We start from the raw sequence: 144,179 nt of genomic DNA, 5'->3' as shown, positions 1-144,179 counted from the left end.
CATCAGATGCTGTTGCCCACGTGCTGTCAAAAATGTATTTTTAAAATTGCCACATAGTTTTTTTGATATCACTTAGTCAGTTAATCCCTAGAGCTGTATACAGTTAAATATCTAGGGGCAGATTTACGAGCCCCATGCGCCACATTTGCGCCGCCTTTGCCTCACTTCTGTGACGCAGCGGCAGCATAAACCATGCGCCAGGTTGCGCCCTATTTACAACGTGACGCATCCAGGGAGATGCATGACGTTGTAAAGCCCTGCGCCATATGAAACCTGCGTCAGGTTTCATGTGGGTGTTCCGGCGCAGGGGGGGGGTGTTTCGCCGCCGAAAAGCCTCCAAGCCTACAAGATTTCACGTAGTCACTTTTCCGACGCCGCTGCGTTAAAACCTTGCGCCTCCTTGAAGCAGGCGTAAGGCATGACGCACCATGTTGAGGATAGGCCAGGTCAGAACAGTGCTGGAGTTGCGTCGCACCCGCGACACAACTCCAGCACTGCGCCAACCTTACGCCAGCAGATGCGACACGCATCTGTTAATCCTTGCGCCATGATGCGCCGCATTTTAGCCAGAGCTGCAGGGGCTACCCTATGATTATGCAAAAAGAAGGTTTTTTTGAAGGCACTTTTGAAGGTTTACAATGCAAAATGTATTCCCATGGCTACGTATGGGTGTGATAGCTGGGGCTACAAGAATGTGAAGCGAATTCAGGGGGCCGAGAATAATATGTGTGAACTCCTTGCGGTCCCTATTGCCACCCCTGATTTTAATGTACACGAGGAACTGGAGGCGGGTTACATTTCGGATCAGATTGCGGTCGCCCCTCTGTTGCGCTGGCTGAGAATCTGGGCACGTCCGACCCCGTATTTAAACCAACTTATAATTTCCGACTGCACCGTATTGGAGGGGGCTTTACACATTCCCTGGTTGAAATAAATAAAGGAACAGACAATATGCCTTGGTCGTCCTGATCTGTTCCTGAACCCCGGGCCCCTGGGCAAGACTGCCATTAGAGTTTTTAAACAGCAGTTCATGGACAGGTGGCAGGGGTTTAGGGACAAGACAGAACTAGCCAAGCCCACAGTGAGAAAGTTTGTCATACTGAGCTCAGGTTCACAGATGCAACCATCTTTATCCTATGTCAACAAAGCACATCATGGTTTTCTTGGAGCAGGACATCCTCCATTTAATGTTTTTCTGCGCCTACTATGATCCCTTGCGCAGGAAACATATTTTACCACCACTCAGAGATTGTCAATTCGTCCAAGTTAGGCCGGCTTTGTTTTATCTTAAAATGCTATCCTCTCCCAAGGTCTGTTTTGGGGTGGCATGTTTTCTAATAGGGGCCATCAGACATAGGACCAAGTTGCCGCTGCAGTATCCACCTTGTGTCATTAGTCAGTGTAAATACGTTTTCCTGAACTATACAATGTGCATTCAAAAAGATAATATTTATTGCTTTTGGCCCATTGTTAAGCACTGTTGCACTTTATGTGTTGTACCTTTTGTAGGTTTTTTATGAGACCACTGAAACAGTAGTGTTGGATGCCTTTTATCGCCCTGTAAATACTTCTTTTATATTTTTATAAGACCCATTTTATGTATACATTGTATTTCGATGAAATGTTCTTTTTTTCTTAAACTGTTCGCTTTTATGTCTCTTGGCTGCTGAATAAAGTACGTTTGACTTGACTTGACATCACTGATGACATCATCCACAGAACCACTCACATACCCACTTACACCTATACATCTCATATACCAACTCCCTCACAACCACTCACATACCCATTTAAAGTGCCATACAAACACTCATACACCTACTCACTGATCCATAGAGCCACTCACACATTAACACACCCATACAACCACTAACACAACCACTAACTCACATATACAGCCACTCATGTACCTACTCACTGACCAATACAGCCACTCATAGATCCAATCATACAGACACTTGCACACCCACTCATAGGCCACTCACACACTAAATCAGTGACACATACTGCTATAAATATATCTTCTCAGCAAAACAGTCACTCACATAACCACTCACACACCCATAGTTACTCACACACCCACTCACTTACTCATACATATACTAACACATGTACTCACTCACCTATACAGTCACTGAGACAAGCACATACTCTCACATGCAACCTCTCTTACACTCACTTAGTCACTGATACAGCTACTCATATACCCACGCACTCACCCATACATTCACTTACACACACATTTATGCATTCATACAGCCACTCATGTACCCTGTCACTCAACCATATAGATACTTATATACCTGCACATTCATCCATTCAGCCACCCATGCACCCTCATTCACAATTTGCAGCCACTAATACAACTGCACACACACACACAGCCACTCATTCAGCCTCCCATTTACACTACAGCCACTTACACACCCACTCACTCACCCATACAGATACTCACACAGCCACTCACTTACTCATACACCCACTGACACACCCATTTGCTCAACCATGCAAAAACTCCCACTCCCACTCACTCGTGTAGCCAGTCTCTCACATATCCACTCACTTTTCTATACACCTCTGACACAACACCACACTCACTCATACAGGCACTCCCACTGCCACTTACCTTAGCATATATGTTTAACACTCAGTAACTTTTAGAAAACACTCACAATCACTGGATGATGTCATCAGTGATGTCATCAGTTAGATGGGGCGTGGCCTGGTGTCAATGAAGTAAGCAGCATGGCTCATGCACTCCATTCTGCCAGCTGCCATCAAGTGCCATCCTGAATGCCAGAACAGGATTAAAACCCCACAGCAAACTCCCGTAAGCATACGGATTGAGAGGCACAGGCTAACAGAGGTGAAAGCGCCCTTCTTAGCAAGAATAGGCAGCTGGGAGGAGGACTGGGGCCGCGACCCAAGATGGCGGTGCTCACTGCGAGGCAGTGATTCAGACATTAAGGCCCAGCTGACGACAGAGGGGGCAACGACGGGCGCTCAGATCAGGAGGACCCCACCTGCCACGACAAGCCACTCACTGGGCCCCTTGCCCTTGCAGTAGACTGCAGAGAAGCAGAGCAGCGGTGCGTGCGAGACCACCGGAGGACCCGTGCTATTGATATCAGGGCCGCATCCAGGGAAAGGCTAATCACCAGCTGAGAGGAGAACTGGGCCGTGACCCCGAGACTCCCCAAGATAGCAGCGCTTACAGCAGGAAGGTGAGTTGGCTCCGCGAACCAACCGGCGACAGTGAGGGCAGCGGCTGGACGCTTAGAGAAGGAGCAAACCCCCATCCGCTGCAAACTGTGCGCTAAGCCCAATGGCCTGGTGGCAGAGTTAGGAACAACGAGGAAGCAGTGTGTGCTGACCCACCCGGGGACCTGCACTACTGTTATCAGGATGGCATTTGGAGAGAAGCTAATCAGCAGCCGGTAGGAGAACCAGGGCCGAGACCACGAGGCCCCCCCAGCATGGTGGAGCCCATGGCTAGACGGTGAGCCTGATTTCGTGGCCCAGCAGCTGGCAGAAGGTACAGCAGCGAAGTGCCAAGAGTAGGAGGAACACCCCCCCTGCTGTGAGCCACACACCGAACCCCACAGCCTTGCAGCTGAGGGTGGAGAAGCAGGGAAACAATGTGCATGGGCCCATTGGAGGTCCCGCTCTACAGATATCAAAACTGCGCTGGGAGAGAAGTTCACCACAACTGCTCTAGTCCAGTAGAAGAGCAAGATAGGGGCCTAGAACAGCGGATCTGCTGGGCAAGTAGCGCAGACTGAGACATCTTCCCCCAAGCAGAGAGTGCAGCAAGAAGAGGCACCAGCCATCGAGAGCTATGAGGCTGAGGCAGAGGTGAGAAGCACTGCGATTGGGGCCTGCGAAGAGAGTGCATTGACAAAGGCCAAGGAAGAAGAGATGGCGCAACAGGCTCCATCCGGTACGCTGAATCTAGCTACTACAGGAAACCTCATAGTCAGACAGTCAGGTGGCTTACAACAACAGGGCACGAAGAGCGACAACATTAAGCTACCCCTGTCCAGGAGACCCTTACCTGAACTGCGAGACCAGAGCCTGACAAAGCGAGGTATACCTACAAAATACTGAGAGAACTGGACTCAGGCCTGGACTGCTACTATGGGACCCCGGAGCAGTGACCTAGCCCAGACACGGGCCTACACAACCTGAGCGAAGCAAACACTGACATAACCATTCGAGTGATACGTACAGGTGGAGACGGAACTCCGTGGGGCACGTGTCGGAAAGCAACTCCCCATTAACACAAGGCCCACCAGAGGTGTCACAAAATGGGAGGGAACGATGGGAAAAACATCTAAAAAGAAGGACAGAGAGGAGGCCCCAGCAGAAAAGACGACGGAGGAGAAGGGGAAATCTCAGTTACAAGCGGAGCACCATGGGGATCTGACTCTCCAAGACATACTGCAGGCCATCCCCTCCTCCAGCGAGCGTCTGGAAGCCAAAATGGACTCACTGGGCATGGACCTGGGCATCCACAGAGAAGACCACATGCACTTAGCGGAGTGAGTGAGGACGAATAAATGTCAACTGTCAGAGACCCTGCCGGAAATAGTGGCAATAAAGAAGTAGTTGACAATGCTCGAAACAAAAGTGCGCACACTAGAATTCTGAGCAGAGGATGCTGAAAATAGATTGCGCAGGAATAACCTCCGCATTGGAGGCCTGCCCGAAAAAATAGAAGGGCCCTGCATGGTGGACTACCTCAAAAAATGGCTGTGCAAGGTAGTAGCCTCGGGGGACTGTCAGGCTTCTACGCTCTAGAGACAGAGCACCGTGTACCGGCGAGACTGCCCATACTGGGAGCTCCGCCCTGAGTGGTCATAGCAAAACTCCTCCATTACAGGGATAGGGATCACATCCTTATTCAAGCGCGCCACAAAGGAGACATAACAGTGGACAACTCCACAGTGCAAATTTTCCCAGATTTTTCCAGGGATGTTCAGAAGCAAAGGAGCTCCTTCTGGGAAGTGAAACAAATGCGGCACCAGCTGAATTGCAAGTACATAATGTAATACCCGGCCCTGCTGTGGGTGACTACGGAGAGCGGAACAGAATTCTTCAGAACCCCGCAAGAGGCCTGGAAGTGGCTGGAGAGACATGAAGGAGTGGAACCTCTGCAAGAACCTGGACAGTGCCTACGAAGGGAGAGACATTTTGCAGTTGACAGGCCGTCTCTCTGGCCCCCATGCAAGAGGAAACACAATTGGAGCATCAAAACACGATGCAGGTGGTGGTGCTGATGAGTGGGAAAGGGAAAGACCCCACGCCTCCTGAGGGCAGTGATGCAGTGGCATACTCTGGCTCTGAACAGGGGTCTAGTGAATCGGATATTCCCGGATGCAACACCTCAGACGGCGGATTACATCACCTAGACCGTGAGGGGAGGCACTAGCCTCAAAAAGGCCAGAGTGACACACGAAGTGCCTGACCCAACAATAAGGTACTGGGGTTCTCATGGGAAGGGCACTGCAGGGGTCTCCTGAGACCTCGGAACTGAGTAGCGGCTGTGGAAACCAGGGGAGCAGCAGATTGGCTTTCTTCCTCCTCGCATTTGACTGATCGAACTGTAAGCAGTCACTTGCGGACTCACAGTTATAGTTTGGGAGGAGATCAGGGGAGAAATCACACAATATTTCACGGATAACATAGGGATGGCCTCCTCATCGAATGCAGAATGGGATGCCTTTAAGGTGGTATTGAGGGGCAAATGCATAGCACGCACCATGGAGGTCAGGTTGAAGGGGCAGAAGCGACTCTCAGGGGACTGGAGCATAGATGACCAAAACACCCAGAGCTCCACCTGGCAGTACTTGAAGCCACAGAAGAGGTGTCGAAGCAGACAGAGAGGACCAGGTGCTTCAAATACAAGAAGTACTTAGAGCGCACCCATGCAGAAAGAGATAAATCAGGGTATCTCCTAGCGTGGATGGCGAACACAAAGGGTAGGGGTTCCCCGCTGGTGGAAATAGAAGATGAAGAAGGTGTCAAGCACTATATGCAGGCAAAGATCAATGAGGTCATTGCTCGCTATTATGCCAGATTGTACAAGAGATCAACTTACCGTGATAATGAGGAGGTCTGGGAATATCTAGCGGGCTTGCAGATGAGAAGGTTAGACCCAGTAGAGACTGAGAGCCTGGGATCTGATATTGAGCTGCAGGAGGTGAGGGCTGCCATCAAGTGCATGGCGAGCAACAAGACCCCAAGCACTGACGGCCTAGCGGACAAATTTTACGTAGCATATGTGGAGGAGTTGCCACCTAGACTGGTCTCATTATATCAGACGGCCTGTGATGCCAGAACATTACCAGAGAGCACCAGGGAGGCCCTCATCGTCCCAGTGCTGAAGCCTGGGAAGCAGGTGCATGACTTTACAACCTACAGACCATTATCCATTCTGAACATAGACTATAAAATATTAAGCAAGATACTAGCGATGCGCCTCTTGTCACACATGCTGACACTGGTCCTCACAGAAAACTATTTCACCTAGACAGATGGTGGAAAGAGGTACGAGGCAGGGCTTCAAGGTCAACTGGTAGAAATCAAAACTTCACCCTATGGCACCTAACAGTCCCCAGCCACCTGACCTGGGGAACATACAGTGGGAACCCGACTGCCTGCTGTACCACGGAGTAAAATTATACCATGGCTCAGCTGAATTGTTTGAGGGCAATGTAGACAGAGCGCTATGCTCGATACAACCCTCAATGGAGTTCTGGAGGACATTGCCACTCTTGGTTGACGCACAAGTGGTAGTCCTGAAAATGGTGGCACTACTGCAGCTGCTGTATTTTTTCTGCACCCTCCCAGTGTGGATACTGTGAGAGACATTCAGAAACCTTGACTCAATAATAGTGTCCTTTATCTGGGGGTCAGGACACAGGAGGGTAGCACTGACCATATTCCAGCGCTCCGCAGCTGAGGGAGGCCTAGCGGTCCCTGACTTTGAAGGATATTACATAGCAGCCTAGCTGTACTGGTTGATTCAATGGTTGGCTGCTGGATGGAACACAGACAGGGAATGGTGCCCAACTGCACTGGATGCCCCAACCCTTGAAAAGATACTACTGTGGGTGAAGAGGAACCCGTTGGGTGACACGGCAGAGACCAGGGTGGTGACAGTTGCTGGGCCAGATACTTGAGGCGAGTGGGCACCAGGACCCCTTACTCTCTGGACCTACCCATAACAATGCTACGCTGCCTCCCACAGGAAGAGCACTGGATGGGCTTAGAGGACTGGGAACAGGCAGGGCTGAAAGTGACGGGGGACCTATACCAAGAATCAGTAATGCTCCCTTTCAAGGAGATACGAGCGGAATATGACTTGCTGGAGGGCCAGTTTCTGAGGCATAGAGCCTCACGAGGAGTATTGGGAAGCACTGGGGCACAGGCAGTGCAGAGACTGGAGCGCTTGCAGGGTGCAGATATGTTGTACTGTTGGCAGGAACTCCTGTCTCTACAAAGCGCTCAAGCAAGACATGCATAGACCACTGGATCACCTACGATTGCAATGGGAGGAGGACCTGGGAAAACAGTTCCTGGAGAAAGACATGATAGTGGAAAGAACCCAAAGGCTTTGAGGAATGTTTGTCATAAACTTCTTTGTAATCCACATAGCATATCTTACCCCGTTCCGCATAAGGTGGCACTTTGGAGTAGACTCCGCAGCATGCATCAGATGCGGAAAGAGAGAAGCCCACATTCTGCACATGTTTTGAGATTTCCCCATATTGCACGTGTTAGAATTGGGGGTCTCTAGTTGGCACAGGTATGCACTTGTGACAAATAGGGACCCTCACCTCCAGTCAGGGTAAAGGGGTACACTCCTAAAATAACCCCTGCTCACCCCCTTGGTAGCTTGGCACGAGCAGACAGGCTTCTCTCAGAGGCAGTGTGTAAAGCATTTGTGAACACATACAGTAATCAAGTGACAACACTACAGATGGACACCACACAAGTTTTATATCAAAAATAAGTATTCTTCATATAGATTTACCACAAGACCATAAACAACAAAAATCCACAATACTGTTACTTTAAAAATGGTAGTTTTAGCTTAGTTCTCTTTAGTTCTTTAAATGCGACACTTTAAGTCAATGTACCGGTAGATGCGACACGCAGGGCAACAAAGGTGTTGCAACGATGTTGATGCGATGAAAGTTTTGGGCAAAGAAATAAAGACGTGAAGATCTTCCTGATGCGGCTCACTTCTCCAATGTTGCGAGAGATCTCGGCTCGATGCGTCAGCTGCGGCAGCGACACCCTTGTCCAGTGATGCGATGACAGCGGCTTTGGCGGCGACGCTCTTCTCCAGCGATGCGAGACGCTTCCGCTCGATGCGATAATTGCAGCAGTTCTGACGGAGGCACGCTTCTCCGTGGATGCGAGGTGCTTTTCTTGATGCGATGCAATGTGACAGCTACAGTGGCGTCATCCAAGATGTGACGGCAGCGGCTGCGACGGTGACACGCTTCTTCCTCGATGCGAGACTCTTCTCTTGATGTGGTGCAATGCGTCAGCTACGATGGCTGCGACGGCGACATGCTTCTTAGGTGTAGTGGGGCACTTCTCGTGATGTGGTGCAATGTGACAGCTACAGCGGCGACACCCTTGTTCAGTGATGTGACGGCAGTGGCTGCGACGGCGACACGCTTCTCCATGTTTCGCGCTTCCAGCTCCTTGCGACACGCAGTCCCTCAGAATGCCCAAAACAGCAGCAGGCACTTCCAAACAACTCTGGGGAGCTGGGGGTTGAAGTCTGTTGTCCCTGAGACTTCAGCAGGAGGCAAGCTCTTTTCCAAGCCCTTGGAGATCCTTCACAAGTTGAACAAAAGTACACACATAGGGGAATATTAACAACGGCCAGCGATAATTATCGCTGGCCGTGCTTAGCAATAATTATATTATCGCAGGCTATCTATGGAATTTATCGCCCTGGTAGCGCATTATTAACAACGCGTTACTCCAGGGTGATAAAAATTCCAGAGATAGCGAGGTTATCGCCCTTTTGCAGGGAACATCTCTGGTTAGCGATGTTCCCTGCAAAACGGCGATAACCTAGCTGATACGACCCACAGGGTCGTATCAGCATAATCCACCCCAATGTTGGAGATAGGTAAGTCTGCATTTTAGCAGATGTTAGTTTTTGGAGAAAACAGCTGTTTTCTCCAAAAACTAACGTGTGCTAAAATGCTGGGGCACATCAGCGATATTTGCAAGGTTGTCCATCCGGGGTACGCCCAGTGATGCCCTTGTAAATATGCCCTGAGGTTCCTTTCTACTTTCTTTGGCAGTAGGCAACCCCTGCAGGCCAATCCCCCAGTTTCAGGGCTAGTCTCTCCTCAGTTTCTTCTTGGTTCCTCTCCTCAGCAAAGGTTTCTTCTTGTTTCCCAAAGTGATTTAAATTCTTGGGATTAGGGCCCCATACTTATATCCCAATATCCTTTGTCCTCTGAGGGCAGAGGGGCCTTTGCCTAGTCCAAACCAGTTCTGGTCAGTCCTGGAGCACTTTGTTTACCTGACTCCTTCTTTCCTTTCAGAGTGCAGGGCAGAGACATCAGATGCACCACAGGAGGTGGAGCCAGCATTGTGGAGGGAAGGCACAGCCCTAGTCAGGTCTCCAGGTGCAACTCCTCCCTCCCATCTAGATGCAGATCTCTCTATTCACCACTGGGTCACCTCACCCTGTCTCCTGGAATTCCCCAGCCCTGTCACTCAAACTCCAGACAAGGAATACACAGCCTAGCAGAGGCAGGTTTGAATGGCTAGACAAACAAATACATACTTTCTAAAAGTGGTATTTTCAAACACAAAATGTTAAAACCAACTTCACTAAAAGATGTATTTTATCATTCTGAGTTCAGGCATACTAAATTCGAATTTCTACCATGTTCCCTGAGTCAGTTAGGATTATAAGATGTAATAATCAAACTGCCCATTCTGGCCTATGAAGAACAGGTAGCCTTGCAATAGTGAAAAACGAAAATGGCTGTAATTCACTATTAGAACATGCCACACACACCAGGGCATATTCTACCTTGTACTTACAATGCACCCTGCCCTTGGGCCTACCATAGTGGTGTCAGATATGGAGAAAAGGGAAGGTTTAGGGACTTGCGAGTGGGTGCACTTGCTCAGTCAGCATGACAGTACCAGACTGCACGCAGACTCTGCAATGGCAGACCTTAGACACACTTTTCCAGGCTGCTTCTGTGGGTGGCACAACCAGTGCTGTAAGCGCACCAGCAGCATTTGGATTTACAAGCCCTGGGCACTCCTGGTGCACTGTACTAGGGTCTGACAGGTAAACCAAACCAACCAATCATGGAATCACAAATTCATACATCAATTTACAACAGGGAGAGCATATGCACTTTAGCCCTGATCAGCAGTGGTAAAGTGCCCAGAGTCATAAAACAGCCAACAACAGGTCAGAAAAAATATAGGAGGAAGACAAAAAGTTCAGGGATGACCCTGCAAAAAGGGCCAACTCCAACACAACTCATTCTGGAAAGAGATATGACGCACAATAGGCGACGTCATCGACAAGGAACTACTGCAAACCCTAGACCCCTACCTATTAGGATGGCTCCCACACACAGCCAAAACCAAAAAACAACTGGGAAATTTCAGGACCTCGACTATGTCCTAGCCAAGCGAGATACAGCTAGGAATTGGAAAACAACAAGGGGACTGTGGGTGGACACATGGCAAAAGGAATTGGAAAAATGGGCAGGGGCGGAAGGAAGAATCTTACTCAGAGAAGCTAGGCAGGGAATAGGTCAAATAGAATGGGCAAGGGCATGGGAATGCCTAGTAGGTGAATTAGCAGCTCACCGATAGGGATCGAGCAGAGCAGAATCCCTGCAACTGATAGCACAGGACCAAGAGGAAAGGCGAGGCGAACAAGAGGGCCAGGGATGAATTGGCACCTCAGCACCCCGAAACAAGACAAGACCCATAATGAATTAGTGGCCCCAGTGATACATTTACTTAGAGCCAACAGCAACTCAAGGGGGAACGGGGGAGGTGGAGGGGGAAGGGGTAGTTTATTCATAGGGAAGATTGATTAAACTCACCAGAGAGTAAACTTTTAAATGCATGCATAATGCATAATGTGAATGTAAGTCATGTAAGATGAGACTGTTAGAAAACCCAATAAAATCTGGTTAGAATCAGCAATGTCATCAGTTATGTCATTTGAAAAGTCACCTGTGATGTCACTGACCATGTCATGAGTGATGTAATTTTTGAGGTCATAAGCAGTGCATTGCTGGAACGTAAGTTATAGTTAGGTCAGCTAACTATAACTTCTGAATTTCTCTTGTTTTGAACAAGTGTAATGGGAGCCTCAATATAAGGTCCTTTGACCTTTGGTTTTCTCAGTGAATATATATATCAAAGCTCCACAGAGCACCAACACGATGCACTCTCGGACTTGTGCCGGTAATGCGGTGGTGCTCCTGCATAACAAATTCTCGCTCCAATTTCCTCCTGGAATACGCCAAGGAAACAGCACTCACAGGGGCAGGTTCATAAGATTTAATATTTGAACCACAGGCACAGACGCGTTTCGGCAACAGCCTTTCTCGATGTTTGCTGGCAAAACGCCAAAACCACCACTTTAAAGACGTCATTCACCTCCCATTTCCTAGTGTCAACATAAACAGAGGACTTTCCGTATTAAGATGGTGTTCGACCACACTAAAGGTCCCGCCATCTTGGACCTATTTACAGGTACAGTGTATGCCAGGCACATGTTACAAAATAAAATGCAAACAAATGTAAAACATAGTTAAGGAATATTCCGTGGACACCAATTGGGTTGGAAATGATTCTAAAATCATACCCCAAATGGGTATTTCACTTCCGAATGTGGTTTCAAACGGGCTAGTTAAAGTACATCATGTAGTTAATACAATCATGGTGTACACAAAAAATCATGCTAACATTCCCCCATTTTTAAAAAAGTAATGTTAGCCTGTCAGTTACAAAGTGGTCAAATCACACCCTCAATCACGCCCTGGATGGGCAATTCCATATCCCTCTTGTCCAATAATATCTAGCCCTGGATGGGCGCATTGATAAAAGAATACCATAATGGGACAATACATTAATCAAAATATGGTGGTTTAGCAGCTAAATACCAATTCAAAGTTTCATTTCTACTTCACATCCGTGAAGGGATAAGCTCATGTTACAAAATACTAATGATATTCGTTGCAATTCAGAGAATACATTCAGAGACAAATCAAAAAACAGTCAAATAACAATAATCATCATCATCATGATGATGAGCCAGTGAATAGAACAATGTATTCAGTCACCTAAGTGTATGGCCAATTCTTCACTACTGTTTAACCCCAGTGGAGTCTTGGTTTGGAGATCAATAATATAACGGGATTCTAAACGTCTGAGACTGAGGACCTTATCCCCTCCCCGTGGGTTGGCCGGTACATGGTCTATACAGTAGTAGCTCAGGAGATCTCTGTTGCGTTGGTGCTTTAGATTAAAGTGGCGTGCAACAGGATATGTTTCATCACCATTGGCTATTGCACGCATATGTTCAAGGATCTGGATTTTAGTTGGATGGATCATACTTACTATATATTTAAGGCTGCAGGGACATATCAGGCAATGTACTGTGTATGGGCTTGTGCATGTAAGGAATTTTCTTATTCTTTTAGGGCTATCTATTGCCGGGTTGTTGTAAGACAGGACCTTTCTACTGCCTTTGCAAGGTGAATGACGTCTTTAAAATGGTGGTTTTGACGTTTTGCCGGCAAACATCGAGAAAGGCTGTTGCCGAAATGCGTCTGGGCCTGTGGTTCAAATACTAAATCTTATGAACCTGCCCGCGTGAGTGCTGTTTCCTTGGTGTATTCCAGGAGGAAATTGGAGCGAGAAAAAAAATATATGTATATATATATATATATATATATTCACTGAAAAAACCATAGGTTTCACACACGTTATAGTTAGGAATTAGCATTTAAAAAACCTTGCAAATTCATTGAAAAAACCATAGGTTTCACACATGTTATAGTTAGCGGAAATTTTACTGATAAAAAACCAATGAAATTCCCCCGTTATAGTTAGTGCAGGCAACTATAACTCACGCGACCGCAATCCTCTGCTGATGCTAATACTGTATTTAGACACTTATTTGCCCATGTCTTCTTCCATACATTTTTAGCTATACATATATTACAAATATTTTTTTTTCATAAAGACACATATGTCATCAGCAGAAGATTGCGGTCGCGTGAGTTATAGTTGCCTGCACTAACTATAACGGGGGAATTTCATTGGTTTTTTATCAGTAAAATTTCCGCTAACTATAACATGTGTGAAACCTATGGTTTTTTCAATGAATTTGCAAGGTTTTTTAAATGCTAATTCCTAACTATAACGTGTGTGAAACCTATGGTTTTTTCAGTGAATTTGTACGGTTTTTTAAATGCTAAATTACTTTATGCCATTCGTGGCGTGCGCGCCCACTTAACGCAGTTCTTTCCGTGCACGCACGGTGCGCTTCGCGCACCGTGCGCGCACAGTGAGCAGGCGGTGCGCTTCGCGCACCGCGCGCCCACTTTACGCAGTGAGTGCCGTGCACGCACGGTGGGCATGCGGTGCGCTACGCGCACCGCGTGCCCACGTTACGCTAGATGGGCCATGTACGCATGATGCGCTTCGCGCACCGTGCGCACATGGAGGACATATGATGCACTTCGTTTTGAAAGGTAATATTTTAATTTTTCGTATATTTTATAAGCCATTTGCACACGGGGTGGAGAGAGTGTGGATAATTTTTTTTTTTATTATTTTTTTTTTAAAATATTTTAGTTTATCTCAGCTCTAATAAGCAATGCACAATTGGTGCCCTGCAGGCACCAATTGCACACGGGGTGGAGAGAGTGTGGATAATTTATTTTTTTTAAAAAAAATTTACCGTACGCGTACGGTAAGCGTAATCGGCGAAATTACCGAAAAAATAAAAATTCAGTTTTTGGCCTTGGGGGATCTTTGGGGACTCCCTCAACATGGCTATGTGTGTGGGAGCTGTCTAAACAGCCCCTTTACATGTTTTTGGGCTTTATATTTTAAAAATCACTCTCAGTGCGAGAGAGAAAATGGCGGCCGCCGCTTCCTGGTTTCGGCCGATTCGAATGTTTACTAAGATCTAAGAGCCAATCAGAATCGCGCTCGCGCACGCCACCGTACGCGTACGGTAAGCGTACCGTAAGCGCACCGTAAGCTGGCTCAGATATATATATTGATTTAAAGGCTATTTTCTCAAAATCTACTGAACAGATTTACACCAAACCTACAAAAGGCACTTCCTTGACCTGAGGACTACCTCTCTGCCAAATTTCTAGTAATTCTGTTCAGCCGTTCGGGCTGTAGCCCTGTCTAAAGGTCCTATGGAAAAATGCATGGGAAAAAAGTGTTTTGGGACCCCCCTTTTATCTCAGCCCCCGCTTTACGAATCCCCCCGAGACTTTCAGGGTAGGAGCGGAGCGTAGCGCCCCACCTATTTTGAAAAATTCGCGACGATTCGTCGACCGGCGCCAAAGTTATTCAAAATAGAATGTTGCGGATTTCCTATGGAAACGTGGTCCTAACTATAACTACCTACTGGCGACCGCCAGTAGGTAATATATATATATATATATATATATATATATATATATATATATATATATATATATATATATATATATATATATATATATATATGTATATATATATTCACTTAAAAAACCATAGGTTTCACACATGTTATAGTTAGGTGGATATTTCACTCGTAAAAAAACAATGAAATTCCCCCGTTATAGTTAGTTCAGATAACTATAACTCGCGCGCCCGCAATCCACTGCTCATGACGTCACATTTTACATCACTCATGACATGGTCAGTGGCATCACTCATGACATCACTGATGACATCATCCTTGTGATAGAGTGGCGGTCGCGCGAGTTATAGTTATCTGAACTAACTATAACGGGGGAATTTCATTGGTTTTTTACGAGTGAAATATCCACCTAACTATAACATGTGTGAAACCTATGGTTTTTTAAGTGAATTTGCAAGGTTTTTTAAATGCTAATTCCTAACTATAACGTGTGCGAAACCTATGGTTTTTTCAGTGAATTTGTACAGTTTTTTAAATGCTAATTTATGTATGTATTATTATTTTTTTTATATATTTATTTTACAATAAACTACGTATTAAATTTTTTTTTTTTTCACTGTGCGCGCACGGTGCGCGCACCCCCGCGATTTAAAAAAAAATCTGCCTCCGGGGTCCTTCAGGGACCCCCTGACAAAGGCTAGGGGGTCAGGAACTCTCTACCCTGCCCCCTTTTCAAGTTCGCCACCTTCCTTTTTCACTCTCGCACTGAAAACAAACAAAATGGCGGCCGACACTTCCTGATTTCGACCGATTCGAACGTTGACTAACATGTAACCACCAATCAGAATTACGCTCGCGCACGTTAGGGTGCTCGCACGGTACTCGCACGGTGTGCGTACGGTGCGCGCACCCTACGCGCGTATAGATATTGATATGCTTTTAAATGCTATTTTCTCAGGAAATACTGAACAGATTTACACCAGACCTGCAAAAGGCACTTCCTTGACCTTATGGCTACCTCTCTGCCAAATTTCAAGTAATTCTGTTCAGCCGTTCGGGCTGTAGCTGTGTCTAAATGTCCTATGGAAAAATGCATGGGGAAAACGTGTTTTGGGACCCCCTTTTTTCTCAGTCCCCACTTGACGAATCAGTAACTATAACGGGGGAATTTCATTGGTTTTTTATCAGTAAAATTTCCAGCTAACTATAACATGTGTGAAACCTATGGTTTTTTCAGTGAATTAGCAAGGTTTTTTAAATGCTAATTCCTAACTATAACGTGTGTGAAACCTATGGTTTTTTCAGTGAATTTGTACGGTTTTTTAAATGCTAAGTTACTTTACGCCATTCGTGGCGTGCGCACCCACTTAACGCAGTTCGTTCCGTGCGCGCACCGTGCGCCCACAGTGAGCACGCGGTGCGCGAAGCCCACTTTACGCAGTTAGTGCCGTACACGCAAGGTGGGCACGCAGTGCGCTACGCGCACCGCGTGCCCACGTTACGCACCGTGCGCACATGGAGGACATATTATGCGCTTCCTTGTGATAGGTAATCTGTTAAATGTAATTTGTAAGTGATGACAATAATATGCCATGCACAGTGTGTTTTTTTTTTTGTTTTTTTTTTTTTTTTAGCGTAAGCGCACGGTACGCGTACGGTAAGCGTAATCGGCGAAATTTTCAAAAAATAAAAATTTACCGTTTTTGGCCTTGGGGGATCTTTGAGGACTCAACTAACATGGCTATGTGCATGGGCGCTGTCTAAACAGCCCCTTTATATGTTTTTTGCCTTTGTTTACAGCCCCTCCCTCACAGTGCGAGAGAGAAAATGGCGGCCGCCGCTTCCTGGTTTCGACCGATTCGAATGTTTACTTAGATGTAACAGCCAATCAGAATCGCGCTCGCGCACGTCACCGTACGCGTACGGTAAGCGTACCTTAAGCGCACCGTAAGCTGGCTCAGATATATATATTGATTTAAAGGCTATTTTCTCAGAATCTACTGAACAGATTTACACCAAACCAACAAAAGGCACTTCCTTGACCTGAGGACTACCTCTCTGCCAAATTTCAAGTAATTCTGTTCAGACGTTCGGGCTGTAGCTGTGTCTAAAGGTCCTATGGAAAAATGCATGGGAAAAACGCGTTTTGGGACCCCCCTTTTATCTCAGCCCCCGCTTGACGAATCCCCCCGAGACTTTCAGGGTAGGAGCGGAGCGTAGCGCCCCACCTATTTTGAAAAATTTGCGAGGATTCGTCAACCGGCGCCAAAGTTATTCAAAATAGAATGTTGAGGATTTCCTATGGAAACGTGGTCCTAACTATAACTACCTACTGGCGACTGCCAGTAGGTAATATATATATATATATATATATATATATATATATATATATATATATATATATATATATATATATATTGTTTATGTATAAATATATATAATAAACTTTTCCAAACTTTTGGCCAGCTCCGGTCCGCTCCTATCCTGAAAATTTCACGGTGATTTGTCAAGTGGGGGCCAAGAAAAAAGGGGGGTCCCAAAACGCGTTTTCCCCATGCATTTCCCCATATGACCTGTTGACGCAGCTACAGCCCGAAGTGCTGAACGGAATTACACCAAATGTGGCAAAGAGGTAGTCCTAAATTCAGACTCGTGCCTTTTGCTTAAATGGTGTAAATCCGTTCAGCAGTTCCTGAGAAAATTAGAGTTAAAAAGATAGATATATCTGGGCGGAGCCTAACAACACATCTCATCGTGAGATCTTATTGGCTGTCAGTACTTCATCCAAGAAGTGTTGGCAGCCATCTTGGGACCAATAAACATGATAGCACCTCATTAAAAAGCATTGCATTTAATAGAAGGTTTTAAGACTTTAGTTACATTATATATCATTTGTTGATGGTACCATACTCATTTTAGGAATTGTGGTGTGTTCTAAGGTGATTTTACCATGTGAAAAAGCCTTCTGCTGTGAAATCATAAATCATGTTTGAGAGAAAACTATTTTCTCATGGTTTTCCCACAGAGGTTTGGAAGTTGATCTATAAGGTAAACCGAGAGCATATTTTCTGTAAATTCACATTATCTTTCTCAGTCATGTGAGAATGGAGTCTGACATTCTCAGTAAAACATGTACATCCAACAAGGGCAGAGACTGTCAGTTGATTTCTTTGTGTTCTACTGCAGCTTCCCCGAGTGTTCTAAAGAACAACTAGAGCGCTAACAGTCCTACTTATGACAAACGTATTGCACACCTGAAGACATCTTGATTGGAATAAAGTGGTAACTCTTAAAACATTTAATTTAAAAAGGAACAAAATGAGGGGGTTCATTTTGCCATTGAAAGTATGAGTAGTGCTGCAGAAAGAAAAATTAGGGCACATTTTGAGTGACTTCTCAAATCCTATGCTATTTCAATAAAACATTCTGACATGCAGACTGAAACATGCACTTTCAATACCAGCAGCAGACTTCCCTGGTGAGCAGTAGCTTTACTATAGTGATCAGTGATCTAATAAGCAACTAGAGTGCTAACATTCTGAATTTATGGCAAATGTGCAACACAGCTGAATGCCTTCTTGAGGGAATCAAAGTAAAAAACTGAAAGTATTTCCTACTGAGGAGACTGTAGTAAATGAGGAAATTAGGAAACTTCATAACAAAAAAGTTTCCCAAAATGGCCACCAGAGACAAAAGAGCCCAAATGTAGCCCAAATATCATCCAGATGTAGCCCAAGTATAGCCCAATGACAGAATGTCCCAGAGTGTTCTAACAAACAACTAGAGCGCTAACAGTCTTACTTATGACAAAAGTATGGCACACCTGAAGCCATCTTGATTGGAATAAAGTGGTAACACTTAAAACATTTAATTTACAAAGGAACAAAACGAGGGGGTTCATTTTGCCATAGAAATTATGATTAGTGCTGCAGAAAGAAAAATTAGGGCACATTTTGACTTCTCATATCCTCTTTTATTTCATGAAAAAATTCTGACATGCAGACTGAAACATGCACTTTGAATACCAGCAGCAGACTTCCCTGGTGAGCAGTAGCTTTACTACAGTGATCTAATAAGCAACTAGAGTGCTAACATTCAGAATTTATGGCAAATGTGTGACATATCTGAATACCTTCTTGATGAAATCAAAGTAAAAACCTGAAAGCATTTCCTACTGAGGAGACTGCAGTAAATGAGGAAATTAGGAAACTTCATAACAAATAAATCTCCCAAGATGGCCACCAGAGACAAAAGAGCCCAAATGCAGCACAAATATCACCCAGATGTAGCCCACATGTAGCCCAATGACAAAAGTGTGCAAAACACTTTTTATTTTTTGTGTTTTTGCAGTTTTATATAGTGCAGACTAGTCAGGTATTGGAGTGCTTTACATGAGCATTGGTTACATCACACAAGATCAAATTCATTTTGGTTGTAGACATGGGGAGATTAAGTGACTTGACCAGAATCACAGAATGTTGAACTGAAGCAGAAACTCCAACCTGGTTCCCCAGTTGCAAAGTCTGCAGCTCTTGAAGTAACACCACATCCTCTACCCTAGGTGCAACATTTAATCAAGTGGTCAACTGGATAAAAAAACATAAAGATTACAAATAATTTAAAAGTTCTTTGTCGCTATTTGAAAACTCAGAAAATATGTCCTCATTTTAGTTTTTTAGAGCACTAACCATAATTTTGATGCAAATAAGCCCCTCTCATATATGTAGTTTCTAAAGGAAATGCTCTAGGTATTACAGTTTTGATTATATCAAGATGACGTCAGGCGTTCCACACTTTTGTAATAAATATAGAATGTTAGAAATCTAGTTGTTCATTGGGATACTGTTGAGAGGCAGAGGCCGGGGGCACGGACTCTGAAAATTGAAGGCAGGTAGGAGAGTGCAGAGGCAACAATTTGACCACACTGGGCAGGCAGGAAGGGCAGTGGCAGCACAACAGACTATGGAGGGCATTGGAAAGTGGGGCAGGGGCAAGAAACCAACAATACAGGACTGGCAAGAGAGGCTGTGGCAATATAATAGACCTTTGTGGGCAGAAGGAAGAGGCAGTGGTAGTACAACCATACATGCCAACCGACCGGTTTCATCCAGGAAATGTCCAATGTTTTTAAGCTCAAATGGGCTTTATTTGATCTATCTCCTGTCTACAATCGCCTCTTTTTCAATGTAACTCAAAGGGGAAAATCAATACCCCAGTTTTTTTTCAAAAGCTCCCTCTTACCAAGTTCAAAATGTTCGCAAGTATGGTACATTGGATCATGGTAGGCAGGAGGAATTGGGGTAGGGACATGGACTCGGATAACAGAGGACAGGAGGGACATGGAGAGGTGCACCAAACTGACCCTACAGGGCAGGCATCAGGGTTTGCAGCAGCACAATACACCACACAGGGCATGCGGGATGGGAGTGCAGCACAACAATCCATAGAAAGCAATAGGGAGGGGACAGGACCATGCACATGGACAACAGAGAACAGAGGGGAAAGAGGCAATGGTAGCTAGCTGACCATAATGGACAGACAGGAGAGAAAGCTGCAGCATAACAGACCATAAAGGGCAGGTGGGACGGATGTGGGGCATTACAATGGAACAGACAAGTCAGGAGGGAGGGAATAGGGTCTGCACATGGAAACAGAGGGCTGGGGGCAAGGGGGCAGGGCAGGAGCAGCAAGATGACCATGGAGGTCAGGCAGGATGGGCACTAGAAACAAGACACACCATGGAGAGCAACAATGAGACTATGATGGCATACACACAGACCATGGAAGGAAGGTGGGAGGGGGTCTGGGGCAGCTAACTGACCACACAGGGAAGGTGGGAGGGGCCATGGCAGCACAGAAGACCATGCATGGCAAGCGGGAGGGTTAGTGGCAGCACAATGGCTATGATGGGAAAGAAGGAGGGTGCAGGGGCATGCACAAAGGACCATGGAGGATAGAAGGGAGGGTCAGGACCTGGGCACAGACAAGAGAGTTCAGGGGAAGGGGCCTCACAACAGACCGCGCGGGGCAGGCAGGAGGAGCAGTTACAGCACAACAGACCAGGGAGGACAGAAGGGTGTGGCAGTAAAATGGACCATGGAGGACAGGAGGAAGGGGATAGGGGAATGGCATGTGGACAGGCAGGGTGGAGGTGGCAGGGACAGGTTACAGCCATCCGACAATGCTAGGCAGGTGGGAGGGGAGTGGCAGCTCAACAGAACACTCAGAGTAGATAGGAGTGGCAGGTCCATGGAACATGGTGGGCAAAAAGGATGGAGCAGGGGCATGGACAAAGACATCGGAGGGCAGGGGGAAGGAGAATAGGGGCAGCAAGCTAAGCACAGAGGCTAAGCAGGAGGTCAATGATGGGCCATAGAATTGGGCAATACGGGCAGGAGGAGTGGACTGGTACATCATGCTAAATGGAGGGCAGGGGCAGCACATCAGACCATGCATAGCAGGAATGAGGAGGCTAGTCCATGGATTCAAACAACAGAGGATAGGGAGGAGGTGGATGGGGCAGCAAGCTAACTGTTCAGAGAAGTTGGGTATTAGGAACTTTATTGTTTTTAAAATCTGTGTCTTTGCGAACTACTTAAAATATGAACAAGTATGCAGCATAATCTCACTTTTATTCAGGAAGAAGAGGACGTTTGTGACTGTGACTCCAGGCTCAATTGGCAGAAACACCCCCTGACCCTCCACCCCCCATCGCAAAATGTAATGCCCGTGAAAAGGGTAGGTGGACGCAGTGTTATATAGAGCATAGTCCTGAGAGCACGATTGAAAATGAAAACCAGATTTAGTATATGGTATAAACTATGCACTAAAAAGTGTGATATAAGATGAACCGGGGAGTGAAATATAATATGCAATAAATTGTGCGCAATGACAGATTCATTGGAGAGCGCGAGATAGCACAGGCACTAGCGCGTGCCATGCGATATGAGCCTTGGAGTGTAATATGCACAGGGCAGTGTTGTGTAACCTAACTAGTCTCTAAAGTTGTAATATAAAATATGTGCTGGGGAGTGTAACGTTGCATATGCACTGTGACAAAGATATGGATCCCAGATTGTAATATGTGTGGCATAGCGCTGTGCATTATAACATAGGCATCGAGGAAGGCACGTTAGATGGGCCAATATAACCCGTGCGAAGGCAAGTGTGGCATGACATATTCACGGGGTGGTGTTACAGTGCACATGGGCTAGAGAGTGTCATAGCATACGCACTAGCTGGTGGAATACAACACAGAGGTGTGTGGCACTCGGCGGGCAGTGGTGGGTGTAACACAGCATTGGGCTCAGCCAGGAGCACGCTGTGACTCTCAAGTGAGGTTTGTCTCCTTTCCAGAGAGTAAAATAAAAAGTATTACACATCCGGCGGTGGATGTGTGTTTTATTAACTGTGAGGGGGTTTCTTGAATAGTTTGGTTGAATTTTTGTCGAATCCCCTTTGAATGGCTTGGTGTGCGTGTGTATTAAATGTGCCCGTCAATAGCTAACCAGGTTTGTTTAAATAAACGACAAGGGTGTCTACTTGGAGAGTACCCACCGGCGGGGGCGCCGGGATTAGGCACGGTAGGGCGTCAGACACGTCAGAGCTTCACTAGCGGTGTAAATACATTCCACGTGGATTCATTGTATGCATAGTCGCCTTTTAGTGAATATCACGCAAATCGTCATGGTGATAGGTGCATACGGTTTGTCCAGCATGTCCTAGGTGTTTCTATAAATATATATTTTTTTTAAATAATAAAAAACAAAAGAATTAAAAAAAAAAAAGGCCATGACCCGGGGGTTGAGGTCCTTGGGAGGGCCAAATTTATTTCTTTCAACAACAAAAAATTAGGGTGCAGGCCCTGGGGGATGGGGTCCCCAGGGCCAGTAAATTAGAAAAAGAAGGGGGGCCACACAGCCCTCCTTCTTAAAAAAATAAAATAAATAAAAGACCGCCATCGCGCCGGAAGCCACGCCCCCTCCTTGCAGCACTCTGCAAATGCGCCCCCTGGCCAGTTGTAAGTTGGGGAATTAATTCCCCTTCAATACTGAGGGTCCCTGAGGGCCAACTAGCCCAACAGGTATCTCCAGTATGCGCCAGGGAGTTGCGTTGCAGACAGGTGTTCTGAGGCCACGCCCCTTTTTACACCTCTATGCAACGCAGCTCTGTGGCACTTCCTGGAGGTACCTAGTGGGCTAGTTTGACCCTAGGGACCCTTAGGATTCAAGGGGACTTAATCTCTCAACTTAGAACGGCCACAGGGCGCGTTTACACAGTGGTGAAGGGAGGGGACGGGGCCTGAGGTGATGTGTGCAAACACGCCCTGTGACGCATTTCAAGTTGGGGAAATAATTCCCTTTCAATCCTGAGGGACCCTGGGGGCCAACTAGCCCACCAGGTGCTTCCAGTAAGCGCCACTGCTCTGCGTTGCAGAGAGGTGGTACAGGCCGTGCCCCTTTTTACACCTCTCTGCAATGGCGCTTACTGGACATACCTAGTAGACCATTTTGCCCCTAGGGACCCTCAGGATTCAAGGGGACTTAATCTCTCAACTTAGAACGGCCACAGGGCGCGTTTACACAGTGGTGAAGGGAGGGGACGGGGCCTGAGGTGATGTGTGCAAACACGCCCTATGGCGCGTTTCAAGTTGGGGAAATAATTCCCTTTCAATCCTGAGGGACCCTGGGGGCTAACTAGCCCACCAGGTGCTTCCAGTAAGCGCCACTGAGCTGCGTTGCAGAGAGGTGGTCCAGGCCATGCCACTTTTTACACCTCTCTGCAACGCAGCTCTGTGGCGCTTACTGGAGGTACCTAGTGGTCTAGTTGGACCCTAGGGACACTCAGGATTCAAGGGGACTTAATCTCCCAACTAAAAACGGCCACAGGGCGTGTTTACACAGTGGTGAAGGGAGGGGACGGGGTCTGAGTTAACGTGTGCAAACAAGCCCTGTGGCGCGTTTTAAGTTGGGGAAATAATTCCCCTTCAATCCTGAGGGACCCTGGGGGCCAACTAGCCCACCAGGTGCTTCCAGTAAGTGCCACTGTGCTGCGTTGCAGAGATGTGGTCTAGGCCGTGCCCCTTTTTACATCTCTCTGCAACGCAGATCTGTGGCGCCTACTGGAGGTACCTAGTGGTCTAGTTGGACCCTAGGGACACTCAGGATTCAAGGGGACTTAATCTCCCAACTTAAAACGGCCACAGGGCGTGTTTACACAGTGGGGAAGGGAGGGGACAGGGCCTGAGGTGACGTGTGCAAACACGCCCTGTGGCACGTTTTAAGAGGTAGTTTTAATCCCCTGCCCTATTGTATTCTAGGGGCTTACAGAGGAGGTCATGCTAATCACAGGGGGACCCCAACGCATAGTGTTCCCTAATGTATGTAGGTGTTTTCACTGTATTCTGAGTGTCTTTTAACATAGCACTGGCTCTAGGACTGGTTAGTCAGACTCGGTTACCACCAGTATCCGTCTGAAAAAGTTGAGGGTACAGGATGATTTTGCAACAAGGCTTGTTTCTGCTCTTCTGTTTGTTCTTTCTGCACGTTATCCTTCTTCCTGCACTTTTCTTCGTCTATGAGGACTTCTGTTGCTTCTTTCTGCATTTCTTTTGTTTCTTTCTGTGCGTTTTTTCTTCTTTCTTCACATGTCCTATCTCTGTAGGCATAGTTAGAAATGAGCATTTAAAAAACCTTTGAAATTCACTGAAAAAAACATAGGTTTCAGGCACGTTATAGTTAGGAATTAGCATTTAAAAAACCTTAGAAATTCACTGAAAAAACCATAGGTTTCAGGGGCGTTATAGTTAGCTGGACTTTTCACTCGTACAAAGCCATTGAAATTCCCCGTTATAGTTAGTTCAGCTAACTATAACTTGCGCGCCCGCAATGCACTGCTGATGACGTCACATATTACATCACTCATGACATGGTCAGTGACATCACTGATGACATCACTGATGACATCTCAAATGACATCACTGGTGACATCACTGATGACATCATCCTTGTGATAGAGTGGCAGACCTCCTCTCCCCCTAATATAACCTTTGATACACACATTCCAAAATAGAAACTAAAATTTTCAAAACAATGGACATACCAATACCAGTTACAACAACCTATTCAGTGATTCTAAGATCCACATACACATCCACTCATTCACCAACAGTCCTATACAGTCACTCATACATGTACTCACTCATCATATGTACTCATACATCTACACATCCTGTTACACAACGCCACTCATCCATAAAGTTACTCACACACATAGTCACTCATGCTAATAAAGAATCAAACATCCATTTACTTGCATATACAGTTATACACACACCACCACACTTACTTCTACAGAAACTTACACATACTTAGTCTTTTAAACAATCACTTATAGAAACACATGCTTATTCATACAGGAACTCTTTCAATCTCTCACTCTCACATATACTCACTTATATACACCAATAGTCACATATACTAGTTTAAAACATATGTAGTTACTCATAAAGACACTATTGAGACAGTCATTCACTCACTAACACACCCATGCACACACTCATCCACCCATACAGTCCTGCACACATGCTGTCTTCAACACATACAAATAGTGAGTCACTCATTCATGCACCTATGCACTACGTAATACCACCCCCCGGAACCATACAGAGACTCAGACACTCATATTGATACTCAAAAAACCAACTAATAACCTATATAGACACTCATGTAGCTACTCACCAACCTATGCAGCCACTTATACACAAAGTGAGAGACTGATACAGATATTTACATATTTAAACATTACTCACTAAGCCATGTATTCACTAAGATACACTTAATCAGTCAGTTATACAATCAATTTTTCAAAAACAAATCATCCATTTAGACACTTATATACCCATTTATTCTTCCATCGACCTTGAGATATACATATATAAAACATATGTTATTTTCAGAAAAACACACATTCACTGGATGATGTCATCAGTGATGTCATCAGTGATGTCATTTGAGATGTCATCAGTGATGTCATGAGTGATGTCACTGACCATGTCATGAGTGATGTAATAGGTGACGTCATCAGCAGTGCATTGCGGGCGTGCGAGTTATAGTTAGCTGAACAAACTATAACGGGGGAATTTCAATGGTTTTGTACGAGTGAAAAGTCAAGCTAACTATAACGCCCCTGAAACCTATGGGTTTTTCAGTAAATTTCTAAGGTGTTTTAAATGCTAATTCCTAACTATAATGTGCCTGAAACCTATGTTTTTTTCAGTGGATATAGATATAGATATACATAGATAGCTATACACACACCTTTATATCCCATTTACAAATAAGCAGATATGTGTGAGGTGATTGTGTTCTCAGTCTGATAAGACATCCGAGAGACATATCAAATGTGATCAGGCGAAAGGAAAGTAACTTGGACAATTGAGCTAGAGAATTTTTTACGAGGAATGCTCCACGTCAAGAAACCAAATCATATTTACGACGTATTCCTCTTCAAAATGGAATTTACTGCTTGTGTTGAAGATAAGCCGTGATGATACCGTACAGTATGTGGGCTCAGTCCAAAAATTTGTTCCAGGCGGTCAGGTTGTTTTGTTTCCATTTTTATGTGAAAATGTGTTCCAGTTCCTAAATAAAATGAGGTGTTGAGTTAGAGCCAATAAGCATGTCATTTGGGGAAAATCAGTTCTGCCAAAATATATGTACTCTTTTCTTGAGAGATTAACATGAATTGGTTTTTTGATAGCCTCATTTGTGATAATTCTTAGCTTCCAATTAACTTACACAGACTGGCCTTTCTGTATAACTGCTGACCTTTCCTTCTGATTATTTCTTTTGAATTCTATGTCGGCCATCAAACTCCTTAATCCAAAAGTATGATTATTACAGCGGTACAAAATCTTCTTCAACAGAGCCAATGCACTTGCATCTGAATGCAGCCCACAACCTCACACCACAACCTAAATAGGTTGATTTGTCTCCAAAATCAGCACTAGTGACGAATCCAAAACCGCATGAAAAAACTACATTTCAAAATAGTGATTGAGAATAAAAATCATCCAGCACAGCAATGATATTGGTGTACGAGCTAATTCCCATCGGTACATCGGTACTTTAATGCAGAACATCACACTGAAAGAACAAGCAGATTAAGATGCTTGCACTAATACCGTGAATGCAACACACACGCACAATAAATGTACGCATCCTTAGCACTATAAATCAAAATCATAGTAAAAGAAGGAAATAAAAGGCAGAAAGGGAATGGGCAATCCATTGTCATCCTCATCATCCAGGGACACAGGTACCAAAGAAACCATCCACATCTTCCTGAACCATGGATTGTCTGTGCTGGCAGAGTCCCATTGGCTACATGATGATCTAAACAAGCCCTAAAACCCAATCAAAAATGTGCAGAACGTTACCAAAAAAGTTAATTCTGCGTCCACCTACTCTCAATCATTAAAAACGGGGAATTATCTCAAGCAGTGGAAATCCTCACATTCTTCCACCTGGCAAAGGCCTAGCCACCCATTTCCAGATGTTCATCTTGTGAATAGGGACCATTTTGCTGAAAATACAATCAAACTGATGGCACTTTCAGCTAAACTGAATGCCAGGTGTCCACCATATCATTGTGGCCCAATCTGGATTATTTTTTTGTTTTTCAGAAAGAAAACTTCAAACCGGGGTTCACTTCCGAACAGAGACGTTTTAAGGCCTTGGCAAAGTGGGCTCTGGCCCCGGGCCCCAGCGTTTTAAGGGCCCCTTATAGAACTGGCTCTGTTCTCCACACACCCCTGCCCTGATGACCTTGAATGATTTGTAAACACAGTTTGTTTTCATATATTTGTATTACAGGTGGGTGGCAAGGATTGTGTGCAGTGACGTCAGTGAGCTGCTGCTGAGTTATTGGACAAACTTTAGAGTCTGGAGCAGTCTGATTGGATCACGAATTCAAAACTCTTCTGAGCAGGGGCCCCAAAATGTTTGGTCCAGGGCCCCCAAAATTCTTAAGATGTCCCAGCTTTCGAAAAACAAACAAATAAGAAATAGACCTGTTATGCAGGGAATTTTCTCTCAGTGCATGAGTGCCATTCCCTAGCTGGATCGGCCATGTCGTGAATGAGGGACCCGGGTCGAGAAAAACTGCATTTTTATGACCTTATGGCAAATACTCCCTTTCAGCCACTCATACACCCATACGCACTACACAACCACTCATATAATATATATTTGAAGTAGTGTTACTTAGTAGTACAGCTAGCATCCTAATTTAACGTTTGTTGTACCTTACTATATATATTTAACAAAAGCTGCCACGCGAGGGCTGAGGCTTCAAACTCACCTATAGGCCCTGCGGGCACCAGGGCCGGACTGGGAACTCAAAGCAGCCTTGGCAATTTTGACAGACCAGCCCCCCAGGGAAAGGGGTGGCGGGGACGGGGGGCAGAAACTGTGAAGCGCTTTTGTTACTGGGGGCCAAATCAGCCCCTACCCTTCTAGCCTCCCAGGGAAACGCTTGATGCCCGGTATAGGCAGCCCGTCCCTGGATGTTACAGGTGTTATGCATATTGTACTTTGCCTTTGCCTGCGTCAAATGGTTTTGTGAATCAGTTCATTGTAAGTGGTCACAATGCGTAGCTAGCCTATGCTTACCTATCTGGACATTTGCAACATTTTAAAGTACTGGATCCATGATATGCGAGAGCCAATGGGCTGATACTTATCTTTTACCTTGCTTTCACCTTTCTTCCCTCCTCCGATTATCTGTCGCTCACAGTGAGTCACCGTGCAGGTATGTGTACTGCTATGGGCACTGTTAGCAACGACCCCATTAGATGCATCATAGAATGAGTTAGTCGTGACAAAAGCCTATGCACTCTGCAGTAAGCCAGCTTCATTCCATGATAACATTTAGTCCACTTAGCTCAAGAGCTCCTACACTTGAGATCCATCTATCAACATTTTGTATGCCGCCTCTTTGAACTGTAACTTTCTGAGGTACTGGAGAGTGAGTCTCTGTGAGCCAGTGGGCTGCCGCAAAGACATTCACCAGTGAGGCAATCATTGGCACACCACAAATGCCAACTAAAGGAACGCACAGTACACAATTCCTGAAATATAATGGGATAGTGAACATGCTAATCACTGTTAGGTGGACCGTTTCCAGCAGACGTGTGGAAGTCATTGAGTCATGAGCATAATAATAGCGGCTGTTCCAACACGATTCTGGCAACCCCTGCTTTATCCCAAAAATGTGTAAGGAATGCAGGCAAGAATTAAGTGGGATCACCTATGCTGGCACTAAATATCTTCCAATTATAGGTCTACTGTACACTCCCTTCTGGGTGTTTTCATTCCCACCATGGTGTGGAGGTGCTTAACTCACTGAGGGGGCTGCAGTGCTTAATTTGTAAACAAAAATGAGTGCTGGTTCTAAATCTCTACTCAGAAGCCCACAGGTGGTGCTATTAAATGTCAGTCCTCCCAATACTAAGGCTGCGTAGTCCTGAATACCTCTTTAATAAAGTCTCTGGCACTCTGTGCCTGTTTATCTCAATGTGGCAGGTTCTTGCTTTCCTCCTTTGGTACAGTTTTCCTCTTCCCCCTTCCTTCCCCTTTGCGTACATTTTCCCCTCTCTTGCGCTCGATAAATATGTAAGGAAAAATAAGTGCAAGTGCCTAAAAAAAGAGGGGAATGTGTTGATGAGTGAATGAATATGCAAAATCTTACACCATTCTCCCTTACGTGATGTATTCCACTTGAGTAACTTTCAGGAGGAGGAGTTTGTACACGGAAGCGAAAGCCCGCGAAAGCTCGGAGCTCAGAGAGTGGAGTACGGTGCTTGAGCTTGAGCAGGACTAGGCACTATTGACATTGCCGCTTTGCTCACTCGCTCGCTCGCCCCCGTTTGCCCACGGCCCATTTGCCAACTCCCTTCCTCTCTTCTCAGCTGTGAAAAATCGGCGCTGCGGCTCAAGGCGGCTCCGGCGGCTCCCAGGGACTTGGCGGCGGGACTCGGCGGGTCCCGGGAGAGTGGACTGCAGCCCAGCAAGGAGACTGTGACTGAGCGGTGGCGCGCTTCCAGCGAGCAGCAGAGGAGGCATCACAGCAGCACAACAGCAGGTGCAAACGGTGAGAAGCGGCGGGTGCGGGTACGTGGTGAGAGGGGCCTCTGACTCCTCCCCCGCAGTTCACCTCTGCACCGCAATGCACAACTTACCAATCTAACCCCACTGTGGCAGAGTAAAATACTAGGTCGGTTGTTGCTGGAAGAGGGGTAGCCCGAGCCCAAGTTTAGCTGGGTACAGGTCTTGCTCAGGGCTCCAATTAGTTTTTCTTGGCACTGGCACTGGCACTGGCACAACCTATTTGCAGCATCAGCGCTGTTACCCCTCCCACCGACTTCCGTAGCAGCTGCCTGTCTTGCAGTTCACCTCGACTCCATTATAAGTCCATTATAAGCTCAAGGATTTTGACTTCTCGGCTTTCCTTTTGGCTCTCCACTTGGCCCGACCACTCGTCTCGTCTGCCACTTGACTGCTGGCCGCCCGCTGCCCATTGCCCACTGTCTCTACCACCCTTCTGCGTGTTGTTGAAGGTAGACGGGCGGGCGGGCGATCATTGGTATCAGCGGGCATCTCCTCTGCATCCCCTCTGAGCTGAGTTGTGGAGCTGAGCTTGGCTGAGCCGAGCTGACGGCCTAGAGGCAGGGCAGCGCTGTGAGGAAAACAAGCGGAACAGGCAAGAGGGCAGCGGAGGCGGAGGCAAGAAGAAAGGGGGAGCTTGTCCTCTGCCTTTGCCTTTTTGCCTTTTGCCTTTTGTACGCTTTACTGAAAGGAGCTCGAGAAATTAGGCTGCTGAGAGGAGATCCTGTGGTTAACAGGAAGCACAGAGCCATCAGGCTCTTGTGCAACTGCGATACTGATTTCGGGCTTTACCTATAGCCTTTGATCTTGCAACTAAATCGCAGGTAAAACCATCAAGACAAAACCAAGACAAAACCATCAAGGCAAGTTGTGTACGGCAAAGGAGGAAAACTAGAGTACAATCAATTGGAGGGCATCATGAGGTCAGGTCGTGTTCGGAACAGCGTATTAGTCAAAAAAGAGACAAAAAAACGGAGAAGGAAAATCATGATGTTGGAAGAAGAAAAAACTGTACCACCATCAGAAACAGAGCTAGCAACTATGAATAATTGCACTCTAATAGAGACATCAGTAGCTGGAAATGCCTCTGGCCTACTACAAAATTTGGAAACAAGGAAAAAAATAATTTAAAAGCAGCTTTCTTACAACCTAAAATCTTTACAAAGTTTTCCTTCTTAAAAAACGCAGGGCCCTTACAAATAAGTCAATCAATACTAGCTATTGAAGACCTGAAACCAACTCATGAAAGGAAAAGCCCTGACACAAAAAGAAGTGTAAACATAATAACCACCAGCCCCTTACAAACAACATCAACAACTCAAAATGGTAAATCACGAATAAACTGTGTAACAACAGGAAGAAAATCTACTAGAAATACTGAGCAAGCCCAAGCTCAAGTACACAGACAAGAGGAGAGAATTGAGAAAATTAAGATGACCAAAGATGATTATGATAAAAAGAACGATATATCAGCAACTGGCCTCAATCTAAATGATGACAGGAGAACCACAAACAGCAAAAATAAATTTGATGACTATGACACAATTAACAACTATACAATTAATAACCAACCAAGTCAACTTAGCCAACTAAGCCAAACAAGCCCTGGGGAAAAATCACTGTTCAAGGGAACTGACTGCAGTCATACAAGGAAGGACGAGGTACAGGATGTCACGGGTCTAAAAGTGCTACGGCCTACCTCTCCCACAAACAAAGTCCTATCAAATCACCAACCGGAGTCAAGTAGGGGGAGGGGGGGAACCAAGGAGCCAACCACAATAGAAAATGCAGTTAATGATACAGATGTCATTGAGATTTCCTCATATCTGGGAACAGAAGACTGGAATGACCTACTGGTAGCTTATGGCCAAGATACATACAGGAATGGGCTGAACACGGTAAACACAGGCAATATAATTGATTTACCATTCAATCTATCGGACGATGAGGAAAAGAAAAAGGAAGACCAAAAGGATATGGTTGCTCCAGCTGGCGCAGATGCTTCATCAAAAAATTCTAGTCAAGGAACGGCATGGACCAGCTTGCTAAAAACAATACAACTTCTTGTAGAAGCACTCCATTATCAGTCAGATAAGATGGACGCCCAGATGACTCTTTTAGACACCCTGGCTGTTTTTGTGGTCGCCATCGACGGGAAACTGGGAGCATTAACTTCACTGCTACAAAACAAACAGGACCATACCCACAACAGGGACGTGGGATGTGGATGCGGCCCTGTTATTGACAAACTGGCTACATTACCTTCAATGCTGTCTGACCTATGCATACAATTTAAAAAAACGCTGCAAAGCAAGGACAGCTATTTGTGCATCAGACAAAAGGATGTAGAAGCAGACAAGTACTCCCTTGAAACCTGCATTTCAATCCTGATCGATAAAACAAAATGCACAGGATCGACAACGACCGGGACAAATGGCCTTCGGGGGGAGACGGACACTTTGATTTATAAACAACTAAACAAAGAAACAAAAGACACAGTAGCAACAACAGATCAACGTCCTGCAGTTCAGACGGAAGACAAGGTCGAGAAGCAATCCAACGCAAAACAAAGGAGGGCAAAGAAGCGCAAAGGTAGAAATCAAAAACCCAACGCGACTCAAGAAGGTTTCAGGCGTCTTTTTGGATCAATGACTCAACCTGAGGAACACGAACCCAATCCTTTGGAAAAGATCAGCATAAAAGAAGGAGAGGAGACCGACAAAGGTACCAACAAAACCACAACATTAATCGCCTCACAATCCAGAGAATCTACCAGACCGTCATTGATATCGGCGAACCGCAGCATAATTAAGGAGCAAGCACAGAATCAGATACTAAAGCAGAACATCATGGACCCATTGACCATGGCTACTGAAACGTCCTTCACCAAAACACATGGAACAAAGCATACGATAAAAAATGTACAGACAACACAGCGGGCGACACAGAATGGGGAACTCAAAGAAATACATGAAAATGGATCGGTCCCCAATAGACAAATATTACAACCCATTGACACAAGACCAACCAATAGAAATGATATTAAAGAATATACAAGGGAAGAAGGAACTGGAAATGGGAACCTAAAACTAACCACTGGAGAGGAAATTCTCCGGCATGGAGGGTGGAATGTTGCTTCACCCCTATCAGAGCAAGCACTAGCGAGAATACCACAAGGTCATGAACTTGCACAAGAACACAGTAACGAGTGCAAAAATAAAACTAGTTGTACGGATATAATAAAAGATGCATCAAATATTGTTTGGTTTACTCCGGATTATATCTCAAAAGGCAAGCACGATATATTGAACAGAGGAAACATCTTACGGTTGCTAGCTCATATTCCATCTTTAGCAGGCGTCACATCTCAGGATCTGGATTCTATTCAATTTCAATCAGAAGCCGGAATGAAGGTCGAAAAAACAAAAGCAACATGGTCTACATCTTTAGTTGCACAAACATTTTTGGCAGAAACCATGACCTTTAAAGATTGGAGAATAACAACTGCCCCATACATAAAGCCAAAATATCCTGACCTACTAATTCCTGTGGTAGGAGACGGAGAACAGCACTCCTCTATCAGGAAAGGACTAACAGTACTCAGAGGCGCCAAAGGGATGGAAGGAGCAAGAAGTGCGGAAGATCTTAGGGCCAGGAGATGTACCTCTGCCGGCATATCACAAAGTTACTCCGATCTAAGATGGATCGCAAGAACAATAAATAATCAGTTAAACTGACAAACGGAAAACCAAACAGAAATAAAAAGGCAAAACCAACTGAAAATATGCTCATGGAACATTAATGGTCTTGCCTCTAAAATGACCGACCAGGAATTCGTCAGTTACTTACGATCCTTTGATATTATATCCCTGCAAGAAACATGGCAACTAGAACCTCCACATTTGCATGGATTTCTTTGATTCTTCACCAGTGCGGTGAAAACAGCAAAATTCGGTCATTTACAAGGGGGTCTAGTAACTTATGTCTCGGCTGTAAGTGGCTATGATATTAAGGACCTAGGCTTTCTTACTTCAGATCTAAAAATAATAAATTTGTCTTCTCTCACTCAAAGTAAGAAAGGCCTTCATCTTCCATTGATCAACGCTTATATTCATCCAAGAAGGAAAGGAAAGGTTGTAAAAGTCCTATATAAATGCCTAGACGAAATCCTAACTGATACTTCAATAACAGATGTTATGATCACCGGGGATTTTAACCTCAACTTGATGGGACTCACAACGAGCGACGAGAATCGCAATCAAAACATAGCCTGGAATATTCCACATCAAGAGACTATACTAACATCCATACAATCAAAGCTTGGAGAAGAGGTCTTAGAGAACCTCGAGCGCTATAATCTCAGAGCATTGAACGGGAGATTTAGCGGAGACACTCCACCAATGTGCACATTTTACAACACAAGAGTAAGCAAAATATTGGATTATACTTTTATGCCACTATCCCTATTTCGCTATATTGTCTCATTTAAAATAGGGGAGAAGGCTGATAGCGATCACTGTCCTCAGGAAATTATACTTAACATCACAAAACCAAAACTTGAACAATCGCGGGTACTGAATGAGCTAATTTACACCATCAACTATAAAAGGATAAAGTTCTCGGCAGTCACGGCAATGGCAAAACAACATTTCGAGGGGAGAATAGGAGCAAACGAGGTTGAGAAATGGGAGAGCTTCACAACCACTATGGCAGGTTATACTACAATCTTGAAAATCCAACATACAAAGAAGGCGAGCAATACGCTCCCTCTCACAACAGACCATAGAAAAAAAATAAAAGGTATAAAAAAAGACATCGCACGAACAATGCGTCAACTTAGACACTTCCCAAATGACATGGCAAGACACAATCACTTGCAAGAATTAAAATCATCTTTAAAAAAAACTAAAAGGGAAGAAAATAGAGCATTTGAGGACAACCTGTGGGCAAAACTGCATTCAAATATTAGGCTGAATGATGGGGCAAAATTTTGGAGAACAATTAACTCCTTTTTGAATCCTAGGCACGAAGAAGTGTCCTCGAACATTAGTGAACAAACCTGGGTAGACTATCTTACAGGTCACTTTACACAACATAAAGTCAACATTTTGACGACAGCTGTTGACGACAATGAACCAATTCCCTTGTGCGATATTTGGCACCATCAGCCAGTGCGAAATACGAGTACAGGTGCGACAAAGTTCCAAAAACTAATCGAGTGCCAAATCAAAAAAGGGAAGAGGGAGGGGGCTCCAGGTCCGAACGGTATCCCACCTATCCTTTACAAACTGAATGAAAAGAAATGGGCCGAAGCCCCTGAGCCACTGTTTCTGGAAATTAAACATCTCTTCATTTTGCCTGTCTCTTGGAAGGGCTCTATCATTTCCCCAATATTCAAGGCAGGGGACAAAACTCAACCAAGTAATTACAGATTGATTGCCCTTATGGATAACGAAGTAAAATATTTTGCGGGAATCCTCTTGGAGGAATTGCAGGCGTGGGCTACAGAACACTCTCTAATTCCTGCCAACCAGACAGGTTTTGCCAAAACTGTGGGGACATCAACAAACATCTTGGCTATGGGTCTGCTAATTGACAAGGCAAAAACAACAAAAATGCCACTCCACTTGTGCTTCATAGTCTATAAGGCAGCTTTCGATCACATTAATCGGAACCTTTTATGGGCAAAACTAAAGAGATGGGGGATATCAAAGCCTCTATTGGACCTGCTGATTAACTTACACAGCGACACATGGATACAGGTGAAGCTGGGTGATGGCTCCCATTTGTCAAGACGCATCCCAACAAACAATGGTTTAAAACAAGACTGCGTCTTGGCACCAACACTCTTCAACTTGTTCCTAGGAGATCTTACCCCGGTGCTCAACAATTGTAATTCTCATGCAAAAAAACTAGGAGGCCAAATATTGTCCTCATTACTATATGCAGATGATTTGGTCCTAATCAGTCACACCAAAATAGGGATGCAAAATCTTATCGATGCAACAAAAAGATATTCTGATGAGAATCAATTGACAATAAACCTGAAAAAGTCCACAACAATGTCAATCAACAAAAAAAGAAAGACATCATACAGTTGGTTCTGGAATGGCAACTGTTTAGAGGACACAAAAATGTATAAGTATCTAGGGGCCATAATTGATAGAAGTGGCCAGTTTACTTTACAAAAAGAAAGCATCAGAGGAAAAGGTATTGCTATTGCAGTCTCGTTAAAAAAACTAAATGGAAAACTTACCAGCCCATCACTTCTCCCCATGGTACAAGTTATTCGTTCCAAACTCTTGCCTACCATTACTTATGGCAGTGAAGTTCAAAGAGGAAGAGATGCAGTAATTCTTGACAAAACTGTGACATCAGTATATAGGATCATCTTCGGCCTACCCAAATACATTTCTCCGGCTCAACTGAGGCTAGAGTTCGGTGGCCAGAAACAGGCACTTGCAAGACAGGGGGCATATATAACAATGTGGGACAAAATCAGGAAGGCAAAACAAGGGTCCCTCAATAGCCTTCTATGGTCAGAACTACAGCGGAACCAAGCATCGCAAGCTGCCAACTATTTGGCCAATAGCCTGGTGAATCTAGGCTTAAAGGAGCTGTGGAATACTTCCACCAACCACACTAGTAAAGAAAACAACAAAATGCCTTTCATGGATAGAAGATAAGGAGTCAGTTGCCAGGAGGTCACATGGGTGGTTTGTCTTAAACTCTTATTCAAATCAAGGCCAACAGAGCTACCTCAATCTGGGTTACTCAAGAATTATAAAACTGAAGTTTTTAAAACTCAGAATGGGTTTGATACCTTGCAGATCCCATTTCCCACACTGGCAGAGGGATAAAGGGGGCTCCCTATGTTGTTTATGTGGTAAGGCAATTGAGGACATGCCACACCTCTTGTGTTCCTGTGACAAATTGTTAGAAGAAAGGAAACGCTGGTTGAAATTTCTGTTTAATCAACGAGGAATACGCACGCGAAGGAATGCCGTGCTTGCCTGCTTCTCCCCCGACGACTTGCAGTTAAACTGCAACTTGGTGAAGTTTATGAAGGAGGTGGAGAAAAGGATGCAGGAATTTGAACTTTAATTTAGCCTGTAGCTACTTGTTTAGTATGAACCATATCCAATACACCGTTCATTATTATGATAATTATCACAGTGAAGGATATGGGCTACTGAAGTATTTAAATTGTAAGATTTTTCTTTCTTTTTAAAAAAAAAAAAAAAGGAGGGAAATTTTATCATTTTAGATTGATAATCAAGTTTATGGAGGAAATTGAAGAGTATGCACATGTTTTCTTTTTTCGTTGTCTCTCTCCCTTTTATATGTGGAAATTGCATTGGTTTTTATTAACTTTGCAAATAAAATTTTACTTACTTACTTGAGTAACTTGGAAATCCCCCTGCAGTCACCCACAAACATGAAGTTTGTGTTGATTCTTTGGTTTTCCACTTATTGAGAAGTTGTCATAACCTAGTAGGTCATTGTTATTTGGAGCAACCCAGCCACAGCACAAGTACCTATCTTCTAGACAAGCACACCAGTGCCAACCTCTTTGAAAAGGTTTTGGATGCGCTCGCAGCAGGCACTACACCCCAGCCTCGGCGCTGCACCTGTTCAAAATGGTGAGAGCGGCTACTGCTTTCAGGTCATTGGGGAGGTGAGAAGGTTGGTTTCAAGAACGTTTAGCAATTAGATGTGTCAGCTCTGGAACACACAAGTCAAGTGCGAGTGGTTGCAGGTGGTGTGGCATTTGCATTTGCAGTCTGTTTTTTTGCAGGAAGGGAGGTGGGACTTATTTTTGATCACCATACTTTGAACAGGAGCAAGAAATAAAAGCTGAACATGGAAAAAGGATAAAGAAAAACCCAGGGAAAAGTCACAAAGTGAGAACGGAATTGTGAAGCAGAACCAGCAATAATGAGATAAAGAGGTAGGACGTGTCTTGAAGTGGAAGAAAGTGGCTTGAGGTGGAATCAAGACTAAGCAGCCCTGTTATTTGACATTCTTGGCATTCAGCAGGGCAGGCAGTAGGCTCTAAGAAGAATGGGGCATATTATCAAGCACGGCGTTTAAATGATCTCCGCTTTGCCGGCAGAACTGCCGCTAAAACGGCGATAATGGGCTTGATAATATGCCGCAGAGAATTCCAATAGAAGCCCACGTTGACACCAGAACATGGACTTCTATGGAAATTCTCAAGGGCATATTATCAAGCCCATTATCGCCGCTTTAGCGGCAGTTTTCTGCCCCTAAGGCGGCGATAATTGTAATCCCGTTTCTTGATAATATGCCCCAACATTGGGCCCCTGCACGCACTCACTTATTTATTTGTCTTATTTATTTGTCTATCTATTTTTTATGTATCTATTAATTAATAATCTAGCTTTCAAAACTTAGCACTGCCAAAAAGTAATGTTTAACCAAAAAAAAACAAAAAAACGAAAATAGTGTATTTGGCTCCTTTCATGATAATCACCCTTTACCTGATAGAGAGACTGTGTTACAAGGCGATAGACTTGCTGCTAAGAAAAGCGGAGATATCGGAGTGGCTTCCGTAAATGTTGGAGCTCAGAATAAAAAGTTACACTAAAGCATTGTGAGTTCAAAATGCATCGCTGTCTTTAAAGTCAGTTTCATGATTTTTCACTTTCCTGAGGTCGCAGATGAAAGCTGTGTGGGAAGTAAAAATCGAGGTTGAAAAACCTTTATAGAGGCAATAAAAGAGGCGGACTTGTTATCTGTCGATGTTTGTTTGCCCTCATTTAAGCAAGTTCGCTTTTTGGAGTCGCGACATAAGATTCCTGGATGGTAAACAACCTTTAAAATGAAACTTTTACAACACGTGAAGTTACATCGCGGATTTTACAATGAACGCGGTGTAACCACGCGATGCCATTACAACGCAAGTCTTTACATCGACTTGCGCTAGATGGCGTGCTAACATTACAAATAGTGTAGTTTACTATCCCAACACCTTCCCTACTGTTAAGTGGACTGGAGTTGGAATAGTAAATTACGCTTTTCTAATGTTAGCACGCCATCTAGCGCAAGTCGATGTAAAGACTTGCGTTGTAATGGCGATGTAACTGCACGCTTTGTTAAGACACCCGTTGTAACGTCATACATCCTTCCTGGATACAGGAAATGGCGTAAGCCTTCATTTTGCCAACTGAACTGAAGGATTATATGTACGCACATTGGGCCATATTATCAAGTACGGCGTTAAAATTGTTGACGCTTTAGCGCCAGGAAACTGATGCTAAAGCGGCGATAATGGGCTTGATAATATGCCCTTCGGAATTCCCATAGAAGCCCATGTTCACACCGGAACATGGGCTTCTATGGGAATTCACAAGAGCATATTATCAAGACCATTTTCGCCGCTTTAGCGGCAGTTTCCTGCCGCTAAAGCGGCGATAATTTTAATGCCGTCCTTGATAATATGGGCCATTGAGTTTTTCTTCAAGTTCTTCAGCCCACTGGCCTCTTTCATAAAGGTCAGAAAAAGGAACTCGTCTAGGGGTTTCAAGAACAGTTACTCTCTGGCACCATACTACCTTTTCTTTTTCGTTTGCCATTTAAACAGAGAAGGTTAAGGCGGGATCATCTTTTCCCTGAGAGGTAGGTGAATTGCTAAGATCACCTTACGGACGCCCTGCTGTGACTCTACACACAACAGCAGGCAGGCCTGCACACAAATAAATCCATTCCACACTTAGTGGCCACTTGGGGGCCGGGGCGCTAGAGTGCGATGTGCTGCTTGCCTGCGCAGAACCGGACACAGTGCGGTGCCATGATGAATAATATGATTGCAAATGCAATTTGCAAAAATGCAAACATCAGTTAGTGACTCACCTGCGGGCGCCAGTCAGCAGCAGGGACAGGCAGCGTAGCAGGGGCTAGAAATAATTAAATTATGGGGTGCCGAGAGATGGCCTCTCGTCGTCTCAGTCTCTGGCTTAGTCTGGAATGCGGGTCACGCGCACTTTTTTAGTGAGCCGCCCCACCCTAAGATGGGTGAACTGAAGAAACCGCGCAGATGCGGCGGCTGCGCGTGCGACGGCGTCACGGCGACCCACCCCCTATTAAATCATGGTGCTGCTCCAATGCATTATTTATACAGAACAGATGATTGGGAGAAATTAAGAGAATTGATAATAGATAGTTGTGCTTTTTTTTGCCCCCTCACTCAGACTCAGTACAGTGACTACTGTACTGAGTCTGAGTGTACAAAAAATCGGCCCCAGCAACAAAACCAGCCCCCGGCCCAAAAACCGGCCCCCACCCCTGGCAGCATTCCGGGGGATTGCCCGTTGCCCGGCATTGCCAGTCCGGTCCTGGCGGGCACACCCGGCTGCGAAGGTGTTAGGGTGAGATCCCCGCTGCGACGGGCGTCACTGCGCCCAGATTGACCAACAGGAGGCTTGGACAAGAAGGAAGAGACTGATCGCAGGTCCAAAGCCGAGAAGGCCGTTGGCTATGGCCGGGGCCCGTCTCAGAGAAGAATTCAGCGAGATTAGCTTGTCCAGAATGATTCCCAGTGAATAAAAAAAAAGAATTTTATACATATATAATGGTCCAGTTGAAGGCATTCGCCGAAACGCGTCGACCGTCCCTGTTGTTTTTTGCACCTGGTGTAAGAAGAAAATGAAATAAACGTAAATTAAATCACTTGCCTTGCTGTGCTGTGGAATCCCTCTGTGCTACGGATACTTTGGTGGGGGACACTGCCGAGTTGTTCTGAAGATATAAATATATATATATATTCACTGAAAAAACCATAGGTGTCATTTGAGATGTCATCAGTGATGTCATGAGTGATGTCACTGACCATGTCATGAGTGATGTAATATGTGACGTCATCAGCAGTGCATTGCGGGCGCGCGAGTTATAGTTAGCTGAACTAACTATAACGGGGGAATTTCAATGGTTTTGTACGAGTGAAAAGTCCAGGTAAATATAACGCCCCTGAAACCTATGGTTTTTTCAGTGAATTTCTAAGGTTTTTTAAATGCTAATTCCTAACTATAACATGCCTGAAACCTACGTTTTTTTCAGTGAATTTCAAAGGTTTTTCAAATGCTAATTTCTAACTATGCCTACAGAGATAGGACATGTGAAGAAAGAAGAAAAAACGCACAGAAAGAAAAAAAAGAAATGCAGAAAGAAGCAGAAAGAAGCAACAGAAGTCCTCAAAGACAAAGAAAAGTGCAGGAAGAAGGATAACATGCAGAAAGAACAAACAGAAGAGCAGAAAGAAGTCTTGTTGCAAAATCATCTTGTAACCTCAACTGGTGGTAACTGAGTCTGACTAACCAGTCCTAGAGCCGGTGCTATGTTAATAGACACTTAGAATACAGTGAAAACACCTACATACACTAGGAAACACTATGCGTTGGGATCCCCCTGTGATTAGCATGACCTCCTCTGTAAGCCCCTAGTATATAATAGGGCAGGGGATTAAAACTACCTCTTAAAACGCGCCACAGGGCGTGTTTCCACACGTCACCTCAGGCCCCGTCCCCTCCCTTCCCCACTGTGTAAACACGCCCTGTGGCCGTTTTAAGTTGGGAGATTAAGTCCCCTTGAATCCTGAGGGCTCCTAGGGTCCATCTAGCCCACTAGGTACCTCCAGTAAGCGCCTCAGAGCTGCGTTGCAGAGAGATGTAAAAAGGGGCACGGACTAGACCACCTCTCTGCAACGCAGCGCAGTGGCACCTACTGGAAGCACCTGGTGGGCTAGTTTGCCCCCAGAGTCCCTCAGGATTGAAGGTGAATTATTTCCCCAATTTAAAACGCGCCCCAGGGCGTGTTTGCACATGTCACCTCAGGCCCCGTCTCCTCCCTTCACCACTGTGTAAACACGCCCTGGGCCGTTTTTAGTTGGGAGATTAAGTTCATTTGAATCCTGAGGGTCCCTAGGGTCCAACTAGCCCACTAGGTACCTCCAGTAAGCGCCACAGAGCTGCGTTGCAGAGAGGTGTAAAAAGTGGCATGGCCTGGACCACCTCTCTGCAACGCAGTGCAGTGGCGCTTGCTGGAAGCACCTGGTGGGCTAGTTAGCCCCCAGGGGCCCTCAGGATTGAAGGGGAATTATTTCTCCAACTTAAAACGCGTCATAGGGCGTGCTTGCACACGTCACCTCTGGCCCCGTCCCCTCCCTTCCCCACTGTGTAAACAAGCCCTGTGGCCGTTTTAAGTTGGGACCCCAAACCCCAGGGCATGGCCTTTTTAAAAAAAAAAATCTTTAGGAGGGGGGCTGAGTTGCCCCCCTCCTCAGGCCACTTATGGCCCCGGGGACCCCATCCCCCGGGGCCGGCCTTTGTTTTTTATTATTAATATTTTTTTTAATATATTTATAGAAACACCTAGGACATGCTGGACAAACAGTACGTACCTATCACCATGACGATTTGCATGATATTCATTAAAAGGCATACAATGAATCCACATGGAATGTATTTACCCCGTTAGTGAAGCTCTGACGGGTCTGACGACCTACTGTGCCTAATCCCGGCACCCCCGCCGGTGGGTACTCTCCAAGTAGACACCCTTGTCGTTGATTGATACAAACATGGGTAGCTATTGACGGGCACAATTAATACACATGCACACCAAGCCATTAGAAGGGGATTTGATAAAAATTCGACCAAAACTATGCAAGAAACCCCCCTCATGGTTTATAAAATACACATCCACCGCCGGATGTGTAATACTTTTTATTTTACTCTCTGGAAAGGAGACGGACCACACTTGAGAGTCACAGCGCGCTCCTGGCTGAGCCCAATGCTGTGTTACACCCACCAGTGCCCGCCGAGTGCCACACACCTCTGTGTTGTATTCCACCAGCTAGTGCGTATGCTATGACACTCTCTAGCCCATGTGCACTGTAACACCACCCCGTGAATATGTCATGCCACACTTGCCTTCGCACGGGTTATATCGCCCCATCTAACGTGCCTTCCTCAATGCCTATGTTATAACGCACATCGCTATGCAATACATATTACAATCTGAGATCCATATCTTTTTCACAGTGCATATACAATGTTACGTTCCCCAGCACATATTTTATATGACAACTTTAGAGACTAGTTAGGTTACACAACACTGCCCCGTGCATATTACACTCCAAGGTGCATATCGCAGAGCACGCGCTAGTGCCTGTGCTATCTCGCGCTCTCCAATGAATCTGTCATTGCGCACAATGTATTGCATATTATATTTCACACCCCGGTTCATCTTATATCACACTTTTTAGTGCATAGTTTATACCATACACTATATCTAGTTTTCATTTTCAATCGTGCTCTCAGGACTATATTCTATATAACACTGCGTTCACCTACCCTTTTCACGGGCATTACATTTTGCGATGGGGGGTGGAGGGTCAGGGGGTGTTTCTGCCAAGTGAGCCCGGAGTCACAGTCACAAACGTCCTCTTCTTCCTGAATAAAAGTGAGATTATGCTGTATACTTGTTAATATTTTAAGTAGTTCGCACAGACACACATTTTAAAAACAATAAAGTTCCTAATACCCACCTTCTCTGAACAGTTAGCTTGCTGCCCAACCACCTCCTCCCTATCCTCAGTTGTCTGAAACCATGGACTAGCCTCCTCCCTCCTTCCATGCATGGTCTGATGTGCTGCCACTGCCCTCCATTTAGCATGATGTACCAGTCCACTCCTCCTGCCCTCCATTGCCCAATTCTATGCCCCATGATTGACCTCCTGCTTAGCCTCTGTGCTTAGCTTGCTGCCCCTATTCTCCTTCCCCCTGCCCTCCGATGTCTTTCTGCATGCCCCTGCTCCATCCTTTTTGCCCACCATGTTCCATGGACCTGCCACTCCTATCTACTCTGAATGTTCTGTTGAGCTGCCACTCCCCTCCCACCTGCCTAGCATTGTCAGATGACTGTAACCTGTCCCTGCCACCTCCACCCTGCCTGTCCATATTCCATGCCCCTATCCCCTTCCTCCTGTCCCCCATGGTCCATTTCACTGCCACACCCTTTTGCCCTCCCTGGTCTGTTGTGCTGCAACTGCTCCTCCTGCCTGCCCGCGTGGTCTGTTGTGAGGCCCCTTCCCCTGAACTCTCTTGTCTGTGCCCAGGTCCTGACCCTCCCTTCTATCCTCCATGGTCCTTTGTGCATGCCCCTGCACCCTCCTTCTTGCCCATCATAGCCATTGTGCTGCCACTAACCCTCCCACTTGCCATGCATGGTCTTCTGTGCTGCCACGGACCCTCCCACCTTCCTTGTGTGGTCAGCTAGCTGCCCCTGACCACCTCCCACCTTCCCTCCATGGTCTGTGTGTATGCCATCATAGTCTCACTGTTGCCCTCCATGGTGTGTCTTGCTTCTAGTGACCATCCTGCCTGACCTCCATGGTCATCTTGCTGCTCCTGCCCTGCCCCCTTGCCCCCAGCCCTCTGTTTCCATGTGCAGATCCCTATTCCCTCCCTCCTGGCTTGTCTGTTCCATTGTAATGCCCCTGATCCATCCCTCCTGCCCTTTATGGTCTGTTATGCTGCAGCTTTCTCTCCTGTCTGTCCATTATGGTCAGCTAGCTACCATTGCCTCTTTCCCCTCTGGTCGTTGTTGTCCATGATCATGGTCCTGTTCCCTCCCTGTTGCTTTCTATGGATTGTTGTGCTGCACTCCCGTCCCGCATGCCCTGTGTGGTGTATTGTGCTGCTGCAAACCCTGATGCCTGCCCTGTAGGGTCAGTTTGGTGCACCTCTCCATGTCCCTCCTGTCCTCCGTTATCCAAGTCCATGTCCCTACCCCAATTCCTCCTGCCTATCATTATCCAATGTACCATACTTGCGAACATTTTGAACTTGGTAAGAGGGAGATTTTGAAAAAAAACCTGGGGTATTGATTTTCCCCTTTGAGTTACATTGAAAAAGAGGAGATTGTAGACAGGAGACAGATCAAATAAAGCTCATTTGAGCTTAAAAATATTGGACATTTCCTGGCTGAATTGGGTCTGTTGGCATGTAAGGTTGTACTACCACTGCCTCTTCCTTCTGCCCACAATGGCCTATTATATTGCCACAGCCTCTCTTGCCAGTCCTGTATTGTTGGTTTGTTGCCCCTGCCCCCCTTTCCACTGACCTCCATAGTATGTTGTGCTGCCACTGCCCTTCCTGCCTGCCCAGTGTGGTCAAATTGTTGCCTCTGCACCCTCCTACCTCCCTTCAATTTTCAGAGTCCGTGCCCCTGGCCTCTGCCTCTCAACAGTATCCCAATGAACAACTATTTATTACAAAAGTGTGGATCACCTGACGCATCTTGATGTAATCAAAACTGTAATACCTAGAGCATTTCCTTTAGAAATTGCATATATGAGAGGGTCTTATTTGCATCAAAATTATGGTTAGTGCTCTAAAAAACTAAAATGAGGACATATTTTCTGAGTTTTCAAATAGCGACAAAGCACTTTTAAATTATTTGTTATCTTTATGTTTTTTTATCCAGTTGACCGCTTGATTAAATGTTGCACATAGGGGAGATGATGTGGTGTTACTTCCAGAGCTGCAGACTTTGCAACTGGGGAACCAGGTTGGAGTTTCTGCTTCAGCTCGACATTCTGTGATTCTGGTCAAATCTCTTAATCTCCCCATGTCTACAACCAAAATGAATTTGTTTGTGTGTGATGTAACCAATGCTAATGTAAAGCACTCCAATACCTGACAAGTCTGCACTATATAAAACTGCAAAAACACAACAAATTAAAAGTGTTTTGCACACTTCTGTCGTTGGGCTACATGTGGGCTACATCTGGGTGATATTTGTGCTGCATTTGGGCTCTTTTGTCTCTGGTGGCCATCTTGGGAGACTTATTTGTTATAAAGTTTCCTAATTTCCTCATTTACTGCAGTCTCCTCAGTAGGAAATACTTTCAGTTTTTTACTTTGGTTCCATCAAGAAGGCATTCAGATGTGTCACACATTTGCCATAAATTCTGAATGTTAGCACTCTAGTTGCTCATTAGATCACTGTAGTAAAGCTACTGCTCACCAGAGAAGTCTGCTGCTGGTATTCAAAGTGCATGTTTCAGTCTGCATGTCAGAATTTTTAATGAAATAGAAGAGGATTTGAGAAGTCAAAATGTACCCTAATTTTTCTTTTTGCAGCACTAATCATAATTTCTATGGCAAAATGAACCCCCTCATTTTGTTCCTTTGCAAATTAAATGTTTTAAGTGTTACCACTTTATTCCAATCAAGATGGCTTCAGGTGTGCCATACTTTTGTCATAAGTAAGACTGTTAGCGCTCTATTTGTTCTTTAGAACACTCTGGGACTTTCTGTCATTGGGCTATACTTGGGCTACATCTGGGTGATATTTGTGCTACATTTGGGCTCTTTAGTCTCTGGTGGCCATCTTGGGAGACTTATTTGTTATGAAGTTTCCTAATTTCCTCATTTACTACAGTCTCCTCAGTAGGAAATACTTTCAGTCTTTTACTTTGATTCCATCAAGAAAGCATTCAGATGTGTCACACATTTGCTATAAATTCAGAATGTTAGCACTCTAGTTGCTCATTAGATCACTGTAGTAAAGCTACTGCTCACCAGGGAAGTCTGCTGCTGGTATTGAAAGTGCATGTTTCAGTCTGCATGTCAGAAATAGAAGAGGATTTGAGAAGTCACTCAAAATGTGCCCTAATGTTTCTTTCTGCAGCACTAATCATACTTTCTATGGCAAAATGAACCCCTCATTTTGTTCCTTTGTAAATTAAATGTTTTAAGAGTTACCAATTTATTCCAATCAAGATGGCTTCAGGTGTGCAATACGTTTGTCATAAGTAGGACTGTTAGTGCTCTAGTTGTTCTTTAGAACACTCTGGGAAGCTGCAGTAGAACACAAAGGAATAAACTGACAGTCTCTGCCCTTGTTGGATGTACATGTTTTACTGGGAATGTCAGACTTCATTCTCACATGACTGAGAAAGATAATGTGAATTTACAGAAAATATGCTCTCAGTTTAGCTTATAGATTACCTTCCAAACCTCTGTGGGAAAAGCATGAGAAAAACGTTTTCTTTCAAACATGATTCATGATATCCCAGCAGAAGGCTTTTTCACATGGTAAAATCACCTTAGAACACACCACAATTCCTAAATTGAGTATGGTACCGTCAACAAATGATTTATAATGTAACTAAAGTCTTAAAACCTTCTATTAACTGCAATGCTTTTTAATGAGGTGCTATCATGTATATTGGTCCCAAGATGGCTGCCAACACTTCTTTAATGAAGTGTTGACAGCCAATCAGATCTCACGATGAGATGTGTGGTTAGGCTCTGCCCAGATATATGTGATTTTACTTTTGATTTTCTCAGGAAGTACTGAACGGATGTACACCATTTAACCAAAAGACACGACTCTGAACCAAGGGCTGCCTTTTTGCCAAATTTGGTGTAATTCCGTTCAGCAGTTCGGGCTGTAGCTGCGATTAAAGGTTCCTATGGAAATTGCATGGGGAAAACACGTTTTGAGATCCCCCTTTTTTCTCGGCCCCCGCTTGACGAATCACACCGAGACTTTCAGGACAGGAGCAGAACGGAGCGCCCCACCAGTTCTAAAATTTTCGTGAAGATTCGTCAACCGGCACCAAAGTTATTCCAAATAGAATGTTGCAGATTTCCTACGGATAATATGTCCTAACTATAACTACCTACCGGCGACCGCCAGTATATATATATGGTTACATTATATAAATATTTTAATGATTACTTTAGAACTTTTCAGCATCCTTGTTGTGTCACACTGGGTACGAGGCTCTAGGAAAGTTTTAATAGTACTAATAGAAATACAACATCAGTTTAAGGTTTTCATATTTTACTTAAGTAATAATTATAAGAATGGCACAAGGAGTAAAATGTTGCTTTATGGTAATATTTCTACTTTGGAGGAACGGCAACACCATCCTGCACTGTCCTGGCACGTATTTCCGAGTTATGCTGGAGTCATGACTCCCACGATTTTAAACATAATATCAATATATATAAATACAGAATTTTTTTATTTTATTAAAATGAAAGGAGCTTTACTAATAATACTACAAAACTATTAATTCTATCAATAGTTTGTGTAGTAGAATACGTTTTAGTATATTTCCCGGGGTCGCAGCCGGTGCTATGGCGTCGCGCATCCCATGTGACCTGGATTTTTTAATTTTTTTTATTGGTGTAACACCTTCCAATTATAACCAACTTAAAAGTCCCACCTGCTTTTAGAAATTGTAGGGAGTGGTTCACAATTTGATCTTTATCATTTAGATAGGAAGCAGAGAGTGTTTTTTTTAGCTGTTTACAAATTTTACAAATTTAGGAATGGCGGCCAGTTCTCAACAGCAGGTAAAAGAGGAGGTGAGACTACTGGAAGAACAAGAAGAAGAGCCACCAAGGAAAAAAAAGAAAAACATTGCCACTACTACTAGGTTTCAACGTACTACTTTGTTCTCACACACACGTAGATTCCTCCCTCCCTCGCTACCACTGTGAGTGACGTACTTGCTTACCACTTTTCCATTACTGCAGCACAGGCTTGCCTTACTTCAATGCTAACCCCAAATACAGGTCAGGAAAATCTCATGTGTCTCATTCTCTCACACTTCCTCTTTTTCCCCTTCTTCTTCTGTGCAAGAGGTTACTGAGGATAGCAGGGACTCTTGCTTAATCCAGGTGTTGTGCGGAAGCTTGACACCTACATATACTTATCAAAATAGAGGTGGTCAATATCCTGGAGTCAATATTTCTGTAGGTCAATAGCGTAAATTCAATATTATGGTAGAACTTCTTGATCCGATCAGAAATAAGGACAGGGCACTCGTGTGTATTCTTATTTTTAATCCTGTCCTATGGTGCTGTCTGTCTGTGGTCTCCAAAGCACAAATTCTTAATGTAGACAGTAATTAGGATATCATTATGCAAACAACAAAAAACTGTCAATCATAGTAAATAAAATGAAGTTACAATTGTGCATTTTGCCAGGGTTGTACTATGGTGAAGGAAGTCAAAATGCTGACTTTTCCCACTACAACATATACTGGCACAGACAGGGAGAAAAATTAAATTTGTCACAGACTAGGAGATCTGAACACAGGCACAGAAAGGAAAGCATAGACTTGGAAAGAGTACTGACACAAACTTGTATAGAAAGAGGGAAAAAAGTAGAGAGGAAGAGCGAGTCGGAGAGGACGAGTCAGAGAGGTGTAGAGGAATGGGAGAGAGTAAACCAAGATAAGAGTGGAAGAGAATAAGGAGGAGAGAAACAGAGAGATGGGTAAAAGGAGTGGTATGGCTTGGGAGAGACAAAAAGAGAGCAAGAGAGATTGGCGTAATGAAGAGAATAGGAGAAAGAACTCTCCCCATTTGTGAGAGTTGGTATTTGGAATTTGGAGTGGTACATAGTGGGGGTGGTGATGACAGGATAAACCCCAGACTAAGAGAGTTTATGCTTTATACACAATTAAATAAATAAAAACAGATATATGTGGAATGTGGAGTACTTTGTAGTAGGTCAGGTTCACTTTTGTGACTCGGTCAATGTGTGGGAGTACAAGGGGCACACAGATGTCCAGGTGTAGAGGTGATGGCCACTCAGGGTAACAGGGAGGACAACGATGGGGAATTTAGGGGCAAAGTGAGGGTATAAAGAGCATTTATTGGCACTACCCTCCCACCTCTGATTGCATCAGCAGAAGACTCCACTTTGAATGATCACATCAGTCAGAACGTGCACCTATCACTGTTTTGTTTATCTAACAAAGAGCTTACTGGGGCACTTCTGAAGTGGGACAGTAGTGCCCATCAAAATGGTGATCTTACAAGAGGTGAGTTTAACTTAAAGCAAGGATGCTGCAGCAGCAACATAATTTGGGCTGGGAAATGTAAAGGGTCAGTGTTAGACCTGCCTTCTTTGGCATGGTTTCCACTAACGTTTTGCCCCCTGACCACCTGTTTCTGATGACTTCGTTTTTGTTGACCGTAGGATTCTGTGTACTTTACCACTGCTAACCAGTGCTAAAGTACTTGTGCTCTTTCCCCAAAACATGGTAACATTGGCTCATACCTATTTGGAATTTTAATTTACTCATAAGTCCCTAGTGAAGTGAACTTTATGTGCCCGGGCCTTTAAATTAAATGCTACTAGTGGGCCTGCAGCACTAATTGAGCCATCCACTTAATTAGGCCTGCAAACATGTCTCAGGCCTGCCATTGCAGAACCTCTATGTGCAGTTTTAAATTGCGATGTTGACCTGGCAAGATAAACCATTTGCCAAGCCCAAACCTTTTTTTAATACATGTAAGTCACCCCTAAGGCAGGCCCTGGCCAGCCCAAGGGCCAAGTGCAGTGTATTTAAAAAGCAGGACATGATCTTTTAAGTTTTACAAGTCCTGGTAATGAAAAACTTTTAAACTAGCTTTTTACTACTGCACAGCCTATATCTCCTGTAGGATAACATTAGGATTACCTTATTTATTACATTTTATAAGTGCAATTTCCAAACAGGAAGTTATAACTGATTCATGTTTGTTGTCTCTGGAATCCTAATTTAAAATCCCAATTTATGGTGAAGTCGGATTTTAAATTGCAATTCTGGAAATGCCACTTTTAGAAAGTTACCATTTTCTTGCCTTAGCTATTTGGTGTCTGCAGCCTGTCTCTGATCACATGACTGAGTGTGGTTGGCAGTTGCAATTTGTGAAATCCTCCTAGACAGTCACACACAATGAGAGATAAGTGTGACTGAATGAACCATTACTGACAGGATGGGAGGAAGGACCAAGACCCAGGCTCACTTACAACTGAATAGGCTGTGTCCTGTCCCCACATAAATGGATGCACACCCCCTCTAGTTACTCTGGAGCCAGGGCTGGCCAGGCAGGCAATCTGTTCAAAGGCATGCCTGTAGAAGCTTCTCCCCACTTCAAGGGCACCACTGTGCATAAAAGAAGGACCTTAGACTCAGTCACTTCATTACCCTTCTGGACCTGTAGATACTCTGCGAGGAAAAAGGTCTACTGTGCTGCTGAAAGGAATGCCACTCTGCTGAGCTGCTACTCTGATGGAATCCTGCTTTGCTGTGCTGACCTGCTGCCTTCCTGCCTGGGTGAGAAGGACTGCATCTGCACCACTTGAACCCAGAACCTAGAGAGACTCAAAGGGCTAGTTGGCTGGCCTCCTGATCTGAAATCTCAGGGACGTAACAGGCTTCCAACAAACTTGCCCCTGCACCTGGACTCGCCATCTGTGAGTTTCTTCTGCCAAGTGGTGCCACCCCAGTCCTGAAGCCATTCCTGGGCCTAGGGTGCTTATCAGCAGAACCAACAAATCTTTGCTGCTGTGCGGTGCATCCCTCAGAATCGACGCATCTCCTTGGCTGAGTGGTGCATCCTTGAGCAGAACTGATGCATTGCTACTGCTGCGTAGATTGAATCAGGAGCAGAAGGCCCGCATTGCCCTCATAGTCCTCGGAACCGAGGCATGACTGAAGGCGCGACACATGAGGTCCGCGCATCGCTTGTTGACTGAAGCCTCGACAACAACGGCAGAGTCCACATCGCAGCCTCACAGATCCTCGAAACCGATGCATCGCCAGCTGTGTGCCTTGTCCCTGACTCCAGACTTTGTATCACAAAGCCCGTCGATGAGATCCTTGATGAGGGCACTGCAACCTTGCTGCATCTCACAACTGACGCATCACTTTGGCTTTGCAACGCTTGTTCAACCCGGATCCACACAATCCTCTGCAACCAGAATTTAAGATACTTTGTTCAGAGGGCCTAACTAGGTCTCTGTAGCCGGCCCATACTCATTGCAGTTGGCCTTAACTTGTGACTTTGTCCAGGTTTGGCACAACCATATATCCCTTGTTGGCGCTTTTATTGCTTTTCGCTCTATTGCAACATAAAACTTTAAAATTCAATATTCCGGTTTTAGTAATTGGATTTTTAGTCTATTTTATTTATTAAAAGTTACTCTAGTTTTCTAAACTCAGAGTGGGATCTTTTTGTGTTGTGTTTCTACTGTTTTACTGTGTGAAGTGTTGCATACATACGTTACACATTGACTTCAAGTTAAGCCTAACTGCTCTGTGCCAAGCTTCTAGAAGGTGAGCTCAGGTTAATTTGGGGTCTGCTTGTGCCTTACCCTGTCTAGGAATGTGGTTGCTGCTTGACCAGGACTCACAATCCAGTAAACCAGTGACCCAATTTCTAACAGGCAGTCTACAACACTGCAATGAAAAGAAATCTGGGAATATGCCCTCACTCGCAGTTTGGGACCGTATGAATGTACAGTCTTTGAGACAAATATGTTTTACATCTGAGAATCTGACATATGTATGTGTTGATTACCTATAATTAATGGGTTAGGAGGCACTGGAGTAACATGCTGTCAACCTGAGAGAGTCTTCATTGTGGTTTATTGGTAAAGGAAACATAAACGTGGTAACCTACATGAAACCATATATTTGAATGTATGGGATTGTAGCTAATTATCTCTCACCCATCCAGATGATAACCTAGATTCCCCTTTCCTATCTTGACATTTGTTTGCGTATGTCTATACTTCAGGGAAATCAACCAACCAAAACTTACAGACACCAATTTAAAGTTTAAACCCTCTTATCACTTTCTGAACCCTGTCTCCACTAATGTCTCAGCGGACTACGAGAAATCTACTGCCTAAATATAAGTCAAGTCACATCACTGCTAAAATGCTGGCTGCAGATCAGGAAGATTTTAACAACTTCCATTCCATTTCCAGACTATATGTTCTTGCCAAAGCCTTCAAAGGCGTGTGGAAACCAGTTTAAACAGTTCATTGAGAAAAATATTTTTCTTCACAATTCCCAATCAGCACAGACAATGTGCTACTTCTAATAGTGAACAATGATCTGAATATGCTCAACAAGGGTGACTCCTGCTTTCTAATTCCTTGTGATCCCTCAGCTACTTTGATCAGAGGGTATTCAGCATGTCAATTTCCATGAGGTAGTCCTGCTTACAATACAACTGTATGCAAGAAATGATAGTCTAAGACTCACCGGGGCATGTTTACAATGAAAATGGTGTGGCACTGCAAGCAATATAGCTGCACCGAGCTGAATACTTTTAAAAATGCAGGGATGTGTTGTATTTACATGAATACAAGCTCACCCCTGTGTTTTCCCTTGTTCCGGTGCAAAAAAGGCTGCCTACCGTCAGCACAGGCACCCTTGCACTATGGTGCAAGGGTGCCTGCATTGCAGGGATGATTGTTTATGTGCAAGGGAGACCTTCCTGCACATAGACAATCATTAAAGGCACTTTGTTCCTTCTTTGTGGGCAGCGGAATGCAGCACATATAGAAAGAGCAAAAAACTAGGAGAAATAAAAGTTATTTCTCCTTGTTGCGCCACTCTACCACCTGTTTTTCAATGGCATTAGTTGTTGGTACTGTCTCAGATTTACAGATCCTTGTGAATCTCAGGCATTGTCAAAATCATTGGGTGTTGTGGTGGAATGCCCACAGCAACACCCACTGCATGCCCCCTTGATGCAGAAAACTGAATAAAAGGGAACAATATTTACAATACTGCGTAAAGCCATGGAAAGTGGCTTAACGCTGCGATGCATATATGGAGCAGGGCATTGAGCCACTGGAGCATCGTAAAAAGGGATGCCCTCGTAAATATGCCCCACTCTGCCACAAAATGTGGCCTGGACAATGCATTTATTTTTCTTAACCATAACACTGTTGTAAATAGTGAGCTTTATTCCACCCCCAACACCATGCAAAAAGTAAGGCCGGAATAGAAGGCAATTGAAAACACGTAGGGCCCGATTCACAGAACTAACTTAAGACAAAATCCTAAACTTACTACCATTTTGGTATTCACAGAAGGCACTTACTCATTTTGGTATTCACAGAAGGCACTTACTCATTTCGGTATTCACAGAAGTTAGGAGTCCTAACTTTAGGACTCCTAAATGCCTTCTGTGAATACCGAAAGTCTTAAAATTTAGTAGTCCTAAGTCTAAACTTAGGACTACTAAATTGAGAAAAAACCTAATTTTAAGACTTTCGGTATTCACAGAAGGCATTTAGGAGTCCTAAAGTTAGGAGTCCTAACTATACTACTACTAAACTGAGAAAAATCCTAATTTTAAGGCTTTCGGTATTCACAGAAGGCATTTAGGAGTCCTAAAGTTAGGAGTCCTAAATTTAGGACTACTAAATTGAGAAAAATCCTAATTTTAAGACTTTCGGTATTCACAGAAGGCATTTAGGAGTCCTAAAGTTAGGAGTCCTAACTATACTACTACTAAACTGAGAAAAATCCTAATTTTAAGACTTTCGGTATTCACAGAAGGCATTTAGGAGTCCTAAAGTTAGGACTCCTAACTTCTGTGAATACCGAAATGAGTAAGTGCCTTCTGTGAATACCAAAATCAGTAAGTGCCTTCTGTGAATACCAAAATGGTAGTAAGTTTAGGATTTTGTCTTAAGTTAGTTCTGTGAATCGGGCCCTCAGATTTGAGGAGGAAATGGTAAACACTCTCTCCACCAGTGGAGAATGATTTAGCTGAATTACCTCTGCCATAGGGATAGTATAGCATAGGTAATTCATCTGAATGCAATGGTGGACTTGGCATTTCATCAACAAATCAGGGATATTCCCTAATGACCCAACTCTAATATAAAATCACAAGAATTGTGTTTAGCCCACTCCAAGGAGTACAGTGCTTTTTAGCCAGCTCTGTGACAGTATCACATAGACACAATTAATTTGCTGCAATGTTACAATTTCATTATACAGAAAGGAGTACATATAAGTGCTTAGATTTTCTTTAAAGACACATTCCGATGTGGTCATGATAAATAAATACTACATGGTATGAGAACGCAGCAAAATCTGTAATAGTTTATTCAGGTACTTTATACATTTTATCATATAACTATGCTTGCAAATAATGATGCACAATGGTGACAAGGTCTTTTTATTTTAAACCAACTTAGTGATTTCTTAATACTTATTACATGTTTTTAATATGTGCACATTGAGTAAATTTCAGTAATCTTTAAATATAAGTCACTAAAAACATGTAATTTTGCTTAGTTATTGTCTTTTCAGTTTTATAAGAGTTGCTGGATATTTTCAATGATTTGCTGAACACTAAGCTTTCCTTCAGCAAGCTGCTGGTCAATAAACCCTTGCAGTTCTTCCCATTTCTTGGAACTTTGGTCTACACCATCCTGGATCAATTGTTTGATTATTTCCATTTTCTTGCCTATTACATCATCTCTCAATCGGGGAATCTCATTGAATGACTGCCATTTAAATGGGTGTGGTACATCTACTTTCAGTTCTCCTTTGCGAGTAGCTATGTATGGCTTGACACTGTTAGTGGCTGCTGTCTGAAGACTTTGGAGAAGCTGCGTAATATACTCAATAATAAAGTTGTACTTCTCAATTGACAGATCGATTAATCGCGATGCTTCAGCAATAAACTTGTCATATGACTCAGACAACCTAGTGTAGGCCTCCTGCAGGTTTGCTTTCAGATAGTTATTGAATTCTGCTGCATTTTCTTTTGCAGTGGCAGACCAATCGCGGATCTTATCTTGAGTGAGGGTAGTCAGTTCTGTCATCTTCTTTCTTCCTTTCCCTTCTGCGTCAGTCACCAGATCATTTATATGGTCATAGTACTCCTTCCCATATTTTTCCAAGAACTCTTTCAAATTGTTGATCAGGCGCAAGGCCAGATCATATGTCTCCTCAATGTATTTTGAGTACAAGTCCTTCACAGATATCTGCTGGAGCAACTCAGCCACCTTCTCCTCCACTTCATAGTATTTTACTGACCATCCAACTATGTTAGGATCCCAATACTCTGCCCGCAATGTTTTCATGTATGCTAGAAGCTGCTGTAGCTTTTCTGAAATATCTTGTAGCCCCCTATGGCTCATCTCACGCATCTGAGAGGCAAATTCGAGCATATCTCCTACAAAAGCTTCAAGTTGCCGGCCAAAGTCTGAATTCATGACATCTTTGTACATCTCCTGAGCTTGCATGTTGATGTTTTCATATTTAATGCTCTTCAGAGACTGAAAGATGTCTTCCACCCTTTTGAAGGTTGCTTGCAAAAACTGGCTAATTTGTTTGAGCTTTTCTTCCCAGTTGATTTTTTTAAGCGTGTTCAATGCCTTTTTGACATTTTGCTGGAGATCTTTCAGAAGCTTTTTAATCTGCTCAATCACTTGCTTGCCCTGGATGCTTGTGTCTGTACCTGGAACTGTTATTTCCAACTCGCTCACATACTTAATAAGAGCATCTGAATATTGTTGTGTTTTCTGGATCAGGTGCTCCATCGCCATTGTGTACAGTTCTTCCCCAGTATACTGCTTTGACTGACCAGGCAACTGGAACTTAGTGGCTTTTAAGATCTTGATTGCAGCATCAACCAGGTCCTTTATTTTTTTTTGGTATTCCTTCATGAGATTAATCGAAGTATCGAAAAACACTGCTCTGATCTGCATGTAGTCTATTGGAGACCCTTGATCTTGATACATCTGCTCAGCCTTATTTCGCACATTCTTGTACTTTTCTTCAGCTTCGTTGGCAGCAGTACGCAGTTTCTGTTCGAAGTCATCAATCCGGTTACTGGCCGCCTTGTATGCTTCATCAATGCTATTTTCCATGCTATCCTTCATCTTCTGAGAGGCTGACTTAAGGTCCATGCCCAGATGTGCATTGTGGTATTTGTTTACAAAGTTATAGATGGCATCAGACATCTGAGGGAGTTTGTCTTTCGTGCCTGACAGTATGTCTGCAATAGCTTCTGCTTTCCAGTTGTTTTTAATCTGAATCTGCTCAGGATTCTTTAGGGATATCTCACTCTTCAGTATGGCTAGGTCCTTTCCGGGTGAAGACTGTAAAGAAGACAAGAATAGCTGTAAGATAAATTCCACAATGACTCAATACATTGAGCATGCAAGGTGAAAATGAAGGTAGCCCCTATTACTACAATATCTATGCCTGTTAAAATAGACTTAATGGATATCGCCTCATATAAGTGGCACTTTGACCACATTAAGAAAGGAGATCTCTAAAAACTGGGTATTTCTGCAAAAAATTAAAAAATAATTGCCACGCCATACCCATGCTTGGACTATGATTTCTTAGGGGTTGAAAATGGAACCTGATGCCCAATCCTGTGCTATCCCTGCTTATTAGCTTTTTCCATATTCAGTGACTGATCAAGTCCCTGGCAGTGTAGCCATTTACGATGAGGTACAAGTGAAACTAAGAGAGGTTATTAGCAATTTTGCAAAGCAGTGGTTTTCAGATGAAGGCAACCCATTCTGATAAACCATAGTGCTGGCTGTAGACAAGTAAATCAGCCCAGTGATAAACTGGCATTGCAGTACTGAATTGGTAACTCATCAAAATCCAGAATAAACGTCCATACTCTAAACTCTGTATCTAATGTTGTGGTTCTGGGTCATGTACAATAAGAGCCATATAGGAACAATGAACATTCCAATCTTGTACATATGATTCTGGGTACAACTGGGTCCAGGTAGGGTCCAGAGGAATGCTGCACTGCAGCTGTGAAGACTTTTATTTCTGATCTTAGAGTTTATGGAATTGAGGGTGCAAATTTACCAGGCTGTTTTTTCTATGAGTAGTTGTTTCTTATTCACGTCTTTGGTGTTAAGTACATGTGGATAATATCGAGACATGGTTCATGAAAAAGGATAATGAGTATTTGTGTTGTACTCCAGGTTTAGCTCTGACTCATTCATGTATTTCCATGAGTAAAGTTATGCTTGCCCAAGAAGCACATCTTTGTGACTACACCACTTTTTTCCATGAGTAAACATGCCTTAACCCTGGAAATTTGTAAATAAGTCACAGCTAAAATGTGAGTAAGATGCAACTGCGTATTGCTATGCTGCACAGTTGCGTCGGGCTCAGTGGTCTGCAGAATCAGAAGAGAACACCATAAATAGCGGTTGCCTTTCCTGAAGCATGCGCCTGGCACCAGGTGGCACTTTGAAGACCATGGTGGTTTCCTCCCCTGAGATGTGGTTTCCTCCCCTGAGATGTGTTTGCACCAGTGCGGATTTCTGGAGTTGGACACCAGCTCACAAATAGGATTGTTTTTCTATGCAGAACCTCACAGGCATCACTGGAGATCATTTTGGTCTCTTTGCTAGATAGAATATTTCATCATCAGCTCCTTCTCTGGGGTTTCTGGGCCAGTGGGATCCAGTCTTCATATACACTGGTCTAGGGTTTGTGAGTCCAAGTTTCCTCTACAATTCACAATCTTAAATGTCCTGCCTGTCTGGGGGATTTTTATGCCATTAGTCTTTTTTGCTCAATTAGCGATCCCTCAAAGAGACAACTATTGCTTACACGTGATGTTCATAAGAATTAAGCAACACAATGGCCACAAGAAGGAGTCACAATTACTTCTAGAAGTTTTGACTCGAGAAAAAAGTGCACATTTTGGGCCGTATTATCAAGGACGGAGTTAAAATTATCACCGCTTTAGCGGCAGGAAACTTCCGCTAAAGCGGCGATAAATGGCTTGATAATATGCCCTAGTGAATTCCCAAAGAAGCCCATGTTCCGGTGTGAATCTGGGCTTCTATGGGAATTCACAAGGGCATATTATCAAGCCCATTATCTGCGCTTTAGTGTAAGTTTCCTGCCGCTAAAGCGGCGATAATTTTAACACCGTCCTTGATAATATGGCCCTTTGTGTCTAGCAACTGACATTAATGCGAAATACTTTGCTAATCAGGCCTGGATATTCAGGTTTATTTTATATTCAAAGCACCAATAATACAGAACTACTTACAGATAAAGCCTGAGAATAAGGCTATCAAAAGTTAAACTTGTGTAGACAAATTGAGGAATGCTCTGTATAAATCTGCATTCATATTCTTTCTTTATGGTGTTACTTTGAAGTGTTGTACTCTGGCCAATCATTATAATTACGTGTCAGGTTTTGTAACTACAAATTATTCAGTGTAACATATAACAGCACAGATAAGCCCTTTTATGTTTTGTTTTACTTATTACATTCCGCTGCGCTGACTACGGTTTTAGATCATCAGTGTTTCACATTGTTTTCAATCTGAGCCTGAAAGGTTGCAAGTAAATAGGTAACAATTCTAACTTACTCTGAAGAAACCAACACATTCTCGGTGTGGCACTAAGATAATTCATTGTGCATCTGTTCAATTTAAACAGTTTGGAACATATAAGAGGGCCAGATAGAGTTCCCCATGTATAAGATCAACAAAAGAGTGCAAGTTCTAGAAAGCCTTTCTGCATTTTTTGTGTCCTGGATGTCAGGTGAAGTTACTCGTGAATCCCTTCTCTCAAAGAGAGGTGGAAGCCCGTCCAGAGCCAGGGTCATCCTTGCTTGACTAACGATGAGCCCTTGAACTCCCACGCATTAGTTAAGAAATGTACATTTAGATTTAATTTCAGTAACTTAGATTCCATTGTTTGCACTTTTCCTACCATTTTGCTGATGGTTGACCCTAAATTGCCAGAACGCCCAGTAGGCAGGAGATTGTGTGCACTTACGGGTGAGCGGCTGTACACTTTGGCTCTGATGACACTGGTGTCCTTTTCGATGACCAGCCCCAGTGTGCCGGCGGAAGGTGAAGACACCGATGAGGAGATCTTATTGCCTTCGTCCTGGCTGCGAAACTGCACATCGGCAAATGTGGGGCTGGTGATGTCCATTCTTACGGAATGCCTTGGAACCCTGCAGTGGAACAAGCAGAATGAACGTAGGTTGCAAGCAGTGTACTCACCTGAGGCAGTACTGGGTGCATTCGTGAGAGAGAACCCTTTTGTTTTTGCTGTTACTATTTGCTACACTGATTTTCATAAAAATGACAATTAATAGTATTTACCAAGCTGCACACACAAGCTACAAACTTTGCTAAAACAACCCAAATATATTTTTGACCATGTCTCCGGCGCAAAGCAATGGTATTCTGGTCGTTCAGACATGAAAATGTTTTTCCACAAGGGTAAAAATGGACAAAAACTATTGTAAACTATTGCTAAAAATATAAATCACTTTGAATGATTTTGCATAGGCAATTCGATTTGTCAATAAAATTACACCCCCACCCCCACCGCTAGAAATACCATTTGTTAAATATGATGGGGCAAATTATTTATCTACAAAGTGCATGATTACGTCATAAGAATTTAAAGAAACTGATTTGCATCATTAGTGGTTTGGGTTTTCTACCTCTTATCAGATAAACCCGTTAATGTAATAAAATGATTATGTTCCATTTCTATGGTTCAAAACTTTGTGTTTATCGTGCGGTCTGTGACTTTCAGAAGTGTTTTTAAAATGGCCGGCTTCACCTGTGACGGTGGATATGTGGCTCCCGTTTTCTCAGTATTATTTACAAGCAAATAAAACTGTTTACCTCAGGCCATCAAAGACGAAGTCCTCTTGCCAGTCGGCACTCAGGTCAAGATGTGAAAGAGTTCCTTTGCTAGTGAGCTTCAATGCGCTGCCTTCGATTGCGCCAGAAGCAGTAGCTGCAGAAATGAGGACAGGTTTGTGAGTTTTACAAAGCACTTTATTCATGTTGCTGCGGTTATGAATGCACTCATTGTCAAACCTACCAGATGCTCTCTCAATAATGGGACTCCTTCCCACTGAGAAAAGCTTGGGTTTATCCAAATTGTCACTCAAAATCCACAGGTGGAAAGCTACCTTACTGAAAGCTACACCATCAGCACAACCAGCCCTATAAGCTGATCCCATGGATCAGACGTGCATGGGAAGAGGGGGTATGTCACAACTTGGCCTTTCTTGTTCTCCTTCACTTCCTTCAGTCATAAAACAAATATGCCACTTACAATGCATGTGTTTAGAATTCATGCCATTACAACACGGTCATTACAACGACCATGTAGTCCCATCGCAGACCATTACAAAGCAAGTCATTACAACGGCTTGCTGTAGGGCGGCGTTGGAATAGTATAACTTACTATTCCAACTCCAGTCTGTGCCACAGTAGGGAAGGTGTTGGATTTAAAATCCTACACCTTCTGCCCCCTATAGCAAGTTGTTGTAATGGCTTGCGTTGTAATGGCTTGCGATGTAACAGCGCTGTCATTGTAATGACCACGTTGTAATGGCATGCAATGTGTAAACATCGTTGTAAATGATGTTTACCCATAAAAACACATGGAGGACAGCATCTGCCCACATTTCTGCACCCCCTTCCGCAGACAAAGTGCTGGGCAAAGCCAGGGCAGTCTCAACTTTTCTCCCTACCCCTTCCTTCAAACAGATCTGCTGGTATTTAGAGATCAGGATCAGACAGAAATTATAGGGGGATCTACAGGAGGTGACAGAATGACGTCTATCAAAGTTCCAGCTTCAGAAGCTGAGTTTTCATTGGTCTAAACTAAGGGCAATGAAAAGCGAAGCTCGCTTTGGACCATTCTTTATTTTAGAGCAGAAAATGATTGTTTTGAATCTGTTATTGGTGCTAAAGCCAATCATAAGATATCTACATTTTTAAAAGAAGTACCTGATATCAAACGAATATAATCAAAAAATAATCTACATTATAAAACAAAATTGAAAATATGTATCTTACCGTCAAGATCGTATTCTAGAAATTGTAATGTTGAACTGCATGTTGCGTCAATAGTAGCTTCAAGAGCATTTGTTGCGTTTTTAAGTGCGGCAGACCAGGAAGCGGTGTATATTGGCGTAGCCACTTTAACAGATCCCGTCAGGGCACCAAAGGCCGGGATAAAAATGCCTCCAGGCAAGTTAAGTTTGAGAGGTGGCAACTCAATCTTCTGCTCTGGAATTGTAATGGTTGGCAGTTCAAAGTCCGCAATCTTCTTGGCAATTTCATTGAGGTCCAACGATTCGATTCTTTTTGGTAGGGTGTACTCAGGGAGAATTAGTTCGAATTTTGGCACAGTCACCTCAAAGTATGGAATCTTGTACTCTTCCAGTGTCAAGTACTTGGTACTGATGTCAACTTTTGGGAATCTTACTTTAGGCAGTGCTGGTAATGCAAGGTCGAAGGGTAAGGTGGTTAACTTTCTGGGTACCTTTATTTTACTGAAATCAACATCGTAGGATGGCACATCCAAATTTGTGAAGGGTACTCTGAACTCAGGAGTAGAGAAGGAGTTGGGCATGTCCTGGGGCATACTGAAGTCCGGCATCTGTATCTCACTCACTTTACTTGGGATGTCCTTAATCCATTGTGGAACTTGAAGTTCTAACTGTGGGACTGTAATTACAACACCATCAGCAAGTTTCTGAACTGGTAAACCAAAAAAGAAGCCTTCTTTGTTTTTCGTGTAGACAATTGATGCTGAGCTATTGAAGTAATCTTTCTTGTAAGCACTGGAGGTAATGTCGAATTTTAAGATGTCCCACAAGTTTCTGTCATACACTGGCAGCACAATTGACTTTAGGAAGTTCACATTTCCTTGCAATGACCCAGCAACATCCAGTCGTACCTCTGCTTTGTCATTTGCTAGTTGCACATCATGACTGAGGACTACAGGGTTTGCCTTCCCCACTCCATTCCAGCTAAATGTCTGCTTTTCACAGGTCAAGCGGAGTATAACATTCTGGCTCACTGTATGGAAGACCATGTGTGGTTCGTAAACCTGTAGCTGAACATTTGCCAACCAACTGCAAGGAGATATCTCTAGTGTTGCTTTACTACTCTGAGTACCTTCGCTTAAAAACAGTAAATAATTGACACTGTTTTTGCCGGTGTGTTCCCACACTGCGTAGACCCTTCGCAGAGAAGCTTCAATGGCCAGATTTTCCTTCATATCTACACTTCCAAAATCATCAACTTTGGTATTACCCTCTAACTTCATTGTAGACCGTGCACCATTAGCATTCAGATAGGCACTTACTTCTTTGTTCAGTTTTCCCATAAATTTGATTTTTGAAAACAAGATTCCATTAATATCACCATTTGTTGATGTTTCAACTGAAAAATAGTTTGAAAGGCCTTCCAGACTGAGCGTGTTCTTAACTGTTCCTTTGGCAATGTTGCCATACGTGGCATCATTCAATTCATAATTTAGATTCATTGTTGATGAAACTGTGGGCTTGGATTTTGTATTACCTGCTAACTCTTGGTTAAAATTGAATTTGATGATGGGCGTTGAAAGCTTGGCTACCGTTGCCACTGCAGCTTCAATGTTTTTCTTTGCAAAGGTCAGAGAACTTTCATGATTGCCCTCCACATATCTGCTGGTCAAGGACAAAGCTGTGGCCAGCTTCAGTCCTCGTTTTCTTGTCAAACTTGTTGTCCCATCTAGCTTATACTGCAGAGCCTCGATGACAGACGTGCAAGAGGAACTGAAGCGTGCCGATATGTCAGTCTGGTTGTACAGACCAGCCGTTGTGGCCAGCGAAATAACATTTGATTTGAAAGAGAAATCATACGTCAGGTCACCCATCGCAGGAATAAAAATTTCATTTTGCGCGTTAGGCAGTTTGAAGCGAGGCAGGGTGAGTCTGCGTAGATTGAGGGGAACATGAAGTACTGGCATTTCCAGTGATGGTAAGACTAAGGTGTAAGTAGGAACAGAAAAACCGACAACTGGAATTGTGAAACTGGGAGTTCTTATCTCCTTTGGAACAACATAGCCAAATGCAGGAAGCTCAGCTGTGAAAGGCGACACTTCGATGTTAAGAACGGGTATGGTGTATCCAGTAATCCGGAAAATTCTTGGCACTTTGTTGACTGCATTTTCCACTTTGTACTTCTCAAACTCTGCCTTGGCTTTGTTGTATGAATCTATAAGGGCAGCAATGGTGTTATCCCTACCCTTCTCAAAACGTTTGTTCAAGATTTTCATGTTCTGATTAATTGTGTCATACAAGGTACCTAAAGGAAATGGGATAGCATGCATGTCCTTATTCTTTTTATACTGGAGAATCACATTGAGGTCAAAAGACTGCTTGGTTGTTTTCAACCAATTCTTCAAACCTGTTCTTTCCCAAAGAGAGAAATCTTTCACCTCAGGAGTCTTAGATGCACTGTAAGGAATCGGGAGTTCAGGAATCGTGATAGGAACATTTAGGAAGTCAAGATTGGCTTCACCATTTATTGCAACACGTGCATCAATTTTATCCTCAGTGTTGCCTGAGGAAATAGTGTGAGAATATTTGTACTGGTTAAACCTGCCATTTACCTGCCAGTTCATCTGTTGTGTCGCCGAGTTCAATATCAGAGCATAGTTATTCAAGAATTCAATTTTGCCTGTCAGTTTCATTGGGAACGCCACCTTTAAATTTCCATTGTTGTTTGTCGAGAGACTGATCTCAAATGGCTGGAACAACAAGGACAGTGAATTGCTGATTGTGCCAGAGGCTCGTCCAGCAAGTTCTGCATTGTGCGTTGCTGTTAGCTGTACTTTCATCTCATCAAGCTGTCCTTTTCCATCAATCTTAAGGACACTGCGTCCTACATACGGAGAATCTGCTTCAGACTGTATTTCAAGTGAAGCAAAACTTAAAAAGCCGGATTCGTATTTCAGGTTTTGATCAAGTTTCACATACTTATCATTAACTTTATTTGAACCTGAAATTTCAATGGTTGCTCCCTTCACAATAAATTTGACATTCGATTCATGGGTTCCTTCATCTGAAAAATTAGGGCAAGCCCATTTCCAATTTCCCTTGCCTGTGGAAAGCATGGCTATTTTTCCAGCCTCTACCAATGTGTTTAACTCATTTTGGAGTTCAAGTTGGCTTGAGAGTTCAACTTCGGGGATGTTCAATTTGTGAGAATATCTTGTATTCATATCAATGGTGATTTTCTTTTGAAGCATGACAATGATGTCATTGTGCAACTGTGCCGAATTCTTTTCTGTGTGCAGACTGGCCATTGTTTCCATTTTTCCCTGGACATAGCTGCTTGAAAAGATAACCTCACCACTGTGGTCAACTTTGGCTAATTTATGGGAGACCTTGACAGATTCTTTAAAAATCAATTGGGCCATTCTGGGAGAGGAAACACGTGCATCCGCAACTAAGGTAAAGGCTATCATTTCACATTTGGATGTTGTTTGGGCTGATACTGAGGCCACAAATTCAGGGTTTTTCTCAGAAATGGTTGTATTCTGTACATCAGCACTCGATGTAAGTGAAAAGAATGGGGATATGACTCTAAATTCCCCACTAAGTTTTCCAAAAGCAGGCACTGTTACTGTATGTGGAATTTGTGGCAGTTTGTATTCTGGAATTTCTAATTTTGGAAGCTCAAAACCATCTAAGTTTAACTTTGGAATCACTATTTTAGGCAGTTGTAGCTCAGGGAAATTTATTTCCGGGAAAGGCATATCAGAAAAAAGAATATCTTTCATTTTTAGGTCTTTCAAATACACTTCACAAGAGGGCCACTGAAACTCACTGGACATCATTTGATCTATTATCTGCACAATCTTTTGCTTGATTTCATTGAGGTCAATTGTGCAAGAGGGAACCTTGTATGTGTGCAAAATGGTGAATTCTGGAGTGCTAAATCTGGATGGAATTTCCAATTCCCTCAATTTATTCATTTTAATTGTCACAGATGGAATGTGCAGATCAGTCAACGGAAATGTAAATTCCGGTGTCTGAAATGTTGCTTGCATCAATGCATCAAGACACTGTTCACCAAATGCCTTAATCTTCTCAGCCACTTCAGTCAAATCATACTCTGCCCCCAGTGCAATGATCTGTTGAGCAACTTTTTCCCATTGATCTGAAAGGCATGTCATCACCTTGCGATAGATTTGACTAAGTTTCTCTAAATACATCTGGAATTCCCTTTCAAGGTCCATTTTATAAATCCTGTCTCTCACATCCTCTAGAATTTCACCTACTAATTTCTTCATGTCAGATAGGCCTGTTGAACTCAAGAGATCCCTGCACCATTCAACCAGTGTTGCAAGTTTGGTGTCCCCTAATCGCTCCAAGAACTGTGAGATTACTGATGTAAGCTCTTTCAAGTATTCCCTTAGTGCTTCAGCTTTTTGGGGTAGCTCGAGGTCCTTTATTGCATTGTTAATCTTTTGGGTTATTTCCATTAGTCTCTCATTTACGTGGTCCACAAACTTTTCATAATCAAATGACCTGATCTTTTTGATAAGTGTGTCCAGGAATGTGTTTAGGTCTTGGACAAGTTTCTCATAGTCATATGACTTGACTTCTTGGATGGTTTCATCAATCTTTCTGACCATGGATTCAAAACATGATTTGAAGTCAATATTTTTAAACATTGAAGTTATCTTCTTCACTGTTTCCTTAACTTTATATTGGTTGACCAGCTTTATGAACTTATCAATGAGGGCCTGAGCATGTTTATCAACTTCATATGTTGTAATAAGGTTTTGCATTTGTCCAGCAAATGCATTGATCTTTTCGGTCACCTGAAAGTCCTCCAACATGGTTAACACAATATCTTTGATTTGGTCGAGAAGGGCACTAAGTTTATCAATTGGTATCGAATCTTTGAGCTTCTCAACATATTCTTCTATTTTGATAGACTTCAATTGCGTCTTTAAGTTGGCTGCAATTTTCTGGACATTGATGTTATTAATTTGGGTCTTCAGCATCTGTAGATTTTCTAGTATGCGTGATCTGATCTGATACTGAGCATCCATGTCTTGAGCCCATGATGCAACAGCACTTCCTAGATCATTCACATCAAGCTGGTGAACCAATTTCTGAAGGTCTTGAATGGCCTGAATGGTACTTTTACTGATTTCATACTGTTTGTCTAATTCCTTTAACTTTTCTACTACTTTGTTGATGACATTTTCCAGAATGACCCCTAGTTCATAGATATCTACATTCTGTCTCAGGTACTCATTCATTTCAGATAGATAATCCTGTAGTTTAGCTAGTGCAGACTCGAAATTGGTCTTGGCATTTTCCAGTGCATTTTCAAGGTCTTCTGCTGTCATTTTGTACTCCTTTGCAAAAGCAAGTAATTTTTCTTTGGCCTCATTGACCTGGCTCTCTATGTCTAATGTGTTTACATAGTCATTCAGCTGCTGGGGAATCTTATCAAGAGAGGCTTTGTATTTTTTAATTACCTGATCAATGTTTATGCTTTTTAGGTAATTTTGAAGAGACTGCAGGGAGGATAGGACAACGCCTCTCATCTGTTCAAAGTAAACAGGCAGACTTTCGAAGAAAGGCAGATGTATGACATGCATGTCTTTGTTCTTATCATACTTCACAAAACCAGAAAGGCTGAATTCCTGTGGCTCTGCAACATTGTCTCTTAGGCCTAGAAGGTCAATTGGATTGTGTTGTACGAATCCTAATTCTATTGGTGCATCCAGAAGGGAGAGATCTGCAAGAACCTGCCCACTGAGTTCAACGCCCATCTTTTCCACATTATTATAAACGCTGACATCCTGTGAGTATCCATTTTTGTCTATCTTGGTTTTAAGTTTCCATAAACTTAACTGCTCTGATGGAGTGAAGATCAGGTTGATTTTGCTATCAAGCAGTGTGTTATGTGCTTTCCCAGACCCACAAATATGCCCAGTAGACCCTCTGTAATCATGAGTAAGAGTGAAGGCAAAGAGTTCTGCTTTAAAGAGCAATTTGCTATACAGCTCGCCTGTGTGATCTCCCAGAAATGCCATCCTCCCATTCCCAGTTGTCTGCGCATCAAGACTAATTACAAATGGAGCCATTGTTGAGCGTACAGCATTGGTGAAACGTAGGGACTTGCAGGCATAGTTTGTGTCACAGCTAAAAGTCATCCTGAGCCCTGATGTTTCAATAACCATGTTGTGAGTGAATGCACTACCCTGTATGTTTCCAACCGTGTTTGCCTTATAATTGACTGACATGTCAGCTGCAGTCACTTCATAGGTATGCTTGATTTCATCCTTTTTGTAAGCTCCTCTCATGTTGTCTTTCACACTCACTTTGAATGGCTCCAACAGCAAATTTCCCCTTTTGGTCAAATCCACATCACCATATTTGAAAACATTCTCCAAAGTTGCTGTAAGGGTATAAGGTTTAACTTGCAAATCAAAACTCTGTTTGTAGGACTTGTCAGTGCTGAGAGTGCCCTCAAATTTTGATGTATATGTTAATGCTGGAGGAGCAAGATTAAGGTCGTGATTGCATTCCAGCCTCATGTCTCCATATGATCCCATTAAGTTGTTCAAAACCTTGAGCCCCTCTTTGTTTATTTTAAAGTTGAATATGTTTTTGCTATCAATGCCCATTATGGTACTTTGGTAGGTGCTTCCTAGGACCAGATCCATTAAGGCAGCTTTCCCATCGACAGTGATTTTTGCACTGTTTTCTTTGTAACGACCATTGCCTGTCATCTTAATCATGGCTCCAGAGGCATCGATTCCTGCATTAAATTCATTTCCAAGAGTAAGTGGACTGAAATTAATGTTTGTTGTTGCACTGGTGGATAAGCCATTGCCATTAATTTCTAATGTTGCTTTGTGGGCTGCCCGATTGGCTTGGCTTTTAACGTTAATGTCGGCATTTAGTTCCAGACCATTTGATCCCAAGGAGCCAGAAAGTAGGGTGTAATATCTGTTGCGTTTGTAGTCAGCCTGGTATTCAGAGCGAATAACAGCCATCTGACTAGATACAGTCACCTCCATTTTGTTAAGCGCTGCCAAATCCTGGTATCTCCCAGTGGTGTCAGACTTAATGAACAGCTGGCTGTTTTTGCAGCTTAATGCAAAGTTGTTTGTCAGAGTGCCACTTTGGACATCAGTGGTGGAGATGATGTCGAGAGCTGCATCAGCATACCTGCCAATTATTTTGTTGGTAGCTAGGAGGTACGGTGAATCAAACTTCAGGTTAGTTTCTGTTGTTGTTTCAAGGTTCTTTAGGTTGACTGAAAGATCCATGGTGTGCCCAATCCTGGAGAATAACGATGCCACTTTGAACTGTCCATCCCAGACAGAACTTATACCCAATTTGTCGTCTCCTTCTATCATTTGCAAGGTATCCAAAACAGTGATCTGTAGTCCCAATTTGCTGGAAGCATCAAACGACAAGGTACCCACATATTGTGGATTGCTGTTGAAGTTTACTGTTTCTCTGGCCGCCAAGCTGGAATCGAGTAAGTTGTGATGAAGATTTCCTGTATACGACCACACAAAAGAATTTGCAGGATCATGGGTCAGCTGTGCTTTGCCTGAAAAAGAAAAGCGTAGCACACAGTTAGAATCTGAAAGATGCCCGATTGGGGGTTTTGCAAATTATAACAGTCAATTTTCAGCATTTGGTGACTTTTTATTTCAAATTTCACCTATTTACTTTCATGAGTGATAGTGCTTTAAATGCTTAAAAAAAATCATAAACAGTTGTACCAATGAAGGAATCAACGTAAATCATAACATTTAAAGAAGCAAAGTAGGAAATGATGCATGTAATCCTTTAAAATAGTGATGTTCGACTTTAAAGAGCAGATGTTAAAACCATGCAGGGGAAGGCGTGCAAAGCCAAGAAGTATAAATGCAGCCACATTGGGAGTTGGAATAAAGAAGTACATCCATAAGCAGAAATGGTCACAGATTGAGGTGCACTCATTGCACACTACAGTCTTGGCAGTATACACGTCTACAGTTCACAAATGGGGTGGCAGGTTGTGGGAGAGCCTTCATCTGCAGCTAATTGTTGGGTGTGCCCTCACTGACTATCAACTGGCTCAAGTAACACACAGATGTGGCTTAATGGCCATAGAGGCCGACTTTGAGGCTGAGGAACCAGGTTTGAGTCTGGCAGGAGGTTCCTGTGATTCTGGGCAAATCACTTAATCTCCCCGTGACTAGAAATGAATGTGCCTGTCTGTAATGCAACTGGTGCTCATGTAAGGCGCTCTGATATCTTCGGGTCGAGTTTGTGCTATATAAAACTGCAACAAAAAAATGGGCGGAGGAGCAATGGAATACTACTGTTTTCAGCACCCTTGCACTCTTCCGACATAGGTGCAGAAAGTGCATACTTAGAAGACGTGTCTTAAAGGACCTATTGACTGGATTGCAACAGAGCGATGGTATGGAGAAATGTACAGCCATATTGCATGAATATAGGTATAAAAGGCGAGAAAATGCAGGTTTGGGTCTTATGAGCCCTTTTGCATGCCTTGTATGTTCCTATGCACCTCGCCTGAACATGCTAGGAGCAGGCATACAGAAATGCAAGGCCAACACGTAGACATCTGTCGTTCTCTCATGGTGGATAGGGTTGTGCTGGTAGATTTGATCTTTCAATTTCTGCTGGGCCCATTTACCTGCAAATCCCACGCTCTGTATTAAGGGTATTTGCTTGTTTGCAGTATGAGAAATACACACATAAACTCACTTTATGCAGGGAGAAGCACATTCTATAGTTTGATGCCCAATTATATGCCAAGCAAGCAGTAGACATATTTTGCAAGTTGTACCAACGTTTTTTAGAAGAATTTGAGTGTTCTCTGTTTAACAATTGGGACAAATTGAGGGATTTAAGGGAATTCGTGAACCACCTATCTGACTGCTTTCACAATGAAATGCGAGTCTGCCTCTAATGACAGATAAGTTAGAGCTATCTAAGCAGAATGGGAAATATTTCACAAGCACTGGCAAAAGTGATCTGGGTTTAGTGTGCCAATGCATGTAAACACAGGTGCTCATGCTATTTACACGTGCGGCATGCAAAAGCGCTCTTTATCGCCTTAAAGCCCACCCTATTGGCTTTGCCCAAGATGGGAGAAAGGTTAAAAAAACGGATTGCTTCCAGTAAAAAAATGCCTATTTGAAAAGGAAAAATTGAACGAGACAGACTATGTGATGATTGAGTCTACATTTCCATTCTTAGATGACTAGCATGCAACCCAATAAAAACAATTCCTAGAAGGCGGAATGACTCACCAAATAACCACCTGCATGAGTTGAGAGAGTACAACTCCTATGGTGGTGTTTAGACAAAATATCGAGTCCAAAATATTGTGTGGACAAAATAATGTGTCCAGAATATCGAAGACAAGAACATTGTGAAGGTAAGTTTCTATAGGTATGCAAAGTTTTACTATACCTAACTCCACATACCTTGACGATGTTTTTATATAGCATCAAGGTATGTAGATGTGGAGTAGGAATAGTAAATCTATCCTTACGTATTGGAACTTACTTTCTCAATATTTTGATCCTCGATATTTTTGATACCATATTTTGTCTATAGGATCATTTTCTCCTCAACATTCTTTCAGTGATCCCCTATAGCTGAAGCCAAAGCTTACTTTATGTATATTTTATAGGATTGGTAACAATATGTCATTTAGAGAGCTGTGCTGTCTAGCCAGACCTAATAAGTGTAAGTGCTCTTCAGGGATGGTCCTGAAGCTTGGCAGCAATAGACACGAATAAGTTGGTGCAACTGTAGAAGCAGAAGTCGCTGATAATGCATGACGCCAACAACAGTTACCTAACCCCACTGTACCTGGGAAATTGGCACGCATTTGCAATCCCATTACATTAGGCTTGCAACATGTGAAGAAACTTTACTAAAATTGAAGATTACTTTATTGGAAGCAATAAGCAGTTTGCATTTAGCAGACTATGCAACATTTTTCTCCAAGAACATGTCAAGGGACAATCCGAAAACGTGCCAGTAAAAAGATTTGACAAAATAACTAGCTGTAAAGAGTGTGCTGTGTGTGGAAGCACCTGCATCATGCCTTTTAAGCCTTACAATCTGGGCAGAACTGGCTGTTCTTCCACTCGGGCATTTCGCGGGAGAGCTGCGGGCGGACGGGTTGTGCTCTATGACCCAGCCAGGCCGCCAGTGACCCTTATCTAGTTACTGCCTCCTGCAGTGTGGGCCTAGTTAGAACATTTTTGCCTGGGATGATTTTGCTTTCCAATGTGGCTCTGCTGATTATTCGTAGTGTTGGAACAGACTAATCTCGTAACACCTGGTCAAAAGCTTCCAGTATCAGAAAGAGTGTTACAGAAGAAATTAAGCACACACTTAGACAAAAAGGGCAAGACAAAGAATGCAGCGAGAATAAAAAAATCTGTGACGAATGAATTGCCTGGTATAAAAGTACAAAGCAATTTATTGAAATATACAAACCCACATTGGCATAGTTTTCCAACTATCTTTATCTTGCACGCACACAAAAACAAACTTACCTTTAACACATGTAGAAAATAAGACTCTTAAATCAAAAGAGAGTAAAGCAAGTATTTAACCTTCAGGGTTTTTATTCCATTGTCTCTAAACATTATTTTCTCGTGGTCTTCTACTGCCTTATAGCCTGCCGTAGAGGACTATACTGGCCATAAAAGGCCCGTTCCCGGCCATTAGAAGCCCAGAGCACTCCATTGTTTTCAATGGAGCTCCCTACATTCCACTGTTCTAATCTTTTATTAATTATTACGTATTAAGTTAGTCTTACCATCCAACTTGTAGGAGAGGAGATCTAAAGCAGAGTCGGCTTTCATTGTATAGTCTGCGATGAAACTGTACACATCACGGGTGTAGTTGCCGCCAGTGTAGGATGCGGACCAGTTGTAATAGTTGCTGTGTATGTTTGTTGAGACTGCCAAGACTCCAAGGAGTGGCACGCGCAGGGGGTACGACTCTGGAATTGTGAAGACTGGAATTTTACGCAGTATCGATTCCAGCTCTAATCCTAGTCGGTCAATTTTCATTTGAAGTGACCTGGCAACTCTTGGAATCCTGAGCTGATCTGACGATTTTACAGCAAATGGAAGTGGGATTTGAATGACAATGCTGTCCTTGTTAAACGTGTAAGTAACCTTCCCATCACTGCAAAAGGAATAAACACAAAGATAATAATTAAAATGGGTTTTATCACTTGAAATCCTCTTTTATGTTATGCATTTATGCGTGTCATAGTGTTTGTGCCCAACGTTCTCTACATACAAACTCACAACAGAAAACGGTTTACAGTCACATGCTTAGAAAGCAGGTCTCGCCTGGGTTGATGATTGAAGAACATGATTGGAAAACCAGCGATTTTCCCTGCAAAAGGGCGATAACCTCGCTATCTCTGGAATTTTTATCGCCCTGGAGTAACGCGTTGTTATTAACGCGCTACCAGGGCGATAAATACCAGAGATAGCCTGCGATAATATAATTATCGCTAAGCACGGCCAGCGATAATTATCGCTGGCCGTTGTTAATATGCCCCTTAGTACCTAAAAAAAGGCAAATTAAGCTTAAAATAAAAAAAAACAAGCTAGTGAAATTGAGAAAGAGTAGCAGAATTCTGGGAGTTATTGGATCACACAGTGTTCTACAAGTGACATGGGTACGGGGGAAGGTGTGGTGGTGCTTCGTGCCTTTGCCTATCACGCAGTTAAATTCTGGAATTGTCTGCCTTCTGATCTTCATGCAGTCAAGCACTACAGGCTTACTGAAAAAGGTTCGAGAGATGGTCATTTTCGCTGCACCTGTATTTAAGGTATTTGTTTTTGGACTTCAGGTTACAATTCCAGGGCGCCCTCACAGGTAACCACGTGCTTTAGAAGTGTAATTAATAATTAATAATATCCGGCTATTTCAAGTTATTGTCTCCAGAAAGGGGATTGCCATGTGGTGTGGTTCCAGAATTACTGGGTACTTTCCAGATGCAACGTCTATATTCTAAGAACACTTCTGCTCCCGTTTACCACTTGCGAGTGGTAAATGAAAATGAAAGCGCCTGTACGTGTGTGGGATGTGTGCAGTATCAGGGGGGCAGGGTCTTGGCTGGCAGGAGAGAGCGCTTCATGCTCCGCATGTGCCGCAGGAGTTGTTCGGGCTGAGATGGGGTTGCACCTGTGCCCTATCATCACACAATGTAACTGGCTAGCAGTCTGGCCGTATTATTGGGGCACGTGTTACCACACCCTTAAAATCCAGGTGTGGGAATACTGAGCCTCTTGTGATCATCCATAGAAGTATCCCACTCGGGATATCACTCTGCCCGACTCATAAGCCGACTCAAAGTCTGCTATCAGAATGTTGCACGCCTTTTCAGCGTTCAAGGCAATAGAGAATTTACAGTCCTTTCCTTACCTCTTCACGAAGAGTTTCTCTGGAATGGTCTCCAGGAGCCCCATTCTCTGAAAATCCCACTCTTGCAGGCCCTTCACTTTCTCTTGCAAATGGGTTGCATAAGGGATGTCTTTGGATGCCTTCTGCAACCAGTTGTTTGAGGCCTAAAAGCAAAATGACTGTACATTACACAAAATGCAAAGATATCTGCTGTTTTCATGTACTGACATGTATATGGTACAACGTAGCACAAGTGAAAACAACGTGCAATTCTCAATAATATGGACATGTTTGTAGCACTTTTAGATATTGCATGATGGGAGTGTCTGGCATTCATCACAAAAGATATATCAGTCTTGTTCCCTATGTTATGTCTGAGTGATGCTTAAGCTTTGTTTTAAAAATTAGTTAGAAAAAACGTCTTCTAGTTCCTCGGTGGATGCTGTACATTCACATTAACGCACAGTTTGCACTCTGGAAAAAACAGCATTTTCAAGTGTTTGGTGATAAAATAAACTGCCAGAATTTTTCTTATCTTCCTAAGTAACTGTAAGTCAACGTTGTGGTATTAGGATTCCTGCTAATGAATCAAATTGGGCTCTAAATATAAAAATTCTACTTTTGATGATGCTAATCCAAATAATCTCTTCTAGGAGCAAGCTGTTTTTTAGGTGTTGTTCACAGCTCCATCCTCTCCCAGTTTCTTGTTTCTACCAGTGGTCTGCAAGAGGGAGTTCCATGACCACCTCTCCTTCAGGACATAATTCCCATAAAAAGAGTTGCTGACTACGTATGGTGCATAATGTAGGACATGAACAAATACTAAAAAGATGCCACGAGTAGGTTCCTTACTAAGGATTTCTTTCCCAAAAATTTTTCAAGCACACAGAGAGAGCGGGGCAGCTGCACTTATGACATATTGCCAAAAATTATCTTCTCCCATCTGTCTATAAAGTTGACAAAAGCATTGAATGAATTGTCCGTACAATTTTCGACCAAAATCTACAAGATTCCCTTGTGACATTTTGCACTAGGTTGTGTGTCACATCATTGGGCGCCAACACTGAAAGAGGACTCATTGGGCTAACAAGAGAACATTTCATTTATATAACAGAATACAGAACACATACCACGAGGGACTGCGAAATGATGTGTCTCAATGTCATGTCCGCATTGGCCACCTTGTGATCCAGCCCTTCACTGATATGCCCTGCCACGCTGATGATAGCATCCTTGAGAATGGACTTCAAAGTCTTCAGTTCAGAATTGCTTCCAGTTTCCCATTCAATTTCAAGGTTGTCATTATCTAAAAAATATATTTTAAAAACCATCATTTGTAGGCTAATTGCTGTTATTACTGGCTTTCTTTTGGGTAGTTAACAGAATGTAGTGACTGAAATACATGTACATGAGGACTTTACTTAAGAACCTTCTACCTGCGCAACCAATGTTCAAAGCTCTTCCAGACATTACTGTTGATAGAGCAAAGTCTTCTGTTTGACCTCCTCTCTTTCTATTATAATGAACATGGTTCGTAAACACAATACACTCAGCAGAAGTCCGTGCAGGTAAGTGTGGTGAGGTGGTGGGGCGGGGCGAGGGGGGATGTCAACAGACGACAGAATAGGATTTATTTATTTATTTCATTTGACCTATTCCATCGTCTGTCGACTTCCTCCCTCCTCCCGCCCCACCGCGCTTACCTGCTCAGACCACCGCTGAATGCACTTACTGACATTGCCTTTCCAGGTTACATCTTCGTCGTAGCTAGATTATTAGAATGCATCCATATAATGCACGTTATATGTTCTGCCAATGTTAAAATAAAGATGTGGGCCACACCAGCACATTTATCAATCTTGTGGATAGTATTTTTTAAGTTGTGTTGTACTAAATAAGATGGCTCTCTCCAGCGTGAGAAACCTCTACTCGAGGTAATCTCTATTCAAGGCAATCTCACTGCAGGACCTTCCAACACACGCCCAATGTCATATATTCACATATTCTGGAATATTAGCGTCCAGCTGCACATTAGAAATGGCAAGAGCTATCCATGACAATCTTTGGCATTATTCCTCCTTTGTGACCTCCCTGCAAGCGAACTTCAAAGAACTAAACGAAGTTGAACATACCATAGGTGAAAATAATTTTCTCTGAAGCATATAGTTCAGCCACATTTGTAGAGGAGTCCAGCTGAAGCTTGAAACCATTAGCCGCGTTCTTCAGCAGGGCCTTTGCTTTGGTTTCTACACGTAGACGTGGGACGGCAAACACCCCTTCCAGAATGGACTCGCCCGTCCCGTCATAGCTGTAAAATAACAGATAAAAAATGTATACCAGGATGAGGATGGACCATTACCCGATCTCTCTGGTACAGATGTGCCAGTTTAACCTTCAGATTTTGCGATCTATTGGAAAATCTTTGAAAACCTGTCTTTTTATTACAAGTAGCAAAACACCTACTAATCTGCAGTATTTGGTATTTTTTCTGGTAAGAAGCAGCGCCAAGATGCCCCAGGGCATTCAAGCGCTTTACAAAACTGTAAGCTGCGTCTACATTGATTTAATCAACTATATGTTGTGGCATTTGTATGTAGTGTCACTCATGCTACATAACTATATCACTTGACAATGGTTTATTCAAGGAGCGTTAAACTATATTCTAATCTCTCATAAGGGAATACATTTTCTACATATTAACCTTTTGAGGCTGGAACCACGATCCATGTTTGGACAGGTTTTCATAAGCACAATGCCTTCTCTTGCTATGATTGTATATTTTTCTTGAATTTTATTTTTGTAATGTTGTAAGGCTGTATGACTGGTACTGTCGTTGTGTATTTCAGAATTGTAATCCCCAGGAAACATAAGGTGATAAGGAAAGGAAGATTTGTCTCTGGCCAAATGAAGTTGCACACTTTTTGCTGATTGTGAAATAGGGAATTGGCTGAAATGTATGTGCTTAAGTGCCTAACATGGATGAAGCACATTTCACACTTTTTCTCTGTTTATGTAGTCGGAAGTCCAAAAAATACATGTTCTCAATTTACCAAATGTGAAGACATTAAATAAATAACAAACGTAGTACAGTTTGTACCATTTCTTTTGTAAATGTACTAGGATTTTTAGTCAAAATCTCTAATAATAGCTTGTGTGAATTAGGCCATGAAATCAATAATGCAGGTCTGTGGACTTTTATTTACCAGGGCATTGTATATGTAAGAGATGCGTACTCAAATAAGAAGTTATTGGCTTTCTAAACTCATATTTTTATGGAGAGACACACCACCTATGCGTGGCTTGCTGGAGTATTTCTTTAAGAATGGGTTGAAAAGTAGTTGGGGTGCACTGTTCTATAACCTCACGTCTTTCAGTGGCTTCGTTAGGTACGGATGATAATAACGTGAGTGGGTCTTTTTGTTTCATGAGTAGAGCCCCTAACTAAAGAACCTGCGAGGAACAAAAAGCGATTTTAGCACGTTTACAAGCGCATTTGTGTAATGAGCTCGCGCTGCTTGGTTTAACCTCAGTGTTCAGGGTTGGCTTGCTTTTGACACTCCAGTAGCCCTGTATGTGCATTTGTCTTAAAGGAGAATGTTTTTATTAAAGTAGGTCCTAGTGTTTACATACGTGCTTCACTAGTGTGATGCTTGTTTCCATTCCTAGAAGAAGTCAATAAAGAAGAACATGTGCTCACATGAAATCAAGGTTGTAGCCTTGTGGAACTCTGAGCTGAAGGAGCTGAATTACCTTAAACGTCCAGAGAGAGCGACTTCGGGGTTCTTATGGTCACTGAGATCAAGGATAAGAGCGAAGGTCTTCTTTCCATCAGTAGATGTGTCATCAACCCGCAGGCCCATGCCCAAGGCAACATCAAACTTTGGGATCTGCACATCACTGGACAAGGTTATCTTGTTTCTGTTATATTTGATGGTGAGTGTGGCCTCAGATGGTTCAGATCCTGATGAAAAAAAGATGTGTTCAGCTTGTAAGCAATGTTTCACAAAGAGATTCAACTAAAGCCGAAAGACAGTATCAGCTGCCTCATTAGTTAGAGTATATGAAAGGTCGTAATTCTTCATTATTAGAAAATTGTGCCTTGAATGTTAAGGATCTCACTGTTTGTTTCTTTATTTCAAATTCTGAGAAACATGCAAACTCTTGACATGACGAAAAATATTTTCCACATGGAGAAAAATGAACTAAAACAGTTTTAAAATGCAATGGCACTAGTACACTAGTGCTTTTGCATGGTCATGGATGGCATTCACTCAGGGATTCTCCAAGAACACCCCCAGCCCATCTGTCATGGGTTCCCTTTCATAGTTCCGGATTTTGTCAATTAAACGAAAGCCATATATGTACTCAAAAGATGTGAGGAAGACTATGGGATGAATTGCCAACTATCTCAGAGAAAATAGACCCCAACGTCCTATGTTTCCTATCCTATTATTCTGCTACGCCTAAGAAAATGCATGTACACTCTCCTACAGCGCCACATTTCCACTACTTTATTGTGACATTAGTCTTCTGCTTACCCACAGCTTGAGCAGTAAATTTCAGAGTATCAACCATATCACCCTCCTCTTTCTTCAGTTCATAGGTGGCGCTAGCTGTGTATTCATCCACTTCAGATGTGGGTTGGATCTCCAGTTCAAATCTGAAAAGTTAGCAATATTTCAATGACTAGATCTGTAAATTCCACATACATTTTGTGTATCCTCTGATGTAGTGCATCAGTATTTTTACAGTAGGAATAATACACTTAAAAAAGAGTAGAAAAGCATTTGGACGAATTATTGTAAAAATAGCGCCCATACAGTTATTTTGTGTTATGAAGTTGAAACGGATTTGCAAAATATCTCTTTTCTAATGACCCATGGAAATGTAATAAGATTGTATTTTCCCTAAAATAAATGGTGTTAAAATTAAATGGGAAACTGATTTAAAACATATATACATGGTTTTAGAGTTTTTGAACAAGATTATGCAAACATGTGACAAGTCGTTAAATAATTTTTTAAAGTTTATTTGAAACGTATCACCACTTCCGGTGAAAATAAAACATTATAATTTTCAGAAAATACACATGTTCATGGAAAATATGAAATAGTGTGATTTCAGCCCATTCTTTATTCTCAATTTTTCAAGAGTAAAATGTGCACCTTCTCCTTTTCCATGAAAGATTTTACTCAACTCTGCATTGTTGGAGAAGGAGATGTGTGAGGATCTTACAATCTTTTTATCTAGATAGACGACTAAGTGTTAGCCGAACACTTTCCATTCAAGTAAAACAGAACTGTCGATTATGTTCATTAGTACAACTTTATAAAAAACGTACTTAGTCTCTCCAGTCAAGGGATAGTAGGGTGCAGCATCTATGGAGCTTGCGTTCGAGTAAGCAACATTGGTGCACAATTTGAGACCAATAAAGAAAGGCTTGCAAGATGACCACGACTCCCTGTTCTCAATGATTGATGGCATCACTTCTGACTTAGATGTGGAGATCAAGTGCAGCTTGTTACTGGAAAAAATATACCTTCATTAGTGTCAATATAGAAATGTCCTCATACCTCAGTTAGACTATTCACAGAAAATGATGCTGCCCTGTTGACATATTGCACAACGGAAGTGGTCATACTGGTAGGTACTACAGAGCTTTGACAGCACCCGGGTGATGGATGCACAGTTGGTAATCTAATGTAGAAATTATACAGCATTGATAGAACCATGGTCAAGCGTCGAACAAACATTTTTTTGTCTGTTATATTTGAGAACCACATAACACCCAAAATCAATGCATAGGCACGAAATCCCAAATAATGCACTAGACAAAGACTGCATATGAGACAATCATATTGATGAGATGTGTGATTGGCTGGCTCATGACGTCTATGGAAAATGTGACCACTTTTGAATGTCTGATTATAAGTTTACAATAAAGGTGCTAAAAGACCCATCACTACTAGGCATGTTTGGATGAAATGAACATTTAGCATCTTTTTCAAGAACAATATTATTATTTGCAGAATTGTGTAATGAGCTTGCCAAAGAGATCAACTGGATTTTCATCCTGTTGTGTAAAAGTTTCAAAATCCTAAAAAGATGTAATAATGTTTGTATCCAATGTGTTTTAGCATATATTTACAGATGGAAGTTAGCACTGTAGACAATAGTATGTCAGAGAGAGCCTGCATCTCTAAGGTTAGCGCTTGGAGGAAGACAGGGGGTTGGCAGGATGTCATGGGATGGCCATGGAAAATGCATTGAATGCTAACAAACTTCTAAAACATTGGTATGCATAAACTTTTTTAAGATTGTTTCCTACCCTGGAAATACATATAAGTATAGTCCTGCAAAATATCGTGCAATTCTAGGTTTGAAAAAGGAAGGAAACATCCAATATTTAGAAGAAATGCAGACGAGGTGTTGCTCTCCAGGAAAAAAGGTTCTGTCTGTATAGAAAGAAAACATTTTTGTGGAATTTCAAACTTACTATCCTGGACTGTTTGTATAATCAATGGAAGTAAGATAAGTGAAGGACGATTGCTGATGTAAATATATAATCTACATACATTTCCATGTATGCTCAAAGGGAATTTTGCTGACCTTAAAAAGTAGAAAAATTAAGGCAAAACTTATGTATAAATCACTAAACATTTTTGTGAAATATGTCCTTACTATCATGTTTTACTTCATGAGAAAGCAAATATTGGGGTTAGAAGATAAAAATGGCACCCTGGTATCAGGGGGCTAAGCTCCGCACTCTTTAACATGTATAGTAGCCATAGTAAAACTAAACATAGGTTTTATCCATCTGGACATACCTGAAACTGAAGAGTTGTGTGGGTTGCTTTGGAGCTGGAATGGAAAACTTGACCTGTCCCTCCTTAACAGCAACATTGATATTAGCTCCAGACTCATGGAAGATGTTAGAGTTCATCTGAACGCCATTTCTGGCGAATGCAGGGATGTGTATTCCAACATATGTAATAAACTCTATGGCTACTGCTGGTTTTACGGACACCGCCGCTAGCATCTGTGTGATACACAATTATGTCAGAGTCAATATATCTAATGCAAATTTCATCATCTTTCAAGTTAACACTAAAACCGCCCCAGTGTAATTATGATTTTTGTTGTCAGCATTTCATTTAATTATACTTCACTTTCTTAAATGTTGCCACTTTTGTCTTAATTACTAAGGTTAGGTCATATCAGTAATATTTGAGGCATTTAGGAGTAGTTGAAGCCATACTTTTGGAGTACTCTTCACATACTCATAAATGCTTCTGCGAAAAAGGTCCAAAAGGTCCACTCTCAATTAGTATAAAGGCAAAGAAGGTGCAGTTCTTTTTATTTGTACTAACTGTATAAGCACATTTTCAGAACAGTCACTAAGGCATTTATGAGTATGTTAAGTAGTACTACAAGATTAATAATTCTCATACTCATAAATTATTTTACGAATTGGCCACAACTACAGACAGAAAGAAGAAATAAATAAAACAAATAATTTGGGTTTTCATAAATCCTTATACTATATCAAATATTAAACAATAAAACAAAAAGGGTAAATATAGACTTACGTTTTTGGTCTGAATCTTTAGTCCGGCCTTTGCTCCTGGAGCAACAATTCCAGACAGGGAGAAGTGCAGCTGGAACCCAGCCCCCGTTGGCAGATCAAACTCATTGTCCATGAAGATGTAATGAAGAAACAGGTCACCCTGTGTGCCTTTGGATAAAGCCTGTATAATCTGTGAGAAAGGCAAAAATATTGCTGTAGTGAATTGTAAAACACCAAACAAAACATAGAGCAGTTCTGATGTATGATTTAGATGGGCAAAAAAGGTCACAAAGTTTATGACATTTTTGGTGCTATGAAAGGATTGAAAATGAACTGTGCATGGTGGAAAACATAATTGACATTTTTGTGTTTCTATAAATACTATTGCCTATGGAGATATGGCCCCATGAAATTCTTTGGAAGTGAAGAGATCATGGGAAGGTACCCATAAAATTCATGTCTTGATGTAGATCATATATTCATCAATTACTCTGAAAATGGTATTAGTTCTATTTACAGCACTTGTGCAAACGTAACTGAGGAGATTTTAGACTTCCTCAAATTAATTTTGGCTTTATCCACACATCTCATTAAACCAATCATCTATCTCACAAACAATTAATTTATTTAGGATATGATCATACATGCTCAGAGCACTGGCCAGGGCTGAATAAAATCACCCTTGTCTATTTGTTTTCTTTCTGTAGATGAGATAGGATACCACCACCCTATTCTTAAGTACAGAGTGATTTATTTGAAGTGTGGATGGATTGAAGGTAACCAATACGATGCCTCGAGCAACTGCCAATCTATAACATATTTGTATTTCAGATATGAATTGATGTGCTTCCTCTTCTCATACATACCTGACCTGGGAGATCCTGTGATGCATGTAGACTCTTCAGGAGCATGTTACCCAATACTTTGAAATCGCTGAATTTCATGTAGCCCAGTTCTTCTCCCAAGATACGCAGGTAGGCCTTAGCTTCTGGTGAATCACTTGCGCTCACTTCTTTAATCAACTTTTCTATGTTGGACATCATTCCTCTGGTGAAATCCTGAAAAATGAAATAGATTCCAAGATAAATTAATAAGTACATTAAGTACATAGATATACACACATAAATAAAAATTATATATGTGTATGTGTGTGATTATATATATATTTAGAGAAAGTACAATACATCAGATCGTTAAATATGTGCAAGTGAGAGGAGTTCATAGGGAGCTTCTACAGAACATTTTCACAGAAAACAGGTATCCAATGAAAAGATGTGGGTTCATTTCTGCTAATCAGCCCATCAACACCAGATAGTATGTTCCACTGAATTACAGCACAAAAACTTGTTGGAGACTTTCTACAATCCCGTTTGCTGAAAAATAATAGTGACATTTTCCCTGCTGCGACAATGTATTGCTTACTTTTAAGGCCTGTTGTTGAAAAACTCAACATTGTTTTTAATGTATGATAAATACTTCTTTATTGCTTTGGCTCAGATGCACCTTACAACACAGACATCACACTACATCTCTTTTAAATCCTCCCACTCCCATCTCTAGGTTACCTATACTACATATGTTTTCCAAGTCTGCTCATTTGTACTGGAAGAAGGAACTATGAGTTGCTGAAATCTTATTTGTAGTATTGAGCTATTACTTGCATTATTCCCATGTAAAGTACAATCCCCTCCACAGTCACTATCATTTGATAGTAACAAGCCACAACCTGTTTACAAAACTATTCAAGATAAGAGTCTTCGTATTGCAAGGGATACTATTTACAAAGAGTGTGGGGTCTGTCTATGATTTGCAAAGTCTTGGAATGGATAAATATGATAAACATACCTGCTTCTGATTATTGTTTTTAGAAACGCCAAACCACTTAAACAGAACTGCAGAGACTTTTTCTGGTACATTGCCATCTAGCCAGTACAGGGCTTTCATGCCGCTGTCAGGGAAGAATCCCTTATCTCCAAACAGTGCATCCAATGTGGGCTCAAAGCCTTTTCCGTCAAATCCAAGCTGCATTAAAAGGAAGGAATAAAGACATTTTTGGAATGGAAGTCAAGTTTTTGGAAGAATTAAAATGTAGAACAATTCCTACCAGGAGTGAAATATATATCACAAAAAATTAAAGACCATAAATTCTATTAAGGAGATATTCTTTTCATTTGAATATTAGTTGTGGAGAAGGTGGTCACGTAGGCTTCTCAATAGTTTGAAGACAGGAATTCTCTGACGTTATATCACATACTTCTATATTCTGCATCACACACTTCTCAGTCACATACGTATTGGCTCTCAATCACATACGTCTTAATCCTCTATCATATGTGTCTTAATCACATAGGGCCATATGCATGAACACATTTTCCCATAGACACAGAATGGGCAAAACCCTATGATGCATCTGGCCCATACTTCCCAATTCGCCATTGTACACTGCTCAATCACATCTTTCTCAGTCAGATAGTTCTCTATTGCCTAATCAAATACTTTATGAATCCCACGCAACTGAATCTACATAGAGCATTGTGATATGTCCAGATTTAAATTATAGTGATAATACTAGATGTAATGCATGTGAGTTTCAGTAACAACATTTGCAAATACAGATGATTCTTAATGCACGTACCTCAAATATATCAAGCTGCTCGCCCAAAACATTTAGTGTTGCCTGCAGCATGGCTTCCTCGGGCATGTAGCCAATGCCATCAAATATCAAATTCCCTTCTACTTTGGTGGTCACAGCCTCATCCTGGGCAGGCATGGAGACACTCTTGGAGATCTGATAATTTTGGGAGAACTTCCTGAAATCCTTCACTGTTGGGACTTCAGACCCTTTCAGGGCGTCTTGTACTTTGCCTTTAAGTCTATTAAAACAACAAGCAGACAGCATATCTGTTAGTACAAACTTCTGGGGCTACAGTAATATTTTCAGCTCTGAAGTTTTTGGTCAAGTATTGAATATGGTTGAAGATATGTACTAACTAGCCAAGGATAATGTGTATAGGTAAACGGAAAATAGAACTGAGTAAATTATGCAAGTGATGCGCCATAGTAATATGTACTAGTACATATTTGCATTAATAGCACAGAAAAGAAATACACACCATTTTAGATATTGGCATATTCATTAATGAGCTAGAAAGGTGACTCCATAGCGTTGGTTAAAAGTGCGGATCCACAAAGTTATATAGGGCGTTAAATAAAGTGAAAAACTACCAATTTATTTCATGAGATTATGATCAGTTCTGGTGTACTGAAATGACGTTTTAAGCACAATTCCATGAAGATATGCACCTACAGTCAAGTGATCTAATTGCATGTGCAAAATATGTAGCAGAATGCTACACTGCAGTGATTCTAAAGAGGAGATTACACATATTTACATCATGCATATGTAGAATATCACTTTTGTCTGAGTGCACTGCCTCGGGGGTACAAAAGGATGAAGAAAGGCTCCGTTCCGTGGGGGAAACTCTTGCCCAGTTGGGTGTGATCTGCACTGAGCCCTGTGGGAGCCCTGGATTGAGAGAGACCTGGACTTAAGGAGCCTTCCTTGGAATCCCGGGAGCTGTGTGCTAGATCCAGGATCTTCAAGAAATTGGGACTGAAGCAGGAAGAAGGGAAAGAGATGTCTGTCTCAACCCTCCAGCAAAGGAGTTCCCCGGTATTAGGAAGATCAAAAGCATTTGTGTGTGCGTGGTTTGAATGTTACTGACTCTATCTCTGTACTACTAGTCTCTAAGAGGCAGAGCAGATTGCAGGCAACTTTTCATTGTATTCAGTTTTGGTGCAAGAGCTTTCTCTGATGACCAATTTTGTCAAAGCAGATAGACTATCAATAACTTTTACAAATCCATTGTTCCTGTGAGAACTTTGACTTTTTCTTCGGACACACAGCATATGTCATACTCCAATAATCCTCTTGTAGCCATTTATATGTTATTCTGCTTATTTTTTTCTATTTCCACATTTTTTTGCCACGCTATTATCTCATTATTTTACCTTTAATGTTGTTTACTATTACTTGACACAATCGTGCATTGCTCTGGGCAATTGCCTGCTGCTTGTACGTCTATTCCTCCACTATTCTTCTCAAGCCAAATAACTGACTAACATATCCACCACTCAAATTACTTTCATATTTTCACTTTACTAATTCACCACTAATCCTTTAGGGGTTCCGGAGTAGCGTGCTACTCACCAAAAAAGCACTTCAACGCCTCGTCAGGGCTAGTAAGCGCTATATAAATACAATTACAATGCAGTACAATACAGTAGCTACCAGGGGCTGAGCAGAGTTATCTCAAAGACTTGTATTGAAACCTAGCAGGGAAGTGTGTTATTATGCCAGTCGGTCACATAATCCCAAATTAATAATTCACTTTCTCACAGTACATTTCCAAGCAAAAGGAGATTATGTGATTTGCTCAGACTCGCATAATGTGCGGTGACATTCCAAAATTGGAATTAAAAGTTTTTAAAACCCAGTTCTCTAAGTTTCAAGATCAGCAAATTAGTCCCCAAATCTCTTCTCTTAAGAGAAGTCCAGAGTTTCAATTTATGAAGGATTCATACAAATAATATGCATGGAAATCTGTGCAAGTTAAGGATTTCCATGCAAACTCCTGGTTTTCCAAACATACTTTACCACAATTTGTGCGTTAAACAATCTAGCTGTGTGTGGCTGAAATGCGCATTCCCGCATTTTCATTTCATTTCAAACTACTCTGCATTTAATCCCCTCGTCTCATATAACATATAGGATGGCTTCCATTCCCTTACCATTCTGGAAACTATTGCCTTTTTCGGGTGTAGTTCTATGTACAGTTTCAGGGTAGAAGGTCCATGAAAATGTATCTAAGTGTTTACAAGAGTACAATGCTGTAGGTGCTGCGGGTATTTTGGTCACCTCTCCATCCAGTCTGGTACTGGATGCTGTTGACTTGGTCACTAAATGGTGATGATGCTGTTTCACTCAATGAATGTTAGCCATCTGAATGCTGGAAGGTGTAGCCATGCTCACTGAATGTCAGAGGTCTGGTTCAGGTGGTGTGGGTGTTCTCACTGGGGGATAAGTTACATTCTCTATACTCACTCTTTGACGTCTGGTGCCTCAGAGTTCAAGATGTTGGCAATGTGAGACGCAACAAAGCTTTTCACTTGCTCATTCCTGTCCCTCGCGAGGACTCTGGTTGCTTTCGTGATGTCAGAAGGAGTTGGGTCTTTCATTAGCACAAGATAGGCCGCTAGGCGCTTTTCTACTGGGCTGCTGCCATCCTGGAAGATCTGAAGCATGGTGAACCGGACCTGCAAAAGAAAGCACCAAAAAAGCACGCAGATTACGTCTAATGTTCATTGTGACAACATTGCCACACCGACTTTGCAGCATTTTTTTTCATTGAGGATTAGCCTCACCCTCAGTCGGTGTGAAATTAAGCACCATTTCAAATGTCATTAAATATTTTATAATTAATTTGAATATTTGATATTTCTTTTGCTATTCAAGCCACGGCGCTACAGGAAATACGTGGCCGATGGAAAGAGCTGTCTAACTTTCATAAGAGTCCTTCAGATTCCACACTGAATATTATGACAGAGTCTGTCCTTTAAAAAAATCATGATGTGGAACGCCGTTAGCATTCTGCTCATACCCGTGCTCTGGCATCCTTACTCACCTCATCTGTAATCCGAATCTTTCGGAAGGCCTGAATTGCAGCTTTCTGCACGGAAAGAGATGGCGTTTGGCTTGCTGCACAACCCAAAAGCGCCCGCTTCACTGCTGGAGAAGTGTTATCCAGAGCATTGCCCATATTTCCGATTGCCTGTAGAAAAAAAAAAAACAGGAAAACCTTATGACGTGCGATCTGAGAAGCACAGTTATCCACTACAAAGACTCCACGTCCAAAATTGAGTTGAGTGCAGGGCGTTTTCGAGAAGAGGATAAGTGAGGCATACCTTTAGGGTCAGGTAGGTCTTATCTTCATCACCGGAACACTCATTCTCCAGGAGGGATGCCATGAATTCTGCAACATCGCGCACTTCCGGTACCAGGGTCTGGCTGTCTGCATAAAGGCTGATTCAAGAATGTCCCAGTAAGTTAACAGTGTCAAAGACTTACTCTACCTAAAACTACAGTCAGCTTATTTTATGTTAGCAGAAAACATACATATAGATATGCGTCCCGTTTCAATATATAACCAATAGAGCCATTTCTCGTTCCATCACTTGGACAAAATATATAAGTCCAATGAGACTCAATTTCGATGTTTAGCGCTTTTCGCACCTAGACGCTATACTTGAGACTGACTGGACACCAAATGTGCCTGGTACGGGTGCGTTTGGTGTAGCACCGGCCAGGATTATCAAAAATCGGAACCACGGTTAATAAAAAAGTGTTTTTCTGAAGTGATGGGAATGATGAATGGCGAAAAACGTAATTGGCAACATAATCAAAATGGTACTTCACAGTAAAGCCACTAGTAGTTTAAATATGGAGCATTGCATATAAGAATATTTTTAAAGCTCTGAAACATCCTTTTTGTCATGTTTGGGGCTGCTGATACTGGGACACCGCTCACGATTTGGCCAACAGACTCTCCAATGCAGCTCTGCTCCATCGCCATCGCACAGCGCCAGGGTTGCGTCTTGTTATAGAAGCCACATTTTACGCATCTTTACATCTGTAAAGGGTCTTTTCCCTATCTTTGGAAAAAGTCATGCTTTGGCCGCACTTGTGGCTACATCTATACATTTCTCTTGGTTGGATCAAGTTCAAACACCCAGGCAGGCTCTTAAACATCCGTTGGATCTCATTACAAGTGGCCGCAGTAACTCAGGCCCGCTGGATGGTTGGTACCTCCATTATTGGTCATTACGAGGGGCTGCGGTAACTCAGACCCGCTGGAGGGATTGGTACCTCCATTATTGGTCATTACGAGGGGCCGCAGTAACTCAGGCCCGCTGGAGGGTTTGGTACCTCCATTATTGGTCATTACGAGGGGCCGCAGTAACTCCGGCCCGCTGGAGGGTTTGGTACCTCCATTATTGGTCATTACGAGGGGCTGCAGTTGCCAGGAGATGACTAGGCAAGCTTGTAATGAGAGCCTTAGTGCTTTCCTTCCTCCAATAACTGATGATTCTTCTCCTTGTAGCACTAAATCTTCAAATATCGGATCTTGAGGTGTTATCTTAGCTAGAAATAGTGCCCAGCCTTTCATGGTCAAGGTGACCTTCATCAGTTTCATATAATGTCAGAGGGATGAGCACAAGAATGAGGCCAGCACGCTTCAGGGTATTGCTCATGCATTGAGTAAAAAAGCTTGTGATCCCAGAAAGAGAATGGATATATCATTTGGTGCCGTAGACACTAATTACTCACTCATTCACCGCGTAGCTCAAGGCATAGAATGAAGCTCGGCTTTGCTGGTATTGAGCCATGTTGAGAAGCTCGCGCACTCTTTTGGGGCATGCAGATGGCAAATGTCCCAGTCCGTACGTCACAGCGTCTGCCAGCAGAGGAGAGACGTTCTCACTTCTCAAAGTCTGGAAGAGAGCACTGTAGCACTCGGCAGTACCACACTGAACCAGGGCCTGGATAGCGACAGGACTGAAAAAGAAGGGGGAACAAAGAATACTCGTTATTCAAGCAACAGACATCTTAAATACTCTTATCAGGAGTAAGCAAACTAAATGCACATCCTAAAAATGTCACCTGATTTTTAAACATCGTCCAGTTGTCAAAGGATACACAAATTCTATCTTAAACCCTTTTTGTGCGTGTTTTAGAATGCTTGCTTGCTGGCCCTGCATCGACCAACCATTGTCAAATTCCAAGCTACAATGAGTGGGACGAAATCCTTAAGATCAGTGGAGTAGTAAGGTCAGGTGGAGCCCGGTGCAGAAGATTTCTTGTCACCCCCATTTCCTACCCCGCTGCTTAAGATAGTCCATGCCCAGGAGCGAAGGGTTCTGAATCCTGCCTCATCATGTTACTGCCCGATTATACTTGCCCGATTCAATGTCAAAGGAAATATTATGAGCATGTTGAAAAAACCTCAGGGCCGTGAACATGCCATAATTGACAGTTAGTAACCACGTTGGCCTTGTGATAAACAGTGTACCCATCTGAATCAACTATATTTGGGAAATACATTAGACATACAAATGCTGTCTCTCCTCGGGGGCTGTTAGGTCAACTCTGGGGGACTGGTGGGGTTTGGGCGTATATCCTCCAGATGTGCCATACAGGACGAGACGAGGCGTTACCAGCAAGTCTTCTTTTGATTGGTTAACAGAAAGGGGTTGTGCTTTTGAGAACATTAAGCTCCTTATTTATCAAGGGTTTGCGTCGCATTTGCACCATGCAATGTGGTGCATGCAGGACGTAAACCTTAAAATACAATTTATCAAGCCACGCAAGGTCACTTTGCGAGGTCATGTGTGGCTTGATAAATCAGGAATAACGCAACACAGCATAAATCGCTGGGTTGCATTAGTCTGCCCTGGGAAGGCGTTCCATGAGTGTCGTTGTGTGGGTGTTCCAAGCAACTCCCACGGTTTTTGATGCCTTTCCAGATTTGTCATCACTGATGGACCTGGGAATGCACCAAAAAGCTATACCTTCCCAGGGGAGGCATAACAAGGAGAAATTACTTCATTTCTTCTTGTTACTGCCTCTTTTTGTGTGTGCTTCATTCTGCAGAACACACAGATAGAGGAATATGCCTCTGAGGATTGTTTTTGTGCCGGAAGGTGCTCCTTCCTGCGCCACTGGTATGCTTATATTATTGAGCTGCACAGCTGGTTAATTAAAAAAAAACATTTGGGGGTGCTACAAGGGATCCTGCATTTTCTCTTGAATTGATCTTATTGGATGGAACAGGGCTCCAGGGATTTCTGTATAGGGCTCTTGTCCATAGGACCCTGCTAGACATGAAAAAGTGGTTCTTGACTGCTGGAATAAGGCTATCTAGTGGACTAAATGGTGGGGTACGCTATCCCAAGAGACTCTGCTATGGTATGGAATATGGTCACCACACATGGATTGTTTGAGCAAATTTGAAAATAGTGATACTACTAGTATTGCGTATCTATGATATGTATAGATGGGTGATCACATGAAGTCATTTGCAACCTTGCAGGGTGATTTTGAGCTGCACAAGTCCCGATTCTACAAATGCCTACAATCGATAAATGCCCTTAACATTCGCTGAGCAGATGCCAAGGACCTTCCTTAATATAATTTAGTAGACGCAAAGTTGGTAGTTGGCCTTGTGGGCAAGGGTGCAACCTCAATACTCTACCACTCCCAAATATCTAATTCACTAGATATGGTTTAAGAGTGACATGGGATAAGATAGTTGCTTTGGGAAAGTATGACTTGAGAGAAGGTATGAAGATGCCACAGAAGTTAGCCATTTCATCAAATTATAGCTGAACTTAATTTCGTGCATAAAGTGTACTCCTGAGAGACTGTAGTCTATGGGTTAGACACCCTCGCATACATGTACTAGGGTATGGCTTCAAAACAGGCGATTTTATCCATATGGTATGGGACTACTATGTCATAAGAGATTACCAGCACATGGTATTCCAAATGCTGTCCAATACTGGGACAAACTATCGATCCCTGGCCCGCCTTAGCACGCATAGGGATAGCAGATGACCTTTTAGGTGAACAGGTGGGAGAATCTGGATGCGTTAAGGTGAACTCCTATCCCTTTACCTGGTTTAGAAACAGATTGACTCCCGAAATTTGCCTGAACATCTAGTCTGAAATGGATTAATGCAATTAATCTGGGCATTAATCTACAAAATTGGACAATTTTAGAACAAGCTTTTTTTTTTATAGCAAACAAATGCCTCAAAAATAGAAAGAACAAACAATTAAGAAAACCTTTCACCATCTAAATGAAGATAAACGAAGTAGCCATATGTATACAATAAAAAAATGAAATCTAAAAAAACGACCATAGCATGCAATTTTATTAGAACAGTTTGGGTGCTTCCTAGCAAGCATTACAACAGGTAGAAAAACTTTTTTAAATTTTAATGCACAGAAAAATACGACTTTTATTGGTGCAAAGAAAGTGTATTACTGGCTTTGAAACTGTAACCTGAAATACATAAGAATAACATTTTTTTATTTATTAAAATACAGATGGGTAATACTATTGGCAAAGTATTTGGTCCACGCACCCTGAAGAGCAAGTCTTTTGAGGCAGATGTGCACATATGATGAGGAAAAAAGGCATCACTATCATCAGAAGAGAGCTGATCTGAAGTGAGCTAACCCACTCCCTATGCTCTGTACTGTGGTGGGAGGGAGCAAAAGGTGAGTGACTACTGTAAAGACCAGTGGGTGAAAACGACTGAGCCGCAGCCCATCTACGCATTGTACATAACTATTTTATGATTATAAACAGTGGCTAAACAGTGCATGTGGCCTTTTTGTGGGGTGTGTCCATGCTGTGTGGAGGTTAGTCAGCACCAACAGTGGCAGATGGAAGACATGCGCACTCTTACCCTGAGGCTCGCATCAGCATTGGCAAGGAAGAGCTGAGGGTGGAGTTGTGCAGTCCTCTCAGCCCTGTCACTAATTTGTGGAAGAGGTTAGCTCTTTGCTGCTGTGACCCGTCCAGTTTCTGAAGCTCTTCCAGCATCCTTACAACCTCTTCTCCTCTTTGGGATGGCGATTTGCTCTCAACGTTTTCGAAGGCGAGGCCTCTCTTGGAAGATGTGTCTGTGGGAAGTTGACAAACATGAGAAAGGGTTATGACGTGGGTGGCAAAACTCTTTTTTAAGAAATCAGTAATCTATCAAGGTCAACAACATCGATGATTGTTGGACAGGCTAGAGTTTTCCTTCAGTCGGCAATTATTTGTGCTATAAAGCATTGTGATGGCTTGTCATTGACAATGTTCATAAAGGATATGTAGGTTACAAAACAATAACACATTATATTTGCTTAATAGAAACTTACATGATGACAACCCAAAACAAAAAGCTTGCAGACAGGAGAGTAGAGAGAAAAAATGGGAAACAGAACCCACAACCACATGCAAAGGCTGAACCAGAAAGAGAAATAAATATGCCCTAGACTAATGGAGCCATATGCTCTTAGACTCAGTCAGCACAGAAAAGGGCTCACGCTGAGGGTCGGCTGTCGCACCCCACATATTAGGGTCATTTTTCACCAGCCTTTAAGCTCAAAAGAGCACCCAGGCTGCATTGGAAATTGCGAATGTGGTGGGAAAAAAATGGGTCACATGACATAATGTAAAATTCTGTCAGTGTATAATGTCAATACTAAATATAACAAGGGAAATACAGTATCTTCTATAATAAGAGTGTTATAAAGCCCATAGAATATACCTTTGGGTAGATCACCAATGATGGCCCCTCTACACAGGTCCAACATACCCAAGTATCACCACTTCACTCCTGCTCATCTTCTGAGTTTGTCCAAGAACCCCCTGAATTGTATTATCGTTTTGGCTCCCACTCGTGCAGTAAAAGAGTCACTTAAATTAGCAGCCTTTCAGTGAACGCAAATCTCTGATAGCTTGTCTTGACCCTCTTACTTTCAGTTCACAATGTCTGAAATACTGTTTTTTCTGCAAAATAATTGGTCCTTGTACTTAGTTACAATTGCAAGTTCTGTAATGTTTCCAAAATTGTCATCCATTTAAAACTTGGCAGAACACTTGTAGATACAGAAATGCCATTCCCTGACGCTTTGGCTCCACCCACAAACAAAATGGCGCAGTGGCCAATCCCATATGCATACACTCCATTCCATTAAGGACTGTTGACTTGCACTTCCTGGTGGGTTTACTGCACCGCCAGATGCTAATGCATCCATTCTGGAAATAAGAACTCTGACAAGTTTTAATTCCTTCTAAAGATATGTATAGAAGCCATCTATAGTTTAAAGCTATAAATGTTTCGGCAAAAAGTGAGGCTCCCAGCATATGAAAACATACGATTTGTATCTAGAGTCGGAGGATGAAAAACAACACTTAAAACCACCAAACATTAGGCTACATTAAGTATTTGACACTCGAGAAGAGTGAGATGTAGTATTTACTCGTTCTCTTAAAGGCTAAATTGTAGGATTCTGAATTTAGGGAAGCAAAATCTCAGTAAAATAGGTTTGCACGTTTTTTATTTTCTTTCCATGGGGCACTCCCTGGAATGGAAGAGCTAAATAAAGGTGGACCTATGTGCTGAATAGGAAATTATAAAAAAAATCTCACTAATATTATGTGCACTTAGGTTTGCTTGCAGGTTTCAAAGATACAGGTTATTCTTCTGTAGGAACAAAGAGTGGGACGACCTGTAACCACATTTATGTGTACTTAAATTGTCAGAGTGGGCCATCCAAAAGTATCATATCTAGTACTCCATCACTGCTAAATTCACTGAAATAAATATAACTACATGTTTTGGAAGAACCGCTGTCTGCCTTTTTGTAGCACCACTAATCCCACTGCATTGTGAATCTATAATAGATTCTAAACACAAGCCTCAAGAGGGATATTGTGGAGTTCTGATGACCGCGTCATTATTTTCTAATTCATAGCTTGCCATGGAATTGTGGCAAGATCTGAAAATATTTACAGCAAGCCTTGATATAAAGGAATTGTATTTGCTGACAGTGTTACAATGTAATGCCAATGTTCTAGTACAGCTTACCCTGGAGAGACCACATTTTTTAATATTTGTTTTGAAGGAAAGTAATACCTTCATCGAAGATTCGACTGTTGATCTTGGGTGAGTCTTCAAGCTTCAGTGTCTGCGTCACTTGAGCCATGATACCGTACTGATCCCTGTAACAGAACAGAGGACACAATTTCCTCACGTGTTTCTCCAAGTACAATGGCGCGATCATTTTAAAACATCATTGACTAAAAAGTGTGTCGGATAACTTTGACCAACTTCTATATGCTAATCCCTTTCCTGCAAAACTCATTGCTGATCAGGTGTTGAGTTCCCAAAAGTGAAGTGCCACTCAACTCTGCATGATATGTTCAGTACTTACCTTTTCCCGAAAGTAATCTTTTAGGGGAAGGTGGATGAATCTCTTGCTAATACTAAGAAAGGCTGGGAGCGTGTGAACTGCTGAGAAACTGTGTTGATCACCCTACAATGCTATAGTTCCAAGTGGGACAGCAAAATATGGAAGGAGGGTTTGAACGTTTGAGAGGCTCCCATCAATAACTTTCCATGAGGAAAGCTTCTTGCCAATCGATTGGTATTTAAAAAACATGAGTTTTGCAAGACCGAGTTAACATCTTTTCTGAGCAGAAAAATATTGAGTAATAAAAATGGCGCCAAAGTTGGGACTTCTGGCAAAACCTTGGCTTCTCAATCACTAGGTATGTGTAGAAGAAGAGGAATAACTTGAAGTATAGATTTTGTCTTCTGAAGGACAATATTATAAGACTATATTTTAAAGAAGAGTATTTAGTACTTACACAGTTATTTATTGATAGTATATGGACACGTGTTTCATTATAAAAATTTTAAAAATCGTTTTATATAGCGCAAACTAGACCGAAGGTATCAGGGTGCGTTACCTGAGCACCAGTTCTGTTGCAGACAGTCCCATTCATTTTTGTTAGTCAAAGGGAGATTAAGGGATTTGCCCAGAATGACAGGATGTTGAGCTTCCCTGCCGAGACTCGAACCCAGTTCCCTAGCTTCGAGGTCGACCGCTCTAGCCGTTGGGCCACATCCTCTCCCCAAATACATATATCGGCAATTCACTTAATGATAATCTTAACTAACGGAGATACCCTCTTTGCATACACGTGCATGCATATAAATGTTATTAGGATATTAACATTTAAGGCATGTAAACCTATGGTCCCTAAATAGGTTTTTCTCGATAGCCTGCAATCAATCTACACGGTGGGACTCCATAATAGGTCCACAAGTTAGATTAATTCTATTTACATTTGTCTTACCCTGAAAATATAGGCTGGGTCCGGCCTTCCTGGACATGTGCTGTACACAATTACTTTAGAATGTGCTACGGAGCAGTAACATTTCCTAAGCAGGAGCATGCCTGAATCCCCTGGTCGCATGGGTGACCACCGTCACTGCACAATTACACCTATGCATGTGAATGACAGTAACTGGCTGAAATGCCGTTAAAAGCTAGATACTGTAATACATCCTAGAAAACGTCACCTACGATTACATCATTTCCTGTTGGGACCTACTTGTGTGAGAAGGGCAGGTAGAGGTGCTTCTCTGTGCAAACTGCTTCCGAGACGTGTTTCCTTTTTGAGTCAATGTTGTACTGGCAAGACTGTCTGCTGCTGAGCAGTGAAGACAAGGGGGTGTTCTGTAAAAATCGGAAAATGCAAATGAATTATTGTTCTGGTCATGCCACTAAAGATTTAAACAACTGAAAAGTAAATTTTAATCCCGCAAGTATTAATGAATCTCCTGTTATGTTGGATTAAAGATAAATGAAACCAAAATAGTGCCCGGGAAATGAGAAAAGGCAGAAGTATCAGCACTAGAGAGAGCAAAAGGACTGCAGGTGGGGGCTGTCGTTCTCTCCCAAACATATGGGGAAGTGCTTTCGCGTGCGTTATTTGTTTTGCATTAAAATCAGTGAATTTAACGAATTCTTGTCGTGAGAACACTCTGAAATGTAAATTCATATTATCCTGACCACACCATGTCCCTGTGAAAAGCAGGTCTGCAGTGCTCCAACCCTTGCCAGGACATTGTGATTCTAGACACATTGTGAGGTGCAATGCCTTATTGAACCAAGCAAGAACGCAGAGAGCGGGATTCTGGGAAGCGAAACAATATTACAACCCTTGAAAACAATCACATTTTGGAAGAGCAGAAACACTGGCCTGGATGTGGAACAAAGGTTTTCAGACAGAAAGGTCAGCGCGGCTCTGACGGCAGATGGTGCAGTGAGGTGTCACGCGGGCCCGCCAAGTTACCGTCCGATGCATTGCTTACCAGTCCTTTGACGAGAGCCAGCGGGCTGACGTAGTCCCTCAGAGGTGCGAACTGATCGCACGTCTTCAGATTGCGCTCGACGGTGACCTCTGTCGCTGTTGCGCCTTTCTTGTTCTTGAACGTCACTTCGCTGGGACACTTTCCAAAAATGGTGTCCTGCAGACAGATCACAGGCGGACATTAGTACAACCAACGGCGTAAAGCAGAGGCAGTTATTTAGAGCCATTCTTTTCCTGCGCGCGCGCGCGCATGCCGCTGTATGTTAAGCGCTGCGATTTCATGAGGGAGGAAGGGCCTTATTTATAGGGCCTTGCGGCACTTTTGCACCGCCGTTGCGTCACTTTTTGTGACGCACCAGCAGCGTAAAAATGCGCCATCTTGTAAATAAGCCCCCAGATTTTTCTGACTTGTAAGTGAAACCTAGGCCCTGATTACGAATTGTGCGATCCCACCAGAAACAATAACTTAAGGAAGTATGCCGCCTAGGCCCACAGCGATACCCCCGGTGTTTCTTAGCCCACTAGTTCCAGGCCCAGAGACACCAGGCCCAGCTTCACCCGACGGGAATCAACACCGGGGAAACAACTGCAGGGACAGAAGCTGCATGCGTAAACACAGTTCGGCTTGACCAACTGTTCCTATCTGCCTTATCCAGGGGCGTGGCTCGTCGGTATGTTTGGCATATATTACAGGTTTTTGTGAATCATATGATAAAACATGCATCTTCACAATGTAGGGGTGTTCCTCTATGCATACATTGCTACATTTCTATATAAATTTCCTTCTATCAAATAAGTCTTTCTTTCCTGGTTTGTTGCATGTTAACATTAACTTTCAGAAACGATTTCTTTACATCATACAATAAACCTAAGCCCTAGTTCCAGGTTTCGAAGAGAAGTTGGAAAGTTTGCACAGGAATCTGAATTCCAGCTTTTGTAGGAAACCCTGCACCCCTGCAATTTCCCCCTGGTAGATTTCAGCAGGTCAAGCTACCGTAATATATCTGGGAACGTGCTTGAAGGAAAAGCAAAATTTGTGGAATTCAGTAAACTAGGTAAAGATTCCTCGGTTAATAACACCTCTATTCCGGCCAATGTATGACCTGGGCTTGCATATCTCTGTGTGTGTGTGTCTTTTTAAGAGTCCTTACCATGGAAGCCGTGGTCTGAGCTTCTTCCTTCTCCGCTGGCACAAGCAGTGCTGAAATGATGCCCCTCTTAATGTTGAGGACATTGACATCTTCACCTTTGTCGGGGTACAGGAGCACCTGCTCGCCGTCAGGGACACTGAACTTCAGCTCATAGCTGGCAAGACAAAGGGAAAGGAAAGGCATTGGTCTCTGTGCAGGGGCAGCGCGTCAGCCTTGAAAGGGCCAGTGCGTGAGTTCTGTTTTTTGGTCGTGTGGACTGTGATTGGAGCTGGAAGAGTCATATTGCTGGAAAGGCCAGTCAAACACTGTGCAGGGGTATAAAATACTATGTTTTGTGATAGCTCTTTCTAAGCCACATAGTGCATTCACTTCCAAAAAGTCCATGTTGGGGCTAGATCATGAGCCAGGAAAATGGCCGTTTGGTTTTGAGATCACCCCATAAAGCAGCATCAGCGGAGGAGCATCGCCTCCCCCTAGCCCCCCACCCACTGCCAGTAGTCAAATAATTATAACAATGATAAACACTTGTGTATTATCGTTTTATTTTTGCTCGCAGAGACGAGACTTGGGGGCGGGGCCAGTGGGATGACAGTCACTAGAGGGAGTGTTTTGCACTGTTGTCAGTTTGCATGATGGTTTAGCAGGCAGTCTCAGGACTGCCAAACCGTCATGCGCACTGAAGGTCTCTCCAACCCGAGTTGCATTGCCGGGTTGTAGAGAGCAGGCACAGACTCCCAGTCTAACTGGGGGCGCAAATCGAGGGTGCTCAGGCCATTCTTAACAATCCTAGCAGCATGAGAGCAGCGTCAGGATTGGCCGCAGTGGACTCTGGGAACCTGTGCCTGCGGTGGAGAGCAGTGCGATGCGGCAGGTTTGTTTTTTGATTTTCTTTGTCTTGTCCCCCTTGCTCTGCCACCCTATCAAGGCACCAGCCGCTACTGCGATACAGACGTGCATCCGCTGACCCAACAGCTGTTTCTGCACAGAAATGATGCCTGGTGAAATCAGGAGAATATCTGTGCAGAAACGGACCTGGATATTGGACTCCATATGCCAAAATCTGCCTCTTCATTTCTAGACCAGCGTGTTAGCATTCGTTCTGGGCCCACAAAATTGTTATTGCTTGGTGCAGGAGTGGAATTACCAGCCTGAGCCAGTGATTCCTGCTCTGGCAATTCCAGGACCCCTCGACCATGAAACTTGTAATCTGACTTTTACAATGCGGTAATATGTAAGCACTTAAAAGACAACAAAGCGGGACATATGAGTACTTTACATGTCACAAAAATGTATCGTTTAGAAAAATCATAAAAATATTTCTCCTTTTATTTTGAATAGAGACACATCCATGGAATTCTCATATGTTGTTTTTTTGCTGTAGAATGTGGCAGAAATATGTTAGAGCCTGAACATGGCATTAAAGACAGTGATACCAAGAAAAAACCCTACAACGCAATGCTAAATTTGGCAATTACTTTATTTGACCTTTTTATACTGCAGGCCACAATATCATTGCCTCGCAGGAATGGTGCAAGGATTTTCTGTGCTCCAGCCAATATATAATTTTGCTGTTGGAATGCTCCATGTGGCACAATTAACAATACCCCTTTTCTCTTAGATGCTCCCAATATGTGGGAGGCTGCTTTGAGAGGCAGATGGGCTGCCATCATTCAATCATGAACACCTACATTCTCTATTTCAGTTGAACCCTCCTGCAGCGTGGGGCTGCTTTGAAATGTTTTGCCAGGGCTGATTTTGAGTTACAGTTCAGCCAGATGTCTAATATTTGGCACGACATACTAGAGCTAAGACTGCTTTCTTACCACGCTTTATAGGTATGCTCGTGTTGTGACTGATGCCAAACTACAACAATCTGGGAGTGTGTGATCGATGTAGAGTTCAGTACTGCCATGTTATCATTTGTTATGTTGGTTATGCTGAACAGTTGATTGCAGCAATGTGTTTTGTGTCATTGTTACTTCACTTTCATCATCCACTAATGGTCAAGAAGACCACCAGGCCACACGTTTTCTGTAGCTCATGCAGTGCTAAATTTGAGCCAGTGGTTTCTGGTGCTTGGCATCAGCTCTTAATTGTCAACACCTGTGCTTCTGACAGTCTGCCACAAGGTGGCGCTGTCTTGTTAATTTAGAATGACAACAAACAGTCAATTATTAATTCAAAATACATTAAATATAGCTATAACCTGCCACACAAGCCATTCTTATAGCTTTGGGATCCTGGACTAATCTGAATTGTCACACTTGTAGAAGTGTGATGGTTAGTAATTGAGTTGTTACTATCAGGGGCAGAGCTGGCAAGGGCAGTGTGTGATGCAAGCTCCTGACCAGAGCTTCGGCACTTACTTTGTTTTACAAATTAAGCACTGAGTTCATGGGAGACTCTGTGTGTGTGGGAAGACTCGATGTGTGCTGGAAACATTCAGTGTGTGCTGGAAAGACCTGGGAAGACTCGGTGTAAACTGGAAAGACTCTAAAATACGATTTGAAAGACTCGGGGGCAGATTTACAAGCCACTTGCTCCACTTTTTGTGTCACTTTTCCCATGTTAAAAGTGACGCAAACGTGGCACATGGGGCTTGTGAATCTGCCCCTCAGTTTTTGCTGGCCATCTTGCTGCACTGTGGGAAAGGAAAAGAGCAGGAATGCACCGTATTTAACATGATACGGACTATTCCTGTCCTTGCCTTGTGCCGGCGCGCAATGTGCTGCTTAGCGCCGACGCAGGCACCCTTGTGGCATGGTGCAAGGGTGCCTGTGTTGCAGACAGGATTGTTTTTGTGCAGGTAGGTGCACCTTCTTGCACAAAACCAACCCCCTGAGGCATTTACCTCTTTCTATACGTGCTGCATTTCCCACACAGTTTCTGCAGCACACATGGAAAGAGGAACAAACCAGGAGAAATAAAGATATTTCTCCTCTTTACACCTCCCCTGGGTAGAAGTAGCATTTTGACACATTCCCAGTTCTATCAGTAATGGTAAATGTGGGAATGTGCCAAAATCCATGGGTTCCACCCATGAAACGCCTCCCTGGGGCAGAGTAACGCAATGCAGCGATTTACGCAGCATTGCGTTACTCTCGATTTATCAAGTGTTGCAGGGCCACACAAGGTGGCCTTAAGCGGCTTGATAAATCTAACTTAGTAGTTGCGTCGCCCGTGCACCCTTTTGCGTGGCATGAGGGTGATACAACTCTTTGATAAATATGCCCCTTGGTGTGTGCAGGAAAGACTGTGTGTGATAGAATGACTCGGTGAGTATTGGAAAGACCCAGTGTTGTGCGGGAATGGACTTCACAGGTTTGAATACCGGTAGGTAAAAGTCAGTGTTTTGTTTTTACCAAAGACCATATGAGTGTCAGTAAGTTGATTAATACTAAATGCTGCATCTTAAGCAGTGCTTTATTTGCAACAAAACCATATGTGCCTGAGCCCAGGCTGTTTCTCAGAAGGCTGCAGCAGTTTACACCACCCACTGCCCCTGCCAACTCTGCCAAACCCCAGTTCCAGAGCTGCCTTCTAACTATCGCACTCATACAAGGGTGACGTTTGGGACTGTTCCATGCCACCTCGAGCCATTAAGACAGACTAGACCTCATAGTTTCATTATGGCGTTTAAGTATATGAGAGTGGAAAAAGATGGCGATTTTAAATCGTCAGACAGCGCCACTATGTGGTGGACTATCATAGTTAAGTGCCACTGTTCCCTGCTCACAAAAGTTAATCACTCTGTAAAAAATCCGCTGACAGTTGACTTGGTAGGAAGCAATGGCTCCTCTGCGCTGCCAGCGCATGAAGCGCCAGTGTTAACACTCTCAGGGTTCAGCACAAAAAGCATGTTTCAGTTTTGCTTACTTGGAAAGGGCGCTGGAAAATTCGTCTGAGTTCTTAGCCCTCCTCAGTATGGCCTTGCCCTCGGCGTTGACCCCGACAACCTCCCGCAGTGTGCACTGGTTGACCCGGAGGATGAAACTGCACAACTGGGGGACTTCCAATTCCACCTGAGAATAAAGCATGTGAATGTCAGACACAACTTGGCATCAGCCCACACTAGGCACCAGCAGAGCAGAGACACTGGCTCATGCTCTGATTGTAATCATTCCCCGCCACATTGCCTCACCTGTTCAATGACTGCCTCCATAATAATAAGGGGGCATATTACCAAGAAACGGCGTTAAAATTATCGCCGCTTTAGCGGCAGAAAACTGCTGCTAAAGTGGCAATAATGGGCTTGATAATATGCCCTTGAGAATTCCAATAGAAGCCCATGTTCTGGTGTCAACATGGGCTTCTATGGGAATTCTCTGCAGCATATTATCAAGCCCATTATCGCCATTTTAGATAATATGCCCCAAAGTGTCTTTGATGCTATATTTTGATTTGTGTACCAAGTGCTGTGCAGATGATTGACTTTCACACCACATCACATCAGACTGAGGGGCATATCCATGTTCTGGTGTCAACATGGGCTTCTATGGGAATTCTCTGCGGCATATTATCAAGCGCATTATCGCCGCTTTAGCGGCAGTTTTCTACCACTAAAGCGGCGATAATTTTAACGCCGGTCCTTGATAGTATGCCCCCTGGTCCTTTTCCACATTTATTAGACACACATGCCCCTCCTAGATGTACAAAAGTCTCAGCTGGTTACACGCCAGCATGTGATGGTCAACAGAAATGACTGCATCATGGACGAGGTGCTCGTCAGTGATCCTACTGAGGAACAGAGTACACGGGGGCAGATTTACAAGCCCCTTGCGCCACTTTAACATCATTTTTAACATGGGGAAAGTGAGGCGAAAGTGGCGCAAGGGGCTTGTAAATCTGCCCCACGGGTTCTAAATTCAACTTCCTTGTGCGTCTAAAAACTTGAGCTATTGGGCAAACCAGTGACCCTGGGGCAGTCAGTTTCTCTCTCGGCTTTATCTACTATTAAATGTAAACGCTACATAAACAACTTGCATTTAGAAGCCTCCAATGGGAAATCAATCTTGCGCACAGGACTGCAGTGTGTGACTTAAGGCACTTGTTAGTACTGAGCATATGGTTCCCAGTGATTTGATGAATGCTACTGTATTAATAAACTGAAAGTCACAAAGTGACAGCATGTCTCATGGGGGTTCCTGAAGTGCAGTATAATTTGTAAAAATATTTGAAGAATTTCCAGTTTCGTTAAGATTTTGGCAAACCACAAAGTGTACGTGTCAACTGGTGCAGGTTTAACATTTTGAACATAAGGTCTGCCAGTCTGCTAGTGGGATTTCCTGTCTTCTTACCTTACAACTGATCTTAGAGCCGCTTTGTGAATCTGCAGTCCCGGGCACACCATTCGAGGTTTCAGCTTCATAGTTGTATATGTATTTTCGCAAGTGTTTAAACCTAGTTGCATCTTCTAAGGAGTACAAAATAGAAATATGTTTAGACTTCCACTGAAAGAGCAACACAGTAATTATTTTGAATAAAACAATAACCAATAATAGAAAGAGCAACATTGCTTTGATTTGAATTGCGAGCAATACCGTGATGCACCTGCAGAGGGCGCTCGGACATTAGATCAGAACAGCAAGTGTCTAGTTGTGGCCGGAGCGCCAACTCACCGCACACTTTGCCCTCTTGCTCCGGTGCAAGGAACAGTGTGTTACAATTCCAGTTATTCAGGTGCGCGCTTGCGTTCATGACAAAGGTTAAACACACAGTCCACATCGCCTGATTTGCACTGAGATTGCTGTCAATAATTTATTATCTATGTTGTTTTCAGGGCTCAGAGTTTTTTTCAAGCGTGCTGTGTTTTCTTCGACCTCTGTAATTTTCAGAGTTTCCTGGTTTAAAAACCTGTGTGGTTACCATGCAGAATCGTCGGTGCACCACGGTGCTGTTAACATTGTATTTTTTGTCACTGCCCGTTGCTCCAACCTTTTCTGTTTTAGGCTGAAGTTTGTCTCTCGGAAATAGGGTAGTTTTAAACGTGTTTAGAAACGTGAGATGGCAAATACATTTTTCAATCATATGCTGTCACTGCGAATAAGACATTTTAACCACAGTCCCAAAAAGTTTTGGGGAAACCCACTTGAGATTCGTTGGGTAGGCCTTTCGCGCATGCGCGCGCATTCGCATGGCACCCAGTTTGGAATGGGTGACGGTGACACCACCTTGGGCAGCTTTGAGGAATGTTCTGTGCTTTACGCACCAAGGATTGTAACCCAGGCCCCTGCGTGCACGGATGGGGAGCAGTCCTTTAGGGGGTTCCATCAGGCTAAGGCCAATCAGTGGCGCAGCTAGACCGGACCGCCTGGTGCCGTCTCTGCGTGTGCCACCTCGCGGAGGACTCATTGCAGACAGGGTGTGGGGTGTGCTGGCGAGTCCATGGATTGCGACCTCACACCGGCACCGCACTGAAGAGCGGGGGGTGGGGTGGTGACGACTGTCTCCATGAGACGGCCGGCAAGAGCTGGGGGAGGCCACCGCCCCAAAAAATCATGCTGCCCGGAACGGACCGCACCCCACCCCTTGCTACGCCACAGGCCAATGAATATGTGTGAGATATGGAAGACTTAGAAGCCCCTTATTAGGTTATGCAGAGGGGCCCCATCATCTCGCGTTGTGCAACTTTGCACCACGAATCAATGGACGTCATTTAGTGGTTCCGAGGGGTAGCCGCTGCGACCCATGGCTTGCCTCCTGCAACCCCCAGCACTGTCCCTGCGACCCCTGACCTCTGATGACATGAGTTAACCTGGAAAGAATCATTAATTGTTCCAAGTGGTGTGGATCGTCTCCATGCCGCCCGCTGCCCCTGAGCGGGTGCAGAGAGTAAACATGAAATATAGGCAAGAGAAGGAGAGAGAAAAAGAAAGAGTGGCGATAAAGGTAAAAGGCTTTGAGGCAAAATAAGGGTAAGGTTACAAAAGGAAGAAAACACTACAGAGAGATGGGTGAGAGATCAAGAGACAAACACAGGAGGATGCATGTTTGAGCGAGACAAGGAGGGATGAAAGAGACACCGATAATACTGCGACATAGACAAGTGAAAAAGGACTGATAAGGGAGTAGGAGAGGAGGGAGAAAGGTGAAATAGAGTGGAAAAAGAGACAGAGCAGGTGAGAAAGGAGATCAGTGAGAGAGGGGAAAACGTGTATTAGAAGGAGAACAGTGAGAAAGACACAGTTAAGATAGACAGGAGCGGTGAACAAGAGTCAATAACAGCTGAGAAAGATGTGACAGGTAATAGAAAAGTCGGACAGATCACAAACAGCTGAGGGGAGGGTGACAGCATGTCTAAAGTGATATGACTTCATTTCCTGTGATGTTATTGGGGTCAAACGATATGATGTCACTTCCACTACCCTGGCATTTTGGTGAATCAACGCCCAAGCACGAATTTGGGGGGTGGAAAGGGGGGAGGAAGGCTTCTGAAAATCTTGCCCTGTTTCCAGATTCGTTAAGTGCCTCCGTTCTGTACATCCCTTTCAAGTGTAACAGTCGCTCGTGGGGCCACTGGGATCAGATATGGGTTTTCATTTCTGACTCTGTGGCGTAGCAAGGTCAGGTGATTCCCGGTGCGAAAATGTCTTGTCACCCACCCCGCCGTGGGGAGTTCAGCTGCGTTTCGCTGCGTTTGTTGACTGAACTAAAAAGTTTCAATACGTACATATTTTTGCCATTTTGTCACCCCCCCCCCCCCCCTCAGTGATGACACCCGGGGCATCTCCCACCCACTGCACCCCCCTTCCTACACCGCTGCTCTGACCCCTGTTTTCCTCATTGCTTTTAGAAGTATCTTGACTTTTTTCCAGGAGATTAAAAAACATTCTCCGATTTTTTTCTTTTTTTTCTCGGATTGCTCACGCTTTCACTATGTCTGTCATTCTCTGCCTCTGTTCACAATTTTCCTCACACTCTTCCACAGGCATTGTTCTTATACTACACTCGTCCTCTTATTTTTAATCCTGTTAATGTAACCCTCACGCTTATACATGCATCTTAACAAAGTTTCTCCTGTGTTTTTGTACTTTCTAGTCAGTTTTTGTAAAAAGAACAAAAGTCGCATAAAGACTACTGTGGCGCTCCCTTTGTATGTATAATCTATACGTGTCCTCCTCAAGCAAGTACAAACGAATACATATCCATGAAAATGAATGTTCACTCTACCCAGAGACGGACTGGACTATCGGAAAATGGGGAGTACTGTGACAGGAAGTGAAAGGATAAGAGGGCTGGGACAGAGTCAGTCATATGTCAGGTGATCATGACATATGACTAACATTGCCAGCGCCCTTTCATAGATCCCCGTCTTGCAAGTCTAGCGGTTTTCATATGGCCCAATCTCGAACAGTCTGACGCCCTCACAGCCCTGAGGCTAGGCCCGAACGCCAGGCAGGCCGCTCTTAGCCCACAAGGACTCTGGAGCCCCTCACTAATGAGGCTAAGTTCAAACTCCAGAACGGGCCTTTACTGAGGCTAGGCCCAAACGCCAGGCAGGCCGCTCTTAGCCCACAAGGACTCTGGAGCCCCTCACTAATGAGGCTAAGTTCAAACTCCAGAACGGGCCTTTACTGAAGCTAGGCCCGAACGCCAGGCAGGCCGCTCTTAGCCCACAAGGACTCTGGAGCCCCTCACTAATGAGGCTAAGTTCAAACTCCAGAACGGGCCTTTACTGAGGCTAGGCCCAAACGCCAGGCAGGCCGCTCTTAGCCCACAAGGACTCTGGAGCCCCTCACTAATGAGGCTAAGTTCAAACTCCAGAACGGGCCTTTACTGAAGCTAGGCCCAAACGCCAGGCAGGCCGCTCTTAGCCTACAAGGACTCTGGAGCCCCTCATTAATGAGGCTAAGTTCAAACTCCAGAACGGGCCTTTACTGAAGCTAGCTCAAACCCAAGACACTCTGTTATTCACATACAACTCATCTGCAGGTCCCCATGAATGGAGATGAGTTCGAACCCCTCATACAGTCAGTGCTGAGATGGGCTTGCTACCCTGTGCCACTGACTGCAAAATAATAAAAGTAAAAATGAACTGCACCCCATTCTTTGGACATTTTCGATCATCCTTACATTATTGTGGAAGCAAAGTGCTTTCCCCATCTGTCAATGTTTCTGCCCCTTAGCGTTCTACAGGGAGGGGTATACCTCGCTGCATCCACCACTCATTTCACAAAGACACAATGTTCACACTGGAAAGGGAGAAACACCAGCATCCAAACATCTCTTTTTTTATGGACTTCGGAAAATGGCGAGCCCAAAAAATGCATATTATTTACAAACAAACGAATGAAGTACTTACTTAAACAGCTTGGATTTTGATTTTGCACTCCGTCATCTTCTGCAAAAAATAAAATAAAAACACAGGTATTAAAGAGTTTATCGTAGCCACGAGGTCTTTGTTGTGCACCAATCATAGATACAACTATGTACAGAATGCCACATCCTTCACCTATAAACGGAGACTGCGAACGTGTTGTTTTATTTTCCATGTATATATATATATACGATGAATCCACGGCACCATAGGCAACTTTAGATTGCATTGTAGCAGATTAAAATACTTACATTTTGTGTGGAACAATGTAAACATTTCCTTCCAATAGATTGCGCTGCCTGCCATTCTTCCCTCTAAATGGCAAAGCCTCTCTCTCCTGCAACCCCCTGCACCCCAATTCATCATTGTTGATGGACACAAAGATATCCCAGCACATACAGCGGTGGCACCATCACGGCATTCCCCTATTGACATTCCAGTTGACGTCATTCCCAGGGATTCTACTGGAACCCGTTGCTGACATATGGTTTCTGGCCACATATTCTATGGCTCCCGAGAACCCTCTGGTTAGTTTCAGTTTTCACTTCCAAGTGGTTACTGGGGTTTAATATCAGCCTTGGTTTCAGCTACTACTTGTATTTGACCAGTCGAACTTCCCTTTTTTCCATGGGCACGTACATTGCGGTGCCCAAATACCCATTCGCTGAGCAGCATGCAGCAGAAACCATTTATATTTTGGAAACTGGGATTTCCACCAGGGTCTGGGACTGTGTCTGATGCAAAACAACAATGGAATATGAAGCACAGCCACAAACGGGCAAAGGGAGACATAGAGAGTCAAAGGAAAAGAGCAGGGCGAAGAAACAGTACAATAGGACAGATTAAGACCATGCCAACACAAATTGAACAATTTTAAAAAGTCCCAAACTAAGCGGGAAGTATGTTTAAATTGTAGCATACACCATGTCCGAAGAACACTTGTTTGAGTACTTCGACCGTGTCAGCTGAGCCATGACAGAGAGCACAAACCCACGGATGTGTGCACATTTTGAATTAGTCTCTAAAGATCTCACCACGGACGCAAACATCGCTTTACCCTCAGCCCCTCGGAAGGCTGCGGTGTCAAGGCCTCTTGCCTCTTTATTGACATGCGATCAGGGCTGACGTGCACACAATGTCAGGCTCAGAAATATGGGCTTTGGAACCTCTTTATTGACGGACTCACACAGACTCTTCAGGCACAAATATTGATATTGGGTCGGTTTACCCAATGTGGAAATGTGCCTGATAGATGTTAGTCCTCTGTGTGCAGTTGATTTTTGACTTGTTTCGGGTTCACAAAGAGCCCCCGGCACCTGATATAAATCTAATCGAATTCGCATGATTGAGGCATGCTGCAGCCCACCAGGTGCCAATTCTCCACCCATACATTTGCAGCAGCAAATGCAGCTTTTCCATGGGGAGGATACTTTTCTTGGTGGAGACACCACTTCCTCTAATCCCTTATTCTGGCACTTGTGGTTCTCCGCCTACATCTACAGGCCAATCTAGAAACAAACAGAGCTCACCGCAAATTCTCAACATCTGATAGTGGCGATTTTGCAATTCTGGCAGATCTTTTTGCATTCAAAAGTGCACCATCAAAGAGCAAAATGTTACCAGTTTTGAATCGGTTTTTTCTGCTTCTAAAAGCCACTTTGGTGTTCTTTAATGTCAGCCAATCAGTTTTGTTGCTTCTTGTAACCCAACCACGGTAGATTCTGCTGCTACTGCTGTCATGCATGTATGCACGTATGTGTGTATGTGAAAGCACGCTCCTGGGCCTGCAATAGCTACACAAAACATCTGCAATACCAGTACGTCTGCATAGGTCTTAGAAAGATTTTGAGTTGACATATTGGTGTTCATTCTAGCTAATCATATACCTCTTTCCTGGGAAGGACATTTTCCTTCCCAAAACTAAAGTGAGTGCAACAATTGAGTGCAAAAATTATATTTTCATAACTGAATGTAAAGTGTGCAAGAGCTTATGATCTTGTAATTTATTTTGTAGGAGTAGCAGCCTTCTCTTGCAAGCTTTTGGAGTTTCCATAGTCTTCCTCAGAAACATCTCTGTCACTCAAACTGTATTTACTCAATATAGGATGTTCGGTTTTTAACAATATCTTTCATTGTGGTCCTGCTCACATTTTGAGGCGCTCCTGGCGAGAGTTGTTTCTATAGTTCATTCAGCCCTTGAGAGTCCCTTTCCCACTAGTCTCCGATCTCTTTTCACCTGTATAAAGTTGCGTCTTCCAGAACTGGACTCAGTGATGTAGGTGAGGGACAGGCGATGATGCTACCGTGGGAATACAGGCCTCATTTTGCTGCTGGTCATTCCTGTACCTACACTCCTCTTTCATGACCACTAAATCCTCTCCTGGATCCTGGTGATCACTGGTTACTCAACTCCCGCACCATGCTGCTCCGTGGCAAGTCTATCATCTATAGCTTCGCACTTTAGAGTTTTAAACAAATGTCCACAAGCTGGACACCTCTTTCTGTTCTTCTACAGTATATTGATTTTTAATTCCCTCTTGGCAGTAACAACATTTTAGTAGTTAATTGTAGCATCTACGAATAGGCATAACTTAAATACAGTCACTTATCAAGGCAATAAAGCGATCCAAAGTGCGACGGAAGCCCTGCTACACCACACTTATCAGCGCTACACTTATCCGTGCATTTTCTTCCTAAGAGACCACGGCCTTGGTTACACGTTGGAGGTAAATTCCAATCCCTGTTTGCTTAGGCATCAGAATTCTGAGTTTTATTGGACACATCACAGTCTCGAATTTTGGAAAGTCAAATATGGTCAAATATATCACGGGAAAACTTTAATAAATGTAGACTGTGATGCAGTAAGAAGCCGTCCTGTATGTAATTCCCCATTTTGTGAGAAATATGAGGTATTTACCACACCCAATAAATAAAGAGTATCAGTAATTACAAGGTGCACTAGACTGACTAGTTAGTAGTTACTGCCCTTAATCGCCCTTCTACTTTTAGTATCCAGAAAGACACTTTTTGTGTCCTGCCTGTTGGAAGGTGGCGTCTCCAGCCTTAGATGTATTCCACCTGGTTCTCTTGAATTGTCAACCTTCAGTGTTGATCTCTCCGGCGGCTCCCTTCATTATCAATGTGTCAATATCCTTAATGCCTACATTTACTCATATTCATCAGAACAAATATATCAGTCTCAGATTTCTTATTTAACCTGCTCTTGTTTTACATATTTCCTCCTCTCCATACTGCTACATCAACATAATAACAGATATTATTACAAAACTTTTTTTTTAATTCAAGGACTTTAACAGTTTCATGTTTGTTGTGCTGCTCCCTTGACAGTCCTTGCTAATTAATTTTTACTTCTTAATTTAATTTGATTTAGCAAGCTTATATAGAACAATTTTACATAGGCTGTGCTTACAACAGACACTTGCAAGGGAAAGTAGAATACAGCAAAAATAGCCACATTTGCAGTTGCTTATAAAATTACCACATTGTACCGTACGCATAGAGTAGGCGGCAAGCCATTATACATTTTCTGCATTAGATGCAACAGTCATTCCAAAGCCAATAGGTCTAGGTTTCATGTGCTAATGCATGCTGTATAAGCACATTAAACCCAGCAGCAGTTGCTAGAGAAGGCTGAAGCTGCAAAGGACTTCTTGAAACAGTTCAATGCCAACAAATGAGTGGATGTGGCAGGATACACCCAAACAGCCAATAATACTAGGTGAGAGAGTTTACTCCACTGGGTTTAGCCAAGAAGTGATTGACAAACTCTCAAGTCAATGGCTAAAAGAGGCTGTGTTGAAAAAGTCCAATAGTTGAAAGTGGCGAACCCAAATCCCACAATTTGTATTTTGTGGGCAATAGGTCTGTTTGACAGTCGTGCTGTCGAAACGTAGACCTAGAAATAATAGGCCGACATGGGAATTGCGTATGGCAGAGCGTGAGGGGTGGCTCTCAACATACGAGAAGGACAATAAGAGAGGAAGACTCAGACAAAGCAAGCTGAGCAGTACACACTGGCCAAGGTAGAGAGCTTTGAAGACCTCCACATACTGGGAGCAATTGTGGTCTTTTGAGAGAGCGTGATACCAAAGTTACACGATTCAGATCCTGGCCAACCCTCAGTGCTGCACGCCACATTGTCTGTAGTAGGGAGATCAAAGCACACAGCATGCTTCTGCGACTCCCTGTGCCCCTAGACTACTCTTGTGTCTCTAGACTTACTTATCGATTTCCATTACCATTTGGAAAATGATTTCCGATCTCTGGCTTTGCGAGGCAATCCACTGTATACTCTTTTCCTAATTAAGAGTAAAGATGGAAAAAAACCTGATTGAGCGATGGGAGGCAATCAACAGTCTTTGGACGCCGGGGGAAATGCCGATTCCAGAGGAAGGTCTGCTAGCCGAATTTCCCCTACTTATCCGAACTTAGCACTTAAGCCAGGAGTCAAAGAATGTTCCACTGCTGCCCATTTCGAGTCAAGATCAGGCCTAAAGTCTGGCCCAAGGGGCCTGTATTTCATAGCTGACATATCTGTTAGCACATGCATGGGGATGCCTTCATACAGGGAAAATGCAAAAGAAGAAAAAGTGGCAAGGAGGAAAGGATATATATATTTCTCTATTTACAGAGGGAACTGCATATTGCCCTATTAGCAGCACATAGTCCTGTCATCAATTCATGTTCCTTATTCACAACAAAAAAATCACATTCCAAGGACACAAAATTACGTAATTTAATTATCGTAATCTTGATTTAGTTCATCATAGGGAAAGACACAACATATTAAATTTGCCTTAAGCAGAGGAATGGGGGGTTGATGATAGTTACGTTAATATTTTGGCAGAATAATATAAATGATAGAAAACATTTTTAGTTCTATTTTATACTTGGGCACAAAGTAACAATTCAGGAATTAACATATCATGTGGAATTAACATGAATTGAATGATGTTTAGGGTCTCTTTGCCATCTTGTTCCATCAAACAGAAGTTGGACTATAAGCCCCGGGTCCCCAGCTTCAAGAGCAAACCCACTGCCATACGTCGCTCAGGGGCGACCGTTTGTGGCAGAAAGGGCAGGATTCGGGGCTCTCAAAAGAAGTTCTGAGGCAGTGCTAAATTTGGAGAAGGAGTGTAGAAAAACTGTCTTTGTCTTTCTACAGGTATTTGTGGCCGCCATTTTAATCCACACTTTTAGTATTCTAGTTCTTTGCATAAAAAAATCTTTGAAAACGTTTACATTGAAAAACTCGGGAAGCCACTATCCATTGCCTGTCATTTACAGAGAATAAGCCCCCTGCAAAGAAAGCATCGTCGTCATCACCACAAACCAACATGAGAGACGTCATGAAAGACTGCAGAAGCACACCTGGCAGAAACACAGCCCATGCTTATCCTTTGCATTTAGCAACTAGATCAAGGATACAAACTAATCTATATGTTCATACCAGTCAAAAATACTTTCTTCCGATAACAAGAAGTAATGTATTCCGTAGTAGAAAATTGTGAATTTAAAGCCTAGCGCTTAAAACAACAGATGTGTCGATTCTAATCATTATCAAGATGTGTCACCAATAAGTATTCAATTTGGCATCCTTATAAGGATGAGAGCTCGAGGTGTCCCCCCTATATTCGTACTGGCCCGCTATCACACACAGGTGTCACCAGTGAGCAATTAACTCGCTGTGCTATCTCACTGGTTCAGTTATAGAGGCGCACTCAAAAAAGATGATGCCACAACTATTCCTCTGGACACCCTAAGAGCATTTCGAAGCCACAACGACTTTGAGGCGCGCCATGCACAATAAAGAAATGCGTCATAAGAGGAACGGGTGCTTCGAGGCAGGGAGTGGGCGCCGGATACTCACGGGCCAGGGTTCCGCTGTTGATGAGCAGCACCAGAAGCCAGAGCTTGGTGGTGCCCATGGTGAGCCGTGGGAGCGCGGGGGTCCCCAACTCCTCTCACCGCCTAGTGCTTCTCCTGGTCCTCGCTGAGAATGAGCTCACTCTCTTGGACCCGAATTTATATACGCCCGCAAAGCCGCTGAGCCGCTCGTTTGGAAGTTCAGGGCACGTTGCAAAAGGTGCAAAGGTCGGTGTCCTTCCGCGGCAGTGCCCGGGAGGGCCGCGTGCGGGCCCTGAGCTCAGCCCAAGGCACACACCGAGGCACGCGGAGTCTCTAGCAGGAACAGGACTGATAGATCTGTGAGGTGTTAAAAGTTCAAATTGTTGTACCGAAACTATGAAAAGAACTGTATATTACTAAAAAAACCTACTTATTATTGAAGAAAAAAAATGATGCCTCAATCGATGAAAAAGAGCCCAGGCGGCTCGTCAGCGTTCTTGTTATCTGTATCTTGAGATAGTTCACTGAGGTGTCTTTCAGATAAGATCCCAGTGGAACATTTCTCATCGCACGTATATTAACACAATCTAACTGGTCATTTCTTGTCTGTCGCCTATTCGGTTTTCAGCCTAATGTGGGATAAACAAACACGAGTTTGTGTTTTAGGGTTTTAATCGTTATAATGTGCAGTGGGGAAATGCAGTGAGGCCCACAATCCTGACTCTTTCATTTCTCTTTGTTAAGGCCCCTAATGTTTTCAGTTCCAGCAAAAATATGATGATTCCAAGTCCATATTATATACACTGGGGTCACGGGTCACGCAGGGGGTATATATTCCTTTATTAACCAGCACAATGACCAATACAATAGTCACACCGAGGCTTATAACTGTATGCGTACGCCACCTACATAAGGCCCATGCCTCTTAACATCTGATAAATAAATATAAAAAAGTGTAAGACTGCATAATCAGGAGACTCCGCGTTTTGTCCTGTAGAATAATTCCGCAACCAGACTGGGGAAGAAGAAGAGAACTGACCCTTGTCATCATAAACACTGATTTACCAACATGACAGAGGTAGCAGCCCAAGTAGGCCCAATCTGGCTTGGGGTCGCTAGTGTACCCTTCAAAGTGGATAAGGCCAGGAGTTCAGACTGCACTCTTCCTATTGGAGCATGACCGTGCTTATTTGCATATCGAGGTGGCATGGTACACTAGAAAACCATGGACTGGAATGTGCCCCAGTAATAACCAGTGGCTAAGATTAATTTAAGTATAACATCCATTACTTTTTTGTTTTTCTCACAGGTAGCAGCAGTGTCTTTCTGCATCCTGCGACCACTTTGTGACATCACTGGCCTAACCCCTAGTCCTCCCCACGTCGAACAGCCTCCATTTTACTGCTGTGGTATTATGGAAGATCAAGGAGTGGAAACCACTGGCGGCCCTCTTGAGGCAGCACGTGTTGTGGTACATACTCCAATAACCACGCAGTATTCTTGTAGAAGTAGTTTAACCCCTTCGCTGCTAGGCCTTCCCCCCCCCCCCCCCCCCCCCCCTGCTAAGCCTTTTTTTGGCTATTTGGGGTAGTTCGCACTTAGGCCCCTGTAACTTTTTCACCACATAAGGTATCCACACCAAATTTGTGTCCTTTTCTTTCAACATCATGGGGATTCTAAAGGTACCCAGGGTTTGTGGATTCCCTTGGAGGGGACGCATAAATTAGCCAAAATACAGCTAACTTTTGATTTTTGGAGGCAAAATGGGAAAAAAGTGCTGAAAATGAAAGCGTCTGGGTTTTTCCCTGCAAATGATATCAAAAAAGGGTTTGTGGGGCCGAAAGAACCATTTTCCCAGCTTTTAGGGAATGACTAATTTTTGTCAGAAAATCAACATTTTTTACACAGTTTTGGAATTTTTCTGGGACATTGCCTATTTTTGCTATTTTTTGTGCTTTCAACCTCCTTCCAGTTAATGGTAGAAATGGGTATGAAAGCAATAATGGATCCTGGTAATCTATACATTTTGGTAAAGTAGACAAAATTCTGAATTCAGCAAGAGTCATTTGTGTAGATCCTTCAAGGTTTCTTTATAGAAACTAACAGTTAAATATAGGAAAAATTGAAAATTAGTTGAAAAAAACAGCCTTTTGTGTTTACGTTTTCACCTGTAACTTCTTCTAATTATGACAGCTGTTTGAAAGCAATATGCTATTACATCTGTGGGACCTTACTGGTTGTGGGGATATATAGGACTTGTAGGTTCACCAAAAACAGACGAACCCAGAGCCAAAAACTGAGCAGCGACTTGCAATGGTTTTTTATTATGTACCGGGCATATAGCAATTATTCTGGGAAAATGTATACATGGAAAAATCGGTATGAAAGACACCTATGTATTTCTGAAATGGGAACAAAATAAAGAGTTTAGAAACAGTAGATATTTGCACATTTCCGAAATTGGGAATATTCATACTAGCAGGAGAATTATCGGTCATTTTTCAAAATGACTTCTTTTTTACATATTGTCTTTCATTTGGAAGGCAGAAATGCATTGAAAGTCAATAGATTATAACAGTTGCTTTACAAATCTGAATTACCCTAAGTCTCTCAATAAAAATGGTACCTCACTTGTGTGGGTAGGCATAGTGCTCACGACAGGAAACGGCTCACCACATTTTCACAATGAAAAATTACCCTTTTTTTGCAAAGTGCCTAGCTGTAGTGTTTGAACCCTAGCTGTGTCAGCCCCCCTGGGAAAACTAGCAAATCTATACATTTTTGAAAACTAGACACCAAGGGGAATCCAGGATGGGGTGACTTGACTGGCTCCCACTGGCTTCTGTTACCCAGAATCCCTAGAAAACCTAAATAATTGTAAAAAAAAAAAAAAACACATTTTCCTCACATTTCTGTTGTGGAAAGTTCTGGAATCTGTGTGGATCCACAAATTTACACCCACCCCATGTTCCCCAAAGTCTTCCAAGAAAAATGGTTTTGGAGGTTTATAGATGGCCGATGAGCATGGGGCCAAAAACCCAGGTGACCCCCCTTGCAAAACCAGGTCATTTTGAGATAGGCAATTTTGATGTTGCCTCAATATGTTTTGGGCCCTTGCCTGTCGCGGGTACTTGGGCCTCCCACACGAGTGAGGCACCATTTTGATTGGGAGACCCGGGGGAACACCGGGTGGTAGGAAATTTGTGTCAGCCCGGTGATGCCACAACTTTCCCACACAAAAATGTGTGGAAAAAGTGATTTTTTCAGCTAAATTTTAGGTTTGCAGGGGATTCTGGGTAAGAAAACGTTGGGGGATCCACGCAAGCCACACCTCCCAGAAATCCATGGGTATCTAGTTTTCAGAAATGTATGGGTGTGGTAGGTTTCCCTAGCTGGCCACCGAGCACTGGGCCAAAAACCCAGGTGACCCCCCTTGCAAAACCAGGTTGTTTTGTGATAGGCAATTTTGATGGTGCCTCAGTATGTTTTGGGCCCTTGTCTATCGCGGGAAACTGGGGCCTCCCACATGAGTGAGGCACCATTTGTACCAGGAGACCTGTGGGAACAATGGGTGGTAAGAATTTTGTGTCAGTCTAGTGATGCCACAACTTTCCCACACAAAAATGTGTGGAAAAAGTAATTTTTTTCAGCTAAATTTGAGGTTTGCAGGTGATTCTGGGTATGAAAACGTTGGGGGATCCATGCAAGCCACACCTCCCTGAAATCCCCAGGGTGTTTAGTTGTCAGAAATGTGTGGGTTTGGTAGGTTTCCCAAGCTGGCCGCCGAGCACGGGGGCCAAAAACCCAGGTGACACCCCTTGCAAAACCAGGTTGTTTTGTGATAGGCAATTTTGATGTCGTTTTGGGCCTTTGCCTGTCGCGGGTACTTGGGCCTCCCACGCAAGTGAGGTACCATTTCTATTGGGATACTTGGAGAAAGGCGGGGGTAGGAAATTTGTTGTTTCGTTCTGCAGCGTGAACATTTTGGCACAATAATGCAAGGAAAATGTGACAGACATTTTGAGGTTTGCAGGACAAGAGAGACATCACCATGTACTCCCATGGGTGTTTCGTTTACGACAATATCTACAGTTGGTGGGTTATTCTTAGATGGAATGTACACCTTGGCAGAGAGACAAAAAAGACAAGGATTACTGCACAGCCTTCTATTCCTCAAGCACACACACATACTGGTTGGATTTGGCATGAGGGCAAGTGATGGTTCAGTATATAAAATTTTATAAACAAGAGATTTCCCAAAAATGAAATGCACTGTCAATAATTAAAAGGATAAAAAACTGAACCAGTGACTCGCAGCTCATGAGCTGTAAAGCCACGACAAGGCACCAACCGCTTTACAGGCCATTCATACACCTTTCATACGTGTGTCACATACAAAACCATTCACACCGCCATCCGCGGGCCCAGCACATTACAACACTCACACCAGCAGACAGCGCCATTCAAGTAAACGGCAATGCACCAACCGCTTTACAGGCCATTCACACACCTTTCATACGTGATAAACACAAGACCCTTCACACTACCAGACATGAAACCAACACATTACAACACTCACAAAAAGGGACAAGGTACACCCTGCTTGAGAAAGACAGAAAAGACAAATATTTCTGCACAACCACCTATTTGGCAAGCGCACAGACATACTGGTTGGATGTGGCACGAGGGTGAGTGATGGTTCAGTATATACAGATGTGTATTAACCAGAGATTTCATAAAAATGAAATGCACTGTTAATAATTGAAAGGACGAGAAACTGAACCGTTGACTCACAGCTCGTGAGCTGTAAAGCCACGACAAGGCACCAACCGCTTTACTGGCCATTTATACACCTTTCATACGTGTGACATATACAAAACCATTCACACCGCCATCCGCGGGCCCAGCACATTACAACACTCACACCAGCAGACAGCGCCATTCAAGGGCCCATCACTTTCACACGCCCACATTCCTGACACAGCAACCACACCAGCTCACAGATTGTGTGGAGTGGCGTTTAGCTAGCAGTGTGTGTAGTGGCCAGCAGCAAGTCACTATTCACACACCACCAGCCAAGCACCCGTCCACGCCCACCGCAAGCCAAGCACCCATCCACGCACACCACCAGCCAAGCGCCCGTCAACGCACACCGCCAGCCAAGCGCCAGTCCACGCACACCGCCAGCCTAGCACCAATCCACGCACAACGCCAGCCAAGCGTCAATCCACGCACACCGCCAGCCAAGCGCCAGTCCACTCACTGCCAGCCAAGCACCAGTCCACGCACACCGCCAGCCAAGCACCAATCCATGCACACCATCAGCCAAGCGCCAATCCACACACACCACCAGCCAAGTGCCAATCCACACACGCTGCCAGCCAAGCACCAATCCACACACACCACCAGCTAAGCGCCAGTCCACTCACCACCAGCCAAGCTCCACTCCACTCACCGCCAGCCAAGCACCTGTCCACGCACACTGCCAGCCAAGGTCCAGTTCACGCACACCGCCAGCCAAGCGCCAGTCCACGCACACCGTCATACATGTTTTTTAAACAAGAAAGAAAACCCTAACAAATTGCAACTAAATACAAAACTATAACTACAAAAACAACAGCAGTAATTAAAGACATAATTCTACTGCCAATACACTAAACTGAACAACTATATAAAACTATACAGACCAGGCAGTACACTATTAGACTCATGGTTGCTCCTAAAAACTCTTTTGGGTGTGATACAATCTGAAGCATGTGGGCACACACAGCCCAGGATTAGAAGGACAATCGGCACAGTGCATACGACTCTCCTTTCGCACATCTCTTCGCAAGCAGACTCTACATCTCTTACAGGGATTGGTTTTTTCGGCATGGGAGGAATTAAATCAGGAAAGTGGCGATCTTTCAATCTAGCCACATCCTCTACCACTCCAACTCTAGGAACACTTGCCTGTTCCACAACAACAAGGCTGCCTATCACAGACTCCTGAAACTGAACAAAAGTAAACTTAGACGCAGGAGAACACTTCTTGAACACAACAAAAGCATTGGAAGTTGCTAAATTGAAGAAATGGATGGCCAACTTCTTATACCAAATGTAAGCCTTACGAATAGCAGTGTAAGGTTCCAACCTCTGATCTACTCTATCAACACCACCCATGTGTTTATTATAGTCTAAAATGCGTGAGCGTGTGGGCAGTTAGTAGTCTCGAGACTTCGCATGCGCATTTCTGCCCACGTCATCCTGCTCCACTCTGTGCAAGCTCTAACAGCCAAATAACATAAATGACGTAGGCGGCCATCTTAAAGTGTGTTTTTTTTTATCATGACTTCAGTGCTTGCTTCAATCAAAACAAGCCCTATCAACTAATGTAAATGACGCAAATGACGTCGGCGGCCATGTTTCAATTATTAATCATTCAACACTCCAGCTGTTCATTTTGTGGAAAACGAACCGACTTTACTTTATCGGTAACTTTACCGCATTGTGTTTATTCAACAGTGAGCTACATTCATTGGATTACAGTTTGGTGAGCAACTATCAGCTTGAGTCATAACTGTGAGCCTTTTCCAGTCTCATTTACTTCATTTGCAATTACAATAGTTTTTTTTTTCTTTATGTATTTCTGATTTCTAAGCGCTTCTTCCTAACATCGGGGAATCTGTTCCACAGTGATTCACACACTTCCTGCCTGTGAAACAGTTAGTACTTTCAGCAGATTACTTGTACGTTTGAATAGCAGTTTTACTTTTATTACTGTCGTCATTTCTTTACAGTCATTTCTACGTGATTTCTGCCAATTTTCTTGATCCACAGAGCCTCTTAGTGCCTTTATAATGCAGTCTCAAGGAGCAATCATCTCTACTCCTATATTTTTATCTTCTCGTGGTCCACTTTCCATTGAGTGGGTTGATTGGTTACTCATGTTTGAAAACTATTTGGAGGCTTTGGACGGTTCCGAGTTCAGTGCTTTCAGAAAGAAAGCACTTTTATTGAACAATCTAGGCAAGGAGGGTCAACGTATCTTCAGATATTTGCTTGCAGCCACTTTACCCAATGGTGATCCCATTGATGATGTTTATGTTGAAGCCAAAAAACGCATAGAATGCAGATTTGCTAAAGACATTAACATCGTTATGAATTGCCACAAATGTTACACCCATCATCAAGAGGAGAACCAATTCATTGATGACTTTGTGTCCAAACTCACAGAACTATCTTTAAAATGTAAATTTGGTGCAATGACAGATGAACCGGTCCCTTATCAATTGATTGTTCACTGCAAGTGTAAAAAAACGCAATAACGACTTTGGGTTGCTAAAAATCCTTCACGAAAAGATGCTATTGAGATTGCTAAAGTAGTTGAACAATCTCAACTTTATATGTGTGAATTGGGTAAAAACAGTGACAATAATCCTGATGGTGTATCTGTTGTAGCAAGGGAAGACCTTGATGTTGCAGCTGTATTCAAGTCTGGTAAACCTGTCCAAAGATATAGACAACAATTTAAATCTTGTTACAGGTGCGGTAGTACCTTTCACAATGCTGACTTTCGCAAATGTGTAGCCATTGACAAAAATTGTAAGAAGTGTGGGTGCCAAGGCCACTTTGCCAATGTGTGTAAACAATCTTTCAAACATAGAATTATCATTATAGATGAGAATGTAAAGATCACTCATGGTTCTGACACACATTAAGAAGATTTTGAGGCTTTTCCTCATAAAGATAAAATTTAAACGTTGACAATCCTTCCGAAGAAAAGGGCAGAAGATTTTGTGATCAACGCAAAATCTGAACAACTTATGTTGGACTATGGTTTCATGTATATTATTATTCCCAAAACAGTGTTTGACATGTTGTGGTCAGGTACAGTGTTACTTCCCAAAGACATTAACCCTGGGGCTTATCAAGGCAAAACTATAAACCTATTAGGTTATATGAACACTACCATAGAATTTGGAGGTAGATCAGTACAAGGGAAAGTGTATGTAGCCAATGATGGTCCGCCCATTCTAGGATGGGGTACCAGTACGATTTGTGTATCATTGTTGATCCTAGAGCTCCTACTCAAGTAATGGTACTGGAGAAACCTTCTTTGGAGAGTATTTTGGAAGAGGCAAAAGATGTTTTTAGCGAAACATTAGGATGCTTTGAGGGTTATGTCCACAAAATAGTATTACAACCTGATGCTCTCCCTGTACAACACAAAGTATGCAGAATATTTTTAGTTGCCAGAGCAGTGGTGAAAGATATGCTTAAGGATATGGTGTCCTCAGGGATAATTGAGCCAGTTGAAAGTTCCATGTGGCGTTCTCAGGTTGTTATCACTGAAAAATCTGGCGGAAAACTCAGATTTTGCAATGATTTGAAATCACTCATTCAGAATGTGGTTGTTGATATGAATGATGGGAAATTCTGATTGAAACTGGACTTAAAAAATGCCTATCATCAGATTAAACTCCATGATCAATCCAAACCACCCACAGCTTTTATTACCATGGATGGCATTTTTCAGTTCACCAGAGTGCCTTTTGGACTTTGTTCGGCTGCAAGCGTTTTTCAACGTTTGATGGGTGTTCTTTTCAAAGATGTCAATAACATTGTGTATTTTCAGGGTGACATCCTCGTATTTGGAGGCACCATTGATCAACACAATCGTGCTCTCTGGGAGGCATTGCTCAAGATAAAAAAATCTGGTCTAACGGTTAGATGTGAGAAATGTAGATCTTTGGTAGAAAAGGTTGAATATCTGGGGTACGAAATCTCTGCTGAAGGTGTAAGACCTAAACAGAATCTCTTGGATGCTATCAGATTGGCTCCTGCACCTTCTGACAAAGATAAATTAAGATCTTTTTTAGGTCTTATTGAGTACTGCTAAAAATTTGTCAAAGATTTTTCTGCCAAAACAGAAATTCTCAGGTCACTTCTAAGAAAAGGAGTTACTTTTGTGTGGGAATCTCAACAACAGTCATGTTTTGATGACAATATTTTTTTTTTGTGAGGCAGGCATTCTCACCCCTTTTGATACTAAGCTTGAATCTGTTCTCACTATCGATGCTAGTGCCACAGGTCTTGGCCCCATTCTATCTTAGGTCCATAATGGAAATGAAAGAACTGTAGCATTCGCATCCAGGACACTGACTAATTCTGAAAGGACTTATTCATCTATGGAACGTGAAACTCTAGCAGCAGCTTGGGTTGTGAATATTTTAGGACTTATCTATGGGGTTCAAAATGTAAGTTAAAATCTGATCACAAACCCTTGATTAAAGTGTTATTACCAGGTGGAACCGGCAAATGCTCTGCGAGATTGGCTAGGTTAGCTTCTCGCTTACAAGATTATTGCTACAAGGTTGAATACATACAGGAGAAATATTCAAGCTGACTGCTTGTCAAGACTTTCTCTTGAGTGGGAAGGTGTTGATAAATCTTCTGTTTTAGCAAAAGAGGCGAAAGGTGCTGTAGCTTCTATACAAGATGTATTGAGTGTGGTTGAGGCTGTAGGAGAGAATGTTCTGTTTCTCTCTCTATCAGACCTTTTGTGAAGGTTTTGGATGAATTGTCTTTAAGTGGTGACATGGTAATTATGAGAGGAGAATTATTTGTTCCTCCTTCAGGATTAAGGAACAAACGCTTTAGATCGGCACATGAGGGGTATCTGGGCCAAACAAGAACAAAGAAAAGGTTGAGAGTGAAATGGTGGTGGCCTGGGATGGATGCCGATGTCAATATTTGGGTGGAGAAGTGTGAAGTATGCTGAGAAAGTGAAAAGCGCTTAAGAGGGGGCGTGATCTAGCAAGCCATCATGGCGGTCGCATTGTAGACGAGCTCCGCTGAGCCCGTCCTTAAATACTTTAACTATCCTGCTTCGACAATCTTTTCCGCTCTGGAAATGCTGTGGGGGGGTGCTGAGTGCCGCGGGTACTCAGCGCCGGTGCCATACATCAGCCCCAGGCATGCTCCGGCTCGTTCCGTCGAGGTGCGTGGCCGGTGGGCCCTGTTATGGGCCTGCGGTGGCTGGGCCGGGCACAAAAGAGACTAGAGTTTGGTGCTGCCCAGCCCTTTGGTGCGGACATCGAGCCTCGGCTGTGAGCCCCTATTGACGGTGAGGCGGCGTACTGTACAGCGTGGACGTGCTGCTACGGAGGGGGTGAGGCAGCTTGGTGAGTCTGCGGAGCGACCCTCCCCTTGCGCCCCTACGGAGTTCTGCCTTTCCTGGGCCCTGGGTGTTCATTGCTCTGCTGGGGCTCCTGACCTGTGGATCCTGGGGGTGTGTGTAGACCCCACTCCTGTTGCCCTGCCCCTGCCCCGGAGGTCGGATCGGGCCACGCGCGGGGGAAGAGATTGGCAGTGCGGTGTAGTGGCGCATGTCAGGGAGGACTGTGCACGATTCAGCCGGCCTCTGTGTGGGGGGCATCCTGTGTGTGCCCTGTGGTGCTGCTATCGGTCTCCGGTAGTGGGTCCCTGATTGTTGTGGAGTGGCGAAGGACACGGTGCTGGTGAATTGTTGTGGAGGGGTGAGGTGGCATGGTGGACCGGCGGAGAGCCCTCCTCCCTCCTCTCATATCCTTACAGAGATCTGCCGCTTTCAGGCCTCGAGGGATCCATCACCTCTGCGGAGCCCTTCACTGGCCTATCTTGGGGGGGGGCATGTGGACCCCATCCATGTAACCCTGCCTACGCATCGGTGGTCGGATCGGGCCACAAGCGGGTGGGGTGGTGACGCGCTTTGGGGATGTCCGTGAGTGTTGTGGCCGGCTTCTGCATGGAAGTCTTCTGGCTGTGTGTGGCGGCCTTTGCATTCCTCCCCTCCCCCTCCCCTTCCCCCCAACTGTATTGGCATACCATCGGCAGTCATATTGGGCCGCGTACGCATTTGGGGGTGTTTGAGAAGCTTTGGGTGCTGCACTGTGGTTCATCTGTCCTTGGGTGGCGGAGCCTTCTCCGGTAAGGCTGTGGCCTTCCTCCCCCTGCGCGTGCCTTCTTTCCCACTGTAAGATCCGGCGGTTGGGTCGGGCCGCGAGTGGGGTGAGTGCGTGGGGGCTCCTGAGACATCCTGTGTGGCCCTGTCAGGGTGGTGCATCTTGTTGACGAGAGGCCTACTCCTGTGTGGTGGTGACGTACCCCTCCCTTGTAGGGGCGGACTTGGTGTGGCCTCTGTATCATCTGTGCCGTGTATACTGTAGGGTGGTGGTTCCATCCGGGGCCGGAGTCCAGGCATTATCATGACAAGGGATAGGCACACGGGGGGCCTGGCTAAGCAAAGCACCATCGGCCATTTTACCAGTCCAGCGCGTTTGGCTGCAAAGCAGGAGGATGCGCTGGGAGGAGCCCCAGACAACGGCGCCATTATGGCAGCAATTATGCAGTCCCGCACAGCCCTCGAGACTAAAATTGGGAGGTGGGTTCTAAGGTCTTGCTCTCCTGCCATGATCTGCGCAACGCTACGGAGCGCATTGCAGCGGCTGAAAACAGGGTCTTTGGAGTGGAGGACTCGGTCAGTACATTGCAAAAGAAAGTAGCATAATTGGAGACCCTCACTAGGGGCCTGGCATCTTATGTGGATGATGTGGAAGGGAGGGCACGGAGAAGTAATCTGCACTTTGTGGGGTTCCCAGAGGGCTGTGAAGGGGGGACATGGACCAGTTCTTGACGAAATGGCTAGTTGGTTGGCTTCCCCCAGAAACCATGTCTAATTGCTTCATCATTGAGAGGGAGCATCGGGCCCTCATGCAGAGGCTGCCACCGGGAGCACGATCACGGTCATAGCGAAAATCCTAACTTATCATGATCGGGATGCTATGCTGAAACACACTCGCCTTAAGGAACCTTTGCATTTTGACAATGCTGGTATTCTTATATTTCCAGACTATACTCGCCAGGTTCAGCAGAAGCGCCAATCCTTTATGGCGGCGAAGGTCCACCTACGTGACTTGAAGCTGCCATACGCTCTCCTGTATCCTGCTAAGCTGAGGGTGGTTTATCAGTCACGGACGCTGGTTTTTATTCCCCCGAGGACGTCTTCCAATGGACACATGAGACAGTACGGGTGCGTATGCATACACCACCAAGACTAGAGTCCGACTCGTCAACGAGTGAATCCACTCGCAAGCCACCTAAACCCAAAGTTAAAGGGAGCTGGCGGTCAAGATCCAGACGCCGCTCGCAGTTCCATAATGATGCCAGTAGATCGGCTTCGGTGCCCCGCTCAGGGAAGCTGGCCTTGTAACTTCTTCGTGACTTTCCTAGTGGACAAACATACATGCATATTTGTTTAAGCCGTCGAAGCATATAATCGGGCTACTATCCCCCGTCGGCATTGCGGTCCGGGGTCCAGCCTGGGGTCTCCATGCCGTCTTCACCGCGACAGATACTTCAGTGGTTTTGAGGTATTGGGTTGGGGGTTTGTGGGGTTGTTTTTGCTCACTATTTGCAAGTTTTCTAAACGTATTTCAGATGTCTTTTGCTCTAATTGTTATGTTTTGGGGGATTGTTTTGATTTCACTGCACTGTCATATTGCTGTTATGTGCCGCTGTGTATTTATATGTCGCCACAGGTCCTGCTCATTGTGTGTACTGTTTCTCTAGATGTCCACCCCTGCTGTTAGCCCACGGCTTAATGCTGGGGCCCTTAAGATTGTGAGTTGGAATGTTAGGGGGCATTGGATAAAGTGAAGAGGGGGGCTATCCTTCATCAGGCAAGCGCTACCAGACTGATATTCTTATGTTGCATGAGACACATTTATTGGGGACCACGGCCCTGTGCTTACAGCGATATGAGTATTCCCAGGTTTTTCACTCTGGGTTCACGAGGGGTTCCCATGGGGTGGCGCTCCTTATTTATCGCAGGGTCCTATACGTTCACTCCAAGACGTGGGCGGACACCCAGGGGAGGTATGTTTTTATACAAGGATTTTTTTAAGAGGAACTGATGGTGTGGGGTAGTGTCTATGCCCCTCCTCCCCTGTCCTGGACATTGGCTGAACGCATTATGACTTCGTGGGCGGATGTCCTGGATGGAGTGACGACAGTGGGTGGTAACTGGAATAATGTGATGGATGGGGTTCGGGATAGATGGCGACGAGGGGGAACGTCAGCTGCTGGTCAAACAACAAAATTATCCGCCTTGGTGTAGGGTCTGGGCTGGGTTGACTCCTGGAGATGGCAGCATGCGGAGGAGCAGGGTGATACATATTTCTCTGCGGTGCATTGATCGTTCTCATGGTTGCACTATGTCTTTGTACCGGCTGCGGTGGCTGGGAGAGTAACGGATGCGGAGATCCTTCCCAGGGGTCTATCGGACCACTCCCCAGTCGCACTCATGCTACGGTTCGACCCTGCGAGGCCACCTTTTCGTTGGCGTCTTTCCCCCTGGCTTCTGCAAGAAGACCAGTATAGGGATCATTTGGGACAGGCCGTTGATCAATATCCGGAACTTAATGTGGGCTCGGTGGCGAACGCTGCACCGCTATGGGAAGCAATGAAATCTACTATTCAGGGGGTGTACATATATTATTGCTCCATGGCTCGGCGTTCTAAGAAGGAGTTCCTTGGTGCGCTCGGAGGCTCACTTGTTGGAATTGGAACACGCAAGTAGGGAGGATGGGGACCCTGGCGCGTCAACAGTTATTAGTGGCGAGACAAACGCACACAACTTATTGTTGGATGAGGCTCGTTTGGCATGGCTGGCGTCCTGTAGTAGGATCTATCAATGGAGCGATAAGTCCAGGAAATTGCTTCATCGTCTGTGTCAAGGGGCTGCGAGTTATTTGGTGCTCCCTGGGCTTTTGGGGACGAATGGGCGAGCTTTGGGTGATCCCGCAGTTATTGCTGAGAGTTTTGCGCACTACTATGCCAATTTATATGCCCCACAGGAGTCCTTGTCAGAGGACATGGTCCACTGATTTATTTTGGATCTTCCGCCCCGGTCTCTCTCCGATGAGGCTCGGGCAGAATTGGATCTCCCACTCACGGTGGAGGAACTGGGCACGGCATTAGGGGAACTTAATTCTGGGAAGGGCCCATCGGATTTCCCTGTGAGTTCTTTAAGAGATATTTTTTGAAACTGGGATCTCATCTCACTTCGGGTTGTGGAGGAGACGCAGGAGCATGGATGCCTTCCAAGGGACTAGAGACACGCTGAGGTGGTTTTGTTCTAAAAGCCGGGCCATCCTCCGGACCAACACTCTTCATACCGCCCCATTTCGCTGCTAAATATTGAGGCCAAGATTTTGGCCAAGGCCTAGGCCACTTGCCTTCACTCCCATATTACCTCGCTGGTCCATACGGACCAGGCAGGCTTCATGCCTCAACGGGTGACATAGCACAATATACGGCAGGTGCACATCACTATAGACTTGATTCGGAGGCTGGAGATGCCAGCGGCTCTTCTCTTGGCGGATATGGATAGGGCTATTGATTTCCTTAGTTGGACGTATCTCTTTGCGCTCTTGGATAATTTGAATTTGGGCAGACGCTTCTTGACCTATTTAAAACTTCTTTATACACATATCACGGCATCGGTCCGGGTTGCGGGAGCTGCCTCTCTCACTTTTCCTATTGGGCGGGTTCCCCGTCAGGGGTGCCTGCGGTCGCCATTTCTTTTTGCCCTGAGCGATGGAGCCCTTGGTGGCTTGGGTGCGGATTGACGCACAAGTGGCAGGCTTCGAATGGGTCCAAGGACTATCGGAGCGTTTTGCACTCTACGCGGACAATGTTCTTTTCTTTTTGACTGACGTCAATAGGACGGGCCCTAGATTGCTGCGTACTATGGAAATATTCGGGGAGACCTCCGGTCTATTTATGAACGCGAGTGCTGTGGACATTGGGACGTCCGGTAGAATTGGGTACCTGGGCCTCTGCGGTGCAGGTCACCGCAGTCGGTATGAAATATCTGGGGAGGGTTTCTGTCTGATTCATCGGGGGAGTTCAGGGATCGTAATGTTGCATCGGTTTGGGCGCAGGTGCGCAACGAATTGAGAACATGGTTTCATATGCCCCTTTCTCTTCAAGGTCGGTCGGCCATCTTTAAAATGGTTTCATTGCCGCGTTTGCTGTACCAGCTACAGAATCATCCATTTCCTGTTAGGCCCTTGTGGTTCCGCCAGGTTAATTCAGTCCTGGGACAGTTTCTTTGGGCAGGAAGGGCACCCAGGGTGGCGCTACGGACGTGTTTTCAGTCCACGTATTGTGGTAGGCTGCCCACCTCGGATATCCAGTTCTACTGTGTGGCCTCGCTACTCCTGATATTGAACGAATGGTGGTATGGGGATCGCTCTGATCCTGCATATGCAGAGGAGCGGTGCCAGATGGGATCCTATTCCGTACATACGGTCTTATATTCGGCTTCTATCCGCAAGACACTGCCGTCAGCCACGAGGGTGGTTTTCCAGGTGTGGAGGAAGGCCCTGAACAGGATGGGGTGGTGGGGCAGGCTGACACGGGAGACTCCCCTTTGGTCCCATGGTAGACTGCCACAACTTGCGGGCTTGGGGGGTTTCCGAGACTGGGATAACATTGGGATCTCTACCCTACGGGACGTTAAATCGTTCCAGGATCTCCAGCATGAATATCAGAATTTTTGTAATACTTGCAGTTTAGACACGCCATCCTTCCCAGCATTGCGGGGTTGGAGTCTCTTCCTGAGTTCAGTCCTGTTGAAGCTAAAGTATTTATGGGTGACCTACGAGATCATAAAATTTCCAAGATATATCAAACTACGGTGACAAATTGCCCTACCACTTTAGATAAACTTAGGGCGATGTGGGAGGATGACCTTGGTCCCCTGGATGAGGAGAACTGGACGGAAGCACTTGCATCCCCTTGAGGAGCGGCGATAGCCATGCGCCTTCGGTTGATCCAATTTAAATATCTTCACCGTGTATATTATACACGCATCAGGCTGTGGAGGGCGGGCTTGATAGAGACCCCAGTGTGCCTACGATGTGGCTCTGTGGATGGTACCCTGTTTCCCACAATTTGGCAGTGCGCGGTGCTTGAAAGGTTCTGGCGGGGGGTTTTGACATGCCGTTGTGAAAATTTCACGTTGTGAAAAGGTATTGTTCAATTACTTAAAATCTTTACAATATACTATCGACATTAAAAGAAAAAAAGTTAAAATCTCACGCATGTTCTGCAACCTGGTAGGGCATAAAACCTTAAAACTAATATCACAATCTGGTTATAAATTCCAAGTGCAAATGCATTAGACTTAAAAGGGAGGTTTGTCCGAGACTCTCTTGCTTGCTAGCCGACTGGTTTCTTTTTGTGGCTCTATTTTCAGCGACAGTGCGGCTCAAATTGATTCTATAAATTTCCCCAGCCGCGCAACTATTTGAGCTGTATTAGAAGAGAAACACAAGTCTGAGACTTCTCTGCATCGTACAAGGCACTGGACTCTGCAGATAGGAAGAACTAGTCGGTGCCTCTCGCTGGCTAACTTCGGACAACAGCACAGCAGATGGAGCCAGGATTCCTGATGGTAATTACAGAGTCGACAGGCAGCTAAATTGTCCTGCCGGGCCCAACCTTGATTAAAGTCCACAAAGGGCAATGTAAGAAGTCTCATGTAGGTGATATTTTTTCGGGCTGGGACTGTCAGTGCTTGCTCAAAATAAGGCTGTGGTTTTCCAACTATGTAGGAGGCGTCCAGTGATGAGAAATTGGATTGATGGTGTAAGCTTTCCAAATCTCTTTCATGAGATATTTTCTTGGCCTGTCTGTTCACTGCTCTTTTCCATGCAGCTACTGGAATGTTTGAGTTGTCCAAGTTTTGCACATCAATTTCTAACAATTTTTATGACTGCTGTCAACTGCACCTGCCGTGGGGATCCACTTTCTTCAAAGATTGTTTTAATTTGCGCTTTCAAAGATGTTGCTGGAGCTCGCAGGATACTAATATAATATTTTAAAGAGTCCCCTAAGCAGGTAATGTCTGGACGAGGAAGACCCAGCTCCAGCCTTACTCTTGCTCTCATAGCATGTCGTGGGATGCCTAATACTTTCTTGTATACCGAGATTTGGTGGCTCATGAGGAAGTTAGTAAGGGCACCAGGGAAGATTAGGTGGCCGTAGTTGATGGAGGGCACTACTTTTGCTCTTAAGACTTTCAAGATAGGTACAGCAGTCAGGCTGTGTAGTCTTCGATTGAGACTTCTCAGGCTGCATATGATACCAGCCACCTTGCTTCTTAAATGTTTCAAATGTGCTGACGGTTTAGCCCCTTCCGAAAGCCTGAGACCCAAATAATTATAGCTTTTGCAAGTTCTGATTTGCAGGTCACCTAGGCGCCATTGAGCTGTCTTCTTTCGATGGTACTTCCCAAAGATTATTATCCTGGTCTTCTCTTGATTTACCAGCAGGTTATTCTTTTGATTAAATCTCTGCAGTGCTTCTAAGGCTTTCTGTAAGCCTAGTGTGATCCATGATATCAAGGTCATCGGCATATTGGAGAATTTGGAGCCGCACGTTCCCCAGCTTTGGAATGAGTAGATTTGCCCCCTCCAGGGCTTGACCCAAGTCAGCTGTGTAGATATTGAAAAGTAAAGGGGCAAGAACGCACCCTTGTTTGGGGCCATTGTTGGTTGGAACCTTAGTTGTTACTGACGTTTGACTGGTTTTATTATGCACCCAGGTCCCTTCGTAGAGAGAAATTATGGCCTTTAACAGCTTTTGAGGAATGCCCCAGTTGATAAGTTTTCTCCTATAACCTCCCGTGGTCAACTCGGTCAAAAGCTGCCCTGTAATCCACACAGCAGCAAAAAAAGGTGGTTGTGATACGGCGAAGAGACAAGTGTCCTAGTGCTAGGATGTTGTCTATGGTGGAGCTTGGGGGCCTGAAACCAGTTTGGAAGAATGGAAGAAAATTGTGATCTTTTACCCAGGTTTCTAGTTCCTTCAGCAAAACTCTGGCATATGCTTTTGCTTCAATGCCTAAAAGAGCCACAAGCCGATACTTTTCGGGTTTTGTGCGGTCCCCTGTTTTGTGAATCGGGAAGAGTATTGAGCCTTTCCACAGTGATGGAACGGTGGAAGTTTCAAATGCATACTTAAAAAGTGGTGTTAGCTGATCCGCCCAAAATCCGTCTGTGACTTTAAACACTGCAGCTGGAACTCCACTAGGACCCGGCACGCCGTCTGACCTCATTTTTTTAATCAGGTTGGTTATCTCAACCTTGGTGATAGCTGGAGTTTTGCCATCTTTATGGGTTACTGGAGGGATTTGTTGTATCTGGGTGTCAGTCGTGTTCTGCTGTGTTGTATGCAGTAGCTTTGCATATTTGACCAACTCGGAGGCTGCCACCCCGTTTTCCTTGCTCTAACCGGTGTGGCTCTGTTGTCTGATATATCTCCAAAGTTGGATGTGACCCTTTACTTTGAAAAAGTTAAATATTTTCATCCACTCTGCCTCGACTTACTTTAGTCGGATTTCCCATATATTCTTCCTATGTTCCGTGCGAGGCACTTTTATTTCCAGTGTGTGGGGAGTTGTAGCTCCTTTTCTTCTCGCCTTCAACACATTTGAAAGACTCCGCTTGGTTTTAGTTGTAATGAAAGGTTTTGTGGATGGGAGTCCTGTGCTTTAGGGCTACCAGTGACCCGTCCGAGAACAGTTTTTATTTCCTCAAGTAGTGCTTTCCAGAGCTCCAAGGGAAATACCAAACTAGTAACTGTTTGGCTCAACTCTTTGTGTGTGATCCACTCCAAGAGTTTTGGACTTAGATTTGTGGTCCATTTTATTCTGCTCAATACTGCATGGTGCTCTTCTCCAGTTGAGGTCCCCAATGTTCCCGGTTGTTTTGCAGATTTCCTATTTAGGTCAAGGGATACCCTCATTGGTCTGTGATCATTCTCATCCCTGTTTCCCACTTCGAAGTCGTTAAAGTATGTCAACAAGTTCTCAGAGATAAAGATGTAATCGATTGTTGACTTATCCCTGAAGGTGGGAAAAGGATGCCAGAGAGGGTCTGTCGCTTTTTTAGTGGAGTGGGCGGAAACCATATATTGCGAGAAAAGAAGCCGTTGTAGAGGAGCCGATTCTGTTTTGTTTGAAGGATCCCTCGTTACGTATCCCAGCTCCCTGGTGTTCATGTCCCCTACTATGATTGGAAGATGTGAGGCATATTTATTTATAAGGTGGTCCATTTTTGTTGTTAATGTTTTTAGTACTTGCTTCTTTTGCTGTGTGGCAGGGTTAACATAACAGTTAATCATCAAAAGATGGATTGAGATATTGTTACTCTTAAATCCGCAGATCAGTACTGCTTGCAAGTTGGGGGTGTAAGTTGTTAATGATGTTACCACTATTTTGCGGGCATGATTGATAAAAATTGAGAGCCCACCAGCTGCTCTCCCAAAGATATTGTGTTTTATCGCTGCAGTGTGAAACTCATAAAAGCCTGGGAGAATTAGGGGTTCAGTGGCCCACGTCTCTTGTAGGCACAGAATGTCATTTGCTCGGAGGTACGTACATGCCGCATTGCAGCTAAGCAATCTTTTTAGCCCTGCGAAGTTCCACGATATGATGGACAGATGTGTGTTGTTGCCCGATGATCTATTCTTGTTCAAGTGACAAGCTGCCTTTATTCTGTTAGAAATGCCGTCGTGGGGACTGGCCACCAAGTCCGTTCCGCATGCCTTGCGTTGCACTGGGCTTTGCCCCACTGTAGTGGACTGACCTTTGATTGAGTGAGCTTATTATCTTGTAAGCGTTATAAGATCTTGGTTCCACGGCTCAGCTTTTCCATGATTGATTGCACGCTGTCCCCCTTAACACTGAGTAAGCCTCCTTTGTTGGTGATGTTACTGCTAATACGTGTGGGTATTTCTTGGGTATGGGGAAAGCTATGTCAATGCCGCAATCAGCCATTTTTGCTATTTCTTCTGGTTTAAGACCCACCTGGGCATGGTCACTCAACTCTATTGAAGTTGATTCCCTGTGAGAGTTGCTGGAAAGGCTCAGGAGCTTAACCCAGATTAGGTCGTTTGAGTGCATTTCCATGAGTGACGGAATGTGCTTGAATAGTCTGAGTATATTGCCCCTATTATAATATCATGTTGACCTTTGATGAAGTATCTAGGGGTGAAAATCACCTTGTGCGTAATTTTACTAACTTGGTTTGCTTTATGCTGTGTATTTAGATCTGCTTCCAGATTACTTATATTGTAGCTGGAGCCAGGGTTCCAGTGGCGTGGTTCTAATCGCTGAATCGGGCTTTGGACTGGTTGAGCTGCTTGATCACCGGGTCTCTGCAAGCCAGAGAATATGTGTCCCTGAAGTGTGTTGTCCCCGGTATCGGGTCCTTGTTCCTTGATTCAACCTACTGGTCTTCTTTGCTCTACGTTTTTGATGTTTGGTAAATGAGGTAGTTGCGCTATTGTTGCCGGGCCTGATGGACTGTGCAAGACCCCCCATGCGGGAAATTGGCTGTGCAGGGCTATCAGACTCTTTTGTAGTGCCCAAAGAAGCTGGTGCTATGAGTGTCAAATTATTAGGGACGTGAGTTTTGGTGAAAATCGGATAGAGCCGTATTTTATCTTTATTAATTTGTACATTTTGAATATGAGTTGGTAATAGGAGGGCGAGGTTTTTTGATGCCTAAGCTTTTTTTTCTTGTTTCTTTAATTTTTTCTTAGCCCTCCTTGAAAGAGGTTCCTCCTTCCTTTTCTGATTGGAGTTGTTGCCCTCAATATGCCTCCCTGGATTTAAGATTTGAGAGCTGGAATTGCAACTGGATGGACTGGTAAAAAGTTTAGTGGATACTAAAGGTCCTTGAGTCTCGGGTTTTGTTAGAGGATTACCCATATTGCATTCAGCTGAGTTGCCCGAAGGGCTGTCGGGGTTCAAAGCAGCTAAGATACTGCTATTATTCATCGGGCCCGTCGTGCCTCCTGTTTGAGTTTTTAATGACTCTACCAAGCCTTTTAAGATTTCTGGCAGATTTGCCCATGTGTCCATGAGAGCTGCACATGAACAGGTGCAAATGCGGTTATTCTGGGTTTCACTGAGCTTGTTCTCTATGAAGTCCACCTAATTGTTCAGTTCCACTAGTCGTTGTGCAATGGTGGTTAAAAGATCGATTTGTAACTCCATTTTCTTTGATTGCCAGAGCAGTGACCTGGCCATGGTTTGAACTGTTTCACCTGGTGGGGTTGCTCCTGGATCGTAGATGGCACTGCTAACGTAAGGACTCTGACTTTTAGTACTTTGTGTAGGGGAGGGAGAGCACTGTGTACCATTAGCAATTCTGAAAAGATTTGGGGTCAGCTCCGGTGTACTTTGTATCTTTAATTCCAGGTTTTGGAGTTATATCGGTGATAGACATCCCAAGTTTTGCAGCCACTCTGACACGCCTGTTTTAGTTGGGCCGGATCCTGTAGATACAAGCAACGGTGACTGCTCAGGAGAGTGCAGGATAGGTTGTTGCTGACAGTGTATTTGAGCTGTCACTACCTGCTCTTGGTTTCTACGAGTTGATACAGTGCTGTCACTGACTGAATCACTTACACGTCTATGTTTCTTTCCTGAGGGGCAGCACAGCCCCGAACATGATTGAGAGCGACTTCTTTCAATGTTTGTGCTTCCTATGTTTGCACTTTGAGCTTGTGTTGCAGGGAGCTTATGGTTGGACTGGCTCCCTGACATGTGGTTCATACCATTGCTGGTCTTGGCTCTTCTTAGTTGGTCTGTCGGGGCGAAGGCGCACTCGTCATTGGGAGGACGTATGTATAAATATTTGGTTATAAGACCTGCCGATGGGGACTTTAAAAAGGACTTTTTGTCGTGGACTACGGTCCGTGCACTCCTTAAGATTCTAGGTGATACTTTGGTCTGGGGGAGTGGCTTTGCGAGGGCGTTTTCTTGATGCTGAGTGATTTTTTCTTTTTTTTTGTCATTCTTCAGTGGAGAAGCTCGGTTTATCAGTAGATCTGGGGTTTAGCCGATATCTTGAGCCTAAGCTTGCTCCAAGAGGTTTGGAGTTTAAATAAAGTTGTTGTCTGTGCCCTAAATCCTAGTGGCGAAGCTAGATGATCTTGTGGGAAGGGAGACCGGGAGATTCTTGCAGCATGCTCTGGGTGTAGATAGGGTAAGTCTCCGATCGGTTACACGATCTTTGGGACTTATTCTGGCCTGTGGTGTATTCCAAATGAATTTTTAGTCCAGAGCGATGAGGCAGAGCACCAAGCAATAAACTGCAAACAGAGAACCACTCCAGCGGTATGCAAGACTTAAAGGTGCTCCCAGCTCCCGCAGCACACCAAGCTAAGCTGTGGACCAGACACTAAGCAGCTCATCCAGTGAGAAAAATCTTTGTGGTGCTCCCGGCTCCTGCCACGCCCCAACAAGAAGGTGGTAATTAGGGTCAGCAGCTGCAGGCTGTCGTGTTTTTAAAATAGCGCCCACTGCAAACAAGAGGTGTTTACGGTGCTCGCGGCTCCTGCCACGCACCGAATCGGTTTATAAAAATGTTGGGGCTGCGTGTTGCTTTTTTCAGGGCTAATGCGGTAATCGCGGCTCCTGCCGCACCTCAAAGAGGTATTAAACAGCCCTAACTCGCTCCTGCACTCTCGATCTCTTCAGAAATGGCAGGAAATGGGAGTGGTGCTCGCGGCTCCCGCCGTCGCGCATCAAAGGGGAGAGAGTGCTCCCGCCGCCCCCGCACACCGAAAGGGAGAGAAGCGCTCCTCGCGGTGCCCATGCCAAAAAAAAAAGGGGGGGGAGAAAAGCTCACAGGCCGCTCTTCATACGTGGCTCCCGCAACTGCTCACCTCCTCTCGCGGCTCTTGCTGCCTCTCTATCCCAGTTGCAACTCTCCACCACACCACTCCCGCAACCCTGGATTGCGGGTATGGAAGTGCACCGCGGCACCCGCCGCCGCACTCTGCGCACTGAAGGGGGGAGAGGTGATCCTCGCGCCGCCGCCGCCGAAAGGGAAGCGAAATGCTTGCGGGGCTGCACTTCACTCACGGGGCCCGCAACAGCACTCTCCCGACTCTGACCCAGCCGCAGCACTCCTCCCCTCGCGGCTTACTCTTGGCTTACTTCCGGCTTCCGGGTCAGTGGCTCTCTTGCGTCTCTCACTCCAGCACGTGTGTAGCGCCAGTGCCTGACATGCCTTGCTGAGGTCTTGGGGTGGAAGCTCCCGTACTCCCCTAAGTTGGTGTTGTGACATATAATGGAGGGGGTGGGGGAAATATTTATAAGCGCCATCTGATGCTACTGGGCTTTACACTGGCTAAGCGGGACATTGCCCGTCAGTGGAAGGCAGGGGTTCCACCACGGCTCTCGGCTTGGAAGAATGGTTTAAATTTCAATATGGGTCTGGAGGTTCCTATCTTTAAGGCACGAGGGTGCCCGTTGAAGCATTTTAAGATCTGGGAGAGGTTGGTGATGTATTGGGGCTCGGACCTAGAGCCCCCTGCCGTGAGGGGCATGGCAGTTGAGGGTTAAGTCGGGCAGGAGTTGTGGTTCTGGACCTCTAAGGTCCTGCAGATAATGTTTCTTCATGTGCAGGCGAATCTGTGTTATTATCAGTGTGATGCAAAGACAGTGCAGGGGTGATGGTGGGGGGGTTGTTTCTTTATTATTTCAGTTTTTGCATAATGTTTATATTAAAAGTCAATGCAATATGTTTTGTGCAACATGTGGCAGTCTGTCTCTGGGTTACAGAGCTCTGCATTGTATTTGACGATTGACATAATGAAAGCTGTTGTTAAAAAAAAAAAAGCGCTTAAGAGTGGGTGTGCAAGCAGCCATGGGACAGATAGCAGACCCTGGGAACCTTGGCATACCATCTGCTTAGATTTCATTGGTCCTATGAATGAACTTAAGAGTGATCGTAGGTTTGCCATGGTAGTGATTGATGTTCACACTAAATAGTTAATAGTAAAGTTCATGAAAGAAATCACACCCAAAGCCACTGTGAATATTTTGAAAGAAATTTGGGGTGAGGAGGGTTTACTCTCTGTTTTAATAACTGACAACGGCACCCAACTTACTTCTGTGGAAATGTGAACTTTTCTGAGCTCATTTGGTATTAAGCACAACCGTACATCACTTTATTACCCACAAGGCAATGGTATGGTGGAGAGGGCAAACCGTTTGATCAAAGGTACAATCCAGATGGCCATGTCTAGTGGGAGTGAGGTTAACTTGTTAGTTTCTGAGATGTTGTGGGCCTACTGCTCTAGTTTGCATGGTGTGACTGGTAAAACACCTTTTGAAATCATGCGAGGGAGATTGACGAACACCAAACTTGTTCCCACTTGGATGAAGATCTTGTGGTTAAAAGGTTCTCTCCCAGCTCTTCTCCTATAGTTGTGAAAGCTGGAGGTAAAGTTTGCAAACGCATTTGCCCTGGTGATTGGGTGAAGTTGCGTAGTGGAAGATCTACTGCTGGTTTATCCAAGTTTTTAGGAACTTATCAAGTGGTGCGCACTTTACCTTATACTGTATTCTTGACAATGGTGATAAATGGAATTACAGGCGCGTAGCTCTTTATCAAAAAGGGAATATCATTAATGATGTTGTTATCAAGTGCAAAGATCAAAGTGACAGCAATATTTTTAAGTCAATGTCTGACAGTGATTTGACTAGTCCCGTACAGGCATGTTCTAGTGCTCGTGGTATTACACATGGTGGTGGTGATGCCTCCACTGACTTTGAACACTGTCTTCCTGTTGGAAGGGAAGTGAGACCTAGAAGAGGTCGTCATCCTCCAGGCTATCTCAATAATGATATTTGTGATTAGTGTTCACTTTTGCATGTTTAACAATGTTTGATTTCCAGGCTATCTCAATGATTATATTTGTGATTAGTGTTCACTTTTGCATGTTCAACAATGTTTGATTTCTCTTCTGCAACTTTCTTTTCTTTAACTTTCTTGTTCCTTTCTTTAGCCTCTCTTCTTTTTCTCTTTTCTTCTTCTCTTTCTCTTTTCTTCTTTTCTCTTTTATTATTAATTATTTAAAGGAAAGGGGATGTGTTGTGATTTCATCTTTCTGGCGTCTCCTTTAAGTGTGGAGTGTGGAGCACTGTGCCTAGTGCGTTCCACATTCCACCTACTGTTATTAGATTCTTAGTAAGGCAGTTGGTGATTGGCTGGCTGAGGATGAGCCACGCTTTCACCGCAGGCAACCGTGTATTTTAATAAATTCTTGTACTTACCTGCTACGCCTCTAGGGTGTCGTCTTTCCTGCTTCCAAGACAGAACAACCTTCCCTAACATAAAGAATAAGTACAGAACAGGTGGCAATAGCCGGGTAACAAGACATGGTTCTCTCACATGTACAGAAAAAGGTGCAACATAGGTAGCTAACACAATTAAAAGAGAGTGATAGGAGTTAAAGGATTATTGTATGCTATCTATAAACAGACATACATATACAAAAAATACAGCACTCCTTGAAAAAACCGCCAAACATCTTACAGAATTTTCATGCATTCATGTACTCACATAGGAAGATGGACCCTTAGCTGCCTACTGTGGTATGCTTTATCTTTTTTTTAATAATATTTTCATGATTTTCTTTTTCTTTTGCAAAATTCCTAAAAAAGATTAATTAATACGTCATGACATTTCCCTCACACATAATACATAGTACATCAAGTATATGGAGAGATAAAAGACAAAATACAGATTTCATTTGATAGATACAAAATATAGCAGCTCAAATCGCCTCATAAGTTAATATCTAAAGAAAAAAGAAAGTGCATATGCAATACATACTACTGCAGTCAAGCTACTGGAGTCAAGCTATCCGGGCTGATGAGGGGTGAAACCCCGAAACTGGTCTTAGGATGCTTGTTTCCAGTCCAGGGAGGACGTGGTCTGGCAATTCGGGCTAGACTATTCCCAGTAGGCGCAGGGTCAAGACTGATTTGCATATGGCTGGGTTCAAACTGGAATGGCATGGTGAGCAAAAAAATTATGCATTTGGGCCCAGATCTCTGTACTGGGCTGAATGTATGACATTGTTCTACATTCTGTCCATCAATTGTCTTTTGAATTTGTCAGCCCGAGTGGGACAGGTGTGCCCAGAGGTGGGTCCCGTGCTCTCCATGCCACTGGACTCAAACTATCCTGGCTGATGAGGGGTGAAACCCCAAAATCGGTCCTAGGATGCTTGTTTCCAGTCCAGGGAGGATCTGGCCTGGCAGTTTGGGCTGGACGGTTCCTATTGGGTGCAGGATCAAGACTGAATTGCATATGACTGGGATCAAACTGGAATGGCATGGGGAGTTAAAAAAACGATGGATGGATTTAGGCCCAGATCTCTGTACTGGGGTGAATGTATGACATTGTTCTACATTCTGTCCATCAATTGTTCTTTTTGCATTTGTCACCCCAAGTGGGACAGGTATGCCCAGACATGGGTCCCGTGCTCTCCATGCCACTGGAGTCAAGGTATCCTGGCTGATGAGGGCTGAAACCCCAAAACTGGTCCTAGGATGCTTCTTTCCAGTCCAGGGATAACCTGGCCTGGCAGTTTGGACTGGACGGTTCCCATTGGGCTCAGGGTCAAGACTGAATTGTATATGGCTGGGTTCAAACTGGAATGGCATGAGGAGCTAAAAAACAATGGATTTAGGAACAGATCTCTGTAGTGGGGTGAATGTATGACATTGTTTTACATTCTGTCCATCAATTGTTCCTTTTGCAATAAATAGGCTAAGTATTATTAGTTAACCAGCCTTGCAATTGGGGCCCAGATTGTTCATCCTAGCTCCTTTTTCCTTCCGCCCCTTAACCTTTATACTGAAGAATTGATATTGTAGATAGCCAGTATTCTAGATCGCCAGTTAGAAAAGGTGGGAGGGTCAGGAGTTCTCCACTGTGAAGTAATACATAGGCGAGTAATACCATTGCAATGAATAGGAAGCCTATCTCTAACCTTACTCTTTTGTTTATCTCACGTTATCTAATAATCCCAGAATTAAAAGAGCTGGGGTAATCGACACAGGGACTCCTAAAACCATAGTTAAGAAAGCCTCAAGATCCTGTACAAAGATATTTATTTTGGGGCAAGAATAAAACATGTTTACGGTGTCAGAAGCCTGTAGACCGCATCTGTTGATGATGAAAATTCTGAAGGAACCATTCTAAAAAGAAACAAGAGCTTTGGGAGGATCGACATTTTACTGACATTACTTCGCCCAAATAAAGAAAGGTGTAGATGGTCTAGCCTTTCCAATTTTTTACTCACATAGTCCATTATTGGGATGATATTCAGATTAGGTATTTTATCTAAGGCAGCCGTAATCTTTACCCCAGATAGGTTGCCTCTTGAACAGCTGGGAGGCCTGCAGATTGAGCAGTCCTAGAGCAAAGAATCTGTGTCTTCTCCATATTTAACTTATATCCTGATAGGATACCAAACTGTTCGGCTAGGATCTTTACCTCTGGGAGTGCCGAGACAACATCAGCAGTAAGCACTGCGATGTCGCTCGCATACGTCAGTGCTTTATAGTCGATATCAATTACCTTTACCGCCTTGATATGAATGTTCAGCTCTAATTTTTTTAATTAACTGGCCACAGCAACACCGCTGATGAAAGAGCCCACCCACCAGGCAGAACAGCACCAAACATGGCAAGTCAGTACTGCCCAAAGCAAGACAGCCCCGAGGATCCTCCCCACTGGCTCTCCTCACTCTGAGTCAACTCTAAATGTCTGCATCCACCCAAAAATATTGCGCTTCTGTGACCAAGTGGCTCTACATACATTAATTTCATGTTTTTGTAATTTATTTTTTAAATGGGTCAATTTGTACCTATTTTTTTAACATATGAACACTACCTTTAGCTATGGTATTTTCTGGATCATAACCTACCTCTTTGCTGTCGTCTTAGAAATAAAATGAAGTATCTCAAAGCTCGATTGTTGGTGATGTTATGATGAAAATTTTATTCAAATTATGGTTTGTATTGTGTAGTCAATATATATGTTTATGGGGCATCCAAAACAGCCCTAGCCTCAGTATTTTGATTCATCTGCAAAAAGCTAACATTCTTTGGTTAAGAAGCCCGAACCTCCCTCCTCCAGCTTTCAGCACCTATGAAGGGCTCAGTATGTTTCCCTTCACAGAAAACTGGTTTCTAAAAATCCCTGGCAATTGTTCTACTTGATGGGAACATCATTTACCCTGCAGTCTTTACAAAGTCGGTACCCCGCATGCAACACTGCTATGCGTTACTTTAGCACACAAGTCGTTACAGCGACTTGCTGTAGGGGGCGCCTTGTTGGACTGGTGTTGAATTTTTAAGTCTAACATCTGCCCTACTGTTGCATAGATTGGAGTTGGAATAGTAATTCATACTATTCCAAAATCCAGAGCCCTCTAAAGCAAGTCATTGTAATGATGCGCGTGCTGAAGTAACATGTGGTAACATCGCAAGCAGGATACTGACAGCGTTGTAAAGGCGTGCGGGGTAAATGCCTGTGGGGTTCCGTCATGCAACTTGATTGTTATATACGTCGCTTCCCAGCAGAGTGCCTGATTTTGCTAGAGTTGCGGTTTAGCGACAATTCCTATTAATATGAGTAAACACTGTTTTCAGGTCCAGGCCTTTAATAGAGCAGATGGTGGGCAGCAGCTGATTCGGGATGTTGGAGTACTCCAGTCTGTATGTTTACAGCCCCTACTTTGTGGGTCAGTGCACATTCTGCTGCATACCTTGCTGTGAGCTGCCTCCTTATAACCCCCTCTACAAGTCCCTGTGCTGCCCTTTTCTCTTACCTTCCTGTAGAGGTCATTGTGGCCAGGATGTTGGGTATGACGTCCACATCTACAAAACCTTCAGTGGAACCCAGAAGGACTCCTGTTCTGCTCACTGAATGAGGTCATCCTGGACAGGTCAGCCTGTGGCATAAGGAAAACAAGACATATATTAATTTAAAAAACAGTGGTCTCCACTGGAAGAAAGGCCTGTGCTCCCTTCCCATCTCCTGCTACAGACAGCTCTCGCAAGGAAGCAGAAGCCTCAACAACAGCTTGTAACTGGATGAAGGGCTATAGAAAAGATACATATTCCCTAGAAATATTATGGATGCGTACCATACCGTGGCATCTAAGTCACAGGGGATATTAAAGAATGTTTGCTCCCAGTGGCCTGAACTGTGCCTAACGGAAGATGCGCTTCGCCCTCATTGGCTCTCAAAATTAAAAATATTAATTTAACCCCTAGTGATTAATTGGAATGGCATCAGCAGCCACAGTTTTGGAATATATGTGCACCCTGTAGCCTAGATTCAATTTCATCTTCTTGCTTGACGAAAGCAACAAAGATGTCTGCTTTCAGCTCAAGATTCAAAGGGTAAATGCTCTCAGTTCTACAAACTTCGTCTTGGACTAGGAGCCATTAAAAGTACTTTTCACATTGCCCAGACTCAAGGACTGAAGACAAATGCCTGCTATTGCTGTGCCCTGCATGCTGAAACCATGACATTTTCAGCAGAAGAACCAAAAGGTCAGTGCTTGCAGCCAGGACTGCCTGAAATGAAAGTATTGCTGACATTGCCCAGTTCATCCCCAAGACACCACTTAAGATAGCAGGACTATTGTTACTCCAGAGCCCATATTATACAGTGCAGAGTATTTGGCATGTATGCGCCACATGCACCTTTTAAAAGGTGTGCCCGGCGCAAACAAGGGGACTGCTCTGTATTATATTGCATGTGCTGCCCCCAGGGCAGCAGTGAAGTCATGCTGTCCTGGGGGCAAGTAACATATGGAGCGGCTTTGAAGCTGCTGTTCCATGTTTCTCTTTGCATGCGGCAACCTGCCTGCACTTTTAAGAGGGGTGAGAGATCCCTTGCACGCGGGTGCAGTGAGTGACTGCACCTGCCTGCAAGGGGATGTCTAGGGGTTCTTCGGACCCCCTTCACACGCTTCAGAGGGCTGCCATCAGGGTGCACACTGACTGTCAGTGTGCCTCCTGTCAGATGTTTTGCTGCTGTGCTTACATTCATAATACAGCAGGGGTGCAGAGGCAAAGAGTTTCCCCCATTTGCATGGGGCCAGTCCTCCATGTAAATGTAGAATGCCTTTTGATGATAGTGCTGATGCTATATGTGCGCCAACACGATTTGTATTACAGAAGGGACCGCACAAGTGTCTGTGGCCCCTTCTGTAATACCAAAGTGCCCCGGGGCGTGCAAAGTGGGCACAAACACTCATTTGGCCCCTGGGACACTTTGTATAACACAGCCCCTGATGTGTCTCTCAGAGAGTAGACACTATTGGTTCCAACAAAATAAAACCTGCAAATAAATACGTGAAATGAAAGACATTTTGGAGGCATGAGTGGGATTGAGAGCCCCAAGGAACCAATCCAAAAACAGTTGCAATGAAGTGCCAAGTTTTTCTACATACTTATTGGTCTAAATAGAATGCCACGGTAACCCAAAACAAATTGTTTAGAAGTGTGTAGCATGATCACACATGCCACAGATAGCTGTGACAACCAAACATCATGGCATTCACAGGGCCGCAGCCAGGAGTATATGTTTTGAGGGACATGGCCCCCTAGCAATGACAGGGAAGTGTTCAGTGGAGAAGGCGTTGGTTCAGTGTGGTAGCTTTTGGAAAAATGCTGTACTGACAGTAATATATTGAAGCATGCAATTGTTTTTTTTTTTTTTAGGGTAATGTGGGAGACATATGGTTTATTTTAAAGCACGTTAGTCAAAACTGAGTATAATTCAAAACTATCCACACAGTATCAGACCACCCAGTAAAATTGGTCAAAAAAGATTTGATTTATAGACAAATGTACTGGTTCTTCTGCAATGGACTTTTGTCCAAAGTTGTAGCACATGAAAAAACACAAAGCACATAGGAATCAGTCACATTAGTTAAAATGGCAGACAATTTAAATATAATTTTAGTGATGATTTAGCGATATCGCCTCTCACCAAAGGACTTTTTGAAAAATCTGAGGCCAATGACACCTTTAGAAGTACAATCAGCCAGTACCATTGATGAAAACCACATAGAATTTAAAGGTAATTTTAAGGTCAGAAGTTAGTACTTTAAGGAACCCTTGAGTAAAATATAAATTTTATAAAAGTAGAGAAAATCATTAGTGTACACCCAGTATTTGTGAGAAAATGAATTATTAGTTGGGGTGGATGGTAGACCACTACAAGTAACAATAGTACTATGCGTGTTAAGTCAAGTAGAAGTTTCAGTCAATTAAACCCCGAGCTCAATCCCTTGTAGCTATGTCACAGCGCAGGCAGGCTTATCTAAAGAAAGTGTGTGAAGTATTTAGAAATCAAAGATCATCAGCAGGACATTGCAGAGATGGGTTTCACA

General features: G+C 43.8%; 1 protein-coding gene across 1 annotated transcript; it reads right to left on the bottom strand.

Annotated features, from left to right (window-relative positions):
- Positions 1-54,779: 54,779 nt before the first annotated feature.
- Positions 54,780-113,072, bottom strand: APOB (apolipoprotein B). The gene is made up of 29 exons (XM_085610616.1): positions 112,882-113,072; positions 106,977-107,015; positions 102,973-103,088; positions 101,552-101,697; positions 97,676-97,829; positions 96,526-96,681; positions 95,763-95,887; positions 94,279-94,364; positions 92,059-92,275; positions 88,913-89,140; positions 87,490-87,607; positions 87,210-87,356; positions 86,630-86,841; positions 84,161-84,398; positions 83,371-83,547; positions 82,392-82,583; positions 81,548-81,715; positions 80,786-80,997; positions 79,300-79,482; positions 78,497-78,618; positions 77,709-77,919; positions 76,091-76,266; positions 75,089-75,264; positions 73,980-74,122; positions 72,352-72,725; positions 61,537-69,105; positions 60,349-60,463; positions 59,480-59,663; positions 54,780-56,802 (listed from the first exon to the last, which is right to left on the bottom strand). Exons 1-29 carry the CDS (start codon positions 112,937-112,939, stop codon positions 55,006-55,008), a joined length of 13,839 nt encoding a protein of 4,612 aa, XP_085466742.1. The 5' UTR covers positions 112,940-113,072; the 3' UTR covers positions 54,780-55,005.
- Between the last annotated feature and the right edge of the window lie 31,107 nt (positions 113,073-144,179).

The sequence above is a fragment of the Triturus cristatus genome, chromosome 6, assembly GCF_964204655.1.
Source record: "Triturus cristatus chromosome 6, aTriCri1.1, whole genome shotgun sequence".
In the NCBI taxonomy this organism is placed as follows: Eukaryota; Metazoa; Chordata; class Amphibia; order Caudata; family Salamandridae; genus Triturus; species Triturus cristatus.
This window is presented reverse-complemented; position numbering and strand designations above follow the sequence as displayed.

Coding starts and splice junctions, on each gene's coding strand:
- APOB (XM_085610616.1), bottom strand. CDS start 112,939: ATGGGCACCACCAAGCTCTGGCTTCTGGTGCTGCTCATCAACAGCGGA. Junction 86,842..87,209: donor AGATTCGGATTACAGATGAG/GTGAGTAAGGAT, acceptor TTTCTTTTGCAG/GTCCGGTTCACCATGCTTCA. Junction 79,483..80,785: donor ACACAACTCTTCAGTTTCAG/GTATGTCCAGAT, acceptor TATTTTTTCCAG/TAACAAGCTGCACTTGATCT.